Raw genomic sequence first — 144,179 nt, 5'->3', positions numbered from 1 at the left:
ATCAAAGAACATAAAGTAACTAAAATCATAAATACAAAGTAACAAAAGCAAATGAGCAACTCGGACTCCACTAAAAACTGGGAGCACGGACCAGGTGCACCGGTAGAGTAAGCGTCCTCTGCTTTTCTAGAAACACCCGCCGAGTTGCTCATAAAAAGTCAAGTCCGGGGGTAGAGAAACGAGGAAAGGAAAACTATGACCCGTTGAATAAATCAGTTTTAAAATATACATCTACAATGCAAAACTGTTGGAAAATACACACTTCAAAATGATTGTAAATAGTTGACAACACACGTCTTTATTCATTCAGAAGATAGTTGTTCTCTTTGACACATACCTTTAAAGTACCCAGTTTGGTCAGGAATAAACGTAAAGTTTGAATGTAAACTTTGGCAAAACTAGTGACCAGGTTAATGAAATGTATCTTGGACGTTCTTTGTGACGCTCAAAATACACCTATTTACACAATTCGGCAATATAAACTTATCAATTAATTTACTGAGACACTTATCTATCATTAGAAAATAATAAAAGTTCAAAACTTACTCCTAATTGTTTGATATAAATTTTGACATGTTAACTTTGTCATCATGTTCCGGACATGCAATTGAATCAATATTATACAAAACCGGAGAGTAAGAAATACGTAAATTTTCCGGTGCAGCATAAATTTTCGGGGCATAACAAAAACAAAATAAAAACAAAACCAGAAATCACTTGAGTGTCTTCACAGCGTGATGTTGTCTAGTTACTGGTAATTTGTAAAATGACTAATTGACCAGCCAGCTATGTCAATAAAACAAGGTTACACAGACTACTATTAATTCAAAGTACTTTGACAATCAGTTTTTAACTATCTAATTACAAAGAATTGTACTTTTTTGGACAGATCCAGTTCTTTAAATCGTTTTCAAAATAGTGTGTACTCCTTGCACACGTGTGTAAGATAATACGCATACTGATAAAGATTTGCTCTGACCTATTTCAATGGCAGCATGTGGCACACTATTAACACTATTATTTTATTGTTTCTATGGAGATGTCATCATCTATATTTCATCGATGTTGGTTAATTGGAATACAAGGATCAGTAAACTGGGATATATTAATTGTAAATCAAATATGCATAATAAATTAAGAAGACTAGTATTACATGTACATGTATAATGTATGTGTATATATTTTTGTTCGGTCATTTTTAAAAAAATTTCAATAACAATGTAATTATATATAGCCTCTATTGTCTTATAGTGCTAAATTATCGGAATTTCAAATCCATAGTCTATTCATTTTTTATTCTGTATTTGATATTTATGGAAATAATTTCTATTTTTTTTTTTTTTTTGCTAATAGTATATTTTTTTCCATTGATTTATCGTTACCTTCATTATGTTCATTAACATATACATATATTCTTGTTCGGTCATTTTTTAAAAAATTTAAATAACAATGTAGTTATATATAGCCTCTATTGTTCTATAGTGCTAAATTATCAGAATTTCAAATCCATGGTCTATTCATTTTGTATTCTGTATTTGATATTTATGGAAAAAAATTCTATTTTTTTTGCTAATAATATAATTTTTTCCATTGATTTATCGTTACCTTCATTATGTTCATTAACATATACATATTTTGATCATGAAAATGCGGAAAGTGCACACAAAATTATTGATGCCATGTCCTCTCTAGGGGGTCATATCAATCAGTATCTCTACCTTAGTAAATTGGTTTCATAATATTTTCAACTTAAGCATGATATATCTTGCAATAATATTTTCAAAATGATTCTCCTATATGTAATTTAAAATAGTTTAGAAACATTTTCCAAATACGTTTTAAAACGTTTTTAAAAACATGATATGTTAAAATATTTTTCTTACATTTATACAACTATTTATTGAACATTTCAGAAAACTTTATCAAAACCATATATGGAAATGTATTTAACCTGTTTTGAAGGAATGTAATGAAAACATTTTCAGAAAATATTTTTTCGTAATATATAAGAAACATTTTTATAACATATCCGAATAATGTTTTCAAATAGATCCAAAAACATTACAGTGACATGTTATTTAAATATTTCAAAAACATTTCAATAAACAGTAATGAAAGAGTAATCAAGGTAACCAAGGTTATAGCGGTAATAAAAATAAATGTAATCCAGGGACAAAGACCAGAAATGGAAATTAGACATATACAACAAAGAACATAAAGTAACTAAAATCATACATACAAAGTGACAAAAGTAAACTCAGACTCCACTAAGAATTGGGAGTTTGGAACAGGTGCACCGGTAGGGTAAGCGTCCTCTGCTTTTCTAGAAATGAAAACCTATTTTCAAACTTAAACCGTAAAATGTCTCAAAAACGTTATTAAAACATTTTGAAAAAAATCAAAATGTTTTAAAAGAGCAATCAAGGGAACCAAGGTTAAAAACGTTTTTAAAATGTTCTGCTGAAAATGTTTTAGCAAACTACCAATAAACTCTAACAAAAAATGTTTCGAAAAAGGTTCGTGCTACCTGGGTATATCTCAACCATCATCAATCATTTTTAGATGTAATTATAGATAAGAATGATATTTACGAATGAAATATAAGATATTTTGGATATTCATTTGTTTAATTCTTAGGGAATATTGACATTATTCCTTAAGAACTGAAACTTTAGGAAATATTTGCTTGGATATTTGAGGTTTTGATTTAATGCAATGTTATTCATAAACCTGAATTGACAGTTATTTTTAAGGATGACAGTTCCGTAGCACCTTTTACAATAAATTGAACCTCTGAATTCACAAAATGAATTTAGAAAGCTGTTTTGAAAATATATATAACTATTCCTAACCAATTTTTCCGACATAAAATATATAAAGTTTGTATAAGGTCTACATATTTTGTTTACTCTCGGGTTGTCTCTCCTTGTACTTAAGAAATCTCAATTTCAATTCAGAAGCCGTTAAAGACCATTTAAATTCATGTCAAGTTGTAAAAAAGTGAGAAATCTATTTTTAATCTATCAATACTTACAAGGAAAGGAAATTAAGTTTTTGAGATGTTATTTTATATAAATCGTATCGCAATATAATATACCTCAATATAAAAATGATAACATATTATATGCGCAATTATTTCGCTGTATCTGTGTATAATGTTTGTTTTAGGGACAGCTGTAGCCTGCCTATTGATATTAGGGTTTCCTCGTTGTTCATTGAAGAGCTGACAAATTCATTCCGGTGTGGTTCTTGTCTTTTTCTTTACTATCCTATCTCTCTATAATTTGTATACAAATGCTTTCTGTGATAATCCTTATCGTTAATGTTTTGAATCACTATAGAATGGGGTAACTTAATTTTGTCGATAACATTATGTAGAAAAGGGGATTCAGGGTGGCTTCTTAAGTACTAGTTGTAAATACATAATTGTCAGTGTGATCATTTGCTTATATAAATTCAAAATGTAAAAGCGAAGTGAATTATTTATCTAGTGAAAGATTATGACACTTTTTGATACCCCGAACAATTCTTTTAGCCTTTTTATGTACCCTTTCTTCGAAGTAAAATACAAATTAATCTCCGCCCCTGTGAAATTTAAGAAGCAGCATCCTTTATATATTGTTAAAATGCTGCAGCTCGATATTTTTAATCGAGTTTATTTGGATGTGAGAAGCTTTTCGATTATGATATGTTTAAAGATGCTTTTTGTTTTATTTGTGTTTCTGTTTGTTATTTCTGTTGATGGAAGATCCATTCAAAATGTAACTAATGCAGAGGATTTACAGGATAGAGTGGATAATCTAGAGACATCAATGAGATCTATGGAGACTGTAGTGACAAACATTACCAACGCATTGAAACTAGGTAAAACTTAAAAGTAACATAATTTCTAAACCTTTTTTACCTGAACTACATGTAACTGGAGTTTTGTTTTTTTTTCTTTTCTATATACAGAAAAGTGTAACATTTTGTTTCAGACCGCAGTTATTCATCCATACAGGTAACATTTCCCCACAACAGTGGAGCCAGTCCTTTTATTCTCAACTGAAGTTTGGGGAATATTTTATAAAATAAACAGACTCAAAAGTTTAAGGACAATGTCATCTTTGATATAAAAAAGATTAGAAAATTGAAAAAAATAAACGCAAGGTCTTCTAAGTATCTTAATATAAATAAAATAAATATATATACACCTACTACATTGACAGAGACAATGATATTAGTATAAATATAAATCATCTAATTGTTGCATTATTATAATGTTTTCCCCATATACTCCCAGAGTTAACCTCAATTTTTACGATTTAAGAAAAAGAAGACATGTGTTAATCTACCTTCCTGACCATGTAATTCAATTAAGGGTAATGTTAAATTTTATGTTTAGGTACACTTTAGAACAAAGGCACCAACTTTGGTACAGCAGCTATGGAATATGCAAAACAAAGCTGGTCATCAATAATCATTTCAAGATATCTACAAATGTTGTTTTTACCGCTAGAACATTGGTTCCCTTGATTACTCTTTTACTGCTGTATTTAATTTACTTTTTAAAGACAAAATATCTTTGTCCTCTAGCCATCCTATGGAATTTCTGTTCCAATTTTCCTATAGGCACCCTTTAAGGGTATTAAGTCCAATCTCCATTTTGAAGGAAAAATAATCAAAAAAAAAAAAAAACTCGTTTAACCACCTTTCATTTTGAAATGCCTGTACCAAGTCAGATCCATTAAAGTGTTTTTCCAACTTTCCGGTTTTTGCCCTAATATTTCCATTTGTTAAACAGACTTCCCTTTTAGACTATTTCTGATGTGACCGCCAATTTACCGATTATGACGCAATAGCATGATACTTAATCACCACTGGTTTATTCACGCCGAACTGGAAGAGGGAGTTTAGGCGCGCTGTAAAACCTAGATTTAACACATCATTTCGTTTGAAATGCTTGTTCCAAGTCAGGACCACTGCAGTACAGTTTTGACGCTCAGGATATACAATCTGATACCTATGAGGATCTTTTGTAATGTAACATTATAATTATATAGAGCTGTCTCTCTTTGAGTTATTTATGTCTCACTTTCCCTCCATTAATGCCCTTGTGGTGTACTGAAATACTGTAAACGTACTAATATTCGATGTTTTTGCAGTGGACAAAAAATCACGAAAAATAGTATCTGCCAATTTGATATTTTTGAAACCGCGAATTGATACCAGCCGAGAATATTTTTACTTGACAGAATTCGCGAAAATAGCTTCCGCAAAAATTGATACGTTTCAAGTATTTCTTCGGTTTTGTTTGTGTTTGTTTCATATCGTGTTTTAGACACATAGAACTGCAGACACTTTAATTTTCCTTTATATTTCAGCCACTTATACTAGACCAGTGATGTTTTTTGCTATTATTAAATCGAATGAGTTCAACTTAGAAACAGAGTCAACTGTAGTTTTTGAAACTGTAACCGTTAACGAAGGAGGACAGTACAACAAATACGATGGAGTATTTGTGGCACCACAAGATGGATTCTACCTCTTCTCCTGGACAGTTTCCACAGTAAATACACATCGTGTCATTACAGAGTTGGTAGTTGAGAACGGAGTTATATCATCAACCGGTGAAAAATCAGTTGATTCCGGCGATCTCATGTCAGCATCAATGACAGCTATTTGCCAAATGAAGAAAGGACATCATGCATTTATTAGAACAACTGGTTATAGTGGGCCACATTTTTTCCTTAGCAAAGATGATTATCCTAGATCATCATTTCTTGGCTTGTTAATTCATGCTTTGTAGTGTCCAGTAGTTTTTCGATGTGTAATTTACTTTTTAAAAAATCATGCTTTAATAAATTCAATAGGCTTTTATGCACAATTTGTGTTTATTTTATCAACAAGAATAAATTAACTAAAACGCATTCTCTGCAAAATTCATCTTGGCATTCTTATCAAGCATTATGTTCCTTGATTTCACGACCAATTGCTTTTATTTGATTCCGGTTTGCGCCAATAAAAGTATTTTTTTAGAATCATAACAAAAAGTCGAAGTAGTTTTTGAATTCGTACAACCGAAAAAAGATGCCTACTTTTGCTGTTGTTTATATAACATATATTTTCATGAATCGTTCATTTGAATATCTTACATCAGATTTTGAAAAAAAAAATGTTAACCTTAAGCTTTATACTGTACGCATCTTTATTTCTTAAAAAGACCGGTTATGCAGATTACTTTGATTAACGTCTTCAACTTAAAGCGTTCGATTAGCAAATGCCTTGGAAAAGTGTAGAAAATAAAACATCACTGATACCTCTGCCAATACATTGACGTAATAAAAATCAAAACCAGATTTGTTATAGTGAACAGAGCGATAAGAACAAGGCAACTGTTTGAAATTTCGGATATCTACGTTTGTTGTTGATTAACTAAACGTCTTTGTAGTTTGTTTAATTTTTTCATTGGGAGATATTCTAAAAGTTCTTGTATTCATATTGATTTGCCAAAGTTCTTTTTTCTGGGTCGAGTGTAACCAGGTTTTGATGCATCCTTTTAATTTCTGCGAAAAAAACTCATGCATTGATTAAGTTCTTATCTGAGCATATATTTTTATTAAGTCACTGTACTGATTTTTTTTTTTACATTAAAGTGTTTTTAATTTTGATTGCTCTAAACTCGTACTTAGAATCAAACTCTAAAAAAACTCGTAAATTGTTAAATTTTAGTAACATTTGCTAACAGCAAACCACAAGCACAATCAATTGTATAAAAAATGTAGTACAACTGACAAGAAAAAAAAACAAAAAAAAAAACACTCATATACATGAAAATAATTACATGATAAGAAATGAATAAGTCAAATCTGAATACAACTTCATATTTGAGTCATGCATACTTAATGAGAAGGGAACTTTTGTATAAAAAAAAAACAGACGGATTTCAATTTTTTTTCTCTTTTCTGTGATATCGAAATAATTTTTTTTTTGATAAATCCAAAAATTATTTCTATTTTTATTTTTTGCTTGCAATCCTGTAATAGTTTTATTATATTTTCGACCATTTTATTATTGCTCTTAATTTTTGGTTTATTTTAACTGTTAACTTTGTTTTTAAATTACAGGTCAGTTTTTACATCATTAACTTTTCGAAATTTTTCAATTATCAGATTAATTTTTTATTTCATCATCAACTTTTTTTAATGGAAGCGATAGATTAGATTTGTTTGTCTCTTCCTTTAATTTGATTTTCATTTTTATATGTGATTTGCTATATATTTTGTATGCATGTGCTGTATTTTTTGTAAAGCGCTTAGAGTAATTATTATTATATAATGCTCTCTATAAATGTTGTAATAATAATAATAAAAAAATAATTATAATAATTTTTAGATCAGATGTATATAGCATTAGCTTAACAAGTAAAATATGATATAAGACAGTTTTAATGAACATCAAATCTAACACTATCATTGATCACCGACCGTTGCGAAGACCTAAACCAGCAATAAGAGTCGAATAGTACTTTCACACTTTTACTATGCGGACGAGCAGAAAGCAAAATATTCATATTAACCCAACAAATTAAGGTTCACTTTTAGCGACTACCGTACATAACATGAGAAACTTGAGTTTATACTGAAGTTGAAGACAATTGTCAACTCCGTATATAGCACAATTATAAACACCTCACCATTTCTCCAAATTCTACCCGAATCTTATACAGACTGGTAAATCATTAACATAATGGTTTTCAAAGTATATGTAGTTTAACACTTCTCGTAAATGGTTGTGAAATGAGATTTAAATCAAGTATGTGAAATAAATTCCCTTTTTTATTCCTTTATAACATAGAAAACGCCTAATCTGAACTGTCATTTTTTTTATTTGCATTTATTTCGTTAATTTGTTTGTTTGTTTGTTGGAGTTTAACGTCCGAGCAGCAATATTTCAGCTATATTCAGACGATGAACATGAAAAGGATGATAAAATGAACATGAAATGATGATGAAATGAAAAAGGGATGGGACACAAGGACAATGGGGTCGACAAATTTTTATTGCCGCTGGAAATAGGGAGAGGTGGGTAGGGTCGGGCAATTTAGCCTCCTGCAGCGGAGCGCTATGGTTCCTACTCCGAGAGAATACCACAGTAGGGTTCTTTAACGTGCGAGGAACGTGGCATCTTTCCCAACACGGTGCACCACTATGATTTGCAGTCAGGTTTTCCGTATTATAGCCTGACAACCCCAGCATGTAACACGCCAGGGGTACCCCTTTCCACCTCCTGGGGCCCACATCCCAGTTGCTCTGTGGGCAGAGCGCCCTAGCCCCCGGCTAGGTTTCTGAGCACTATTTAGTCGCCTTTTACGACAAGCTTGGTGCTGCTGCAGGCCTATTCTTTTGACACCCGGACCTGCACGGGGCTTTATTTCGTTAAACTTCAGTATGTAATTTGTGGAGTAGAATATTTGAGATCTTCATTTTGCTTTTTTTTCTAGCATCTATATTTCTGTAAGTTACTTATGACGGATCATTTTCTTTTTCATGAAAGTGATTTACATCCTTGTGTTTTAGCGATGCATCCATAAAAAAGTAAAAATAAAACATTGATTAGTATTTGTCTAGAAAGTTTTTTTTATAATACACTCCACAACTGTTTCAGGTGTAGATAAGTAGTTCTTTAGGCAAAAGACAACGTCTCTTACAGCTCAAATTTGATTTTTTATTCATATGTTCGCCAAAATTAGTTCATTAAGTATCTTATTTCGAAAAACAAACTGGTTACCAATAATATCTAACTCTAAAGTTGTGAGAATGTATATTTTGATAGATTTGTTGAATTAAAGATTGCAATGTTCACTCTGTGTGAATTAATAAGTAATGCAAGATGTAAAACTAATAGGTAAATAATATTGATGGCCCATATATGGCTTTGCTGAAAATGATAAGAAAACATATAGGAAAGGCAAACACCTTAAAAACCAAGCAAGCACATAACAATAAACATATAATATTTTTGATGTATAAGTTTTAGTGAATGTAGTACTTGTTATTAATTCAACACCACTGTTTCATGTGTTTAATAAGATATAGTCCGCATTGCATATTAAATTTTAACAGTGCTTTCATTCATACAAAGGACTTTTTTCTATATACCTGGAAAAATTGCAACATTCGACGTTTTAGCAATTAACAAATTTACAGAAAGGCAATCTCTGTGTAATGGACCTTTCACATGTCTATGCTTTGTATATGTACCTTTATGCTCTCGATGAAAGCAGACGGTTTGGCTACATTTATTTCTTTCAACAAACACAGCTTAAAACATTGTGGTGGCTAACACGAGGAATAAGCAGTCTGAAGGACAGTCCTTTATCTCCAATACAAATACTTTTCAATCGAACATCATTTAACAGTTGTGTGACGAACACATTTTATCATGTTTAGAACAGAATAAAGACTAACCAGCATACATACAGCATGAAAAATGCTACGTATTTTATTTCGTTAAAGTCTACATGTGAAAACTGTACACGTTTATATGTTGACTTTATAAAGCAGGCGATAAACAACAGGTAGATAATAATAAGTTGTATTCTATCATTTGGGATTTAAACTTGCATATATATTCAAAATAAAATCCTATTTTTCACATATAGTTTTGTGTTTCGATACTCTTTTCTAGGTAAATACATTGTCGTTGTATATATATGTCTTGTATTTATTACATAGCATTTCATACACTTAATATTTCAGTCAAACACTAAGCGATTGATGTTCTTTGGTCCAATTAAGTCGAAAAGCTTCAACATGGATAAAGAGTCAACTATAGTCAGATAGGATGGAGTATTTGTGGCACCACACGTTGGTTTCTATCTATTCTCCAGGACAGCTTCATTGGCAAATGCACTTCATGTCATATAACAGAGTTGAGAATAGAGTTGTATCATCAACTGGTGAAAAATCAGTTGATTCTTTCGATTTCATGTCTGCATCAATGTCTGCTTTTTCCGAATGAAAAAAGGAAACCATGTATTTATATGAACAACTGGTTATATTTGTTTGTTTGTTAGGGTTTAACGTCCGAGCAGCAATATTTCAGCTATATTCAGAGAATGAACATGAAATGGATGATAAAATGAACATGAAATGAAGAAAAAGGATGGGTCACAAGGATAATAGGGTCGACAAATTTTGATTGCTACTGGAAAAAGGGGGATCGGTAATGTCGGGCAATTTAGCCTCCTGTGGCGGAGCACAAAGGTTCCTACTCCTATCGAATACCACAGCAGGGTTCTTTAACGTGCGAGGAACGTGGCATCTTTCCCAACACGGTGCACCACTATGGTTTGCGGTCAGGTTTTCCGTATTATAGCCTGACAACCCCAGCATGTAACACGCCAGCGGTACCCCATTCCACCACCTGGGGCCCACATCCCAGTTGCTCTGTGGGCAGAGCGCCTAGCCCCCGGCTAGGTTTCTGAGCACTATTTAGTCGCCTTATACGACAAGCTTAGCGCTGCTGCAGGCCTATTCTTTAGACACCCGGACCTGCACGGGGCAACTACTGGTTATAATGATCCACATTACTTCTACAGCAAAAAATGATCATCATTCCTTGGCTTACTTGCTCATGCTACATTGTGTTCAGTATTTCTGCCAATAAAGAACTTATAAAATATTAAGATATTATTATTTGAATGCTGTATCACTTAAAGTGTGTTTTTCAGTTTAGTCTATATTAGTGTCCAGTGATATTATTTTCATTATTTTTTCGTTTTTTCGTTGGATTTATTTATTCACTAATTTAAGTTATTTATTCAATAATGGTGTGCAATTAAGATGATTGACCTCATACTAGTCTCCAGTCCTGATATTTCGTGAAAGCTTTAAAAGATAAAGGTACACCACTGAAATGACTTTTTCACAGACCTTAAGTGAAAACGACTCACAAAATGTAACCTCTTGAACGTGTCAAAATAAATTTCTTTAAATATTCTCTGTTAAACAAAGAGGGTTGCAGGTGGTTTTTTCATTTCAAACATTGAATTCATATGTTACAAAAATCAAAGTAGTTCGTAAAAAAAGTACCTTGACACAGTAGGAATTCATGTTTGGAAATTGTTCATGTTCAATATCTTTTCATATAAATATATAAAAAAAAATATCAAGTATTTTTCGCTAATTGTGACAAACTTACAAGCGCCAGGTTTAATTACGTCTGAAAACATTTTGTTACTAAGACACCGAAGACACTGTATTTATTTTCTTTTTTATTTCACGAAATTATGTTTTTCTAAGTCGAACTTGATAATATTTTCAATATACCCGTATCATATAAGATCTAAAGTTTATGAATGGACAAATTCAAACATGAGTAAATATGTTTGTTAGTACAGAATTTTAAACTAACAACGTATACAAATTAATTTGCTTTAAGGTAGTAGACCTGGGGGTAAGGGAGGTAATACAAATTGAAAGGATTTTAGTCACTAGAGCGTTTGAATGACTCCTAAAATGACTCTATCCAGAATTGAACTATGTTTAGCATATAAGTTTGTCCCTCCGTGTAGAAGTATGAATATTTGTGTGACATTAATTTGCAACAGTACTCAAGCTGTGCCTGGCAATGGTCTTTCATCAATATAAATCATCATAATTTGATATTTGATAATCATATTGAATGTTAACATGATTTTAGCCATAATGATTATTAAAAAAATATTTCAATGCTTTACCCTACAATCAACAAAATATGTAAGAAAAAACTACACGGTGAATTTTTCTGAAAATTTCTTTATTGATTTGCATATGAGTAGTCAATATGATATCAGTTTTGTTCGAAAATTGAATTATTTTTTTTTCAAAATAGAGGTTTTTATACCAACAAATAGCTGAAATTTACACCCTTTTTGTTATTTTGGTAAATTAAAAGCCTAGTATCTCTTCTACAAACTGGACAGAATAAAATGTCATGTTAAATCCGATATATCAATGCTTTTAAAGTGAATTCTAAATTCTAAAATACCAGATAAGGTTCAGCTTTGTCCAATGAACTTGGGTCGAAATACAACATTTTTCAATACTATACATAGCTGTTTCATATGTGGACAAGTAGATTTTGAAACAATTTTAAATACAATGTACATTTTAAAATTAAAGTCACTAAATCTACTTTTCGTGTCTTGAAAAGCTTGAAAATCTGATAGTCCGTCTATAAGAAATACGGTAATTATTTCCGTTACGTAATAAAACACCCAGAGCTGAAATTTACACCCTTTTTGTTATTTTGGTGAATTAAAAGCCTAGTATCTCTTCTACAAAATGGATAGAATAAAATGTCATGTTAAATCTGATATATCAATGCTTTTAAAGTGAATTTGCCTTTATTTTCAGTTATATATTTAAATATTTTGTCAAAATGACCAAAAAATACCAGATAAGCTTCAGCTTGTCCAATGATTCAGATTTCTAAAAAAAAAGCAATATTTTAGTCTTCATTGTTCAAAAAAAGGAAATTGTAGCATGGGAAAATTTTGGGGGTACCCCAGGTCAACTACCTTAAAGTTCGGTTCGTCTACGCTGATGGTAAAAGCAATGGAAAAAGAAAATATAGTACATCTAACAAAAACTACTGATACATTTCAATACATGGATATACTACTTACACAATAATTTTATTCAGGTATTCTATATTTGAGTTAGGCAAAATTAATGAAAAAAAGGTGATATTTAAAAACAAAACTACATTTTTCATTTGCCAGAGCTACATATTCGACTATATAAGATTTTCCGTGTGTAATCATAAAAGATTTTGGAAAATATGAAAAAAAAAAACACAAGAACTTGAGTCGAAATACAAGAGTTTGCAATACTATACATAGCTGTTTCATATGTGGACAAGTAGATTTTGAAACAATTTTAAATACAATGTACATTTTAAAATTAAATCACTAAATCTACTTTTCGTAATAAAACACCCTTTGCTAAAATAAACTTCTGAATAGCTACAATTTCCAAAGTATTAAATATCTGCAAAAGATATTACTCTTAGGGTTCAGGTTACGTTAAACAGTTTGTCTTCAGTAAATGTTCAAAGTAAAAACCCGTAGTGAACTTTCCGACTAATGAACTTTGATAACAAATTGTAAGGTCACGAACGAATATTTTGTCGTTCCTTTTTATCCTACTTGTTAACAGGAAGCACATTCGTTCTCCGAACATCTGAAATTCTCGAATCCACAGTCTTACATCATCAAAACCTTAAAACTATGTTAAATTTAAAAGTAACATAATTACTAAACCGTTCTGAATGAAGAGAGATTTGTGTTACATACAGAAAAATCTTAAAAAAAAAGTATATTTTTTTTGGAAAATTTGCCTGAAATGCTTAACACTTTAAATACCCTGTTTTTTTATGACTTCAAAAAAAAAAACACACACACACACAAAACAAAACGGAACGGCTTCAATTCCCACATATAAATTTTTTGCAACAGATGCATCTACCCATAAAAAAATAGAATACTTTGAAGATTTTGTCTATATACAAATTTGAAGTCACCTGTAATCACGAATATTCTTTTAGATTCAAAAAAGGCACTTAAGCATTACATGCCACCAAGTTAAACCCTAATCAGCAAACAAAAATGAAAAATTAAACTATCTCTGGTTCTGGTAATCAAATGGTTCACACATAAGAATTCAAACTAGACAAAATTCCTGAAATTGCACACAAAACAAATTTTATCGAAGATGTCTTGTAAAATTTCATGACGTTCCTGAATTAATAAAGTGGAAAAATGGAAATTATTTAGGTATTTTTGACGATACAATTTTGTAAAAGAGTAATCAAGGGAATCAATGTTCTAGCGGAAATCCAAATAACGCAATCAAGGGACAAAGACCAGACATGGAAAACATACACACGGAATAAAGAACTTGAAATAACTAAAATTAATACGCACAAAGAAAATGAGCAACTCGGACTCCACTAAAGGAGGATTCACTGTGGATGCTTTAAAATTAGTTATCAATAAACTAACGTAATCTTGGAATACGTACATGAGTTCAAAGTGTAAAGCCGAACTGAAATGCCTGACTAGTGATTTTTTTTTTAATAAAACATGATAATTTCACTAAAGGATGTTTTGTCATTGCTTTCTTTCCTGCTCGTTAGTAAGAACATATTTATTCTCCGCCCCTCTGAAATTCAAGAAGCCACAGCCTTGCCTCACTGTTAAAAAGCTGTTCCTTTTCATATCGGGTTTATTTTGATCAGGAAATCATTTCGATCGTGTGCTTTTTGTTTTATTTTTGTTTTTGTTTGTTATTGCTGTTGATGGAAGATCCATTCATAATGTTACTAGTGTTGAGAATTACAGGCCAAAGTGGATAATCTAGAGACATTAATGGAATCTATGGAGAATACATTGACAAACATTTCTAACACCCTAAAACAAGGTAAATATAAGTAATAGAATTACTAAGCCCTCCTCTGTATGAGGTACATGTACCTAGAATATTTTTGTTTAACAGACCCCAGTCACTCAATATGAATCAGTAAGAATCAGACAAAACGGAAAAAAAATCTGAAACATGCATGTCGAAAACCTATGAACTGAAAAAGAGAATGTTAGAAAAATGAGGTTTTTGACAGAATTATCTGTCCTTGAAATGATCATTTTCAGTGCATTTCAATGAAATTATGACCCAATTTACAAAAGAAATAGGGAAATTCTTGCGTTTTTTCCTTTATTCTGATGGTACAAATTCGAAATGGTACGGTTTTTATAAACCATGTTTCACTCACTACCTGATTCTTACAGAGACTTACACTTAATATTTAGCACTTTTGTCTCCATTTTTCTTCGCAAATGTATAATTTATGAAGACCTTGTGAAACACAGTCACAACTTTTTAATCCAAAATAAATATATGACATTTACGACTTTATGTAAATTTTGCCCTTTTTGCTTTGATTCAGTTGCAAATTTTCACATTGAGCTTCTAAGAGTGTTTTACAAAGCGACTCTTTACCGGGAAAGTTTAAGGGAACCTTTTTTACATCTCTTTTCTTCTTATGTTAAATTGTCTCGTCTATATCATGATGAAGAAGTGCACCACATAATATCAAATACACTTTTATTTTATTTCAGTCACTCACGCTAGACCAGTTATGTTCTTTGCTATTATTAATTTGGGACAGTTCACCTTGGATAAAGATTCAATCGCAGTTTTTGAAAGTGTCACCATCAACGAATGAGGACATTACAACAAATACGATGGAGTATTCGTGGCGCCACGAGATGGTTTCTATTTATTCTCCTGGACCGTTTAATCAGTTGCCGCTAACCGTGTTATAACAGAGTTGGTGGTTGAAACCATATCATCAACTGGGGAAAAATCAGTCGATTCTGGCGACTTCATGTCAGCATCAATGACATCTACTTGCCAAATGAAGAAAGGAAATCATGCATTTATTAGAACAACTGGTTATGGTGGTCCACATTTCTTCCATAGTAAACATGATGGGCTTGCTACTTCATGCTACATAGTGTCCAATATTTTTGGCGATATGGAATTTACAATTAGAAATACCATAATAAAAATATTCAACATTCATATGATTCTTCAAAGTGCCATTATTGTTCCGTTGATTTCATGACCAAATGATTTTTATTTGAGTCTGGTCACGACGATGATAAAAACTATATTAATAATCGTGTGATGAATTTATTCAATGTTGTGAGGATATATATATATATATATATATCAATTAACCTACACTTGAAGTATGATTTATAGAGGGTTTGGCCTATATTTCCACTCCTGTTATTAAATGAAAGCTTAGGCCTCATCACTGTAATGACTTACTTCCTTTTTAGGCCGAGTCATTGATTGAACCCAAAAGTCAAAAATATCAAATTAACGATTTTTAACTTCATGGGTGTATTAGAAATAACTTCAAATATGAGCGTTTGAATAGTTTCTGGAAAACACTATTAGAGATGCACTTGATCTGGACTTGATAATACTTTCAATGTACCCCTCTAATATCAGTTTTCAAGTTTGTGAATAGACGAAACTTGTGTTAATAAATATGTTGGTGAAATGTGATTATTTTTATTTCATAGCGTACTGCTTTTAACGTATGGCTAATATTATAAATAAAAAAAAGAAAATATATTACCACTGTCAAAAACTTCAACTATATACATTTCAATTCATGTATATTTCAACTACATGACAACCATATCAAAATACATCTTCATATATTTAAGTCTGACAAAATCAATGAAAACAGTTAGAATTGAAAACAAAACAGCATGTTTCATTTATTGGGGGCATACATTGGACGAGGTTTGTTTTACATTACAACTAGTACGATGTATAAATAAAGGTGATATTAGTGAATGTATCATATAAGACATGTATGATATAAATGAAATTTAATACTATTATTAATATTCAACTCTGTATAGATCACAATTGTCAAAACAGCATCCCTCTGAACGCAAAAGTAACTTCCCGATTATTAAACCGATTGGTCAGTAATTGTTATAAGCATTGCATGATTGTTTTCACAGTATTTATAGTTTAACACTTCTATTTATTGTTTATGAAATGAGACTTCATCAGATTTGCACAGAAATAAAGATATAATTGTCATATGTTAAAAGATTTTAAAAAAAGTTTTATAACAGCATTTCATTGAAATCATCCATTCAATAAACATATACGGTATCGCTTTATCTGATGTCTCAGAAATTGAATGTAATTAGTGATTCATAGCAGTTTATTCTTAATTAGATCCTTTCATTTCAGTTTCCGCTAAACAGATGACGTGTTATCGTTAAACAATCGTAGTTTCTAATTTATTGAAAATTAAACTTCAAATAAACACGTCTCTAGTGGTCACTGCCCAATCCTCGATAATTAAATATCTGCACAATTTCTTTTAAATACACGGCGCGAAAACCGATTTACCGTTCAAAAAATTCTACATCCGCACATAAATTTATATATTTTCTGTGTTATTTCATATGTCATTTTAATAAATGATATTAACGGAGACTGCTTTCCTCAATCATTGCCATTACAAAAAAACCTTGTGGAGTAGTGTGTTTTGTCGTAGCTTAAAAGAAATGTGATCTTATCTCCTGGAACTTAGTAAAATTTATATTATTTTCCTTTATGTATCGACAAAGTGATAAAAGTTGATGAACCCTGTCTTTGTTCACATTACATACTCTTCAATCAAATTAAACAAAATTTAATTCATTGTGTTTTATTCGAATTAAAAATAAATGCTGTTACATAATGATTTGACACTGTCGTCCATAGACACTTACTTTCATGTATTATAGGTATTAGTTGGTTGTAAAGTTTTCAAAGTCAATAGGAAGGTTGGCTTTGATTGTGGGAGATACTTGTACGTCTCAATCGTTAGTAAATTAAGAACCAAAAGCAAGCATTTCATAGAATTGAACTATATACATGATGTAAGAACATTTAACACAATTAAAAGCAAATGAATGTATCTGATATTGCTCTACAATTTTCTATACCACATAAGTTAGATTAGCATAAATGGTAAAGATTTGAACCCTTGAGGAATGATAGGCTAAAAAATCTCGAAACAAGCATTTCCCTGATTTGTGAAAAGTCAAGTACCAGGTACAAGTAAATCGATCTTTTTTGAAATTGTATAACAAGGTGGCATTTTGGGGCTTGTGACTTGATCTGATTAAGAACTAGGGGTAAAAAACAAGCATTTTCCTGAAGTCTCGATAAAGATAATTTGAGTAATATAGAACATAATGATCTCTGAAATTGTCCCACAATGTGCCTTTTCTTCAAAAGGCAGTTTAGACTGATTTGAACCAACTGAGGACCAAAAAGGACCCATTGACTTTGGTAAAATTCTCATCCTGTGTCAATGCAATCAAAATTCAAAGTTGTATCAATCTTGAATAGTGTGACCGTACTTGCCCCTTGCTTTTTCAAGGTCATATAGTGTAGTTATCACAGATCATTTGAATAGAAGTTAATTCTGACATAGATTTCTACAGACTTCTTATCATATTAGGGCAGTTTCATATTTTCATTCAATTAAATTGAAGTACAGTCAAACCTCGACAGCTCGAACTCCAAGGGACCATTGAAAAGTGTTCGAGTTATCGGGAGTTCGAGAAATTGAAGTTTGTATATTTCCGGATGTTTTTCGTTGCCGGTCCGAGTTCGACTTTATCGTTAGAAATTGCTTACTTCCACCGAAGTTGTGTTAGTTCGTGGATCTTTTTCATTCGTTTTCGGAGGATTATGTTGATTTGTGGACATTTTGAACTCAATTTAACCATTCAATCCATATCATATTTTTAATTATATATCATGTATTACTTTCAAAATATTTGTAGTAATTGGCATTGAGTGCATGGAGAATTTACAACACAAAACCGTCTTAAATCTCAACACATAACTACAACATACTGACATTGATTGTGGGAACCCATTAAGGGTCCCAACGTTTACACATTTATTTGTTTTAGAACAATATATCATTTTACACTAGTTTTATTATTTATTTTGCCTTCTTTGAAGAGCCAGTGCTGAGGAAATGCACAATAAACTGTTGCGTGAAATAAATTATTGCTTGCAGGAGGTTTCTTTTCATTCATTTTCCTAAAGATTTAAATATGAAAATTGCACCAACATCTATAACAACTATGCAGCTTGCTTTCAGTGTTGTTGTACTTAAAAACTTCTGTACAAAAATGTCTTTATTCAATGTAACTGATAGATAACATATTGTTAGTTTCTGTTAATAAAAAAAATCTTAAAGACCAGATTTAGAGCAACAAACCTACATTAAGCGAAATGGTCAATCATTAACATGACATTGCGAAGTTCAACACATCCATGCAAGTACTCCCTCCGGAAAGAAGCTTTATTATGTACATGTTATATAACTTGTCTTATAATATATAAACCTAAACCTTAATTTCTGAGAAATAGGATTTCAACTCTGAAAAAAAAAACAAATACCTTCCATTTCCTCTAAGAATAACAGAGGAAATAACCTCAATCATTTTACCCCTAACTTTAGTTGGGGTTTATAGTGGTAGAGGTTTCAATCCTTCATTCCGTTAGGGAGAGGAGTTCCCACATCTTAAACTTACTCCATCTACACCACTAAATGGAATTTAATGAACTTTCATAGAATCTTTTAGTTGTGAAAATTTGATATTTTGCATTTGAATGGAGTGGGGTTACAGAATCACGCCTGTAAAAGACGTATTGAAGAGCCCCAGGACCCCCCCCCCTTTCCCTGGCAACAAATGCTGTTTAAATTCCACATTTTGTTTTCTAGCCAATGCAAACACATTTACGACAAGACGTCTTTGTTCTTCGGCCAATACCAGTCTACGTCCATATTTGCCCCTCGGGCAATAACAGTCTATGTTCACACTTTAAAAGTGGAAGGAATAAAGAAGTTGCATGTAAGTAGGCGGTCTGTTTTCATCACAAATAATTTATTTCTGTTAGCAAAGTACTTTATTTACTATTTCAACTCTATTGACCGACAAAAGCATCATTCACTATTTAAAGTAAAATTAAAATTAGTTCATTGCGGAAACTAAATACTAGATATAAATAGAAAACAGCGGACATATTGAATTCAGTCAGGTTAGTGTATAAATTAATACGAGAATACATTTCTCTACGAAGAAAATCGGTGAATTTATCAGTAGCTCTTTTTATATAAGAAGAACAGGCCTTGATATTGTTATTATTTGATATTAATTTGTTATTTTCTGACCAATCTAATTAAAATTAGATTGTTTTGCGATTGAGGCTTATGGTACACGAATACTACTGTGTAATATGCTATTATTAACTTAGTTAAATCAATTATTGTACCTTATTTATATGCTATTTAAATCGGAATGTCGTGTGTAATAAGGATACACAAAATATAGTTGTGCACATAATAGAAAATTTCGTTCCTTAGAATTTGTGGATTTATGGCGCTTTGAAGTTAGTATCTTGTCATTGCAACTTCACTTAAATTGCTGAATAGAATTGTCCAAAACTTGGGATGTAGTAAGAATACAAATTAGCAGTTGTGTATAATACACGGAAATTTTTATCCCTGAAGCCGTGTGGGAGTTATTTCTCTTTGAAATCAGTTTCGTCAAATGCGGTACCGGAACATCTTTTTAATGAAACTCCGGGAAGTCTACCATGCAGTCAAAGGCTGCAAAAAAGTGTTTTTATTTGCTTCATCAATTCATAAAAAATTTAGTCTTTACTTTAAACTGGCTAAACCTTCAACGTGGGGGATGTGAGCATTCTTAGGAAATTCTCCTACTACATGGTCAGGGGAAAGAGTCTACTATGCTTTTCTTAATGCATATTGAATTTGCCATTTTCGGTAAAGCAGATTTATCTCGTCGAGAGTTCAGTTTCATGTGAATTGTTCATAACTCTAAGTAATGCCATCGATATGGTAAATCATGATTATGTGAAACTGCCTAAATTGACTTCTATTCGACCGCTAATAATATACTACATGGTACAATACCACACGAGGAAGTAGGGATTTGACTTTGGGGTTTTTACTTGAACCGTTTATGAATGAGGGGCCAAAAAGGGCCAGAACAATATCTTGACCGTAAACAAAAAGTATCTTTGAAGTTGAACCACAAGGTAATACTTAAGAAATTAGTGCCAAAAAAGATAGGGGGGCAGAAACATGATGCATTTTCCTGATGTCCAGACAGGTTATCTCTCCGAAATTATATAACATGCTGCTATACCACTTAAATAATACAGGGATTGATTTTGGGTGTTGAGTATTGAGCCTTTCTAGAATTAGGTACCAAAAGGTGACATAAAACAAGCATTTTCTTTATGTCCGGCCATACCACCAAAGGATGACTGGGATTAATATTTGGGGTTGTTCGGGTCAAGTAAGAATAAGGGGAATAAGGGGCAACAAAGAGGACAGAAACTACAAGTTTGCATAACCCCTAATGGAAGTTGGATAAATTGAGGTTGAATTGGAACCAATTGGGAACAAGGGCCAAAAAGGGGGAGATCGCGACCTAAACATAAAACAGAAAAGGCCTGAAAAGGGCCAATTTCTCTGCGGTTGTACCAAGATAACCCCTGCAAAGTATTTTCTTGGAATGTGTGATAATAGTTTTCAAAGGTTGAGGACAAAAATAAGACAACAGACGAAGAACAAGTAACGAACTACACTAATTTGTAGTGTAGCACGAACCCGTTGAAATAGAGATGTACTCAAAAAACAGTGCGAGATATTCCAATACTGATTGAAAAATATATGTTGGAATTTTCACGAGGAATTCAATGATTTTTTTTTCAAAATTGGACCAGAAATAAAAATGTTGGTTTTTAGGGTGTGGTCTAAGTAGACTTGTTAGATATTTAAGTAACTTGTCAGATTAATAAGTCGTAAGTAAATGGCAGTAAATTGGCGTAAAACAGAAATTTGATATTTTTGCTAACTCACAAGTGTATTTACCCTACCGGTGCACCTGGTCCACGCTCCCAGTTTTTAGTGGAGTCCGAGTTGCTCATTTACTTTTATTACTTAGTATGTATTATTTTGATTATTTTATGTTCTTTGTTGTGTATGTCTGTTCCCATGTCTGGTCTTTTTCCTTAGGTTACATTCTTTTGATTTCCGCTAGAATCTTGGTTCACTTGATTACCCTAAGCTTAGGTGACAATGGAACTTATTCGGCCGAATATGTAGACTTAATTATGTGACAAGCAGGTGCAGATATATATCACCATATGAAAGCATTTGAATCTTACTTTCATTATATTAAGTGTTTCAGTCAAAAAGTATACATATAAAAAAATGATAAACACCGTTAGTTTACTACAAATAAAGATTACCAAATACAGCTTAAAATGGAAGGAATAAAGCAGTTGCTTGTAAGTAGGCAGGTTTTTTTCATCATACATAGTTTGTTTCTGTTCTGTTAGCATATTACTATATTTACAAAACATTTTGCATTATCAAATTCTAATGATTTAGTTTATTGCACAGAGTTAGAACTCGATATAAGAAGAAAACAGCGGACATATTGGATTCAGTCAGGTTATTGTATAAATAGTATTATCACAAGAAACGTGTCTATCACGGAGAAAATCGATGAATTTATTAGTAGCTCTTTTGACCTAAGAAGTACAGACATTGATACAGTTATTATTTAATATTAATGTGCAATTTGTTTTGGCTCCGATTCTGACTGAGGCTTATGGTGATACAATGATACACAAATACTGGCTAATGTGTCATGTGAAAGATCATTAAGATTTGGAGGTCAGATACATTGTAGGGTTATGGGAATACCCAGAACCAAGGATTTTGCATCATTTACCTCCAGAGCTTCTGGTGCATTAAGCGGCCCACACACCCCCTGCCGAAATATTTTTCGCCTCGCTTCGCTCAGCGAAGCTAGATTTTTTGCGTCATCGTAATAAGAACCTAGTTCCGGCATTAAGAACAATTTACGAGTTGTAGATGATACATGTAATTATTCTTTCTATTCCTCGTACAATACATTTTCTTTGAATTTCTTTTCTCAAATAGCCACTTCTGACTTGCTTACTTTTAGCCGTCAATTTTTTTGTGATGCATATATAATCCTTGGAACCATTGCACTTGAAATGCGTTTGTCTGCTAATTGTGCGATTCACAATACTGCTTATCCTCGGAAACCCACGGCTGAAGTAGTAAGGTACGCTTCTGAGTCTGCCGTGGATTTCCGACGATAATTACTGCTATGGAATATGAACCACTAATGCAACAAAGCAGATTTCACATTGGTAATCAAACTGATTTTTATACCACAAAAATTGCGGTCGTATTATGTTATGATGTTGTCTTCAATGATGGTGTCATTGTTTATTTTTTCGTTTTCCATGCAATGGTTTGAGTCGTAGAGAATCAAATGTCATGAAATTTTGATGCATTGTCACTTGCTGCTAGAGAAAGCTTGCTATTTAAAATACTAAGGTCACACGCCACTACTGTTCTGTAAAAAGGGCCAAAAGGGATAAGATATGTGTTAATTTAAAATTGATTTTTTTAAATATGTTTCTTATAAATTCTGTGTTAAGAATGTAACAGATTTTAAATAGCATAAAGCATTTTCATTCTGGGGGTGGCAACGTGGAACCACACCCTTAAAATCAATCCTTTAATTTCTGGTCCGATTGTTTGAAAAAAACTCACTGGATTCCTCGTGAAAATGCTACATCAATATTGGATTTGTTTTTTCAATTAATGTCAATAATAGTGGTTTTTGACCCCTTTGACCGCTTGTATCTGAGTAACAAAGATAGTCAAAGGGGTCAAAACATCCCTTTTTGAAAGAATGTATTTTCAAATCTTTCTTTGGTTTTCATGATTTTGTTTGTAAATCGTTCCCCGTTTAAATGACTTTAATTTGCAATGTTAGCATATTAACTCTATCATTAACCTTTTTTTAGATAATTAGTACAAAGTGATGTACGAAAGCATCCTAAAAGCATTTTTTTCCTTAACTTGAATTTCTAAATAATGTGCAATATTGTATCCAAACCAGATGTTGTGCCTATAATGAACTGTTAGTTCCTATGTTTTATTGTGTCAAAAAAATAATATATTATTGTGTCCGCACCCGCCCCAAGTGAACAGAGTTCAACTTGCTGTGGTCGAACATCCTGCGCTCGCCAAAAAAGTTTTTTTTTATAATGCACAAGAAAGGATTGTAGACTATTTAAAATACTAAAAATAGGGCATAATGAAAACAATAGGATATTGGACCACAAAGTACTATATCCTAAAAAATAGGCTGAGATAGATTTCGGTGGTTGTGACTGAAACAATTTTTGAAAAGGGGCCAGAAAAGGCTACTATGGTTCAGGTCAAATTCTGATCCTGTTTTAAATATTTAATTGCAATCAAAATTCAGGGCTGTATCAAGATTGAGTGATGTGTCAATTACTTGCTCCAACTGTTCAGTGTTCGACCTCTGCTGTCGTATCAACTTGCCCTGCGAAGTATTTAGGATTAATTTGTGGCTTTTGAAGAAAAATCGTTATCAAGTGAAATGTCCATGTCCTCTTTTGCTAAAGTGCTAACCATTGCTAACTATAAGATAAGGTTCATCTCATAGCCTCATCTTACATGTATGCGATCGCCAAGAGTTTGACTGAATGATATGAATAATCATACTATACACTAACATCACAATAATAACTGATACTTTATTTTTTTTTAAGTTGGTTAGAGGTAGCAATAAAACATTGATAAAATTTATTTAGGAAATGATTATCCAACTTGAAAATGGCCACCCGTACCGAGAACATTAAAAACTGTTCAAAAGAAGTTTCAGTCGTCAGCACACTAGTGATCATATCAACATGTATGTTATATGGCCCAGTGCAGGTCCGGGTGTCAAAAGAATAGGCCTGCAGCAACGCTAAGCTTGTCGTAAATGCTACTAAACAGTGCTCAGAAACCTAGCCGGGGGCTAGGCGCTCTGCCCACAGAGCAACTGGGATGTGTGCCCCAGGTGGTGGAATGGGGTACCTCTGGCGTGTTACACGCTGGGGTTGTCAGGCTATAATGCGGAAAACCTGACCGCAAATCATAGTGGTGCAGCGTGTTGGGAAAGATGCTACGTTCCTCGCACGTTAAAGAATCCTGCCGTGGTATTCGATAGGAGTAGGAACGTTTGCGCTCCGCCACAGGAGGCTTAATTTCCCGACCCTACCCACCCACCCCCCCTTTTCTAGTGGCAACCAAAATTTGTCGACCCTATTGTCATTGTGTCCCATCCCTTGTTTCATTTCATCATCATTCATGTTCATTTTATCATTCATTTCATGTTCATCGCCTGAATATAGCTGAAACATTGCTGCTCGGACGTTAAACCCCAACAATCAAAATCAATCATGTATGTGATATGCTCTCTGGTGACTTTGAAACATATACATCATTTCATGTTAATATATATATATATATATATATATATATATATATATATATATATATATATATATATATGCGTCTCAGAATGTGACGACTCTACTCTCTACACTGCTCCATCGGATCAAATTGATACAGGGAAGATAACGTAAACTTATAGAAGGGTCTGAAAAATTCCCAACGATGTTAGAACTGTCAAATTGCGAAGCAATTTTTTGGTCGTTCCCTCCGCGGGACTCGAACGCGTACCGCTGTGACATCTATGGCAACACCGCCAGCACAATTTCCAGCGCCCAAGACCACTCGGCGAGCTAGGATATATAGGCCAGGCTATATTTATCAAAATTTACAGCATTACATATTTCAAAATACAAAAAACACCGAGGCTTTCTTGCTTGTATTGCACGTGATAGAACCTCGTGGTGATGAAATTTGCTTCCTATTTCGATATTTTTTTATTTTGAGTACTTCTTGTATGTAATTAATGTTTTGATGAAGGTCTTGATATACATTTGGTGAGAGGTCACTCGTTGAAACACGAAATTTGTAACATATATGATTGGTATGTACGTCCTTCGGTGTGGATCAATATTTTACATGGGCTGAAATTTTATAGACAGACGAAGAATTTATTCTTTTTTTTTCATGAATAAAATATTGTACACCATCATAGAAAAAGATATATACTCCTTCCGTCATAATATTTTTGTTTACTATTTTCAGAATGGACAAGGCAAACGACAGAATACGGTATTTCAGAGTATTATCCGTAATTGTAGAGGTAGTTGCACCAATGCTAAGAGAGCGACTTGAGAACCACTTTAAAGGACTTGGCTATTCCACTTTACAGATATTCCTGAACGAACAACATGTGTTACACACCCTGTTCCATCTGAGGTTTAAAACAACAAGAGTGTGTTGCACGGACAGTATTAATTGTCCAAATGGCTCGAACTCTCCTATTGTGTATAATCAGTGGAATCTAATGTACACTGCTTCTGCAAGACAAAAATGTGGACGTCTCTGTTTTTGTAAATTCACTGCCAAGCCTGTGAAACTTGAAGACCTCGATGTTACCTTGACATCACTATTACTTGTAGAATGCTGCCTTCAGTCAAATGAGATAAAGATCATCACATTTCTGAGAGAAGTAAAAAATAATGTAAGCCATAATACCGATGGTTGTATAGAACATGATGAATTTGATACATTGTGGCCCAAAATTGTGGAGAAAGTAACACAACTTGACAAAGACAAAGAAGATGACCTGGTTAGGATTCAGAAAAGGTCTTTTGATCCTGGGCTGTGTGAAAAATACAAAATTGAACTTATGGATGTGTGCCAAAAGTTGCAAGAGGTAAGGTGAATATGCTGAAAATTTATGTTAAAAATCTGGCTAGTCAATGACATTCTAACTAGGCATATGAAATAAAATGTCAGTTAGATACAGGTCCGTGTATAAATTAATAAATGCGGAAAAAGTAAAATTTACTCTATCAATCATGAAGATATCGTTGTACAAAAATATTTATGTTTCGGTTTAAACATTCCTTAAGACAACTGAATTATGATATTTCATAATAACATAAAAGTCACACCAAAATTACCGCATCTATGGAGCAAGTTTGTCCATTACTATTTATTCAAATATGGTGTATTTTTTTTTAATTGTAACGTGCCTTGACTCAATTCCATTCAGTCTAAAAACTTGCCAAAAATTGACTTAACAAATTATTGTACAAAAATGTATCAGCTGAAGTATAAATTTTACCACACATGTATCGTCTCCTTGTGCATAAAAAATGCAAAACAAGCATTGTGTGATCTTGCGTTAAGTAGTAGATCACGTGATGTTCTGTTTTTATGGTGTGATGTAATAGGTTGGAATGAAAACCAAGTTAAAACAATATAACTTTATTAAAGTAGATGTTTATTGTATGGCGGCCGTTGTCCAAGTGGCCGGTATAAAGTGAATCAAAACAATATAATAATGCCTTATAATAGGTTAACAGCTAACATTTATGCATAAGTTAAACACTGGGGAATTTAACTCATCTTTTGATAAAGTGGGAAATTTAGCTCATATTTTGATAAAGTGGGGGAAATTAGCTCATATAATGTTATTAGACAGTGCCAAATAAATATTGTGAATTATAAAAAACATTGGGGCTTCTTTTACTAAGTGTAACTACATGGTTGCCATAGAAACCAAAATGTAAACAATAATGATTGACATTTCTAGATAAAGATTAAATTGAAACTTTCACTAAAATGACATAATAACTACAAAAACATATATACAACGCGCTGTAATCTAAGGAAAAAGTCAGTAAATGAAATGCAAAGTGAGCAGCATAATTGAAATTCAAGTTATGCTTAATAAACTATGCTGGTATTTAGCTGCTAAAATGTATTACATAAGTACAGCTTATTTGCTTATTTTTACTTTTAAATGCCTATTTACGGTTGAATTTATGGCTATAAATGAAATGTAACTTTGCCGCTGTTTACAAAATAAAGTTTCAAGTGGAGATAACTCCTACAATATATCTTGTAACCAAAGCTTTAACTTGTTGCCAATGAATGCGCATGAACCATATTAAGTATTGCAAAGTAAGTAATTGAAACAATGATTCAATAGATTATTATAGAACTAAATACACATTAGTAAATGTTAAAATATATACACACAAACACAAATAACAACTAACTGTCATGTGCTAATAAAGATGTTCTATTCAGATAACTTGCGCTAATTAAATGCAAGTTAAAACACTTAAAAATAAGTATCAAAATGTAATTTATACTAAGAAATATAAGTTTCACATATTAGCCTATTAAACATTCAAATTGTAATATAAAAATTTACTACTTACCTGGAATGAAAACCAAGTTAAAACAATATAACTTTATTAAAATAGATGTTTATTGTATGGCGGCCGTTGTCCAAGTGGCCGAATTTACCAAACATAAAGTTACATTTTCACTCGAGGGGAGGCCCATTGAAGGACAATAGCTATATACACAACGGGAAAATATATATCTGAAAACGATTCTTCAATTTGAATTGCGGTCAGCTGAGGTCAACAGTTGATAGGGGAGACTGTCCTGAATAAGCGCGATTAAGGCTTTTTAAGTCGCTAATATTGTTAGCGACTTCTTGCACTCGTAATTTCAGTTCTTTATATTCGCATATGATTTGCATAATTGTATATTAATACTCCGCGTTATGCTGTAGATCTGTGCCGTGTTTACCCCCATAGCGTCGTAGTTTCTAAATTCATACGAAATAAAAATGTACCTCCTTACTATTATACACGTGTGTTCTACGTGTGTTCCTTGCTTGTTTGAGAATGGGAAGTTTACATGAAATGATCGGTTAGCATTGAACGTTACCCAGTTTCCGATTCAGGCACGGGGCTCGTTACAAGACTTTATAGGTCATATGCATATTCATTAGCGGGTGCCAGTTGTTTAATTTGGTTCATGATCTGATTCTCTTGTCAATATCATTAGCGACACAAAAATCGCTGCAACGTACTTCTTTAAAAAGATATCATACACATCTCTTTGTGTGTTATTTTGCTTGTATGAGAATAGGAAGTTTACATTAAAAGATGAAATGATCGGTTAACATTGAATTTATGTAATATTATCCAGTTGCCGATTCAAACACAGGGGCTCGTTACAATTGACTGTATATAGGTCATATATATTATCAGGATCCTGATATTTATATACAGCCACTGTCAGTTGTTTACTTAGGTTTCGGGTAATTGAAAACGTTCGGGTCATCACGGTTACGAAAGAGTACGCAATCGTATCAAGGGAACCAAGATTTTAGCGGAAGTCACCCGATTTTAGAGCATATCGCATTCGTGCCATTTCGGATATTGAAAGTAAGCCAAAATCAGTGACAGAGAATATTTGACGATTAGCGATTTCGAAGACGTCAGTCTTTGAATTTTATCTGGTTCCGATAACACAAGATGGTGGACCAGCGATGCGTCGAAAGGTAGTAACCTTTTATATATTTCTCATACGGCCTAACGCGTATTTGTAACTTATAATAATAAAATTGTAAAGACTGTCATAACATTATTTTTTATTGACAGTATACGTACACTGGCTATAATACCTTAGATATTCATAAAACATCGATTGAAATCTTGTTTATTGTGATAAACCGAAATCTAGCTGAGGGTCAAGCCTTCTCTCCATTTTTTTTTTAGATTTCATCATAAAACCGCCCGTATTTTGGAATGAAACTTTTCTATAATATTTTTATTCAGGCAAAAATCATTCCCGCGCGATGTGATAACAGTTTATTAAATCTAACTTCAGATTTATTGTGGACCGTTATCGATGGAAAAAACGCACAAGTACAGACTAATGACTATTCACATCTTGTGATAAAACCTGTAAGATATGTTAAGACGGTAAAAAGATCAACACATCGACAGATGGAGAGAACGGAGATGTGTATCTATGGGGTTTCGGGCCTTCGCCTACCTTGGACGACGGAAACCTAGGGAAAAAAGATGCACCCGATCCTATTAAAGCATATTCACTTTCAGACAGAAATAATAACCTTTTATCTAGTTTACAACAACCTTTAGGTATTCATTACATTAGAACAAATCTCTTTTCCACTAACAGTCACCCTTCTGAAAGATCTTAAAGATTTCGCACTCGACGACGTTGGTGTCGTCCCTTTTTCGACATTACATCTGACGTGACCACATTCCGTCTTTTTAAACCTGTTAAATCTGAGCCTCTTCTCGATGAGAATGGGAAAGTTATCCATATTCCATTTTCGAACAAAGGAATAGATGCTATTAACATCAGCAATATTCTTTATCGTAAAGAGGTAGTTTTCAAAATTCCGCCATATTTCAAAAATTAACCTGTTCCTATTGTCTCTTACAACTACACTAAGGCAATAAGTAGTAAAATTTTCAACCAAAAAAAGACAATGCAGAATCTAAACATTGAGGAATACTTTAAGTCCCCTCGGTCGTGTGGCTGTGTTTATTCTCTAGTTAATTACAGTCCTTCTGGTCATGTCATCACTGGTGATTTGAATATCGTCGAGAATGAACTCCTACGTTAGGTAGTTTCTCATGGTCTTAAATTGAGAGAACCATATCCCCTCAATTCGAAACATAATTTCAAAACCATAATGGATGCCAGATCAAAGATAGAGAGAGAAAAGGACCAAGAACCAGAAATCGAGTCCTTTTCAGATTAGATACGTACCATTCGATCTTTGGTATGGAATTGTTTTGACAATCTAAAAAAAATGTGTCAATAAAAGACCCAAGTCCGTATTTAACGATCACGAGACACTTAAATGCCTTTCCTCACTACAAATTTTTGTCTTGCATTTCCAAATATTTCATAACCACTAGGCAGACAAAACCTGTAGCGACACACATAAGTTCCCATGCATGTGTGAAATTGTCCGAAATATCGAAATTATCATGCCGAAAATTAAAGAGGTTTTTCAAATGTGACAGCGTTGCTCTGTCTGTAGCACTAGAACCCTTAAAGAATATGTAATAAAAGTCCTACAATAACAAGATTCACTGGTGGAATTCTTGTACAGAAGGTTGACAATTCTTTCCCAGGGATTTAAACCATTTGCCCTAGCTTTATGAGCATCGTTATCGCTCACAGCTCAATCCATCACCATATACAAGAGTAGTATAAGGTTTGGCGTGTACTGAATGTACTTATTTTTAAGGGTTTCATACATAGATATTGCACCCTGAGTTGAAAAAAGGGTCTACATTGAACACTCCTAATTCATTAGTACACTTCGGTTCCTTGATTGTGCAGTATCTGTAATTACAATATGAGGAATCACAATATCGCTGAAGTTTTCACGAAACCATTGGAGAGGTCTGGCAATGATTCTGCCCACAATCACTGATATTCTCATTTTAAATTTTTTTAAATTTTCTTGGTCAGGCAAAAATTTATCATGGGACAAGCCTACACTTTAGTAAGTGCTTCGTCAAACTGCCAATCCAATTGAGTGGATGGTATACGGTTTATAGCCATATATCTTAGTGTCATATGTATGTTTTTGCTTGTGGAATCAACACAGGGATGCCCTAATGATACTTTTTTGCCAATATTGTCCCAGCACATCGTGAACCCAGTCTGGATTCTGAAGAGGTTCGGTGATTGAACCCCCTTTTTGTAGTCACAATTGTTGTACATGTATTTTGTACAAAACTAAATTAGCAAATGATAATACAAGGATTTTTTTGTAAATCTGGATCGACACCTTTTTTTTATTTTTCTAGTTGATATCCTCCTTCTTTCTCTTTTACGTATAGTAGACCTAGACAGTCCCTCATCTTCCTTTCTGCGTAAGAAAGATGTGAATCGAATTTTCATTATTCTTTACTACTTCGTCCTTTATCTCCATTTCACAAAAACTGAATTATCCCTTTCCAGAAATTACTCACGGAAACTTCCAAATTGTATTCTTTTCACCTGATTCAATTATGAAGCCACAGTGGAAAAAAAATCGTGGGGAATGTATGGCAGTCAAAAACTCGTCTTATAGTAATTGACGAGGCACATTGCATTTTGGACTGGGGAGAGGATTTTAGAAAGGATTACAGATGAATAATGAATTGATAAGCATATTTTCAGTCCCTGTCATGGCACTTACAGCACCTCTAACGAAAAAGTAAAACAATGACATTATGTATCATCTGCAGCTCGATGATGAAGACACAGAGTCGTTTTCAAATACCCTGACAGGCCTAATATTTTTATCGAGCTACGAAAAAAACGATGCCACTGACATTGAAACATCCATGAGTTGACTTATTGAGCATTTAAGAATAAATTAAGCATATTGAAAAAAAATAGTTTATTGTAGGGTATTGACAGGGTATATGAAATATTACTATGTTTCAAAGATTCTTTAGGTGTTCGAGCTTATAAGGATGAAATAAAAAGTTATCTTTTGCTCGAAATGTATCACCAAACTACGCACCAAGATTCAAAAGATCGAATATTGTCCATATTCAAAGGAAGCAACAGTACCATTCGCTGCGTTATAACAACTTGCACTCGGAATGGGTATAGACATACGAGAAATCGATCCAGTCGTTCATTTTGAATGTCCAAAATATGTTCTTTCCTATTGGCAAGAAGCTGGGAGATGTGCTAGAGACGGTCGTGTAGGCTATAGTTTGATTTTATATGATATTTTTACTCTGTATATAAAGTCAACTAATAAAGATATTGCCAATATCATTAAAGACCGTCGGGACCCAAAAGATGTGGCTGTTGAAAGATGCGTTCGGTGTCGTATCGTAGACCTCCGAACAGTAGGAGAAATTGAGAGTCAAGAACAACAGTCATGCGATGGTTGTGATAGTCAATGTTGTAAATAACCTGTGTGTTCCTGTTGCAGCATCTGCTCTAAGTTTTGTAGCTGTAGCGAAAGATGCAATATTAATTTCGAAAAGTTCTTGTCTCAGGACATGTAATGTGCCAATAAAAGTAAAACAAATGAGTTTACAGATTATGATCAGAGTAGTTGTACAGTGTTAAAACAGGTTTTATATTATTCAGTTTGAAATACGAATACATGCACAAATATTGAATTGAAACTGTGGATAAGGATTGCCTCGCTCGTTATTCCTAAAATGGACAGATAGTTTAATTTATCAAAAAACCAGTGCATGTCAATTGTAATGAAAAAGCTTCCAGAGTACCGTGAACTTTTAGGTCTGAACAAGGAGTGTAATTTAGTGTAACATGGAGTGTAAAATATTGTTGCTGAAGCTTGCTGTTGTTTATATAAAACTCTCAAAATTAAATTGCATCCATCAGGAACAGAACATCGCATTTCAACCTCTAAATTCGTTTCACATAATATTCTGACATTGACTGAACTTGCACATTTCAAATTTTCATACTATTCCAAACATTTGTGGAGGCTGCCATTGTCGCCGCTTCGGATAGAAGATTTGATGATTTAACCAATTTATTAATTCAATTTACATAGTAAGTTATGTTTTCAACCTTTCCATAACAATATTTAATTGTACAACGTCGCGCAACTACGAAGTCTTATGTTATAGGACTACTGCAGCCTCTATAGCAACCCCGATAGCAAATGCTACTGGTCGAGCAAATGGTCTTTTATACGATAGGACTCCTCAGCATGGCAACACGTTAACGTTTGTACTATACAATACACCATATAATCCAATGTATCTAAATCTACAGTCATTACAATATAATGACCAGGGGAACGGAACATATCGGACATTTTGTTTATAGTAGGGTACACATTACATGAAGCTCTGTAGAGGTTTTATACCAACTCAATATTAACAAAACAACATAAAATTATACAAATACACAGTCATGCTTACGTTTAGATATGCAAGTACATAGTTTGACACGCACACAATGCATATGGATATTAAGATACATACATCATACACACATTAAGTTCATGCAATGTTCAAGCGAAAATGACAGCAGAATCCGTCAACTTGAATCAGACAACAGAACGCATCTAGACATGCAATGCTCATTTACTAAGAGAATATACTGTAAGGTAATGTAAGAAAAGCCGTTTTACTATTGGACATGCAAACTTGATCAATGCGTGACAACGTAATATCCTCATGCAACATTTATGACAGAAAAACTAGAACTGAATGACCAAAATATTCACTTTTATGTGGTCCATCGGCTAAGAACTCGTAACGACGGTGTACCAAAAACATACGCCCAAATAGGAGTCACAAGGCACAATAAAACTTTAGTCAATACTTTGCCGCCATCGCGGTATGCTAATCCAGTGCAAATGATAGTGAATTTTTTACAGAGAATTGGGCGTTCATGCTTTGATGCTACCGGCGAGTTTAGTCTAAAGTTACTGGTGAGAGGTATCCCAGGATTTTTATTGAGTGCGTCATTCCGAATACATTTGTTTGTATAGTATAGGCATGGCTGTCTTAGTAAATGGCATGAGTGCGTATTTGTGCGAGTAGTATAATGAAGATTCACAAGTGATCACCAGTAATTTGCAATATTCCTATATGCATTATAACTCGTGGCTGATACATCTATGCGAAATAAATGACATAAAAGTAGAAATTTGTAATGAAGATACATTTTTGGAATGTATAACTTCCTATTTACCAGTCAAGGTATTCAAAACCGTCGTTGCTTATTTGAAAACGGGACTGTTTGATCCCGCCAATAAACTGACGAGGCTACATACATATATAACTGGATAGTTTGAACCGTCCGTGCGACACTAGTATGAGTAGTCAAGAACGTTAAAAAACCTTTAAAGTAGTTAAGCATGTGTTCAAGTGAGAACAAAAAAGTCGTACAGGATTTATATGTTTTGACTCTGAACGTACTTTTTAGTGTTTACTTTGTGACTGGTCAGTAAATTTATTTTGCATTTATAACATTGTTACTTAATTAATAAAATATCTAATTTGCTGTCGGAGCATAACTATTGATTCCTCTGTTTACCGTCTTCGTACATCCTTTGGCCCATAGTGTTACCAAATTTGTCAGATCATAGAAGGATGTGAATCCCGCGCAGTTCTTGTAAATCCTTAAAATAAGCTACAAAATTTGTATATTCTATTTATTTACATGTTTATGATTATAAAAGAAAACTTGCATGCATGATATTATTGATAATTATTGACCTAATGAACTAATCGATAATTTTCATTGGGCTCACGGTGGGTTTTCACGTAAGCAAACCGATGTATCACTGCAGCCACCACCATAGAATAAGGACGGGTGTAGTAAAAGAAACCAGAGCAACGGCAGTAACTGCAGCATCAAGATAATTTTAAAACCTGTAAGCGCCCTTGTATTTATACAGTGATCGTTCTTTACCTTACGTGACCTCAATATGTTGGCAGTACATCGTACGCTGCTAGTCAAAATGAAAAGGGACCCTGTAAATTTTATCTGGTCTGGTTTGAGGTTGGTTTTCTGTAAAACATATTTGTTGTTAGTTTCATAAATTATTTCGTATGTCCAGGTAGATAATAAATAATAGCAAGCATCGAGAAGCGGTTTGAGCTCTACGGTTATTACATGTACTATCTAATTTTCCTTAAGGTTTCCCAATATACTAACGAAAAGAAGTCATGTCCCGGAAGTAACAAAAGCGACTGTCCTTACGGAGAAAATTCATCGTTTCCTTAAATCAAACAAATAAAAATATATAGGTTAAGATTACGCTTCAATAAAAATTACTTCATCTTTTCTAATGTTGATCGAGTCTTTTTTTCTATTTTTTTTTTTACTTATAAAAAGAAGTAAATATGATGTGCTTTTAAAAAGTTCGCAAAGAACGTGGATGTACATACATGTACGTGTGTCTCCGCTGTTTCGCTGTTGCTGTTGCCAAGGACCTAACCCGCCTCGGAAAAAGAATATAACTCCGATTGTATTATCCAAATCGAAGCATAGATTTTCTAAGATAGGAAAGGTAATCGTTATCTTTTTTGGAATTTACAGCTGCCAGTTGCGTCTGAATTTTGTTTACGACACATGATAAATAAAATATTCCCACCGTCGTGGAGAACTATATTTCCGGTATCTATACAAATAAATCTGACCAGCTAAAACAGAAAATGATGTTGCTGGAGATGCACTTAAGGGTTAAAAATTGAAAAGTCTCCTACAAAGTCATCAATCATTTAGAAAGCTAGAGGAAAAGGGGGCTGGGGGCTGGGATCTTTTATGAAATTACGTTCAAATTTTTGGAAAAAACTTTTTTTTTTAACTCATTCATTGAAAAAAAAATTTCCCCCATTATTTTATTTGCTATTCTCACGAGTCTCGCACAGACGGTAAAAGTATAGTAAAGCTCACGGTGCTCGCTGATATAGTCAATGCCTATGCCTACTCCGTATTAGTATTACGATATGAATAATATATTTGATATATCATGATATTATCAGTTGTAACCGTCAACCAATGTTGACCAATTAGCCTCCTATTTATATTTATAGCACTACCTTACGAGATATTCAAGTAGACTTAGAGCCCACAGGGCGAGAAATCTATTTGGATAACGAACTAAGGGGGTTTTTAACGTCCTTGACTACCTGTCAGGTCTCGCACGGACGGCCCAATTTGGTTGGCTTTAAATAATTTTGCTATTTATTTAAATTGTATTTTTAACCAAAAAAAAAAGAAATAATAAGTTCAAAAAAAGGGAAAAGGGTAATATACTAGTAAATTATGAATAGCTGAATGTTAGAAATAAAATAGTAAAAATGAAATTTGAAAATGTACCATGTAAAGGAGAAAAATGCCAAGTTGGATGGAAAAGGGTAAAGGACAACTAGTCGGACCCAGAAGGCGGAAGACCTGTATGATTTAGTTTGCCAAATAGTGTATTCGTTTTAGAGTCAAATGGGTGTGGCTTGGTGAATATCCAAAGGTGAAGTGCAAATTTAATAATTATATATGTTTCATAAGCATATGTGTACATGATTAACAAAAGTTAAAAAAAAAAATAATAACAAATAATAATAGTAAAAAATAAATAAATAAAATGAGAGACTATGTGTATAAATATATTGCATTGTAGAACCCCATATCAGGTGATTAATTTTATTTTAATTCAATTATATATTATTTTGGTTTTTTTTAATTGAAAAATGAAAGATGATATTATTTAAGATAAATGGTACTGTATGAATATGTTGGTTATAGTTTTATTACGTTAGATATTGACCCTACATATTTATAAATGTGTCGCACGACCACCTGAAACTGCTCGGCTGATATCAGTGCAACTAAACTTGATATATAGGGTGTGGATTATCCAACTTGAAATAAGAACATATATGTATATAGGGCTGTAAGTTATTTAAGGCAATTACCGTAATTTAAACAAAAGTATGCTATATTTTATTATGATAACCAATGACTGAAATAAATTGCGCTAATGCTGACCAGACTTGTGACTGAACTGATTTTCGTGGGTTAAGAAGGTTTAGTTCCGAAAGAGTGTGGAGACCCAATTTGTGGATATTTTCTTTAAGTTCCAAACATGCTTGATGGTGTTCTAAACAATCTATAAGGACGTCCTTAATGTCCGATGAAACCCCACATTTTGGCATAAAGGCGATATATCTTGGAAATAATAGAATTAAATTCTTTTGAACTTAACCCAATTTTAACGCCAATAGTAGGGTTTGGTAGAGCTTGTTTTACCAATCTGTCGCTTATTTTATTACCCGGAATACCGACATGTGCCGGAATCCATTCTATAATTACACTTATATTTTTCTGTTTTAGAAATTTTGCGTATAGTTGAATAGAATTTAACAAGTCTTGTCTGCTAGATTTATTATTTTTAATAGATTGAAGAGAACTAAAAGAATCCGTAAGGATGACAATGTTTTTGTCTTGATAATTTTGATCAATTATCCAATTTAACGCGATCGATATTGCAGTCATTTCTGTTGAATAAACGGAAATGTTATCAATCGAGTAGATAATGATACTCTTTTACCAGGGATAAAGAATGCATTTGGTGTTTTACAGAAGCAGGATCCTTGGAGCCATCTGTATATATTATTAAAAAAGTTTTTCATCTATAATTTGCATAACAGCTGATTTAATCAAATGCGGATTATCTTTTTTGTCCACCTGTTTTTCAATACACTCGGATGTGTTAGCCGTACCAATTATCCAGGGGGCATGTTTTGGTTGTTTGTTTTGAACGATATCTATTGTGTCTAAATCATTCTCTGAGAGAAATTAACGTACTCTAAAACCATATGAGCAGTCATTTTTTTCCACTTATGTGAATATCTTTTAGTATATTCCGAGCATTGTTCGGTTAACTTATTGGCTGGATTTTGTTTCCATTTAGCATAATATTTAAGACTCAGTTGATCTCTTCTGAGCTGTAAAGGGAGTTTACCTGCTTCTGCTAGAACTTTTTCTAAAGGTGTTGATCTGATTGCCCCTAGAACAATTTTAAGTCCCCTACATTAAACGCGGTCTAGTTTTTTTTTTTACATTGGGAAGAGCAGAATTAAATGCTTGATACCCGTAGTCTAAAATTGACCTTAATAGAGACCGGTAAAATAATAGTAAGACCTCTGTTCCCATGCCAAAATTATTTGCTTTAACATGTCAGTAAGTTCAAAATTGGTTTTGATCTTTCTTCTAAATATTGCACATGCTTATTCCATGTAAGACGTTTGTCAAAAAAGAGACCTAAAAATTTTACATGTGTTTGAAATGAGATTGGTTTATTGTCTATAAATAAGCTGACAGAGGTCTCTCTTTTATCGCCAAAAATAATCCCTACTGTTTTGCTTTGGGATATTTTATAGCCCCATTTTTTTACCACTTGATAATGCTGTTAAGGGTTAGCTGCATTTTCCAAGTAAGAGCTTTAAGATCATAACCCCTTAACCACATGGCACTGTCGTCTGCACATTATGATAAAGTGGCGTTTTGAGATTGGGAAACCAAGTCATCTATCATGATATTAAAAAGTGTAGGGCTTATAACGCTACCTTGAGGAATACCATTATCTAACTCGAATTGATCTGATTCTTCTTGATTAACTTTTACTTTAATTTTTTTCTATCTTGGAGAAAATCAGCTATGAAGTTAAACATATGCCCATTGATGCCATATGATTTGCATTTATATAACAATCCTGGTTTCCAAACTAGGTCAAATGCTTTTTCAATGTCTAGGAAAACTGCTAAAAGATGTTGTTTTTTAACTTTAGCCTTTTTGATATCACCCTCAAGCGTTTACAAATTGTCAAGAGTAGACCGACCCTGTCTAAAGCCGCTTTGCGTATCTCTAATTATATTTTTCTCTTCGAGAAGAAATTTGAGTCTTTCATTAACCATACCTTCCATAAGTTTACAAAGATTAGAAGTTAAAGAAATAGGACGGTATGATTTTGGATCAGATTTATTTTTGTTAGGCTTAGGAATAGGAATAATGTTGGCTTACTTCCATGAATGTGGTAACTTGCCACTTTTCCAAATTTTATTTTTTCAAATCTAAAAGCAATTTTAGCGTATTTTCGGGCGTATGTTTAAACATTTCATATGATATTCTGTCGTCACATGGTGTTGACGCTTTTTTATTTCTAATTGTTTTACACATCTCCTCTGTTGTAAAAGGTAGATTGTATTTTGATTGATTGTTAGCATGACAGTTATCTTTATGAATTGAATACGAAGCTTCAAAATTGTTCTTGTGAACTTTGAATTCTGGATCAAGGTTTTGGTCACTAGATGCGATAACAAATGTGCTAACCAAAATATTTGCTTTGTCCTTATTGGAAACTGCTTGAAAGTTATCGACTGAAAGTGTAGGAATATTGCTATCCCTGTTACCTTTTAGGCCCTTAACCACATTCCATACTTGTTTTACGTTGGACTTTTGTAAGAGGCGAAGTTGTCAATGTGTAATATTTATGCTAATGAGGTAAAGATATTGCGTGTCTGTTTTCCAACTGAGTCCTATAGGAAAATATCTTTCATGCAATATCCTAAATGATTTCTACTTAAGAGTACAGGCACGTGGTCTTCCTCTGATATTAATTTGGGAAAAAAGAACAAAGAAAAAATTTCAATTCATGTTATGATACCAATTAAAGTACAAATAAAGGTGTACACAAACCAGTGGCCTTGCCTGAGGAATCACGCTACCAGAAATATTAAGTAGTGCATATAGTGTCCCATAGGTAATAAATTCCAGGAACAAACTTTCACCTTCCCGAAGAAATTTTCTCATCTTAACTATACAATCCAATAATCCAAAATTAATTTAAAGACACACGACTGAAAAATATCGCAATTAAATGAGACCTGAATGGGCCGGGTTTAATAAAAATCTCGAATTGAGATCACTTGAAATTGAAGATTTGAGGAAAATCATAGTTTTTAGATTTTTTTTTATAAAACCGGGCACTGACGCTGTTACATGTAGTTTAGTTTAATTCATAGCAATGGTACCTTACATATATGATAATTATATTTTAGATCGAAGAAAAAGTTGATTCGTTGCCTGAAATAATAATGCAGGTAATTTTTTAATCATATTTTAAATTTTTATAATGAATAATCACACAATTATTAAAAAAAAAAGAATAACACCGAACAAAACATGCACATTTGAAAGAGATATCGGCGGGTGAATAGCAAAAAGTAGGACTGCTCACCCTTCCGAAGCACCGAATTTCACCCCCGGTTTTGAATGGTTCCTGCCGTTCAATTTTCTACATTGAAAAAACAAATGCGGCTATATAATGGTATCATATTGTTGTCATCATGCGACGTTCATAAACAATTTGATTTCCAGACAATGAAATGGGTATAAGTGTATGCATCTTTATGAAATTTTTCCACAAAGTGCCATACCACATAATGAAAACTTGATTGATTTTGGGAGTAACACTTTAACTATTAAGGAATAATGGTCCAGTAACAAACATTAACGTGATATTTGAACATTTATAATTTAATTAAAAGTCAATTAAACTCCACGAAATTGTATCATTGGGTGTGATACTACACAAAGAAGGCTAGAATTGAAGGGGTTAGGAATGCAGGAAATAGTAATCAAGGGAACCAAGGTTTTAGCGGAAATCAAATGAATGTAATCCAGGGATAAAGACCAGACATGGAAAACAGACACACACAAAGAACATTAAGTTACTGAAACAATACATACAAAGTAACAAAAGTAAATAAACAACTCGGACTCCACTAAAAACAGGGAGCATGGACCAGGTGCACCGGTAGGGTAAGCGTCCTCTGCTTTCATAGAAACAACCGCCGAGTTCCACATAAAAAGTTAAGTCCGGGATAGACGAAAGAGGAAAGGAAAACTATGACACGATGAAAAAATCAGTTTTCATGGGGCAGATGGATACACCGAATTCGAAACAATTCATAAGTTCGTGATGTCGACCATAAAACTTCTGTAGTGATGACTTCAATCTTGTAGCAACATAACCCTGTTCCAGAAGCCTAATTGTAAGAAGTCTAGCGGGATACAAAAAGTCTGCGTAGTTACGGCAAGCTCTGACATAATATAGGATTTGTCATATGAAAACTCCATACGCTGGTGCTGAAGGGATGTTGCCACAGATGAAAGGAAAGTTGACAATTCTGAATGAAAAGTCATCACGTTTGTCGTAAAGTTTGGTCAGTAGTTTTCCTTTACCGTCGATCTCTAATAGTAGGTCAAGATATGAGGCTGACCTCACAGTGTCTGTGGTATTCTTTATCTCAAGTTCTTTGGGGTAGATGCGATGTATCAAATCCCCGAAGCTAGGATTGTTTAACGATAATACGTCATCTATATAGCGGAAACTGAGATTAAAGTATCTAGCCAAATGATGTTCTTTCTTTCGGATCAGATCAGCTATTAAGTCAGCCTCATAAGAGTGTAGGAAAATAGGGTCCAGAAACAAGTACGTTCATGATGTTCGGATAATAACTTGACCATAGGTGAATGGATCTTCATGAAAGTATACCATAATATGCCACGAATTTATAGGATTTTTTATATTACCATATGGAAATGTGCAATATTGTCAGGAATTTATATTTTAACAAAAATGTAAATATGACGGCTGTCGGACCAAAGCGTTTTCAGCAAAACTTGGTCTGATGCGTGTCCACAACTTGCAGGAATGTTATGAAACTTAATGGGGTGCAAAGCATGCATTTTGTCGGGAATTTATGTGTTGACAAAATTGTAGAAATCATGACAGTTTTACGTGTTTTAGAAATGACAGCAGATTGTATGGCTAGCCAAAGTGGACAAAAGTCAATATTTTGTAATATTAGAAAATAAATTTTTGATATTACAAAATCATTCTTTTAGTATTAGAAATTTTTTTTAATATTAGAAATTCATTTTGTAATATTAAAAATTAATTTTCTAATATTAAAAATTCCTGATTTAGTAATATTATAAAATATCACACATTTTGTATTATTACAAATTGAATTTGTAATATTATAAAATGAAAGTGAATATTACAAATTTCTGAATTAGTAATATTATAGGGTTATTAAATGCTTCGCCTCGGGCCAATACAAGTGATCTCAACCCAATACGACTGTACTTGGACATAATACAGGATTAATATGAAAATAACCATTTTATGATCCCTTTATTAACTGATGACAAATTCTATAGTCTGTTTCAAACAAAATGGCGGACAAGTTTAACTTTTATACAGGGCCAGAATTAATACAGGGCAATTGCCCTGTATAAATTATGGTTGCTAAAAGCTCCTGTTGTATTAAAGGGGCAATTTACATTGTATTTTAAGTCATCAGTTAATAATATGAAATATCACACATTTTTTAATATTACTAATTGAATTGTGATATTAGAAAATGAAAGTGAATATTACAAATTTCTGAATTAGTAATATTATGAAATATCACACATTTTTTAATATTACTAATTGAATTGTGATATTAGAAAATGAACTTCTAATATTAAACAATCACTTTGCAATATTTCAAAATCAGTCAAATTTTTTAGCATTACAGAATTATTTTCTAAAGTCGTCATTGAATACAGCAAATCCATTTTCTTTTATTATAAAATCACTTTCAAATATTAAAAAAAATGTTTTTAATTTTACCGCTTCATTACCATTTGCATCTGACTGACAAAAGATATAGCCTATAGCACTGCCAACTCATCTGTTTTGACACATTTTGATAGATAAAAATAGTTACAATAAAAAAATGTAATGTGTTGTGTGAGCTTTCCATGCTCCCAGTTTTTGGGCGAGTCCGAGTTGCTCATTTGCTTTTGTTACTTAGTACAGTATGTATGATTTTAGTAACTTTATGTTCTTTGATGTGTATGTCTATTTTCCATGTCTGGTCTTTGTCCCTGGATTACATTCTTTTGATTACCGCTATAACCTTGGTTCCCTTTATTACTATTACAGTTGGTCAAATGTCTCAAAGACAAATCAGAAGGAAAGTCTTTTTTGAGTAACTTATTTAGAGGTGAAACTATGTGAATATAACCCTTCACAAACTTCTTGTAATTGTTGCAAAGACCAAAAGCTACATAACTGCTGCTAATTCCTACCCCGAGAGAATACCACATTAGGGTTCTTTAACGTGCGAGGAACGTGGCATCTTTCCCAACACGGTGCACCACTATGATTTGCGGTCAGGTTTTCTGTATTATAGCCCGACAACCTCAGCATGTAACACGCCAGGGGTGCCCCATTCCACCACCAGGGGCACACATCCCAGTTGCTCTGTAGGCAGAGTGCCCTAGCCCCCGGCTAGGGTTCTGAGCACTATTTAGTCGCCTTTTACGACAAGCTTAGCGCTGCTGCGGGCCTATTCTTTTAACACCCGGACCTGCACGGGGCGAGGTTCATTAAAGGAAATACTGCTATTTCAACAAAAGGTCCTTTCGCAGAAACACAATGGGTGGTCCCCACACTAATTAATAAGCTACAGGTAAAAATGCTATAAATCTTTTGTCATGGATTTACATAGTTACATATGGTTACCACTTAAAGTTACGTAAGATTAACTTTGACTTGTTTTCTAGATATTTAATTCTTTTTTTTCTTTTTTTTTGTTAGATAAGACCTTTTACTGTTAAAAACCAAGTTAAATATAAAATAAACTTGAAAATAAACATTGACACTTACCGATCACATTTAGTGTGATATTGATTGTAAGTTAGTACACAATTCAAACTTGACACTTAAAATACTAGTGTTTTGATATCGATAAGCAAAATATAGAAATACTACATGTAGATATTTTCAAGTGGTTTAATTCAAAAAATGTATAAGCAGAAGGTTAGGTTAACATATCCCTGTCAAAATTGTATCAATCGGATCTGATACGTTTTGGAACATTTCATTTTTTTCTGATTTGGAAGTTTTATTTTAACTTCAAATTTTGTGCAATAAAGTGTCCAAACTTGTTATTGTTTCTAAAATGAATTGTAATTCCCTATGCTTTAGTGTGTCAAAAACTAATATTGAGTCCACAATTGTTCCAATTGTAGGGTTTGACCGCTGCGGTCGTATCATGCTGCACTTTGCGAAGTTTTTTCTTCAACTCGCTAGGATGTTGCTTGCTTCGAATTATGGCTCATTTTTTTTTATAATTTTGTTGCAGCATGGGGACAATGACGTTGCACTGACTTGAATATTTAGTTCGAACCGGTAAAATGTTCAGCCCCGCCACGCTTTTTTCCGCAACTAATCTGTATATCGATTTCAAGTAAAGCCCTGAAACAATACTCTTTCACAAAATGTTTTTCTTTTTTTTAAGATGATTTGCAGAGTTTTTGGAAAGCTGTTGACGAAAAAATTGTACAGTACTGAGACAGGTAATAGTATGATTTCACAATATTTTTTCTGTTATACACTTATGATTTTAAAAAGACAATTTGATGAAGGTTAAGGTCGCTTTTAATTAGCAACTTTATTGGTTTTATTTTCTACAAAATTATTGATCTTGCTGCCATTATTCTATATTAAACAGTTCCATCAATAATAACACAATTGTTCTAAGGCGACACAATGCAGCTGGCTTGCAAATAGCCTTGTCAAAAGTGAGCTAAAGCACACACATCTTACAGCATTATGAATATTTTATCAGATAGATTGAATAAAATAACATAGGGTAACCGCTCGCTTAAAAAACTATCAAATTAAGTTCCAAGTCACTGCAGGAAGCGGTGGGTCATCAGAAGATTCTGAAGAAATAAATTAAAATTTTGATATGTATTGTCGAAACTAAGGAATAAAGTCTATATTTACCATTTCGCCGAGATAATGCGGTTTCTTCCAGGTTTTAATTCGAATTGAGGATCAAATAAGTTCAAAATGACTAATGAATAATTCCGTAATTTGTTATACGACTGCAAAAATGCGGTCTTATATAATTATGGTATGATTCTGTGATCGTCATCATACGGCGTCCATAGGCATTTGGTTTCCGGGCAATACCTTGAGTAAAGTGTATAAATTTCTATGAAATTACACTATAAGGTGTCACAAAAAGGAAGGCTTTGATTGATATGAACTGTTTTGGAATTTGGGATGAACATGGGTCAGGAACAAGTATTTTGCTGATTTTCAGGCAACCACTAAAGGAAGGCTATGGATGATTTTCGGTGTTGAGTTTTGAACCTATTAGAAATAAGGGACCAGAAACAAGAATTTTGCTGATGTCTAGACAATGACTTGAGTAAAAGTGTAAGGATCTCTGTGAAATGGTACCACAAGATGCAATACGCCAAAAGATTTTTTGGTAGGGACTTCAAACATATTTCTGATTTCTATGCAAAAACTAGATTAAAGTGTATGGATCTCTATGAAATCGTATTACAAGGTTGCTAAGAAAAAAAGACAGTGTTGAAGGATTTGATCGTTTATGATCCTATCAATAGGGGACCAAATACGGTCAGAAATTTAAAAAAAATCGCGACATAGAAACTTATTTTCCCGTCTTTTTGCAAACATTTTCTCCAACTTTGAAACTTGTTTTTGCGTTTTAAAATTCTTTGATCACTTACATTCTGGTAAGAATCTTGTACTGTCTCATATCATATCATAAACCAAATTAAAAGTTTTATTGCTGTCGTATCAAGTTGCACCCTATTGGGCATTTCATTTTTATTTACAAATATACCATATCTGAAAATCTTTTAATAAGCAAAAAAAAGCATCAAATCATATACCCGTCAAAGAAAATAGAGATTTCAATAAGCAGAGGTAATAAAGAATTATTGGTGTGCTTATATGTCGCTCGATTTTAAAAAATGGCACCCTAATCCTTTAAAGCTCGGCTCAGGATAGAGCAAAGTGCTAATTTGCAGTTTATCAATCATACAATGCACGCAATAAGAACATGGACAGAATTTACGATAACCTTTTTTTAACATTTAATGTTTTATGTGCCCTTTTTCCTACATTGTAGACGGGTTGTATTATTTCATACTGTTGTCCGTCCGTCCCTCCGTCGTTCACACTTAGCGCAATTATAACTAAAAAAGAAACGCTTCAATTAAAGTTCACAAAACTTTTGAAATGAATTGTTTCATTTTATCGATATTTTGTATTAGTGTTTTCTAGTCTCACCGTCTGATGCTGCTTGCTACTGTTCGAGTTTCTTTATATATATACAATTTTACACTTTTGAATCGTGGGACTGTATTCATACAAATTGGAAATTGGGCTGTAACCTCGTTTTTGGGCAATAACTCAACTCGGCGGGTGTTTCTAGAAAAGCAGAGGACGCTTACCCTACCGGTACACCTGGTCCATGCTCCCAGTTTTTAGTGGAATTCGAGTCGCTCATTTGCTTTTGTTACTTTGTATGTATGATTTTAATTACTTTATGTTCTTTGATGTGTATGTCTGTTTTCCATGTGTGGTCTGTCCCTGGATTACATTCTTTTGATTACCGCTATAACCTTGGTTCCCTTGATTACTCTTTCAAACGCGCTTCCACCAATTTTCCATTGAAACTGAAAGCAATTGCTTATTTATATCAGTGTAAGCTCTCTTTTTTTTACCTTTCCAAGTTTTCAGACTTGGTTTTAAAAGAAGGTCCCACTTCGGACAATAACTCAAAACTTGACTGTAGTCATTCTTCCGCTTTTTTAGGGCCTGGTCATTAACGAAATAAGTGGAAATTCACTATTTTTTTTTTTCAGAGATGGATACAGACGTGGCTTCCAAATACAAACTAGGAATGGATATCTTCTGTAGTAAGTATACAGAACTAAATGTCAATTCTATCTCGGACACTAAATTAGAAGGACGTATCTGTGATGGATTTATGACAAATGATAGTAGAATTGTATTGTGTTTGTATGAAATGAAAACATTACTGATATGCAACGTCGATGGATTCTCACTTCACACAATAGGACTGGCCGGTGCGCCGTGGCGTGTCACGGCAGTTTCTCAATCGACTGTGGCTATTACGCTGCCTTTTCGACGAAATGTGGTGATGTATGACATAAATAAACGGAAAGAATTACAGTCAATATCATTACCTGAAAATTGCTGGGGTATCACAACAAATGATAATAGTTTGATCGTAGGAGGCAATCTGAAGATATGGGTTATTGATCTTGAGACCAGACAAGTTACAAGTTCACTATCTACTAATGGTTTAACAAGCAACTTACACTGCTCAGGTGATGTGCTATATTCATACGGCATACCCTCTAATAAACTGTTTTGTTACAAGCTTTCAGGAGACAGTTTAGATGAACAACTGTTCACTTCAAATCTTCAGTTTACTATTTCTGGTATAACTTCACTACGAGACGGTAGTTTATATGTGCCATGTAGCCGAAGATCTGTCTACCATGTATCTCCAGATGGCCGAGATTATAAAATAGTGACAACTGATGGATTTGCCAGGTCTTGGTGCTTAAACTATCCAAATTACATAAGTTACAACAAGCGAAGCAGGAAACTTCTTGTTGGTTATATCGATAACATAGTCAGAATATTTCATGAAGAATGATGAACTAAAAAAATCTTGTTAAATACATTGTAGCTTTCAATAATAATTTGTGTATCTGGCATGTCTTTTTTATACGACCACAAAAATGCATCCGTATAATAGTAACATCCTGTCGTCGTCGCCTTCTTTGTCGTCGTGTCTTCGTTTTATTCGTTGGCGTCTGTTAACCTTCGTTTGTTTACGATACATGTAACACGAGTAAACATCCGTCGGATCTTTTTGTAAGTTCAAAACATTGTCATAGGGACATTGCGGAATGCCTTGTAGTTGTTAGAGTTTTTTTTTGCAAGTAAGGGCTAAGAATTGATAGGGAAAACATTATTAGTATGAGGATGGTAATTGTGATGGTGGATGTATTAGCCTTTCTACGGACAGCAGTCATCCCAATGGGAATTGATTGAGCGCCTGTGCTTGCTGATCTTTCCCTACATACTACGAGGTATGCTTCATTCGAAAATTACTTCGACAAATAATAGCAAGTTGAAACATTTTTTTTTATTTCAACTTTCATTATGTAGACGGAAGTTTATCGCAAAAAACCCTAGATTTGGTTACTATCTTTATATCTTCTACTTAAAAGGGCTTGAAATTAGGCATTGAAGGCTGTCTCTTTACCTTGACTTTCATCTCGAAACTGACATAAGAACAAACGCTTTGAAAAACACGACGACTTTGGTTTCAACTATCCTCTCCATGTTTAGAAAACATTTCATCGGCTACTGGGTATGGATTTTTTTGTCTCTCACCCGTACGATTTTCTAGAAAATGCCACGACCCAATAGACAAGTATAATGTCGATCATTTTTTATATGGATTAACGACCTCTGAATGTCATAGATGTCTTTCCTTTTTTGCAAGATTGTTATTCAACAAACAGCATGACTCGTGTCTTGCAAAAGGTAAAAGCTGCTCATCGTTCCGAGGCACATGAGCTCCCCATTGGTTTTCATTGGATTCATACTGTTCGTTTTCCCGTGTTTACTGTGTGGTTCTGTTTGTTGTATGTTTTGTTCCTAATGTGATACTTTTGATGTTTCCGGTGTAATCTTGTGGCTCGTTATTTACAATAAGTAATTGTTGTAAATCGTTTATATAGATGCAATATATGAGTCGATAGGCAAGATAACCAAACCTTACCCACCATGGAGGGATCTTTGCAAACCTATATAAGGTTGAAAGATATGTACATTAGAAACATGAATTCGCCTATTTACCAAAAATATCTGAAACGTTGTCATGGAAATCAAAATAGAAAAATAGACCTACAGGAAATTTTAAATTACGCAGCTTTTAAACATTTTGTTTCCATGTAAGTAAAATAAGTACTTTTTTACATAAAAAATAGTCTAAATTCTCCTTTACTCTGAAGGTATGAAAAAGTTGTTAACTTTGAAATACATTTGTATAGAATAAAAACTAATCACTATTTTAGATTTTGTAAAATTTTGCTGTGGAACGAATTACTTTTTATCTCGCATGCATTGTCATCACTTGGCGTCCGTCGTCCGTCGTTCAAAATTTTCAAAATTCTCCTCTGACACTACTTGACCAATTGGAACCCAACTTTGTATGTATGAATGTACTTGGGGTATTCTGCATAGAACTGATGTGAAGATTTTCGATCCGTCGAAAAGAATGGCCGCCGTTACTAAAATAGAACATAGGGGTCAGACAGTAGTTTTTCGCATATATCTTCAAAACCATTAGGTTTAGCCAAATTCTGACAAGATAAAAGTGTTTAGCATGATGAGATCTATCTGTGGTTAAATTTTCATTTTAATATGTGAAGCCATGTTGGAGTTATTGCCCCTTTTCTACGTTTCAATAATAGATAGAAAGAAACTTTCAATCCCTGAAATGATCCTTATGATAGTCCTACCAAAGTCTTCCTTAGTCAAAATTGTTGGACGACTCCTTATTAAATTTATTCCCCTTGAAAGACAAACTTTAACTAGGTGAGCGATTCAGGCTCCTTGAAATATGACTTTTGTTTTAACTAACAATGATCGTAATATACAAAACTCAGTATAATGTTATCCAACACATTTACTACAGTTTTTTAATAACTTAAATCACCATAAGTTTATACTTTTTTCATATACGTCCATGTAAACGCTACACTCATATCGTCTGAAATGAAAGGGGTCATTCATGCAACATCACCTAAAGGTTTACATTGCTGTAATACTTTTGCAAACACACAGGTTCATGTTCTATTAATGTAAGGCATTAAATATATGACTGCCTGCAAAATAAACCCTCAAAGAGATGCCTTTATTTATTGTCCCGCTATCATTTCATCTAAAAAATTGAGGAATCTTTACTTTTCAATGATATCTCAAAATTTATTGTATCTGTATTTTCTCACTTGAAAACTAAGATTTTTACGGAATATCAGCATTTCACTGCCTGTGGCCTTCAGTATTTCTTTGATACTTAGCTAGCACCGCACTTAAGGGGTTGTGGATATTTGAGTTCAAGATAATTGACGTTCTATGTAAAGGTTTTTTTCTTATTAATCTGCAAAAAATAATGATCTCTCGGTTGTTACCAGTGTAATAAGTGCGCTGAGATATCATGCATCCACATATTTTTATAATGTTAAAGAATTAAAAACATGTATTATGGTAAAAAAAAAAACTGCCTTAAATAGACACCGAAAGTACATCTTCAGGGAAAATTTGTAAGTTGCTGCTGATGTAAGCTGGTAAATACAAGGAAGTTAACTTTCTACAATCATCCCCGAGTCAATAAAACAGAATCATAAACAAATAAGTAACTGTGACGCCACCAAAAACTTGGAGCATTGCAATTACCGAGGGTAAGCATCCTCTGCTTACGATGTTTCACCAGTGGGTGTTTTGTATGTACTGATTACGCCGAACTGTCCTAAATGTTGCTGGACTGTGGGTGTATTTAGAGGTCACTGGACCATACGTTTTAGTGACACTGAACGTACATGATATAAGATGTTTTACGTATTTGCATTGTGTAATGTTGGTCACAGGACCAGATAGAAATCATAACGGTATGTATGGATTACACTATAGATTTGTTATTTGGAGTGTTTATTTAATTACAAAAAATATTTTCTACTGGATTCTGGTCCGAAAACGAAAAAGTGGCACATCCTGGTCTCCGTACGCTTTTACACGATTTGCTAACAACTGTAACCGATGCTAGCCAGCAATAGAGATAAATTTACAGTAGACAAATATAGTGGTGGTTTTAAAAGACTTGCCAAATGGACAGACAAATATCGTGAAATAACTTGTATTTTACCATGCAAAGAAATTTATGTTGCTCTTTATCTGCAAAATTTAATAGAATCTGCAAATCATTTTAGCATTATTGAGTCTGCATTTTATATTATCAGATGGGCGCAAAACTTAGCTGGTGTAAAAAAAATATCCTTGCGATTCAGATTTAATTTCTTCAATGGTTGATTCAGCAAGGAGAACACTTTCTAGAATTATCAAGAAAAAGGAACCTGTGATACCTGATATTATGATTAAATCGTTTGCTAAATATAATACTGCCAATAGAACACTCAAAGAATTACATTTACTTACTATCTGTTCATTAGCGTACACAGGTTTTTTACGTTATAATGAATTATGTAACATTAAAGTTTTTGTGACGGTTATATGGATATTATTGTCGAAAGGAGCAAAACAGATTGCTATAGAAAAGGCAATCATGTCTTCATATCAAAGTTGGAACGTCCGCAATGTTCTGTTGATTTACTTTCAAATTATTTAGATGTAGCCATTATAGATATGAAGTCTGATATGTATATTTATAGATTGATTTCGTTTTTTATGTATTTTCATTAAGAAAGAAAAATGTTTGTTTGTCGTAGAACAAGAGAAATCGTAGCTATGGCATTAGCTGATTTTGGCTGTGGTATATCTGATTTTGGTTTGCATAGTTTCAGAGCTTGAGGGGCAACAGCCGCCGCTCAGAATGATATATCTGATAGATTATTTAAAATGCATGGTCGCTGGAAATCAGATAGAGCCAAAGACGGAAATTACAAAAGCGTTTATCAGTTTCTAAGAATCTTGGAATTTAGTTACATGTATATTTCTGTCTACTTTCTTTGTGCGTCGAGGTGGTCACTGCGCCATTCGGTATCCAGACTTGTGGTTGCTTCATTGTATTTAGAAAGTAAATGCTTACGTTGAGGTGTACATAATTGCATGTGCTCAATTATGTACACGTATGTTCAAAATAGATGGAGCTTTTTAGCACATAAATACTTTAGTGCATTACAACATAAACATATTTGTTTTATACGGGATTACTTGATTTCGTGACAAAGTACAATAATAATCGAATATACAATGTAATTGAACTGATTAAACTTCAGTTTTCATTGGCATTTCAATGTGCAAAATTTTCGTTCGTATAAAGTTTTTTTTTTTTTATATATTTTTGAAGATTTGAATTTATCAACATGCAAATTCACATGCAATTGACATATCATACTAAAGGTACAATTAATTGTAATACCTGATTAAAGCAGTAAATGCCAGAAGGTAACAAATAATAATAATATATCAACTCAAAAAGTTCCATCATCTTTTATTTTACTTTTTGGAAAAAAAACTTTTACACGTAGTAGCTACAAACTGAAAAGATAAGCTGAAATATATGCACACAATATGCGTACTTAGAATCCTAATCACAGATGTTATCTTAGATTTTATTCTTTTTCTGAATTACTTATATGGAATATAACTTGTAACTATTTTTGTCGATAACATTTTGTAAAATAAAAAAAATTGAATTCAGAGAATACATATATATCTTCAAAAGTGTAATGATAAAGTGAGACACCTGATTAGTGAAATTTGATGACATATTATAATATTAAAAAACGAATATTTTGCCGTTGCTTTCTATCCTGCTCTTTATAGTAAGATAATATCCATTCTCTTAAGGAGGTAAACCTAGGGTAAGGGACATAACTCGTGAAATCAGTGATATGTTTATATCATATTTAATTTCACCAAAGCCTCTCAAGCTTTCATTTGAATCATAATAAAATGAACCCAAGTTAATTAGATGCTTACATAAGATTGATGTGAAATTCTGAATACAAACGTTCCAATGATTTTTATGAGTTGTGTCCCTTATCTTAGGTCTACCTCCTTAAATTCTAGAATGTACAATCTTCTTGTACTGTTGAAAAGTTGTTCCTCATCATATCGAATTTTCTGGGGTGAAAGAAGATGCCGTTTGTTTTATTTGTTTTCCTTTTTGCTATTGCTGTTGAAAAAAAATGTATCTAGGATAGAAGATTTACATGACAAAGTGGATAATTTAAGGGTGTTCATGAAGTCTATGGAGAACTCATTGATATATATATATTATCAACAATCTGGAACGAGGTAAGATTTAGAAGTAACATAACCATAACAGACTAATCTGTTCTGTATACGCCGGAAGTTCGTTTTCTATCCACGGAAAAGTCTAAAATTCCGCAATTCAGGTCGCAATATTCACTAGTTATTTTTTCATATTTGAGTGTTATAAAGTTATATCATTTCAAATCAATAAATGAAACATTTTGTTGAAAAAATGCTTTCCCGTAATATTTAGCACTTTTTTTACGGTCATAAAAATATATAACTGTAAAGAAATTGTGAATCATTCGAAAAGATATGTCACATTTTTTTTCTGAAACCATTCAATTTAAAAATAAAAATGAATATTCCTATTGGTTTTTGTATAAAAGATGAAAATGTTTACATTGTGTAGGGTAATCAAAGACTTTCTGGATATTACAAGGGTAGAACACTTTGGCTGTATACTGCAGAGAATATAAAGAAACAAAAAATAGACAAAAACCGTGAAACAAACGAGGAAATATTCAGAACAATGTAGCACTAGTTACTATGATGAAAACAATTTTATGCTTTGTTTGGAAGCCTGAAAGGACTAACCGAAATTTATGTCACGTTAGAAAAAAATGAGATGTCAAGTCAATCAATAAATGCAATTTACACAACGGAATTTAGTTTTCAAGTAGTTAGGTTAAAATAAATCAGATAGCGACTTCATATCAACAGATACAAATTGTGTAATGTTATTTGTCGTGTAATAATGAATATTGAATCAACTTATTACTTTATTTGACATTCGATAAAAGTCTATCAAATGTAAAACTGTTTTCTATTCTCTTTTCACTTTTTTTTTCTTTTTTTTTCCTTTCAATATTGTTTGGTTTTGAGTTTTTCTTTATGCATGTCATTCAAAGTGAGACATTGAAGCCACATATTTCGATAACCTATGTGTTCCGTTTAAAATAAACAGAAGGCTGTCGAGACTTGATTAATAATTTCGCCAAAGACATTCTGAAAGATATCAAGCATTATTTGCTAAATTAGTTGAACTAACTTACACATTTAAGATTTAATTTGGACGCATCAACTACCAAGGTTTTTTTATTTATTCAACGGGTCATAGTTTTCCTTTCCTCGTTTGTCTACCCGGACTTGACTTTTTATGAGCAACTCGATGGGTGTTTCTAGAAAAACAGAGGATGCTTACCCTACCGGTGCACCTGGTCCATGATACCAGTTTTTAGTGGAGTCCGAGTTGCTCATTTGTTTTGTTACTTTATATGTATGATTTTAGTTACTTTATGTTCTTTGTTGTGTATGTCTGTTTTTCATGTCTGGTCTTTGTCCCTGGATTACGTTCTTTTGATTACAGCTATAGCCTTGGTTCCCTTGATTACTCTTTCACTAAAGTTAAGACACTTTAAAACATCTTTATTTGTTTGACAAAGTCCTTTGTCCATGTCGAATTTGTAAAGATTTGAATAAAGCCCTCCAATATCAGTTCAAAACCGTAGTGAATGGACGAAGTAATAAACTAATTTGAAATGATTTTTATCATTAGAGTTTTTTCGTTTTGATTGTTTAAAAGTATCGGAATAACATTCACACTAAAAAACTACGAACTACAAAAAAGTACCAATTTAAAATACTTACTAACAATTCGAAGTAAATTGTCAACTGTTTGATATCTATGTAAACATTGAGGCACAATCAGAAGCGATGGAATACGAGTACAACTCATTGAAAAATATGAGCACATGTTAATGACAAAAATAATTTAACTTTTTCATATTTTGTCATAATGTTTTTAGATCAAAATAATCGAGGTTACCTTCTAACGATGAACAGTTATATCAACCCAGTTTTATTCCGTTTAAAAAAAAGGGTATGATAACCTTTTAAACGTCTGATACAACACTGTTATTTTAATCCAAAAATATATGTTTTAACACGGCAACAGGAGTTTTAATTACAATTGCAAAAAAAAATAGACGTACAACAAGATTGGACACCTCAAATTAATACACATTGTTAAACATACCAAGACCCTTATTCTACCATTACTTAAGATATGCTGTAATAAGCAGCTGCTAGTCTACTCCTTCTTCATAGCAACATATTACTAGCATCGGCCCATGTTTATCACAAACCATCATTGTTTGGGGGAAAATTGTCTCATTGGGAAAAATATAAGCCATATTTTTTATCAATTTAGATCGAAGATCGGAATTGATATAGTAGTCGCCAGAGCCTTTATATTTATAAAGCCTGATAGCATCTGCAAATTATCTTGTGCTACCGCGGTTAAATAGTCCCCTTGGCAAACCCCATTTAGGTTCAATGCAGATAGTTAGGTCCATTTTACAGGTATTTCTAATATATCAAATTTAATTCTACGTTATTCACGCCAATAAACAAACCAAATAAACAATTTTTACTGTGAACTTAATATGCTGTTTAGTGATCCAATTAAAAATAGTCGACCTCTAACCTCTTATGGGTACCTGTTTATTTCTAAGTCTTTCGCTGTCAATATATTAAAGGTGTCTATTTATTTACTAGACGCATAATAAACCTTTTTTATCTGGAAATGAAAACCCTGTGAGGCTATAAATATTCATTGATCATAGAAATGAAATAAAAAGAAGAATGCCGAAGTTGTCATCAGATATACTCATGCAGGTCATAGCGAATCCAAATATTTACGAAAAGGGGGAAAATAGAGAAAGGGGTTCCATGCTATCATTTGCCACTCATTTTTGGGCCAAGTGTTGTACAAAAGGGTAGCATAAATCCCGAAACCATCCCAACTTATCACTTACTGTATCTTGTATTTTTATTATGATTACCGCCACGTGACATCAGAAGCCCGGAGGTGACAATTAAAAATGAAACATTGCTTAGATGATAGCACAGGAATTTTGATAATGCATTTCCCGGGATGGTGTCGGTCTGTTGTCTAGTGATCTTGCTTTTTGTAATAATCATTCTGTTGGGCTTTTTGGTCATGTGTGAAGATAATAGCGGCGCGGGTGCACCAGGGCATTAAAAGTGCATAGCTAGTATATGCACCAGACATAGTTGTTGGAAGGATATTTTAAGACTTTTGCATTTACGTTTAGGTACGTGTGTCTGGGACTAGGCGCCTAAGACACTAAGCACTTTAAATGACACATAGGTGTCTATGCGGTAACTTGTTGCACCTGAGCTATAAAGCTTTTCAACTGAGGAATATATCTAGTTGAGAGGGGCATGTATCCAAGCAGATTAATTATTTTAATGATTATGGCGGCTGAAGTTTGAATAATTTGTCAGGCAGTTTCGACCTGGGGGTCGATAAATTGAATTTTGTTTTGAAAATTTAGAAACTGGGAAAAGCCAAAACAGTAGTCTGTTGTTCAATTACCCAGTATGTCGGAGAGTGTTATGTCATTCATTCAAGTGTTTCATATAAACCGACATCAAACCTGAATATATTACGCAAACTGGCGCACTGCTACGATGCATTATAGATTTGGTGTGTGTTTCTGGTAAATTAAATAATGACCTTCGTAATCTGAATGGTGAATTTAAGAATTAATCAAAGAGTTCTGTATTAACCATTTACAACAATAAGCTTATGTTTAGATACATTTGAATTCGGTTTGTATTTCCTTTCATCACGCTCAATTTTTGGCAATTTGACTGTTATTTGCGGCGTAAAAATTCAAACGATCGATATAAATTGATTCAGTACATGAGTACTTTGATTTCAAATTGGGACCTACCTCCAGGGTAAAAAATTCGGCAGTAATTTAAGGCAAACAATATCACTAAGTCAAGTGTAGAATTATTATAATATATATTTTAAAGGTTCTTTAAAGCTTTTAATCGAAAATAAAGTTAAATATGTAAGCTATGAAGTACATAGCATACTGAAACACACAAGCATTACATGATACATATGAAGGTACATATGTCAGTGATTAGTTTTATTTTTTCATAGCTTTCATTAGTATTGCTCCCATTTGTCTGTATATGTTAAAAAGGGTAATTATGTAATTTTGCATTAAACAACTATATTAGGGGTCATTATAGAATACCGTTTAAACTTTAAAATGAGAATTGACCATTTTCTATGATAATGGGAAACTATTCTTGTAGCTCAATGTTCCCAAACCCTTTTTGTTGTATAGATTGCTTATATTTTTAAACAGTAAAATTTTAGTTTAACATGATTATGGATTGTTATAGTTGAGGTTCACTTTTAAGCTTGTAAAAAGTAAGTGTATGGAGTTTTAATCCCCTCACACCTTAAAACATTGAAGTAAAATGATTTAAACTCCCCTCACCAGATTTTTAAATCATATTAGTTTATGGTGAACAAAATATTCTCTAATACAAACACATTTTATACACATTAAAGGAAATCTCAAGTAATCCCTAATTCATAAGCTTAGAAGATGGTGTTGGAATCAAATATACTGTATTTACTCATTTGCATTACATTTTGAATAATAAATAATGTTACAAAAATGTATATTGTTGTATTATTGTTTTTTTAATCCATGTTTAATAGTATATCATTAATGCCTTACATATTTGAAATTTTTGACTTTTTTTTTGCAATGTTGATTTGCTTAAAACTTTGAAGTAAAAGTATACAGATGTAAATGAAATTGAAAATTATGTCTATCTTTAAAAAATTGGTTAAAAAACAGAACTTTCTCAAATACAAAAACAGTGCCAGGAAATGGCTAGATTGTAGGGTTTTGCAAAAATTACCCCAGACCCCCATCCGTGAAGGTCGTGCCCCGAGTCAACGTAATCCCCCTTGAACATTTCTGGCTACGGGCATGGGATATCGAATGAAATTATACAGGAAAAGTACAATATAGTCAAAATAGTTCAGTCAAGGCATATTTCAACAGAAACAAAAAATAATGATGAAAATGACAGCTAATGCAGCTTCAAGGGAAATATATATAACCGATACACCGGTACAAGGGTTTCCGATACATGGTAAGTTCCTTAATGTAACCAGTTCATATTTAGGAGAGAGAACATTACGAAAGGGGGCAGAAATATTTCGAATGCCGTAAATTACAATTATTTACAATCAGATGCATCACGTCAGACTAAGTGTTATATCGACTACTTTAAGCATTACGCACACAAATTATCAATGGTGTCAGTCATGCGTACCGTTCGGAACAGCACAAAGCCATGTTGTACTTAGGTTAGGGCGTGAACATCTCGAAATATCACTTGAAACCTAAATTTCTGTTGTATTTCATTTGCACGTGCTTAGAGTCAGTGAGTTATTCCTTTCATCCAAAGTCTAACAGTTATAAGATTTTTATTAATTTAGTTTTTACAAGGCTCGATAGTGTATTGTTGTCCTTGTATGGTCGAATCCTCTTTATATAGATGCAAATTTTGACACAAGATGTAAGAAGTTAAGAAGCATTATTACTGTATGATGCGTGAAGAATATTATTAATGGTTTCGCATCTTAAATTGTACACACATTTTACGAGACTGTTTATGGAGGTTATTTAATGTGTACATGTATGGAGACAGAGGATAATTTATTAAAATCGATATTACTTTAGGGTTTAGCATCTGCAGATTCAAAAAGACTCATCAAAGTCATCATTTAAATGACCATTGTAAAGTTTCTTTCTTGTTTTTTTATCTATTTTTTTTTAATTTTGGAGCACGACAGTAACTTTGAGCGAGATACTATCCAGAAGAAATGGTAATACTGCTGCTGCACAAAACATATAGTAGAGAAAACTCTAAAAAAACGAGTTGTTAATGAATATCAAACATTAAAGCAGTATAAAATATAGAAACAAGTTAAGCAGTATGGTCTGAAAAATTGTTGGGAATTTTTCAGATCTTAATATATATGCATTATGTAGCAGAAGAAAAAAATCGGAAAGTGAGTAAATTCATTTGATAATGAATAATAAAACGATCGAACATATCAGTACGACAGAAGCCTACATACATGTAATATAAAGAACAACAAAATGTTTTCTTAGCAAGAGGTGTATCTCGCTCTCTTTTCTCGCGCTTTTGGGAATGGACACGTTTTGACGGAATCTGGCAAGATGAGAGGGGGTCAGGATCCTATAATTCTGCGTTGGACCGTATTTATGCCTTTCTGTGGTACCACGGGAAGGTGGGTTTAAAAAAGGCTTTATCTGTTACCAGACCGGCCTGTTCACGACTGGTACATGTAGGAATTTCAACAGTTCATGTAAACCGTGTTATAAAAGAGTTAGTATTCGAAAACAGAGTTACGTATTCAACCGGTGAAAATCTGTTGACACTGGCGAACATACGTCCGCATTAATGACATTTATGTGTCAATGAATAATGAAAACCATACCTTTATTGGACCAACTGGTTATAGTGGTCGACACTTCTTCTTAAGCATATATAATAATCCTAGGACATCATTCTGTGGCTTACTGTTTCATGCTACATAGTGTCCAATATTTTGTGGCAATTTGGAGATTAACAATTAGAAATTTCATCATAATAAGTTGATTAGAAATAGAGTATTTTTTTTATTTCCATTGTTTCTAACCAAGATATTCCTTGAATTCACGCTTTTTTGGAGTCCTTCTCATAAAAACGCTAAGAAAATATATAATAATTTATATTCAGAATTTACTTACAATGCTACATTTATTACAATAACCCATGACTTGTATTCAATTTAGAGGATTGAGCGTATACCAGTCTCAATACTGAAGCATATACATTACACATTGTTCAATATTTGTCTACAGTTTCATTGATACTTACCGATTTCTAAATTGCGTAAAATACCTTTGATTATTCATATCATAAAACGGCTTCTCTGTAAAATGAGAATTCCATGGCATTTACATCCAGCATCCAAATGTTTACATTTGTCAAATCAGTCGTTATTTTCATTTGTTACCAAGACGATATTCAGTTACTGCTTATTTGACCAAAACAATAATTTCGTGTCAAAAATCATTGATTGTACCCAAATGTAAAAACAAGTAACAATTAACAATTTGTAACTTAATGTGTGTATCAGAAATAACATCAAAAATGATCGTTTAAATCGTTTCTGAAAAAAGAACTATGAGAGCTGCAGGTGATCATTGAAATGTCATGTTCCAAAAGTTGAAATATTTCGTCAAAAATTGTCTTAATACAATGGGCATTCATGGTTGAAATTCGTTAACTTTTATAGGTATATGTAAAAAATCAAGTTTTTGTTCTCATTTCCTTACACGTTTAAGACTTTTATTGTTTGTGAAATGAGATTTGATCGTTATGGTGTATCCATCTGCACCATGAAAACTGATTTATTCAACGGGTCAAGTTTTCCTTTCCTCGTTCGTCTACCCCGGACTACTTTTTATGAGCAACTCGGCGGGTGTTTCTAGAAAAACAGAGGACGCTTACCCTACCGGTGCACCTGGTCCATGCTCCCAGTTTTTAGTGGAGTCCGAGTTGCTCATTTGCTTTTGTTACTTTGTATGTATGATTTTAGTTACTTTATGTTATTTGTTGTATATGTCTGTTTTCCATGTCTGGTCTTTGTCCCTGGAATACGTTGTTTTGATTAACGCTATAACCTTGGTTCCCTTGATTACTGTTCCATCTGATTTGTACAGAAATAAAGATATAATTGTCAAATGTTAAAAGATTTTAAAGAAAGTTTTATGAGAACATTCCATTGAAATCAGCTATTTAATCAACCTTGTTTTTTTAAATCAATTTTACTGCAGGTTTCATAATTTATCGTGAAAGTGAACAACACCTTGTGTTTGAGTCACGATAAAACCATTCATCAGCATCTGTCTAGAAACAGAAATTAAAAATATTGTACGTGACGGACTGTGTGAATAATGTTACACAGTACGATAATATTTGGATATACAATGTAATCAAAATAAATAAATCTTCTCGTCAAACTTGCATGAAATGCTTGAAACACTTGCAGTTCATTTTTATATCTTGTATGGACATAATCCTGTCTTACGAAGTCACAAAGAAACCTTATACAAATAGCTTTGGAAGAGCTACAATTCCTACATATGAAATTTCTGCAAATATATTTCTACCCTTTCAGAGTTTAGAATACTATGAAGATTCTACGTGCAGATTTGAGGTCACAGATCTACATATCACTTTAAAGATGCACTGTATTGCAACAACAGATTATGTATCAAAATAAGACAGAAAATCATAGAATGAAAATCAAGATGTTTTAAGTAAAATGTATTCAATTTTATAAGAGGCTCTGACAGAGAAAGCCAGAAAAAAAACGTGTGATTTTTATTCAACTGCCATCATTTCATTTTTACTTTTCTCCATTCTTTTTTACCATTATGAAAACATTTGCTCGTATTTTATTTTGCTTGTTGGTAAAACGTTTTTCCACATTCAGTATTAGACCTGTTTTTGGCTGAACACTGTGTAAAAAAGATGGAGACAATATTTCTATAAACCACCATATTTTCATAAAAAAAATCAAATGGGTGTAAGGGATTGACCTTTCTATACAAGACAATAAACGTATATGGTATCGTTTTATCTGAGGTCTCAGAAATTTGCTTGAAATCACTGGACTGATTCGTAGCAGTTTGTTCCAATAATTTTTATTTTAATTTGATAATTTTGCTTATGTCTTATATCTTTTCACTCTGCAATGCGATGGAGAATGTAACAACACAGGACCATACGATGAGAACCAACGATCTGATTCTTTTCCCAGACCAGTCTCTATACATTGCTTTTGCTTCCTCCATTCAGACATTTTGGTATTCTCCCTTTTTTTTAGCTCACCTAACCGAAGGCCAAGTGAGCTTATGCCATCACTTGGCGTCCGTCGTCGTCGTCGTGGACAAATTTTAAAAAATCTTCTCCTCTGAAACTACTCAACTGACAGGTTTTAAACTTAACATGATTGTTCCTTAGGGTGTTCTGCACAAAATGACTGTTGGGATTTTTGATCCATGAAAAACATGGCCACTGTTACTAAAAATAGAACATAGGGGGGTTAGATTGCAGTTTTTTGCAAATTAATCAAAAACCGTTGTCTTTAGCAAATTTCTGTCAGGGTAATATTGTTCAGCATTATGAGACGGACCTAAGTTTCAAAACGATTGGTCAACTGATGTAGGAGTTACGACCCCTGAAACAGTTTTTTGGCATTTTTCGCATGTGCAAATCTTCTCTAAAACCATTTAAGATCATTAAATGAAAATAAGCATAATAGTTCTTTAGTGTATTGTGCTCAAAATGAGTATTGTGATTTTTAATCTGCGAATAGATATGGCTGCCTATACTAAAAATGGAACTTAGGGGTCATAAGACAGGTTTTTTTGAGAAAAAAAAATCAAAAATTGTTGCCTTTAGCAAAATTCTGGTTCAGGTCATGAAAATGCTATGAATAATTTTAGTTGATTTTAACTTAACCTGTCTCATTCCTCAAGTTTTTCAAATAAGCAAATTGTTAACCAAGTGAGGGATTCAGGCACTCTTGAGCCTCTAGTTATTTAAACAAAACATATTTAAAAAGGATTTAAAAATACATTGTGTAACCCAATCAAAATCATAAGAATTTTGTTTTCGTGAGAGAAACACTTTATATTGTACCTGTTCATTGCACTTGCTATGTCATTGTTAAGTACACCCTTTTTCAATTAAGGTCTGGTTGTAAATGCTTTAATTTCATAAAAACGTGGCCATAAGAAAAAGTAGGAAACAGCCAGAAGATGACAAATTCTTTGTTAAAAATGTTTTCTACAAAATAATTTTTAAAGTCATTCATATTATTGTATTATATACATAGTCTACCAGCAGTTTAAATACCAAAGTTGTAGAAATATAGTACTAGATAAACGCTTGTTGTTTCTGAATTATTAGTTCGGTATAAGAGACCAAAACAGGGTCAGCCGATAGCTTGACCAATGGTAAATAATTTTTTAAAATTTTTAATTGTATTACAAGAAGCCATGCCTTAAAACTTGACTATGATTTGACTTTTAGGTTGTGACTTCAGCCAAATAAGACTTGTAGGCCTCAAAGGGGCAGAAAACAAGATATTTTTTTTCTTTTTTCTGGATATTTACTCAACAAATTCTACCATTGCCCTAAGGAAAGGTTGAGATTGATTATAGTTGTAACTGGAACCATTTTGGAGATAGTGGCCTAAAAGGGTCAATTCTTGTCCTGTGTCATTTTATAATAAAAATTTAAAATCAAAGCCGTACCAAGTTCGAATGGCGTGTCTATACTTGCACAAACTGTTTAGGATTCGTCTTCTGTGGTCGCGTAAACCTTTCTCGCAAAGCATTTTATTTTTACATTTAGAAGTTGGTTTAATTACAAAAAAAAACGAACAAGTCATCATTAGCAACAAAGGATATACATTTAGCAATCTTTAAAATGTTCTTCATTTCATCAAAATAAAAGCTAGTTTTCTGCAACATTCAGTCACATGGCAGCTTTTTATTATCTTTTACAAATCTAATATAGATTGTTACATCAATTTTCATTGGATGATTTTTATGATTTTTTTTTTGTATAAAACCATGATACAATATGAGTCAAATGAAATGTAGAATAGAGGATCAAATTAATGATGCATGTCACAACAAATCAAAATTATACAAACGTCTCAGAATGTGACGCCTTTATTCGCTATACTGCTCCATCGGATCAAATTGATACAGGGAAGATAATGTAAATTTAATGAAATTTAATGATGCATGTCACAACAAATCACATTCTGAGACGTTTGAATAATATTGATTTGTTGTGACATCCATCATTAATTTAATCCTCTATCCTACATGATAACACCTAGGTGAACTGTCCCGTACTACCATACATCGTGTACTATGTAACAGCCGAAGCAAAATTTTGGTCGTTCCCTCCGCGGGACTCGAATTCGTACCGCAGTGACAACTATGGCAACACCTCCTGCACTAAGCGCCCTAGACCACTAGACCAGCTAGGCTATATAAAATATGGCTTTCGCTGACGGGTCATTCCTCCTCGTGAAACCTCTTTAGACTGTATATATCTCCGCATTATACATATAAAAAGTCTACCTGTTCAGATAGAAAAGATCAGACCAAAACAAGAAAACCGGAAAAATGAATACGAAAAATAGCCGTCATTTCCCAATATCATACATATTTTAAAAGTTTTGCTATAACACAAAAAAACACAAGATACCAGAACTGTTTTTAATGAATCTGAAAGGCAAAAGTCAACTCTATCTCTATCAGTCTATGTTCCAGGATATATGGCATCTTGTGGGTTTTTTATTTACTGACAAGATAAAAAAAATACCCCTTCAAAGCCTGCCAAAGAAATTTTCTTTACATATTTAATTTCACTTATAAAAATAAAATAAATTCAGTTGAAAACGACCACCTGTGCTCACTGGCATAGCCTCTAGATATTATTTCTGAATAATAACCCTTTTACATCGTGTGGAATAAACCATTTGAATAAGAAGTTGGGTCTGGTCCTGATGATAAAATGCCTCTATACTTTTTTATACATATGAATTCAGACTAAAAGATTTTTTTTTTAAATATTGCACTCAAACTACCCATACTAAGTTTAATCATGTATGTTATGTAAACTCTTTAACTTTTCTGAATTAAAACTAAAATGATAAGTAATTTAAATTTTGTCAATAAAACTTTATGCAAAGGAGATTCAGGAAGGATGTTTTAGTATCAGTTGTTATTCAAATTCTCTAGAATGATTTTTGGAATATATACATGTGTTAAAACTGTCAAGACGACATATCTGACTAGTGAATTCTTATTACACATTATATAATCACGAACGAATATTTAGTGGAAGTTTTCTGTGGATGGTTCAATTTCATTCTCCGCCTCTCTGAAATTCAAGAAACCACATCGCTTCTGGTCAAATTGAGTTTATTTGGATGGGGAAAACATTTCGACTGTGTTGTTTGAAAGATGATTTCTGTTTTATTTGTTTTTCTGATTGTTATTGCTGTTGATGGAAGATCCATTCAAAATGTAACTAGTTTTGAGGATTTACAGGACAGAGTGCTCAAGTTAATTTTGTTTTTATGAGAGATACACTTTATATTGTACCTGTTCATTGCAATTGTCATGTCATTGTTAAGTACACCCTTTTTTAATCATCATTAATGTCATTAATGGGATCCTTGGAGACTGTAATGACCAACATCACCAAATCATTAAAACTATGTAAAGTTTAAAAGTTACACAACTAAACTGTTCTGTATGTTTATGTCATGAGCTTATAAAATATATATTTTTTTTAAGATCTGAGGTAAGTAAAGATATGTCACATTCCTTTTCTGCATTCAAATTCTAAAATAAAAATGTAGATGTATATTTCCACTGCTTGTTGTTCTAAATATCTGTGAAAGTTTATACGACTTTCTTAACAAACAAAAATTAAGGAAAAAGTAGCACTAAATGGCATGATAAGAATAAACATTTCGCTTTATTTGCCACTTGAGGAATATCTAAGTGTTTAAAAGAAATATTCATTGTTATAAAGTCATCAAACATGTTTCATGAATTCAACATGAGTTCGTAATATATTATAATTTAAGTTTTCTTTTCAACGTAAAACAACTAAGGGAGTTTTATTGCATTTTATTTTGATTTTGTTTTCCTCACAAAGAACTGCAGACACTTAAACTTATATTTTCGTTTATATTTTAGTTACACACATTACACTGGTGATGTTCTTTGCCATTATAAAATCTTGGAAAAAAAAATCAACTGTAGCATTTGAAACTGTCCCCATTAACGGAGGAGGACATTACAACAAAGACGATGGAGTATTTCGTGGCACCACAAGATGGTTTCTATTTATTCTACTGGAATTAGTGGTTGAAAACAGTGTTATATCTTCAACCGGTGAAAAATCAGTGACATCTATTTGCCAAATGAAGAAAGGAAATCATGCATTTATTAGAACAACTGGTATTGGTGGTCCAAATTACTTCCACAGCCGTGATAATTATCCACAAACATCATTCCTTGGCTTGCTAGTTCATGCTTCATAATATTCAATTGTTTTCTCTAAAAGATTTTGTTTGCTTGTTTGTTGGGGTTTAACGTCCGAGCAGCAATATTTCAGCTATATTCAGACGATTCTCTAAAAGTAATTTACTGATTAAATAACACTATGACAATAAAGTTGAAAATGAAAGCACTTTCAGTATATCCGTTACACCCTTCATTTCGTGTGCTATAAAGCTAGGATATCGTGACTTCGAGCAGATAAATTTCTTGGCTATCATTTAGGGTCACTCACGGAAAAGCATCAAAGGCCAAGAGCACACTCCCGGTATGTGTGTTTACAATAAATTATAAATATAAACATCCAGTATTTCTAACTCTTTATACCATATAAGAGAGAACAAATCTTTGGCTTTATTTTCTTCTTCAAAATTGCATTTTATTAAGTTGAATGTGGGCCATATTTCTTCACATTTTGCTGGAGGAAAAACTACGGGTCCAAGATTAAAGAGGACCTTCCTCTGTTACATATCTTTTATGAGTTTATGTGCTATACACGTACACGTATATCATGCATATAATTTTTTGACGTTTGGTTGCAAAAGACATGGCATTGGGGATTCTGTTAAAGGTTACAGACCACCAATTCAACCAATGAGCATTTGGAACGTACGCAAAAATAGTCCTACGCAGAAATTACCCCTGTTCCTCATAGTGCTGTGAAAAAAGTTCTCATCTTATTTAAAAAATTTAAACAGTTTCTGAAAGGAAAAACATTTCTGTACATTTTATAGGTGCATTTTGCTTCTTGTGATGTGAAGCCTAATCTCCATAATGATTTTTAAATATACCCCTATCTTGTGAAAACACTGGGATTTCCCATGCTATTTATAGACCCTTCACTTCCGGTGACCAGTACTGCACTGCAAGTCTGCTAACCCCACATGCCATTCTGAGGATTGTGAGCTGACATATGTAGAATCATGCTGATATATAGTCCTCTGCAGGTTAAAGTTAAGGTAAAGTCCAGAGAAGCCATTGAATATTGTGAAATTAGCATAGAAGCCTATGGGAATTGGAATTAGTGGTTTTTAGCCTAAATTGGGGTAGTTCCATTAGCTGTCAATTACTGTAACGTGAAGTTTCAGGGACTCTACATTATACATATAGAGGTCATTTACACGTAAAAGTACAGTGTACATGTAAGTACACTATGTATACCATAAAATGTAGTGTGTATAACGAGAAATGTACCGCGTATATAGAAAACCATCAACAAAAGACAGTTGCGGCGTTCCATAGAATTTATATTATAACTACTAAAGGAAGGCTTCTATTTGATTTGGAGTCATGTCCCATCCATGTAACTGACAGATACCACACTGTTGGTTTCTGTTAATCTAATAACAACTAAGAGTCCAGAATAAAAGCAACAAATTTTACCAAGCTAACCTACATAAAGTGAAATGTGCAAGTTCAACACATGCAAGTACACCTTCAAGAAAGAAGCATTGTAATATGTATATGACTTGTCTTATGGTTATGGTAATCCATTGTGGAGTTTTTCCCCATTTACTGATATCAGTAGATATTTAGTAACATATGTTAATGGATATTTATCAACATGTGTATAATTCAATTATTGATAACATTAAATGGAGGAGTTTTCTAGACAATACAAACACATTCAAGACAAAACGTATGTATGTTCAAATCTGCTCTTTGGGCAAAACCAGTCTGCGTCCATACTTGCCATTTGCGCAATACCAGTCTGCGTCCACACTTATAGTTATACAAAAATAAATATATTCAGGATGCTTTTCCAGCAATGATCGTGTTATTTTATATTTCCATTCTTATAAACCATCATGTTCATTGATTTTACGACTACATGTAACTCTCATCAACTGATACAGGTGTTATAACAGAGCAAGTAGTTGAAGACAGTGTTATATCTTCAATCGGTGAAAAATCAGTTGACATTAGCGAATTTATCATAGATACAATTGACAAAAAGGTCATACATCACTAAAAACAGGTTTGGATGGCAATTTTTATTAAATTTCGAAAACAAATTGATGGTAAAATTGAATAACAGTTCTTAATTCCTATATTTTAAGGAAATTTCGTCATCCAGCTTATATTGTGTAATCACTGATTGAATGAATTGATGCACAAAAATAATATATGATCTAAAAAGTTAACACAGTTGTAAATGAACATGATGATTAGCGTTAAGTACATCATTTTTCATGTATCTGAGTGGTAAAGAGGTAAAAATCGTAAGTTTAAAATACCGAAAAGTCATGAGATATTTCGTAAGCTTAAACTATAGAGGACAAAGAGTGTCATATAAATCATGTCATATAATTTCGAAAAAGGTCCCTTCTATGAAAAAAAAACATTGGTCTGAGGTCATGTTCGTAGGAACAAGTGTCTACAACCATTTTTCAAATGACAAATTAACAAAGCGAATTGAATGAGATTTTTAAATATAAGAAAAAGCCATTCCGTAGGTACCAACGCGGGGTATTCCATTACCAAATGAATGGCGTTAACACCAAAAGATCAACAGAAAAAGAAAAGAATTGCCAAACATGAAAGCCCTGAAATGTACAACTAAAAAAGATGTTCTAAACAAATAAAAACCGGAGGTTTAACAATGCAAAACCTCCGTCGTGCTATAGATGAAGGTTAAGTCCGGGAAAAGAGAAGGAAATCTATGGCAGATAGAGATATATTATATATAAAACGGACAGTCGAATTTCTTTAGAATTGCATGTTTGTTTATCGAAATGGCTTAAGGGTTTTCTTACCTTTACTTGGATCTTGCAATAAACACAACTGTATATCCAATATAAAACAAAAACACTTGATAGAAATTCTAGAAGGTCCATTAGGCACATGTTTACATACAAAACATGAGAAATTGAGGAATATCCCTATGTAGTTTTGCTGCTTAAATCAGGTAAGCAGTGATTGATTTATTATCAAATTATAATTACCTCTGCTTCCATATTCGATATGATAAATGCAATTAAAAGTGACCATTTCAACAATTATGAAGCATAAATAAGTTTACACTGTACGGAATTTTACTTTGTTTATGACCATATGATTTTAAGTGTAAATGTAAGATTCTTTGTTTTTATATTATTTTACCTTATATTAACTTATATTTTCACCACTTGTAGCACAATTAGTGATACGTGTAAGTGTTACTCTTTAATCTTCAGCTTCGCAGTAATCCTTTCCATCCATCGCAAAATTGCACTAACCTTTCCACAAATTATCAAAACATATGTCAGAATTGTAAACTACATAGCGGAATGGAAAAAAATACAGCATAATGTCATCTACTGGTGAACATTTAGTTATTTTATCGATATTTTCTGCATTGCTTACAAAACTAAATCCGATAAAGAATGAAAACTAAGCATTTTCTATGGACAAAATGTTATTGAGACCTCTGATGAGGCTGACTGTATAGCTGATCTGATCCGAAAGAAAGAATATCGTTTAGCTAGAGTCTTTAATCTCAGTTTCCGATATATAGATGACATATTATCTTTAAGTAATCCAAATTTTGGGGATTTCATACATCGCATCTACCCCAAAGAACTTGAGATAAAGGATACTACAGACACTGTGAGGTCAGCCTCATATCTTGACCTACACTTAGAAATCGATGGTAAAGCAAAACTATTGACCAAACTTTACGACAAAAGTGATGACTTTACATTCAAATTTGTCAACTTTCCTTTCATCTGTGGCAACATCCCTTCAGCACCTGCTGTTCATATCACAACTCATACCTTATGCCAGAGCTTGCCGACACTACGCAGACTTTTTGTATCGCGCTAGAATTCTAACAAATTGATTCCTGGAGCAGGGGTATGTTGCTACAAAATTGAAGTCATCACTACAAAAGTTTTATGGTCGTCATCATGAACATGTGAATCGTTACGGTGTCTCCATCTGCTTTATGAAAACTGATTTGTTCAACGTGTCATAGTTTTCACTTCCTCTTTCATCTACCCCGGACTTGACTTTTTATGAACAAATCGGCGGGTGTTTCTAGAAAAGCAGAGGACGCTTACCCTACCGGTGCACCTTGTCCATACTCCCTGTTTTAGTGGAGTCCGAGTTGCTCATTTGCTTTTGTTACTTTGTATGTATGATTTTAGTAACTTTATGGTTTTTGTTGTGTATGTCTGTTTTCCATGTCTGGTCTTTGTCCCTGGATTACATTCCTTTGATTACCGCTACAATCTTGATTCCCTTAATTACTCTTTCGATAACAATGACGATGATCCAAGAACATCTTTCCTTCACGTGCCTGCTTGTACCACTTAAATGTGTGATTATTTATGGGTGCATTTATCACCTTTATAACTTGCATAAAGGAACAGATTTGTTAACCTTAGTAAAAAAAAAACAGATAACAAATACTTTTTCTTTTTGTCCGTCCTATCTCAATTCAAAACTCTATTATTTTTTAAAGATTTTTGTTTCAATTTCGTTCTGCTAACTCTTGAACATTTGCGTTTCATATCTGTCAAGCATATTAAGTTTTATTACCTATTTCAACTCGATTATTTTTCTGAGGGTTATAAATCATCCAATACCTGCACTGTTCTGAATTACTTCATGTTTTACATCACGTCTTCACCTTACAATTTGGGCACCATAGTGCAATTTCCATTAACGCATTCGGTTTTTATTTCTCGGGAAATGTACTTAACCATTACAGCGTATGAATCTCATACGGACTTCAGAAATTGTATAGAGCGGTGTTTTATTATTAACAGGGGAGGAAGATACAAGATAGAATAGTGTAAAAGCTTTTCTTTTTATACCTCTGTGTAGAACTCGGAAAAAAAATCGACATATATATGTTACAGTTGTAGTTTTTGACAATGCTTAAAATACTTGAAAGAAATTTTAAATGTGTTATTTTTATTGTAATTAAGAAAATGAAAAACCAATTACGTAATTACAACTTGAAGAACAACTTTCTTATTTTTCGATTGCATAATTTGTCCTACAATCCTAGTACTTCTGGCAGAGTAATTCAAAAATAGGGATATCAACTTTAAAAAAAGGGGAAATGTGGTTGGTTGTGCTCTGCTTTATTTGTTTTGTTTTGTTTTGTTATTTTGTTCAGGCGAAAATGATATTGTTTCGTGTAAAAACAATTTATAAATAAGAGGTACCAAACACATGTAACTTACTTGTTATGGGTTTAACTTGGGAATTATTGAGAATAAAACAATAAGACAGCATTGGTATATAATTGACCAGTTAAAAAGATGTTTTTGTCATGTATCTGTACGTGAAATTTGTTGAAGAACTGTGTAAAATCTAATTATAATCCGGCTTTAAAGGAATATGGTAGTCTATCTGTTTGTCCGTTCGTGTGTCGGTCCCTCGTTCTAATCCGCAACAGACACTGTTAAATGGAAATAATTGAATTTCACGAATTTTTTTTTCATTGTGCACCTCCTATTTTGATTTTCTACCTGAATGACTTTTGCCACTACTCTTAAACCGCCAAATGAATTTTGAAAAAAGAATCATCACAATTTTTTGTCATCAAATATAGCCATCGTGCACCTCTTCTTTTGATTTCCATCTGAATTACTTTTGGTGTTTCCTCCACTATTTCTATGAAGGGATGAGGGGGTATCACTAAGTGTGTTTACCTAAACTTTTGCAAGTTTCACTTGTAACTTTGACTTTATTATAATGCTCGAAAAATAAAGGCAGATAAATAATGATTTAAAATCATGATTTGAGTTCGTTTTGAAATTACACTTTTAATTTTTGTTTTGTCTTTATAGTCTGATTGATATAATTTAGATTACATAATTTCTATTGTAAGTAGTGTATTGGCAACATATTGTTCTATCAGGATATTAATTAGACAAGTAAATTGACTTAATTGGGCGTGGCCATCCTATGGCAAAAAGCTATCCGCAAAAATAGAACAACACATTTTATCTAGTTATGTAATGACTTTCAGTAAAGACCAATTAGTCTTACAACCATCCCAATCAAACCAATCAAAGCTTTAATTTACCCTTCTGCCACGCTCAACATTCAAATTATCACAATATACAGAAAACACCTTCGCAAATCTGAAAGAAATATTGTTCATGCAATGTGGAAATTTTCACATCTTGTATGGCAGAGCCTATAAGGTTATGAATCTGCGGAGGAGATGGGGGACATCTATCTACTGCCAATATTGATTAGACTCATTAGCAAATTAACAATCAATCCTATTCGTAAATAAGTCATAATAGACTGACCACATGTATATTGAAATTTATTTTTTCCTGGATTTTCCAAAAAAGTCTATTAATATGTCAACACTATCAGTCACATGACACATTATTGACGGCAAAGCTAATAACGTTATGAAAATGAAGCTTTTTTCAGTTTTGTTGTGTTTAGTTTGGTTTTTCAGTCAACTGCTATCATAGATTAATCATAATTTGAAATATTAAAATTCCGTGTGTTACAGCTCTATATCACTTCGATAGTTTGTTGCGTCAATGACCTATAAAATTCGAAACGTCGTTGTGATTATTTTCTTCAGTATTTGTAGGACAAAATAACAATTTACATTTTAAAAATAATTGTTTATCTTTTTGAGAACATTAACAATAACAATGATATGGTGAGCTTAGAATAAATTATTTATAAATTGTTCAACCAACATCAAGCGTATTCACTCACTAAATAGAGTTGTTGCTCTTTTACCTAAGCTTTTCAAACATTTTGTATTACCTCGTTAGTTTTGAATGCCTGAAATGTCAACTTTCATTTCAAGAATAACATTTTATGACAGAGGAAACTATTTGCATGTAAGAATATATTTTTGGTAAAATAAAACAAGTGTTATATTTTATCGATTTGCCAACATCTAAAAAGCAACAACTCTTTGACTATTACCTCTAAAACATTCTCTGATGTTCCATTTCGACACCAAAATTAAGGTAGACCTAGGGTAAGGGACACAAAACTCTTGAAATCAGTGATATGTTTGAATCATATTAAATTTCACTAAAGCCTTTCAAGTTTTCCTTTGAAACAGAATGAAATCAGTCCAAGTTACTTTGGTGCTTATATGAGATTAATGTAAAACGGTGAATACAAACGTTCCAATGTTTTGTAAGAGTTATGTCCCTTACCATATGTCTACCGTTTTATTTTACATCTCCAATAAATAGCAACAATATTTTGATTTGAAAAACAGGAATAAAACAACATTTTCCAATTATTCAACAATCACATACAGAAGCGTTTTAGGGTTTTACAGAGCTAATTAACAATTTAACTAGTAGCCATTTTTAACACAATTCGAAAATCATACATATAAATGATTAAATCATACCGGCCACTAAAAAGAGAAATGACTAAAAATGCAACTTCATAACAACAATCCAATCCAGTAAAAATACACTATAGTTTTATTCCTCGCACATATACATGTACCATTCAAATACGTCTTTTACCGACTGCCTTTGCAAATGTGCGTTCAACATTAAAACATGCCAATTCAGTTCAACCATATTTTAATGACTACAACTTGTATACGTTTGTGAAATGTCAAATAATACCCGTATCTTCCTCAGATCTCCTACGCCAATAACACGCATGACCGCTAGACAAAATGTTTTATTCTAAGTTTGTCTGACAAATCCGAGAAGTGACCTCTAAATGAGGATTTTTCAAGTCACAAGTATACAGCGTCCATCGATAAGGACTTTCCATGTGATGATTTCAATGACTGAGGTCGCCTATTCTTTTTACCTCTACTTAAGAAATCGCCACTTATAGGCGGTGATCTTGGCGGAGACGCTACCGTTTGTTTAAACTTATCGAGAAAGGAAAAATTCCTTATTTGCCCAGGAGCACATTTTGATCTAGCTTCGGTTATTTTATCCATCCACTTGACCTGAAATCAAAATTAAATTATTTAAGTAAATGAATTATCTCTTAATTTGAAGAAGAAGAATCATGTCTGCTTAAAAGAAGCTAACAATAAAAAGATCAGTTATGGTCGGTATAAGAGTAGAATGTGAAACCCAATGCAAATGGACCTATAGAACTGATATTCAACTAAATGTGATATACGCGCCCGGTCGTTAAAATTGTAAGAACTCCAATGTCTGTAAAAGTTCATCTGTGAGTTGACGATGCTAAAACTCATTTAAAATGACAAGCTTCCATTTAAGCACGTAAACAACAATATTCTTATAATTTAACACCGCCATGTTCTTATATAATGGCATTTGGATACCGCAGTTACAATAAATACAAAAGTAACTTTACAGAAAATATCATATAATTTAACTTCATTTAAAGAATTTAGGTATTATCTTAAAAATATTGAATACGTTTCTACCACTTAATACTGAAGTAACAGTTACCTTCATAATTTCACTTGGGCTTTGGAATGTATACACTCCTATGACTTGCTGATATCGGCTAATTTGTACCAAAACGAAGGCATGCTTTAGACCATTTGCTGAAATATATGGCAGAAAAGTGTGATAAAGAAAAGAACAGATATGGTTAAAGGCAATGCGCCAGCGTAAAACCTAAATAAAAATGATAATGATTTTTATATTGAATTCGTATTAAGAGTATTTATACTTTTGTTTGAATAAAACAAATTGCCTGTGCAACTACAATAATGGGTATGTGGAATAAATGACCTTCAACAATTCAAATGACATTTTTGATATTGCCGTTAGTTGCTGTCATTTGACAACTTTAAACAAACCAAAAGATAGGAAAATATGTATTGCAACAACCAGAATAGTCAAAACCTTATGTCCAAAGTGCACAGATTTAGAGGTTAGCAAACTCATAGTGGCCAGAATGTTTCATTCATTTAGATTTTAAATTTCAGAAAGACATGACACATAATGAAACAAAGATATCGCAAAAATGTTTATTACAGCATCTTTTACCATTACTCCGTGTAATTGAACCTATAATATTAACGTGGCTGTATAATATATACGTTGTAATTGCACTCTAATTATTGTGGGAAAGAAGTTTCGAGGAAAGACAGCCACTGAGAATACTAGTTAGCTGGGCTAAATATTAAATATAAGAAAATCAGGCAACAGTATATGACAAAAAGACAACTTTTGTTTCATGAAACTCTGACTGACAATAGATCTAATATCCTTATTACCTGTTGCATCAGTTTGAGAAACGTCATGTAGACTTAGACGGTCCAGAGACATTGGCTGTTTCATCACAACGTAAGTCCCTTTATCTGCCGCACTCATGGTCTGTAGCTTGATAAAGTTACTGTCTAAGGAATGTTTCTAAGGACATCAAAGCAAATTCTAAGTGCCGGCAAATTCATAAAGACAAAATTAATGGCTCAAAAGCTGTCCGTCGAAAGTGACGTATTTCGGAAATTACGTAATACTAAGCAGTTAGGAAGTGATTGTTTGAACTTTTAACGCAGACGCATAGCGTATATTATGGGTTGTCTTGTTCCCGTTAGTTGAGACTCTGGCTTCGAATCATTAACAGAGTCTATATTGTTTTGGTAGAAATAGTTTTACCTTGTTATTATTTTTCTACATCTACGCATTCTCCATAAAATTTAAAATGAGGCCATTGATGAAGAACTTTATTTTTATGCTAATTTTTAACTGCAGGCCGTGTGCTTACCAAGTTTAAATTGCTTTTTCAAACACATATATGGAATACAAACACATCTCTAAACTTACCTTTCTTTGTAGCTTCTTTGGTTTTGTGATAAGGAGAATATCGTCAAACAGGAATACATACATTTCATTTGATTTTGCTGCCTCTAGAATATAGAAAGGAAATTTATGTAAATTTATCACAAAATTTATTGAATAATTCAAATGCGTTCGCTTTGGAAATAAACTGTCATACACAGTCCCTCCTGTAGATTTTCAAATAAAAATCGAAAAGTTTAAATTTCAAACAGCTGTACAACACTGACGACCACCAATCTTAAACAGACTTATCCCCGTTTAGCGAAACGTGGATATAAAAAGGAGTACAAAGAAAACATTGGGAAAAATAAAGTCAACCTGAAGAGTAGGATTAATTCAGATTTCAAGTGTTTGAAGTTCTTATAAGTTATTAAGATATATCGTGACTCAAGGCAAACACTATTTAATGTTCTGTTCTTTTCGAAAACTTAAATAAATCAAGCTGATTTTGGATTTGGAGGCCAGTAATGGCAATTCTATGTGTATTAGTATTTATATGGAATGTTTTATTTTAAAATATTTGCTATTTTTCGTAAGAAGAAAAAAAACGATAAACAAGATAAAGTTAAAAATCACGAGAGAACAGATCTTTGCATGAGATATAAATGCTTCAGTAACTTCCCGAAAATGTTGGAATAGCTTCGGTTGCAAGACAGCAATGTTCTTACAGAATACGTTTCAGGTGCTTAAAACTTCTAAACCATTTGATTTTTTCTTTATTCTTTCATTTAAGTCTTTCTTTGATTGGCTTTTATACAATCATGGTAAATATATCAGTGTTTTTTTACTAAAAAAGCAAACAGGAAATCAGCTCAGTGCTTTGAGGCATTCAACACAGCATTTTTTAAAGTTTACATTGAAACATTCAAATGTGTCAGTGAGTAACAGATTTACGTGCTATCTTTTTTTTCAATTTTATTGTTAAAGTATTATTTAAATAATGTGGCTCTGGTATCTTTATATACAACTGAAACGAATTATTACGACCTTGTATGACAAATTAGTGAAATGGTTATGGTAATCTAAACTCACCCACTAAAGTAAGAAACCCTTCATGTAACAATTGTCGTCCAGGACTAGCAATAAGTCTTTCACAAGGCTGTCTTGATAATCTGCTTTTTAAAAACTAAATAAGAAAGAGATATAGTAAAATGACATATGTTACATTTGAGTTAAATGAAAACAAAACACAGAAAACAAAAGAGAATGTCGATGTGACAATGCTTTTTTGTTATCTTATGTTTAGTAAATGGACGCTTGTTATATACTGAAATGTAACTTGATAATATTTCATGTTTTTAAATACAAAATCTTTACTGTTGCTACCTAATGAGAAGAGATTAAGATAAAAGCAGCATGGATTACATATCGCGGATGTGCCCGAATAAACGTTTTAGGGAGGAAAAGACTGAAAGTCAGAATGCAACTACTTATATACTAAGAGTACAATTCCTTTTCATTTTTATCATTAAAGAATCTAAACTAATATTAATTATCTTACGTCAGGTATAAGCGCTCTAGGATCAATTTCTGAAACAGATGGCCAGACCAGCTGGCTCTGTATGTCCTGCAGACGCTCATAATTCTTCACCCATTTTAACTTATCTTCCATCTTCTCTGCAAAATGCAATAAATAATGTTATAATGGAAGTTCTACTTGTGACGTTCTTTGCTACAGGGGTATCTCAAAATTGATAATCGGGCATGACTTGAAAACTTCATAAACAAATTTTAGTTTAAATCGATCAGAGGTACAACATTAACATGTCTTAAAATATATAATATACGATTTCCCTTAAATTGAGGGGGAAAGTTTGCATTAAATCTTGCTTTTTTTTCTCACAAATTTAACCTCCAAAAACTATCTCGCTTCGCTCCGCATTTCATTCTATCAAAGCCCCCCCTTTTACCTGAAATCCTGGATCCGTCCCTGGAGGGCCCATTGTATAACCGTCAAGTTCCTCATGAAACATGAATGTTTATCATAGATTTTTGGTAAAGAAAGACACACAATATATCGTCCTTAACATTGGAAACAGTCTAAGGAGCGGAGACAGGCCCACCACGAATATGCAGCAATGACAATGAAACTTGGAATATTGTTCATTTTTAGGTATTAAAAATTGAAAGGATTGAGGCAGAATTAGAAACCATGATGATCATGTGGAGGAGGTGTTTACCGAAAACGATGCTTCTTTCTTTTCATGCCCGGTATGCAACGGTAACAACGACAACTGAGTTATGATGTTTTTGCTGTGGCTTCGTTCATATCCATCCCACCATCTCTTATCTTTGTCGTTTAATTTAAATGTCACGACAGCGCATGGCAACATTCAGTGACCCATTCCCGTTATTTGAATGGGGAAAGATTTAGCATTAATTTAGATGCAAACACTTGCCAAATGGATGTAAATTTCGGAAACTAGAAGAAAGTGCCTCCCGTAGTTGGTGCTATAGACGCGAATTCGCCAGATATTCATGGACCCACACGGATCCATAAAACCTCATTATTCAGAACACATGCACTTCCATACAGTGCACAGTCAAGGAATCGTTGATATTAGAGAAAAAAAAGTTTCATATTCAGTCTAGACTTCTGGGATAATGGGAACTTTAATTTTCCACAGACTATAGTACTATTTGCGGATTAGACTTATCCCAATGCATAGAAGTTATAGTAAAATTTAATTTGCGCCCCTCCCTTTATTTTTAAAAAACGTGAATTTGTGATATATCAAACGGTGCATAATTATTTTTACATTGTATATATGGTGTCACTCAAGGTAAAACTGAAGAAAATGTAGAATTATATCAGCTCGGCGGGTGTTTCTAGAAAAGAAGAGGACGCTTACCCTACCAGTGCACCTGGTCTATGCTCCCAGTTTTTAGTGGAGTCCAAGTTGCTCATGTTACTTTGTATGTATGATTTTAGTTACTTAATGTTCTTTGTCGTGTATGTCTGTTTTCCATGTCTGGTCTTTGTCCCTGGATAACATTCTTTTGAACACCGCTATACCCTTGGTTCCCTTGATTATTCTTGCATAGACGACGGTAGTTTTTGTTCTCTCAAAAGTTCCCTTTTCAGCCTTAAAATATGTTCTTTAAGACCACACCTGTATTGATTTTTACACGTAGAAATATTAATTAGTAAGAATATTAGTATTAGTCTAATATGTAATTTTATCATGTGTATTTTCTTCAAAGATATGACTTTTTGTATATATTTTTTTGTTTATTTTAACTTGTTATTTAGTAATCAATGACAGGATCATTCACTTTCCACCCTTGTTTTAGTTTTAAGGTTTGTTAGCTTATATGTATGCATTAATTTTCTAAATGACCAACTCTATTATTTAAACTTCTTTAACATCAACATATGAGTCATAGCCAGAAATCAATTATTGGCTTAAAACCTGTGACATTTTTTTGTGAATACATATATTATATATCATTTTATTTTCACAATTTAAGTAATAACAGGGTTTATCGTACTAATGTCAATGGGTTTTAAAAACACAAGAGCGTAGTACTTCGAATTCAGAAAAAAATCAGATTTAAATTTTTGATACAGCCACTTACTTAACGAAAATTCTACTTTTTCGACGAGTTCTGAAAGAAGCTCTTGTTCTGTTAAGTTTTGTGTATACTTCCTGATATTTGACAATAATAATGGAAATTTCGTGCAGTGCTGCATTGGAGCTACAAGTAAGTCATTGAGCAGGAGACGATTACATCTCTGATCTGTTGTACACCACTGTAAAATACAAAAATAGACTCTGGATTTATCGGTCAGATATTTAGATTTAGATGCACGGTATGTATTCACTATGATTTCTATTGAAGTAAACTTTAATAACAAATTACCTAACTATTCAAGCCCTGAATCAAGAACATGGATGTAAAAATGATGAAAGCTGCATCTGTAACTCTTTCAAGCAGTCTTGGGACTTAATAACTTCTCTTGGTTGAATAACAAATGTGTAATTAGCTGTTAAACGATCGAGCTACATTTTCCTCTCGAGAGAAACAATTACACTGCAATATTTAGCTGACAAACGAGTTTCAGTTTAAATTGAAAATTCAATTTGAATTGAATCGGTTAATTACTTACTCTTTCAAATTCAGCAAAATCGTCATGACGTCTTAGCTGGTCTAGATAAGTCAATGCATTTACATAATTCAAACAATAAGTATGGTAAACTCCTCCGTCTCTGGAATGTGTTGTGAACTATAATGTGAAAAAATAGAGTAAAAATGTTAAGACATTATTGAAAAACTGTGGTCTCAGCCAATCGATAAATTTATTATAATTTCTAAATCTGAACGCATCACCTGCATTAATGTAATCGTCCTAAAGATGTTTCTTTCAAATTACATATGCTTATATTTCATTTGTGATAGAGCCAACTGGCTTATATATTTTTAACAGTAAAGTCTAAATATTCTATTTTACTTTCATGAATGCATTTTTGTTTCATTGACTTTGATAATTGAATAATGAACCAGTGTCTTTACATATGTAACAGAACAATGTGTTTTATTATCATATACGAAATTACGAACATTTTAGCTAACGATCAAAAAGACTTATTGGCAAACTTTTATATCAAAAAGAAGACTTAAACCTTGCAAGTCAGATTTTCGAGCTTTACTGTAATGACGTGTCAAATTGATATTATAAATTAAAGTTTCTTGCAGTTTTTAATTATTTATCATAAAACTGGGAGGGTTGCAGGCTTAATCCGGTAATATGTTTCACATGTTTTTGCACACATAATGTTATAACGAAACATACCTTAAAACAATAGAATTTCAAACATCAATAATATGTGTCAATAGATAAAATGTGCATCTAAATTTTCATACATGTTTGGAATCCAATACAATCGATTACTACACTAAGCTTTTGCAAAAGTTTGTCAGTCTATGTTGCTGGAGTGTGTAGAAGCAACTATTTCGCCGTACCTGTGTATAATGTTGTTTTGTGGCAAGCTGTAGCCTGCCCAGTGGTGTGAGGATTTCTTCATCCTTCATTGAAGACCCATGGGTGGCCTTGAGCCGATATTTTTCTCAACGGAGTTCTTGTTTCTTTGACATACTCACCATATCCATTCTTCTTATATTTTTTTTTTCATGTTAAGTTTTATATCTCACCCTTTCAAATGCACGTATCAAAACATTCGTACTTCCAAAATCTGTAGAACTCATATCTTTTACTAACGCTGAGATAAAATCTTTACAAAAAGTATAGCTCACCTGAAATTTAACACGAAAAAAATATAAGTTAAACAATAATAAAAAGCATAACACAAACTGATTTTCACTAACAAGCCAATGTGACAAAAAGTAAACAAACAAATGTAGGAAATATAACAACATTTTACTATTTCACTTTAATAAAAAAAAATAAATATATAATAATTAAATTATAAATAAATGCAGCATATAAAAATTGACAATAAAGATAATAAAAAAAATTATATGCAATGCTTATAACGGAAAACAAATTAAATCAGTGGCTTTTATTGTGTGATATTTCTGATATAGAATACTGAAACAATATTGGATAATGTTCACTGGTGTTATTGCTTTACTGTTAGTTGACCATGTGTATTTGGTCTATCTGTAACGCTATTACATAATGTAAGTCGGTCAGTAAAGTCGTACATGTGTATAGCTCCACTGACAAAACAAAGGTCAACAGAAAGGTGATCTTGCTCGAGTCTGAAATCGAATTCCACAATTTGGCATAAAGCTTCCTTAAGCTAACAAGTGGCTGTGCTATGGAACTGCAAAGAAACCTGTTCCGAAAAAGATGCGGATGGATGAACTGGCGGACGGTGGTGGAAAACGACTATTAAACCGTGAATATAAAATAAACGATGGTAGTGTGACTTTATTATACCCATAATACAGTGAACCGCTCACCTCTGAAATTTACCTTAATTTTTTCTATCCTTTATTTGTACGCATGGGGCTCATAACATTATCACTGAAGCAATACATATAGTTAAGTTTGAATAACTCTGCTTATAGTGAAGAAATACATTTTCAGGTGAACCGGAACACCCATGTCCAACTTACAACAATAAGAATTTTTAAATAACCACTTACATAACACAGTTCGTCCAGATTTCCAAAAATATCATGTGGTTCTGCGAACATCAGATGTCCTTCAACTTGAACCTTCTTAAGGGGTTCCATAAAACACTGCAATTTAGAAAAGAATAAAATATATTTCAAATCAACGATTGTACATCGTTGTTTTTCCAAAAAGATGGTACACCTAGATACAAATATATAGTTCTTGGTAGAGATTGTCATAATAATTTGTAAAACATAATTCCAAATCAACTTTCAAATATACAGATGATGTTTACAAAATGATGGAATTTTTAATCGACAACATATTTGTCCAGTGTGGTGGACGCGTTTTTCAAAAAACGGTCGGCATTCCAATGGATACAAATTGTGCTCCTCTACTTGCTGACCTATTCCTTCACTCTTATGAGGCTGACTTTATAGCTGATCTGGTCCGGAAGAAAGAATATCGTTTAGCTACATGCTTTAATCTCAGACATCGATATATAAATGACGTATTATCTTTAAACAATCCTAGTTTCGCGGATTTGATACATCGCATATACCCGAGGAAACTTGAGATAAAGGATACTACAGACACCGTGAAGTCGGCCTCATATCTTGACCTACACTTATAAATCGATGGTAAAGGAAAACTCTTGAATAAACTTTACGACAAACGTGATGACTTTTCATTCAGAATTGTCAACTTTCCCTTCATCTGTGGCAACACCCCTTCAGCACCTGCGTATGGAGTGTTCATATCACAACTCATACGTTATGCCAGAGCTACAAGACTGAAGTCATCACTACAGACAGAAGTTTTATGGTCGTCATCATGAACTCGTGGATCGTTACGATGTATCAATCTGCGCCATGAAAATTTATTTGTTCAACGTGTCATAGTTTTCCTTTCCTCTTTCGTCTACCCCGGCCCCGTGCAGGACCAGGTGTTAAAAGAATAGGCCTGCAGTAGCGCTAAGCACCTGGTATGTGTGCCTCCGGTGGTGGAATGGGGTATCCCTGGCGTGTTACATGCTGGTGTTGTCAGGCTATAATACGGAAAACCTGACCGCAAACCATAGTGGTCCACCGTGTTTGGGAAAGATGTCACGTTCCACGCACGTTAAAGAACCCTGCTGTGGTATTCGATAGGAGTAGGAACCTTTGTTGCGCTCCGCCACAGGAGACTAAATTGCCATACCTTACCCATCCCTCCCTTTTTCTAGTGGCAATCAAAATTTTTTGACCCTACTATCCTTGTGTCCCATCCCTTTTTTTTTCATTTCATCATCATTTTATGTTCATTTTATCATCCATTTCATGTTCATCTTCGGATATAGCTGAAATATTGCTGCTCGGACGTTAAACCCCAACAATCAATCAATCGTCTACCCCGGACTTTTTATGAGCAACTCGGCGGGTGTTTCTAGAAAAGAAGATGACGCTTACCCTACCGGAGCACCTGGTCCATGCTCCCAGTTTTAGTGGAGTCCGAGTTGCTCATTTGCTTTTGTTACTTTGTATGTATGATTTTAATTACTTTATGGTCTTTGTTGTGTGTGTCTGTTTTCCATGTCTCGTCTTTGTCCCTGGATAACATTCTTTTGATTACCGCTAAACCCTTGGTTCCCTTGATTTCTCTTTCATTTTAAAGACCAGAGTGTATAATACTTGTGGGCAAATTCACTTGTGATTATGACCGATTTTCAAAATACTAACTATTCAAGCCATATTTAGAGAACGAAGTATTTTCCATTATCGGAAAAGATTTCTATTACTAATTAACTAATTATTTTCTATTGCATTCAACTGCTGGCCTCAACTAAGACTAGTTTGTAAAATTAAAATTGTTCGAACAGTTATTCATAGTAAGAAGATAAAATTAACTGCACGCAATATACTCTTCAGTAAGACTTTGATTAAATTTTACCATATGTTTAACCAGACAGTTTCTGGTGCTTGAGAATATTACATTATTTATGTTTAATTGCTAATTACTGGGTATAAATTGCCGTCTGACAAACAATTGAGTAAACAACATGTAAATTATGTTCTGCGTTTAAATTTTCTTAAAGGAATCTGCATTCAGATACATTTTATTCTTACTTTTCTGAGAATACAAAACTCAAGTTTGTAAGCATAGTACCAAAATTAAGTTTAATCTCATCAAAATGACACTGGCATTTGTGTCCTTCGTATTTTTATTCAACGTAGTTCGCTGTAAATCTATACAGAATAAGACAATTGCTGAGGAAATGCAGGAGAGGATGGACAAACTTGAAAACTTTGTTCAGTCATTGGAACTTACAGTTTTAAACATCAATTCCAGCTTACAAAAAGGTACATATTTATGTTGGTAGACATGTTTAAGTGTTGTAAATTATTCTGACGTAGACAATTTAAAGTAAACATTTGTTTCAATATTGGTGTTTAATAAAAGAAAAGTTATTTTCACACTTGCATTTACTAAGGAACAGTAATGTATGATATATTTTTATGACAAATTAAAGCGAGATATTACCAAAAGAATGTTTATCATTTATATATTTAACTTATTTTTATTTATGTTTCAGCTAAGGAGCGTAACCCTGTAATGTTCTACGCAATTATGCATAATAAAAATTTCAACCTGGATAAAGAGTCTACTGTTGTGTTTGAGAGGGAAATAATAAATGAAGGAGAACACTATAATAAGTATGACGGGGTGTTTGTAGCCCCACTTGACGGTCTTTATCTCTTCTCTTGGACAGTGTCATCGTACTCAAATAAGTGGGTGATGACTGAATTGGTAATTGATGGTTCTATCATATCATCGACTGGTGAAAGGACTTCAGCGACATCAGATCATACATCTGCTTCTATGACCGCTCTATACAAGATGAAGAAAGAAGAACATGCTTGGATAAGGACTACACGTTATTCGGGACCCCATTATTTTTACAGCAATGTAAACCATCCAACATCATCTTTTCTTGGTCTACTTGTACACACTCTTTGATACGTAGAAGTCTTATCCTCTATAGCGGATTAATGTTTTTGACCAACATTAGCTTGGAGGAGAAACTGTTTCTTTGGCATTTGTTGCAGAAAAAAACGGTGAATAATATTTGATTTCTGCAACAAAATTGTCTATATATTTCCGTATCAGAAGTTTACTAATGACTTTCATATTTGATGTATCATTTCTTGTAATAGGATTAAAAGGGATTTTCTTGAAACAAGACAAAACTAAGTTCAATAATATATCTTCCACCTAGTCACGTTTTGGTAGTATTGGACAAGTCTTAATTCAGGATTGACAGGAAAACAACAAGGATAATAATTACTTACGTGTTTGAGCACCATCAAGTGGTCTATGAGGAATACACATTCACTTTTGAACAATTCCCATACCGCCTCCCGTCTTTTCCGTTCAACGTCTGGAATTTTAATTTCATCTTGTGGTTTGTCTGAACTGGCAACTAAGTCAGACCAATGCAGCGTCTGCAATAATATCTAACATTATTTTTATCTAAACAAATTCAGTGAAAATTGATTCGAAGCTGAAAATCGGGCATTTTTTCACTTGTTTGTTTCCAGAATTCAAGCGTATGCACTGGTGCTAAACTTTCAAGTTTTAAACTGGTTATTTTCATTCATAAGCACAGCTTATAAAATACACAATGATGTTGAAATCTAATTAGGTAGCATGAGTTTGCATGTAACAATGATATCTAAAGTTTATTTCTTAAAACACATTGTGTTTATTTTGTTTATTTTTTGGGGTTTTTTTTTTATATTTTGTTATATTTAAAAGCTTAACATTAAATCAAGCTGTAGCAATCGTAAGTATGACCTTGAAATTTTACAAAATTCAGAATTTTAATAATAAAATGTTTTATTTCTGATACATTTCAGTTTTTTAACTGTTTTAATTTTATTCACGTTTAATTGGTGTGTTGTTTTTTTTTTATCTTACCAAGTTATAATCGATAATCGACATACTTTTCACGTTTGTTCTATTTCTGACCAATGTTTAATTCGGTTAGTACAATAACGTGAAAATCCCGTGACGAAATTTCACTTGAACAGATTACCGATCACGACAGGCCACCATCTTCATAGCTCTTAACCTTGTCAAGAACGCTATTCTGTTTAGCATTACCTTGTATGCTGATAAATGGTTATCTTTAAACTCGGACGGCGTGATCTGACTTAAGATGTCTTCCAGTCTTGGTAGCGATTCTTTACTTCTTGTTTTCATCTAAAAGAACATCAATATCCGACTGAAGATATTGTAAACGGCTGATTATTGAAATATATCTACTCCATTTCACGAAAAAGGCTTCACAACAATTGATAAGGAAACAGGTTTTGTGAAGGTAAACTTAATTACGTGACTTTTGCATACAGATAAACAATATATGATACCGTATAAGGAATTGATTGAGACTCCAGTATTCTAAGACAGATGTGCTTTTAACGAGTACAATCGTTTATCAAGAAAACCCGTCATCTTGTCGCAGTGTGATAATTGATTTGAAAGAGTTATTGGGCTTTTTTTCTTTTTCTTTAACACGATTTGCAATGCATATTATTGCTGTATTAGAAAAAATGATTATAGATATGATGAAATGCAACAAATGACCATCGTATAACCTTTATAAATATAGTAAATATTAGAAATATTAGAATATACACAACAATGTGTCGATGAAGCCTCGTAAAATTAGCGAAAGTGAGGGAAAAATACAGTTATCGACACTAAAATTTCATATCAAAATTGCATTATTAATATGATTGTTATTTTGTCACTGGGTCGATGTCACTGGAAGACCAAAGATCCCGAGGGTTTTCACCTACCCAGTAGGCAGACTTGTTTGATCCTGTGTTACGACTTTCAAAATCCCTAAAATGTAGATGCTTCATTTCTTGTATATCACATGGTAAAACTTTTACTTCTTTTTTCGAAAGTTTTGGTTTTGAGTACTTCATATAATCCAATATTTTTTTTTAATTCTCCCTCTACGAATTTCATTCTAGCGGTTACTCCTTGAAACACGTGTACAGAATATCGAAACTTGCAATAGTAACATGATTGGTATTTTTGTATTCAATCCTTACGGCATGCATGTTTTTCACGTTTTGTTCACTATTATATCAAAGGTAATATATACTCAATATAAAATTAGCACAAATTCTGCTTTATGACCGGAAAAGAATAGAAAGAATGACAGTAAAAAGATGGTAAACATTAAAGAATAACTTGTTTTCACTAAATATATTAACACCTCTACTGGTATCTACACAATGAAACAGACTCGGTGCACTCAAAAGTATGTACTGTTGGCCGGTATACATGTAGCACATGACAAATTATATTACTTACAAGCTTCAATAACGAAAACGATTGTCGCTTCTTTGATTCTGCAATTAGATTCGTATTTGAAAGTTATATATAGACAAGTTAAAATGGGTGTGACATCGATATTTAGTGTATCAAACGATAAGGAACGAATCATATAACTACTATAACACGCCAAATAATGAATGAATTATTCCAATTCCAAAAAAAAATGTTTATCAATATTATGAAAGTTTTTGGGTTTATTTGCAATTGTTAGGTGTTGTGGTTGTCATTAACTAAACATATAAATATTGCCTTTTCGGAAAAAAGTATATAGCTATTTAATTGATCAATGTTGGGTAAAATGTACGTTTTTGTAATTGCAAAATTGATACGTAGCCATAGTGTCGCCGATTCCATAATAAATGTTAGATTAAAATGATAGTTTTACTTTCCTATTGGCAACAAACCGACTCATACTCTTTTAAAACAAATAAAAGTACTTCATTTGACATTTTTTGGATGAACTTATAAAATTAAATATTACAGATACATATTTAGCTTTATGCTTCTTGATCTAGGTGTATACAATGAACAGGCAACAGCATACACGAAATTACAATTGTTCTTTCCTATGACCTGTTTGAATTGAAATAATCCAAGGGAAAGGCAAATTCGTATTGTTTGCTAGTCATCAGCGAATATTTTTATCGAAAATTGAATTATGAGTACATGAGTAAGTATTTTTTTTTCTTAAATTAAGACACAAATCAAAATTCACTTACCATCACCAATTGCTGTTCCGTTCTTCGTTGGATAGAAGTCCGATATAGTATTTCTCTTAATCAGCTTTTTGTGGGGGTCGTCCTGAACCAAGAGATCTCCAGGATAAACCGACATATTTATTTCAACAGAACTCCGTCTTCTTCTGAGCCGCTCAGCAAGATTGCTTTAACACATCAAAGTGTGAAATGTAATTACTTAAGGCGGCTAAAGTCAAACTGATTGATGTAAGCAATGTTTATTTTCTTCGCTGAATCGATTATTTCTAACGCAAATTGGCAATTTTTTAATTGAACCAATTTTAGGTATTTCTTTGTTATTGACAATTTAAGATAAGCAAGCATCGATGTATGAACATATTCCTTGTGGTTTTTGAAGATTGATTCCTTAAATAATTACGCTACCTATTCATAGAATAAACGTTAATTTGCGTGGGTAAGGAGCAGCTTCAAATCCAGGTAAATATATTAACGTTGAAGAAAATAAAGAAGACTGTCACCAAAATCCGAAAAAGGCATATTATATTTTTGATAATCCTGTATATCCCATCATCTATTATGACACTGGCTCCTGATACAACAGCATTTTCATATGTTCGTCCTCATTAGGGAGGTGCAAATAATAACGATTATTAAAAAAGCTCAACAAACAAAAAACAAAAAAAAACCAACAACTTTATCCAGGGTGTCGATCTGTCAAATAATCAAAATATTTACCATACCATTTAAAATTTTGATTTGGCTTAAGTACAAGACTACAAGAAACAGTTTTGTGATATGTTTTAAGCAATAATTAAATTATATGCAACTTTTTTGTTTATGTAAGTAAAAAGACAAACTGTAAGTAGTAGTGCTTATGAAAAATCTGGCAAGAGGTATTTCATGCATGTCAAAAATCCTTCAAATTTACTTGTATTTCTTATTTCGAAATAGATACAGAGCACACCACCAGTCTTAGTTTTTAATTTGGTAGCTCAGTTTTTAGAAACATATACATGAACATGAAATTTTTAAAGAGTTATCGTTCTTGATTTGAGTTGTTTTGGAAATTTTTATTGATGTATTGTTTTCTAAGAAAATCTTAATACAAGAATACTACTGGTATTGTTACATACAAATATGCGTATGTAGACCGAAAAAGCATAACTTGTTTATTTGGTTTTTCGACAATATGAATAATCCCTATCATTTGCAGTGTCTGAATTTTATATGAATTGACTTAAAAGAGGAGCCTGGAAAGAAAACGCGTAACTATCGTTACTACTAAAAACATTTTAAACTCATTTTGACTTAAAGTACAAAACTATGCAGCTTAAGATTAATTATAAACGTATTCATTCCTTATTTACTTCGGTTTATGCTTCATAATCAAACAAATTTGGAATACAAGAACGTCTAGTTGCTATGATACCATCAATAGCAGATATTTAGATTATGCTTGCTTGTATTGACGAATTACTCGAGAGACCTTAACCAGATTCATCCATTTCAATGATATCAAAAGTCTAAAGTTATAGAACTGTGTAGGCGGTTTAACGTTCCATGAACAATAATCATGACATCGTCTCTATTAACTTCAAGAAAGATTCCAATATTCTGACCTACTTGTCACCTTACAAATATTACTCCTGGGAGTTTGTGTTGAAGTTATTTCCCTTTCGTAAAATGTTTGTTACAATGAACACAAATATTTCTTTCTATCAACCAAATGGAAATATTTTCATCCAGCTTGTGCAAAATGTATGGAAAAAAACGTGATCAAATTTATTAGTAGTATTTCAAGTCACAAGGCGAAACTATAAATTCAGGAAACATAAATCACGTGTGTTTATAATTATCATTGTTATCTCAGCTTGTTTTCATTTAAAAAGGGTGCGTCATCCTGAAAGCTTGCTTTGTTTGCTTCACGTTTTCTAAAATAACACTGTTTTTTTTTTTTCACCTGTTTAAAACATATATATAGATGTTACTTTTTTCATACCGAAAACGAAGTTCTTTAATTCATTAAAACTAGCTAAATACTACTGCATATTAATGGTCATCAGAAAGGTGAATATATGCACTTTGATTTTTGGATTCATTCATTTGCCTTACCTTGCGTTATCTCCTTCATCGCATGAGTTACATGGTGAAACTTCTGGGGACAGCGTACTTGGAGAGACGTCACCAAAATTCTTCAGTAAAATAATATGTAGAAACAGTTCACAATTTTTGTAAAACTCTTCTTATATTACAGAGTATCTTAAAAACATGTAAAAAAAAGTAATAAAACAGTGAAACTGTCATGAAAAGGCATCTTAATTTTTTTTATTCATATAATTTATGTGCATTAAGCTTCGCATAAAATTCACTTAATTGCACATAAAATTCACGTGAAGGCTCAATTCATGCGAATTTTAAGTGAAAATCTGTCATAAATTTTATTTGATTAATTTAGGCGAAAACTACGTCAAAGTCATGTATCATTCTTCTTTAAAAAAAGAAATGAAAATCTTCTTAGTAATGTTAATGTTTTTAAAACTCCAATTCGAATAAAAAGTATGCTTAAATGTTATGTTTTAATAAAGAACACTAGTATAACACTTCGTGTGGTGGGTGTTTTATTATTTTTATTATTATTATTATTATTATTATTATTGATAGTAACTGCAGTGGTTCTGCGTATGGATCGTTTCATTAAATAATGCCTGACATGTAAGATGTGTGAAAATCATATAACAGCGTAGATAATGCCAAATGATGAAAATACTTAATTCATAATAGGATAATTAACTGGAAAGAGTAAATGACTAAAACATTATCACGAGTGCCGAAAAATGCATAGATTTGGCGAGTGCGCGGAACTTCTTCTGCGCACGAGTTAAATCTTCAAGCATTCTTGGAACAAATGGTCATGTGTTGGTTATTTACGATTTTCAAATTTTGTGATTGGCGGATTGATATAAAAGATGTGACGTTTTGGCTGTAGAAAGCCCAAGAGTGATAATACGGAGTGAAATTACCGAATTTATTTTACATTGTGAATTATTAAAACACATAAATAGTTCGTTTCCTGAGAAATCACAGTTTGATTCAGGACAACTAAAATTAAATTATGTGCTTAAATATTTTTGAATGTTTGAATGGTGTGAATTATGAAATGTGTACCAATAAAATGTTTCCAACTTGCACTTTTCATCACAACAATGAGAACGTTCACAAGCGTATAGAAAAATTTTGGTTCAAGAGATGAAATTGCACAGCGCCTGGTAAAGATTCTGGGTTGAATAAAAACTTTCTAAATTAATATTGTAGTTAAAGAAGATATGGAGATAAACATTGCCTAGCCTGTAGCGTGTTAAAGAAAACTCAATATGGTTCTACTTCATAACGTTCTTGTGTAAAATTATCGACATAGAAAGAATTCTAAAAGCATTATTGTGCTTTTCTAAAATCAAATGACGAGAATGAATATTTTACTACCACTTAATGGTTTTGCACAGAAGGGACATTTGCATTCATTTACTATTTATTCATATTAACTTCTTTACTTTATAATACAATGTACGAGAACTACTAAATATTGCAAACAACATCACAGCCTTGTGATATGTGATAAAATTACACGGAATAACGTTCCTTTTATAAAGTTCCTTTTTCCATCTTTATGTCGGTCAGTCCGCTAGGTCAAAACGTCTGTTCGTTGAGGAAAACTGAAACCAATATGTCTGTCAGTCAGCTAGGTCAAAACGTCTGTTCGTTGACGAAAACTGAAACCAATAAACATTTTTTCAAAAACATTTGCTTTTGTATCACAAATGAAAAAGAAATTTCCGTTAAACCATAAAAAAATATCCTAATCCATGATGGCGGTAGTCAATTGTAACATGGCAGCTGCATAACCTTTTTGAAAAGTAATATTACGTTTTACATGCTATAACAGTCAATATTGAGCTATGGAATTGAAATCCAACCTTCATATCTACGATAGCAGACCGCCGACCTCGTCTCGAAATAGGAGGCGATGGCTCTGTGTCTGATTCGCTGGAGTTAGGCAAGGAATTGGTTCTTCTGCTTGACTGTAAACATAAAAATGATAAGATATTCATACCTTGCAAAAAGGAAATTTAACATTAAGAAAGGTAGGTTTCATAATCCTTTCATCAGAATTTAGTGAGAAAATCAAAAGACATATGGCAATACAAAACATAATTTTTGGTATGTCAAAAGGCTTTTTATGGAGCGTAAAGGTTCAATATTTCGGGACCAAAATTCTTTGGATACACAAATGTTTGTTATTCAAAGATCAGAATCATTGTCATTTCCCATTTTTTTACAATGATAACTGAACACAACAAATGGCTCCCAGAGCCCAAATCGCTCACCTTGTTAGATTTTTGTCTTTCAAGACAAATCTAACAGGGACACGTACAACAATTTTAACTCATGGAGACTTAGGTAGGACTTATCATAAGGATCATTTCATCAATTAAAAGGTTCTTTCTATCTATGTTTTTGATGGATAAGAATCCCAACATCAATTTTATGGACAATACCCCAAAGCGACATTCATACCAAGTTAGGTTCTAAGTGGTCAAGTAATGTCAGAGGAGAAGAGTTTTTTTTTGACAGAAAAATATTATAAAGAGCAAAAAAAAGTCGAAAAGGGACAATAACGCCAACATGGCTTATAAGATTAAATTAAACCAAATTTAACTACTGATAGATATCATCATACTGAACACCTTATGTCAAGATTTGGCTAAACCTAAAGGTCTTGGAGATATATGCAAAAACGTCTGTCTGACTCCTATATTCTATTTTTAGCAACGGCAGCCATGTTTTTCAACGGATCAAAAGTCCCCAAAGCAGTTCTATGCAGAATACTCGCAGGAACATTCATACCTAATTTGGCTCTTATTGGGTAAGTAGTGTCAGAGGAGAAGAGTTTGGAAAAAAATGTTAAAGACAACCGACGTCATGTGATAGCAATAAAAGGCAGGGTGAGCTATAAAAATATATTTAATTTCAGTTTTCACTCTTATACAACATATTGTTTTGCAATTTTCTGCACTTTAGCGCTATGTATTCTAGAATGAAGAAATTTATGGACATTTTCACTATATTATGTTGTCTGCAATAAGATAACTTTCCAATTCTCACGTTCCTATCTAGCACGAAAAAATCCTTTCAAATTTAGATATTTATGATTGAATGTCCGGTTCAATCAAATTATGTTTTAAGAAAATGTCGCAAATGTTTTAACATTTTCATGAGAGATCAACACGCACTACTGCAATAATATGGAAACTAAATATAGTAACAAATGTAATCGGCATTTCAGATAACTGTTGAAAGCCAAATGGTTCCTGTTCATGTAAGATAAACTATGGCTCAATCTGACAATTGCACAAAAGGTCAAACGAGATCTGTGCGCTACTACTCACTGGGTATACCCCCGCTTTCCCCCCAAAATGTATTATTCTAAAACGCTGTAAACAGGAAGTAGTCTCCAATAGGACCGAAATCCATTTGTGCTGTGTAGGATCACTAGCTACGACTACATACCAAATATCAAGTGGCTACAGTTGCCAAAGTTCTGGTTACGGACGGAAGGACGGAATAGTGGACACAGCTAATAATTTTAACTTTCGTAAAACCACAAGATATCATATTCTGCTTAAAAGTGAACATATCTGAATACTTACTCAAAATATTTCTTGTGTGAATAAATCTTTTCTACGTGACTTATACTTCTTTTTTGAACAACTCAAAAGAAGCAGAGAACGCTTACCCTGCCAGTGCTTCTGGTCCAAGCCCCCTGATTTAAGTGGAGAACAGGTTGCTCATATTTTTCCCCGGTTTAGTTGTTTAGTTATATTCTTTTGATCACCCTTCGAATCCTGGTTCCCTTGGTTTCCCCTGGAAAATTGTGTTAATGATCATCTTGGAAAAACTGAAAATACTTAACATCCGTCGATTTAGTGAGGAGCTTTATTTCAATCTATAATTTTAAAATAATACTTTATCATTAATAGTCTTTTTCATCGAATCTGATTATTCATCACCACTGTTTAGTATAAAAATTAGTATGAATTATGATTATGTGGAATGTATCAAAGAGACAAAAACTCTCCCATTTAGGGAAAAAACAGTCTTGTACACATGTCGGAAAACGTGAGCTTTAAATAAACTCTGATCTCTTTTTTCCTTTTTAATATGATATTACTTCCACATATCACTTATCGTAGAGATGCGGAATAAAACACCATGCAAGCATAATGAAATACGAGATATGAAGTGTAATATTGGGTTGTCATGCTAGAGACATTAACGTGTAATAACGCAAACACGTATCAAATTTAACCGTTACATATATACACGTCAAGTACATACGAAGGACTTTTCACAATTTACATGAAAAGAAAAAGCGCACAAATCTTGAAAACAAGATCTGATGTTTTTTTTTTTAAATTGTGTCAACCCCCTTAAAATTAATTTAATTGGACAAAATCATTATATAATTTTCCAACTACATGTGTATGTAAAATTTCCAATTAAACATAACCTCCAGTGTAGGTTCTCAAACCCCCCACCATGAAAAACTAATCACAATCCTTGAATGACAAAGCCACTACACTCACAAAAAATTAGATTATTTAAACAAAAACTCATTTTTTTCAACATTACATGCATGTACTTTGGTCAATAAAACTGAAAGCAGACATAATACTGGTGAAAAACCGAAAGGCGCAAACCGCACCGCACCAATTTATATTGAGAGGGTAAAACTTTAAACATCATGTTTAAAAATATGACTTATAGTCAACCAACTTTGTGAAATATGTTCAATTATAAATAATCGGGAAAAATGTAAAACAACAACTTAATTAGTATAACATATAGAAAACAAACCAATAATTGATTAATATTTTATGAATATAATCATAAAGAGATATATATGTAGTTTCCAAAATCCTACCGTATTACAAATTTCAATCTATCCCTATTATCTTCTACAACTAAACTAAGACAATAAGAAGTAGAATTTTCAATTAAAAGACATTGCTGAATCTAAACCTTGAAAACGTCTGACTTGTAGCTGTGCTTCTCTATTTGATTACAGTCCTTCTGGTCATGCCATCACTGGTGATTTGAACTCCTACGTAATTTTATAGTCCAAAATTCAGAGAACCAAAGCACCCCACAACTGGAACATAATTTCAAAACCATAATGCTATAGAAGATTATGGATAGAGGGAAAAGAACCAAGATGCAGAAGTCGAATCCTTGTCAGAATGGATACGTAAATAAAAAGTTTTATGGATGGGAAGGAAATAGAAGTTGTTGAACTCCTACGTAATTTTATAGTCCAAAATTCAGAGAACCAAAGCACCCCACAACTGGAACATAATTTCAAAACCATAATGCTATAGAAGATTATGGATAGAGGGAAAAGAACCAAGATGCAGAAGTCGAATCCTTGTCAGAATGGATACGTAAATAAAAAGTTTTATGGATGGGAAGGAAATAGAAGTTGTTAAAGTATACAAATATTTAGGTGTGTTTTTCAGTATAAGTAGATCCTTTTTATATACTAGAAAATATTTGAGTGAAAAAACGTCGAAAGCTATGTATGGTATCCTAAATTAAGCAAGGAAAAATCAGCTGTCTATAGAGTGTCAACTTGGTCTGTTTGATAAGATAGTTATGCCAATTTTATTATATGGATCAGAAGTATGGGGTTATGAAAATTTAGATATTTTAGAACAATTGCATTTAAAATACTGCAATGTGATTTTGCATATCTAACAGTCAACTTCCAGTCACATTATATATGCTGGGTTGGGGAGACATCCAATATCAATTAATGTAAAGATACAAATGGTCAATTACTGGGCTCGCATCAGAAATGGTAAAGACAAAAAACTTTGCTATCATTTTTTCTATATTCAATTTAGTTATCTGAGTAACTATGGATACGATACAAAATGGATTAACTTCCAGGTAATGCCACATACAAACGTACTACTTTTGACAAAGATTAAATCCCAAACAACCATAAGTCCTTCATGTCTTTTCTCAAAGTACCTCAACATCAAAACAAAATGTGAAGACTTGCCTTAATTGTACTAGAATCCCGAACTTCATAATAATCAATACGCAGAAAGGTATATAGCTGGATAATCACCTTGCTGAAAAAATGAGATGTCAATTCAGATAATCAGCAAGTAGTTGCAATACCACCTACTCTCGTACTGGTATTAATCATATATGGATACTTAAAGATTCTTGATTTACTTGAAAGCCGAAAATCCCGTAGTTTTTCGGAAATTAGATCTCTTTAAAATTGTGATTTCTCAACTCCTTGCACTACGTTGTCACAAAAAAATTAAAATATTGTTTTAAAGGATTAATTCGCAAATCTTTAGCTGATTCGAGAAATTATGGTGTTCCAAGTTAGAAATCCATATTTTTTTTAAAACATCCTAGAAGGGTGAAGAGTGCTACACGGAAAAGCAGGTTTACGTCATGCTTGATTTCTTCATTGAAAACCTACTTGTCGCATTTGAAGGGGCTATTTTTCAGCAATAAGTTGGCACTTAAGTGCCAATGGGCACTCGTTGTGTTCCTCTCCTAACCGACTTGTTTTTGTATTCATACTAGACTGAATTTCTGCCGAATCTCGTGAAGAATGAAAAAAAATAAAAAATGCTAAATCCTTTTAATTTCACATACAGATATAATGATGAAATATTAATGTATTCTCCAATAACAGCCCTTCTTTCGGTAAATGGTTACCTTCAATATATCCACCAGAGCTCGAGATGAAGAAGCAGAATTATCTTGTTCAATATATTTTTTGGAACTATATCTCGAATTCGACAAGAGTGGTTACAGTTGCGATCACTTCTAACCTCTCTTAAATTCTGTCAGAATTTGCCAGGATTTCTGTTCTACGACAACAGATAGAACAGAAATCCTGACAGGGTTTGACAGAGGCTGTCCTGGGTCTGGACACATTTTGCCCTATTCCCTGACAGATCCTGACAGAAACTGTCCTGGGTCGTGACGAAGAAAATACGAAAAGCTGATCTAAACTGTCATACCCCTGGACAGTTCCTGACACTAAATGTTCTATTCTGTTTGACGTAATTTAGAACAGGAAGTCCGCGATTAATAAACGAAACTGTGTGACTGATGTAAATTAGCAAATCCGATTAGGAAGAAAATCGTGATTTCAAAATTTATATTGAATTTCCAATTACAGTGTATATATATAAAGCACGTCATGATCATCATCCCACAATCACTGGATCGTTGTTCATATTCCAATTTTCGTCGGTAACGGTCCAGTCACCCATCGCTCAAAAATTATCATTGCTTACATGTATAATTTTTTTTATATATTCTGTCATACGCTTATGATATTAATTAAAGTAAATTATTTAATCATAAAATTAAAGGTCTATGTTTCTGTTCTAATATAAGTGTAAAAGTGGTAACCGATAACTTTCAGATGTTTGGTAATTCTCACGAAGTTCAAGATTGACAAAGTACTTTTTGAGTGAAAGTCACTTTTAATAACATAAGGGTCACAAATCATTCTAAAAAATGTTGAAATTTTAGCATTAAATGGGTGACTGATACCTAAATATTTCGGTCGAAATTCTTCAAAATGCCACTTTTAGCTACGAATACGAGTGTGAACACTTTAATTAAAAATGTTAGTTTTATATTAGTGATTGTGACATCTGTATTTAAGTAAAAATTCTAAAAATTCTGCAAAATGTATGAGTGCAAGCAATTTATTTTTCAAAATGGTCTAAAACTGTTGACTAAAATGCTTATTTTTTCAATATAACTATCATGTGGGTGACTGTGACACATACATTTCTGTCAAAATTCTTCAAAGATGTCATATTCTTGCAAAATGTATGAGTATCCACACTTTAAATTTCCACGAGTGTCTAAAATTAATGACAAAAATGGTATTTTTTTCAATATAACTATCATATAGTGGTTGTGACATATTAATTTGAGTCAAAATTCTTTAAAAATGTCATATTCTTTCAAAATGTATGAGTGCACCCACTGTTAATTTCCATGAGAGTCTAAGAGTAATGACTAAAATGCTAATTTTTTTTCAATATAACTAACTATCATGCGAGGGCTGCAACACATTATTTTTATTCCAACTTCTTTAAAAATGTTATATTCTTGCAAAATGAACGAGTCCACACACTTTAAATTTCCATGAGGGTTTAAAATTAATGACTAAAATGCTATTTTTTTTTCAATATAAATATCATACAGTGGCTGTGACATATTAATTTGAGTTAAATTCTTTAAAATGTCATATTCTTGCAAACTGTATGAGTGCAAGCACTTTTAATTTCCATGAGAGTCTAAAATTAATGACCAAAACTCTAAATTTTTCAATATAACTATCATGTGGGTGGCTGTGACACATTAATTTGAGTCAAAATTCTCTAAAAATGTCATATTCTTGAAAAATGAATGAGTGCGAGCACTTTTGAAATCCTTGAGAGTCTAAAATAATTGACTTAAATCCTTTTTTTTTTTTTTTTGGTAATATAACTATCACGTGGGTGACTTATATATTTCAGTAAAAATTCTTCAAAAACGTATATATACATCACTCAAAATTATTCAGAATGTCATATCCTTTCAAAGTGTATGAGTGTGAACACTTCCATAAAGGTCTAAAATTTCTGTTTAAACTGTTTAAAATTGTCAATATATATAGGTACTCTGTATCATACTGGTGTCAGAGGCGTAGCAAGTACGACAGGCAATATTTTTTGTTGGTACTGCATGCCATACATAAAAGTCGGGTAAAAAAATTGAAAAAAATCAAGTTTAAACACAGCAAGGCTGCCTTCCCGTCGTACAAATCGGGATTCGGGTGCTACGCCTTTTTTCGTATGTAATTCAGTCAGAGAAGTATTCTGGAGCTAATGACTAAGAATCTGTCAGGAACTTCTGGCAAGCCGTTGTGGAATTTCTTCCCCATTTATTGATATCAACAAATTATTTATTGATATCAAAAGATTATTGATGTATCTGAGCACGATTAAAGAGCGCATGTGGCGCCCTCTTTATCAACACATATTTATGTTACTAAGTTCTCATTAGAAGCATTGGAACCAATTATTGACAAACGTTCAAGTATTAGCAAAGACAAAAACTGCAAATACAATACAAAAAAGGGGTTTTGCCGTCCAATATGTAAAATATGTCATATCGGCCTGGATAAAATTCATCTTGGCCTAGACCAATATGACGTATTGGACTAGTCAGTCAATAAAGGTATAATATTGATACTAACATTAAATCCAAAAGTAAGTTGTAAACAAGAAGTACTCAAAACCAAGTAAACAAAATCAAAAAATCAAAATCAACATATCAGATGCCAAATCCAATACTGAGAAGTTTTACAAGTAATAAAAGCCTCATTTGTGTTGGGGCTTTTAATTTGGTAGAACTGAAAATCCAGGTACATGCAACTAATCTTTGATGTCAATCGGAACCGAAAATTCTGACTACTGGGCAGGTGAAAGTAGTACTCAGAATCAGCGATACCACACTTAGTATGTCAACCATTTATCCATTGCAACTGTCGGTGGACATGATACATGAAATATGTCCGATACAATTTTAACTGGAGTACATAAAACATATAGCGCAACAAATAAAATTTTCTTTGAAATGCTTCTTCGAAAATGGTAGATTGAAGTAGCATAATATAAAAAATCAAATAATGTAAAATGGTCTAAAATAATTCATGAAAATCCAATCAAAACGGGTCCAGATGTAATGTAACCAACTGAAATATTTTGAAGAAAAACTTTAACTGCTTTTGGTTTTGAACAATGCAATACATGGGTATTTTGCTTACCTCCTCACGAGTCAAAAGGCTACAAACAGTTTTCAGATATTCTGTGTCAATTGTCTGTCCCCGGCGAAGTGATCGACGACGCAATTTTGACAGTCGCCTTTTGAGAACTCCAGAATCGGTCATTTCACGTGGTACAAAATTTGTCTATTCTACATTCAAATCTAACCAATAGTTCCATTGGAAAATCCGTGTAATAACAGTATATTGTTGATCAAGATATTGTGAAATTAAATTGAGTTAACTGTTTTCAATTAGGATCATTAAAGTTATAAAATTTGATTTCAATCTTTACGTATGCTCTTTCAATCTATGAATTGTCATTATTTGCTCACATACACGCAGCAAGAAGGTTAATCCTCAAATTAAGAAACAATTCAGTCAATTAGACTTCCATTTCGTCGATATCGGATTTCAAAACATCCAACAATTCAATTCTGTTTTCCACAGTAAAGACAACACGGCGTAATCCATAGTTCGAAATGAATATCCCAAGCGATTTCTTCTTTGTTTTACTGATGTCAGACGAATTTTTATGAAAATATAGGTTGAAATTCCTTACGGTTCCAAATCATCATCTGTTTTAGAACCCTTTGGTCAAATGACAAACGTATCACACAGTAGAACCTTATGGGAAATTAAGACCCCAAAAGACCACAATTCATTTGAAATAATGACTTTTGCTCCCCATAAAACCCCTATGTCTTTTACTGTCTATTGATTGTCATTTATGATACGCTATTATTTGGGCGACCTACCGGAAGATACACTCCAACGGGATTAGGTTCAATCCGAAAAATCACTTAGTGTTTATGGTATTCCAATATACTACTTTATACGAAAGATCCAATACTTGTCTGTGGTAAATATCACAGTTGATCATTTCTAACATTAAAAGTTTAAAGAATCATGCTTTGTAAAGTTTACAATGGAGTAAGTGCCATAAACTAAGAGATTCTTAAGAATTTAAGTGTAAGTGTTTGTAAGAATCAGGCAAAATGGGAAAAATCAACCGATCTGACAATGTAATACCACTCGATAATACTTTCTCTATTTGAAAAGACCATTATTTTATCTCTGCAATACTGGCCTTGCTCAGAAATGTTTCAATAGAATGTTAGAAAAATTAGGTTTTTCACAGAGTTATCTGTCCTTGAAATGTTCATTTTCAGTGCACTTCAATGAAATTGTAACTCAGTGGTCCAGCATATGGAAAATCTTGTCTCTTTGCCTTAATTCTGATGGTTTCTCAAATGAAACGATCAAAGTGGTGGTTTTTTCATACCATGTTTCACCCACTGCCTGATTCCAACAGACACTGACGCTTAATAGAGTTAACACAGAATCTTTGTAAGTCAAGTACCGACCTGAAGACTAAAGCATGTTCTGACTAAGTCAGCTGTTCTATAAAATCGGATGCAGGCCTATTTTACTCTTTTTTACCCATTAAACATCTAAGAGGCCATATAATTTTATTTATCACAAAGGTATATGTTTCATGTTTTCAGGAATTTTACTTCTGTTTAGCTAAGGTTTTAGAAAAATTCATGTAACTATATTTTTATTTATAAAAAAAAACATCTCCGAAACTTTCCAGTCTTGCTTCATTATTAATATACGAAATTGGATTTAAAACATGTTGTTTTCATAAATAAATTCGAATTTCCCTACAACAGGTATTACACTTAAAAATAACCTTTTTCTACGGGAGCTGGTTCAATGACAATGATATAAAATATCTACATGTACCAATGCATGCTCTTCCTTCGGAAGATAAAAATGTTTTTTAATTAAAGGCAGATTTTAATGTTTATGTAAATTTATTAAATTAAATGTATTATTTAAAACCTAAAATTCAACAATTTCTTGTTTTATTAGCATTGAGATAACTTTAAAGTTGACCTTTTAAATCCTTCTTTCAAGACAAAATACTTCTTGATACCTGTTCAGAAATAAGCTTCTTTAATACACGTGCTACTCATTTTTCGTAGTAAAAAAACGAAGTCAGAAAAAGAAATAAAGTTATTTATACTTTTTATTCCAACACATACACTTATATTTGCTCTGTTTAAAATAAAAAAAAGTATAGATTATTTAAACATTTTTTACAGCAATTAACGTAGTTAACTTCAGGGAATATAGTTGGTCTTCTCTTGAATGAATGGCTATTATCTGATCAACTACCTCGTTCTTATAAGTGGTAGACATAGGGAAAGAGAAATAACTCTTGAAATCAGTGATATGTTTGTCCACCAAAGCCTTTCAAGCTTTCTTCTGAAACAGAATGGAATCTGAGTCACTTTGATGCTTACATGAGGTTGATGTCAAATGCTGAACGTTCCAATGATTTGTAAGAGTTGTGTCCCTTACCCTAGGTCTACTTCCTTAACTAAGCAATTGACAATGAAATATAAGCTTTCCATCAAATTTAAATTAGAATAACTATGTAATGATTGTAAGTATAAACATGAATTTTGAGGCAAAGTCACACAAACAGAATATTCTATCAAACAGCACCCAAAATCGCTTACAACGCATGCGTAATCCATATAAACCCACACTAAATTTAAAATTAATCTATACATTGGGAGCTGATATAATTGTAACGCAATACGGACGGGCGGAAGCAACGAAGGGCGGACAAGGTGGTTAGAATAACTGAGTAGGTGTTTTATTTCTTTGTCAATTGTGCGGTTAACTGCCTACTATTAGGTATTAGGTGGCAAATAATTTAACAAATAATGATGATTCAACTAGAGGAAGAATAAATATTATCTTTGAAGTTTCCCATGTTACTCGCTGTAACAAGAAAGTAATATTTCCTAAAGAAATCACATGGCGCATACAATTGCTCTTTGAATTGTCTTGTTTTCAAATACTAAGAACAATGACCTATTCTCTTACATCCGTTATCTATGACTTCGATAAGATGTCTGCAAAATAAATGAGCAGATCATATTCTAATTATTTTCTTAGTAATGTGACAAAGAAACTCGCATGGGGATTATGAATATACATTGCTAATCATAACAGAATATGTTTGTTGAATATTTTGCGTCTTTGAATGATGTATGATGAATTACATTCATTACCAATACTGAATGTCCATTGATGAATTACGAAAGCCGTTTGAAATATAAAACTCGTTAGTACAATATCTAAGGACGTAATTCATGGAACTATCAAAATATTAATTCATACGTGAAGAAATATCTACTTGTAATAAAATGAAAGAAACAGTAAAACATGCATGATGAATCATTCGAACAGACTCAAAGCTTTTACAAAATTCAAAAGTTGCAAAGCAAAGATAATAGGAGCAAAATCAACAAAATAAACATATAGTCATGTATTTTGTTTCTAAAACACAGCTCGTGGTTTGGTTTGACAAGTTAAATATGTCGTTTTGTATAACATTTCTTGGTTACGGTAACTTGTTTGCTTGTTTTCACAACTCTAGCAGTGACACCCCAGGTTCATATACATAATATGTTTTCAGATTTCATTTTTGATTATTGATATATATCGTTTTTGTTTGTTTATTTGTTTGTTTGTTTGTTAATATTGTCCTTACTTAAATGTTATGTAGAGACTGACGCTTGCCCATGATCTCCATCGCGTGATTCTAGAAATGGTAAATTTGGTAATTTCTACTCCAGAAAAGATTTCAGTTAAAAATTGCATTACGGTAAGACAGCATTCGTATCAGCAATATATAACATATTTTAGAGTGCAAAGAAAGACAATCCTTAAAATATCTCACTGCAATCAGTAGAGGCAATATATGCTGAATATTACGTGTCAAAATCTATATTGCATACTGTATCAACCGCGGGACTCTTATATCACCCCAAGGGCCACTGGCCCGCGCAGTGGAATAGGTCGGGATACAGAATGCGATACAGATTTTGACATGTCGTGTTCATTATATCATATATTTTAACCAGACTTCAAGTATGGGCTGTAAAGGGGTGTGATATAGGGTATGTGATATAGGACTAGGGGTGTGATATTGGGTAGACGATATAGGATTTAAACAAACACTTATAATGCATATGCAAAAAAAGTTATCTTTTAATCTAAATATATGATATAGTAAATAAAGTGTGTTGATAATCACAATAAGTGATATCAAATATGAAACATTAATCGCAAATTCTGAAGGTTAGGATATATTTATTTTCTATTTCAATATCTACTTTTCATGATTCGGGCAAGAAATAATAGAAATTAAATTATACCTGTCATAGGCAAAAGCAAGGGGGCGGCCCCTAATTGTCTATCAGACATTCAATAAAAATGACGCTGAACGTATATTTAATGTAAATGCTTTCGTTTCTTTTCGATGGGTTTCAACTGTATCATGTTCCTTGTCTTTTTACATTACAAATTACATTGTATTGTAACCTTTCAATCATGAATGCTGCAATCCTGTTATTGTTATTATTATTATTATTATTTATAATAAAAAATGTTTTGTTATTTTATATCAAATAAGAAATATTTGTTGGAATTCAAAGGATGTTTTTAATAGAACATCCGAAAGACAAGATTACTTTTGATGTTTCCATATAAGTATACCCTATTGTCTGAAGATTTGACACCATACAAAACACAAGAATACAAATGCGTTATAGACTAACAAAATCTGATATACTATACATACCCTTTTAGGCACTTTTAAATACTGAGAATCTGCAAGATACAAAAGAAAAGACGTATTGAGTAAACTAAGTGTAGCTTAAGAAGGATAACTCTATTCCAAATAAAAATTTCAGTGAGTTTATCATTGTTTAGAAAATAAAGCTTCAATGGCTAATTTCAATAACTTGTGTTTACCATTCTTAAGACTGAATACATATAATTGGAAAAGTTGAAATGCATCAAGGCAAAACAATTTCATCATAATATTTTTTTTCTTTTTTTTTTATTATTAATATTGTTATAAAATGCTAGTATAATAATTAGGGGGGATTTTTTTCTGTTTCTGCGATTCTAAAACAAATTTAATAATTGATTGAATTTCAGTACATGTTAATTAGTAAAAGGCATTTAAAAATTTTTAAAAGAAGTTTAAAAGACTATTGGCTCTCTCCCTTATCACACAAAGCCTGATAATGTTTATACTTTCTCCAATAAAAAATATCTCAAAAGTGGTAATGAATCGTAGTAATTTAAATGGTTTAAATGGTTATCGGGTAAACGATAAAGCGAGTTTAATGAAAGTTCAATTAATACAACGTTAATTCCGGAGTTGTGTCCGGTTTTCGACAAGCCTTTATAATGCTTACGTCAGTAATCTGTTACGTCATTGTCAGCGTTCATGATTGGCGAACGGTTCTCAAAAATGAAATGCATGCAATTCAACATTTTCAACCTGAATAACACGGAATGCTCAAACGGAGAGAAGTGAGGGGAACGTGCAATATCGACTGATCCCTCAACTTGAATCAGTCACAGTGTATATCGATTCAAGCTCGAGCTGGAAAAAGCGCCATTTTGTGGACTGTCAGTTTTGTTTGTTTATAAATCTGACAGTCCACAAAATGGCTCTTTTTCCATCTCGACCTTGAATCGATAGACTGTCAGTTTTGTTGTTTATAAATCACGTTAAACCCCAACAATCAATCAATGTTTATAACTGATCATTTTTACTTGTAACCGCTTTGTATGAAATTATATTCATAGGTTAAATCACCTTCAACATTTGCAATAATATTACTGTATAGGTAAACTATGGAACGCTAATTTTTTCTCCGTCAAGGGCAGTGCACAGGGTTTTTTTTCTATATTTAATGGGTATATGTAAACTACGCAAACAAATCATCTACATATATGACAAGCTGGCGTTACTCTTAAAAACAACAATTGGAATTTCTACTATCGTACATGCATGTTTGTGCATTTACGGCTTTATTGTACTGCTGAAATGTGACTTTTGGGCCCGCACCAGTCCCCCTTCAAGGAGGCACTATGTAGTAGGTCAATTTTTGTCGAAATAAAGCTGTCAAATAGAAAAATTTCTAGTCCTCCCTAAAGGCATGATGAAGAAATTTGTATATAATTCATGGATGTACACACATAAAATGTTCTGTTAAATGTCGGGCACTTGGGAATTGGTCGCAAGAAGCGGTATGCCAAAGTAAAAAATGAAACAACTAAACATTTATTAGATCAAGGAGCTAGGTATTGAAAAAGGACAGTGACTGCAAAATCAGAAATTAAACTACATGTAAACCTGACACTTGAGGAAAATATATATATATATCCGATACCCCGTTACAAGGGTTTCCGATACATGGAAAGTTCCTTAAGTTAACCAGTTCATATTTAGGAGAGAGAACATTATGAAATGGGACAGAAATATTTCGAATACCTTGAATTACAAGTATTTACAATCAGATACATCATGTAAGGCAATTGTTAAATCGACTACGCCCCACAAATTTTCAGAGGGGTCAGTCATGCATAGAGTTCGGAACAATAAAGCCATGTTGTACTTAATTTAGAGCATGAGTATGTACATGTATCTCGAAATTATCACTTGAAACCTAAATTTCTGTTGTATTTCATTTGCACGTGCTTAGAGTCAGTGAGTTACTCCTTTTATCCAGAGTCAGTTATAAGGTATTGATTAGTTTGTTTAGTTATTACAAGGCTCGATAGTCTATTGTTGTTCATGGTCGAATCATCTTTATGTAGATGCAAATTTTGACACAAGATGTAAGAAGTTGAGAAGCATTATTACTGTATGATGAGTGAAGAATACTATTAATGATTTCGCGTCTTTAATTGTACGAGACTGTTTATGGAGGTTATCTAATATGTACATGTATGTAAAAAGAGGTGCGTATAGAATTTATTAAAATCGATATTACTTCAGAGTTTAGCATCTGCAGAATCAAACAGACTCATCAAAGTTATCATTTAAATTACCATTGTAAAGTTTCTTCTTTTTGAATCAAACAGACTCATCAAAGTTATCATTTAAATTACCATTGTAAAGTTTCTTCTTTTTATCTATTTCTTTTTTTTTTTAATTTTGGAGCACGACAGTAACTTTGAGCGAGATACTATCCAGAAGAAATGGTAATACTGCTACTGCACAAAACATATAGTAGAGAAAACTCGAAAAAAAAAACGAGTTGTTAATGAATATCAAACATTAAAGCAGTATGAAATATAGAAACAAGCTAAGCAGTATGCTTCGAACAATCAGGCTAGATTTTAATTCTGCACAAATATATATCTCGAAAAGTGAGGAATTGATATTAAAATGATCGAACGTATCAGTAAGACAGAAGCCTACATACATGTAATATAAAGAACAACAAAAAGTTTTCTTAGCCAGTGGTGTATCTCGCTCTCTTTTCCCGCGCTTTTGGGGATGGACACGTTTGGACGTGACCACTTTGGTGGAATCTGGCAAGATGAGAGGGAGTCAGGATCCTTTAATTCTGCGTTGGACCATATTATTGTATACCTTTCTGTGGTACCACGGGAAGGTGGATTTAAATAAGGCTTTATCTGTTATCAGAGCGGCCGGTTCACGATTGGTACCAGTCGGAATTTCTCGTCCTCTGTAACCAGGGTGACTTATTTACATGTGGCCTAACGTATGTGAGGATCGGGCTCCCTGTTCACTCAGTAATGCACGGAGGAACTTACGTTATCGTTATCGCTGCTACCAGCGAAACGCCTACCTTAGCCAATTTACTTCTTGGCGGTTTGTACTGTCTTGCCAGATCTCGTCTTTTTGCTTTCTGCAGCCGTTTTGCCAACACAACATTTCACATTTTATTGAATCTTTTTATTAAGTCAGAAATTGTAACAATAAAAAATCTTCCAGGCTTTAAAAGATCGTTTTATATTGTAAATGATGAGTTTGATAAAAAAAAAAAAATTGACAAGTAAAGTTATCGTTATGATGTTCATTGGATAATAATTGAAAACCGATAACTGTCATAGACATGAAATAAATACAGCAGTCATAACATTGTTTTCAAATAAAAAGGAAATAGTGTTAAGATATTTCAGTTGTATTCATGTTATTAACATTATGATCCAGACATTTACAAATGAAGTTGTTTCGATCCATACATTTATAAAAAGAAGTGGTTTCGATATAGACATTTATAAAAGAATTGGTTTCGACCAATACACTTATAAAAGAATTGGTTTCGATCCGTACATTTATAAAAGAATTGGCTTCGATCCATACATTTATAAAAGAATTGGTTTCGATCCATACATTTACACCCTACCCTTGAACCCACCACTAATCATAAGCGTATTTTGATTTAGTTCATCATTCGAAAAAGAACATGTAAAATAAATAAATGTTTTGTTTGTTTTATTTGTTTTGTAGTTGTGTTGTAAATATTTTTCTACAATTCTTTTTTTATTTGGGTTTTTTTTTGTGTTACTTTTCTCTTATTTGTATTGTATTACAAAAGCTGCTTCTGTGTATTTTTGTTTTTGGGGTTTGTTAATTTAGCTTTGTTCTGTTTTTTTTTTATTATTTATGTTTTGGGGCACTCTTTTCAAGGAAAAAAAAAGGTTCATGCATCATCAGGTTTGGTTCTAAAACCATTTACTTAGTATGGTTTCATTTTAATCTATCAATACTTGTAGTTTTAACTGCAATCTATTGGGAGAAGCCAATTACAGGATTTTATAACATTTTCATTATTTACGTTCAAACTTCCTGTTGAATCAATATAAACAGCAGATTGTGTTTCAAGTAATGTCAAGAGAAGGAAATAGACATGCTTTATACGGTGATGACGGAATTAAAGTGGGGTTTTATTACAAGACCCATCATTACAGCTATTATAGAAAAGTTGTTAAATTGCATTATATAAAACGTAAATAATCTATGGTAAAACAAACCCCCACTTTTTAATCTCGGGATGACCTGCTTTTAGCTTTGAATTTCAACATTATGATAAACCAATTCAGATTGAAAACCATTGCTATTTTGTTTCTTCACAGAGAGATTACAATGCAAAATTGAACATTTTCACATAAACTTAATGTATTTATCAGCAAACACGAACATGCAGTTGTCACTTTGACTGCCATTAAAGGTTCCCTTCAAATCTATGAGTAGACCAGAAAAAAACTGATAGCTTCCATGAATTACTTTGTAATGATCTGGTATTTACTATGTGCTCTTTATAACCCAATGACACACACGATTTTATAAAAGTACGGCTTAGAAATTGCCGTTGACAACTGAAATATCCGTTGTATGTTAAGAGGTGAGTGCACAATAAAATTGGTGAAACGATAAACAAGGAAACTTTTTTTCAAGTTGATTTGTTGTCATTTTGGGGGAGAGGTGTTGTGATTTCATTTTGTTTTGGGTGATGTTTTTGTATTTTCTTTTCTTTTCTTTTTTTTTTTTTTTTTGCTTCAGGAGTATTTTTGTTGTTTTGTTTTGTTGTTTATTTTTTTACTGTGTATTCATAATTTTTTCCATGTCCTTATCATAAGATACCCAATAATATAATAGATTAATAATTTCTATAACTGATCCGTTGATCATTAATACTGACCGTCTTCATCGTCGTCACAATTTATTTTTTCCAATTTGTCCGAGAACAACAGCGGTGACACTCGAGGTGACGGAAGGATGTTAACAGTCTCGTTTTCATATTGAACATTTATGGCAATTTGTCTGAGTTCCCGACATAAGGATGATACTTCTCCGTCGGTAATAATGCTGTTTTCCCTAAAAAAAGTAAAGGAAAATCATTCTAATTATTAGCATTTCTTCCAGTTTGTTTTAACAGAAGTGAAGAGCTAGTATTTCAAGTAGAAGATTAAGAACATTGTAGAAGCACCTATCCAAGTATAAAATACATAACAGTTTTATGGTTATTTTAAGAAATAGGTAACTGTGTAAGATAAAAAGATATATTTTTGATTATTATAAAAGTAATTATAATAACTCAAAACCAAAGGAAAGTAACCGACTAATACCACCAAACCATGTCCGTCGAACTTATAACACAACAAGATGCTCCATAGAGCCTGAATTGCGAACCTGATTACTTTTCTTTTCAAGGGCAATGACTCTAACAAGGAGTTGTTCGACAAGATGTCGTCGGACAACTTTGATACAATGCAGATTTAAGTAGGCCTTATAAATAGGATCATGTCGGCAATTGAAAGAATTTGGCAAAACCTAATGGTTTTGGAGATATACGAGAAAAACTTCTGACTGACCCCTTTGTTCCAATTTTAGTAACGGTAGCTATGTTTTAAAACGGATCAAAAATCCGATCACCAATTTTATGCAAAATACCCTATGAAACATTCATAATAAGTTTGGTTCAGATTGGTCGAGTAGTTCTAGAGGAAAAGAATTTTGGAATTAATAACAAAAATAGCCAAAAAACATCGAAAAAAGGGCAATATCTCCAACATGTCTTATAATGAATTCATCATGCTAAACACTTTTATCCATTGTCAGAATTTGGCTAAACCTAACGGTTTAGGAGATATACAGGAAAAACTTTTACTGCTGTCGGACATTTTTGTTCAATTTTTAGTAACGACGAGTTTCTCAACGGATAAAAAATCCCCTGATGATGGCTGATCAGTTCTTTGGAGAATACCCTGAGAAACACTCATACTAAGTTTGGTTCGAATTGGTCATGTAGTTTCTGAGGAGAAGATTTTTTAAAGTAATAACGTTAAAAATAGCCATAAAAACATCAAAAATGCGCAATAACTCCAAAATCGCTTAATGAATTTACACGAAAATTTTTCCACAGATAAATCTAATCATTCTGAACACTTTCTCCTATTTAAACCAACGATTTTGGAGATATATGAGGAAAACTTCTGTCTGACCACAACGTTCTATTTTTAGTAACGGACGGCGGTCATGTTTTTCGACAGATCAAAATTCCCCACGTCAATTCAGAATAATATTATGCAAAATACTCTAAGGAACATTCATACCCAGTTTGGTTCTAATTGGATTAGTAGTTTCAGAGGAAAAGAGTTTTGAAAAATTGTTAACGACGACGGGCGCCAAGTGATGGCAATAGCTCATCCGACCCCGGCCACATGAGCTAAAAATACAGATGACTTATATTCGATTGATCATACTGATTACTCAGAGTAGTGTTAACTAGTTTGGCATCTTTCTACATGTCTGTCACTTCCAGTGATATGATATCTTTTACACTGTTTTTAAACATGAAAACATCATTGCTAATCATTTGCTTTCATTAAAAAATGTTTGAAGAATATTTTATCTAACCGAGTTGTACTCTTATAAACGTTACCTTTTGATGGGGCATCGTAGACAGTGTTGACCTATAATCATAACATTTTAATGGAATTTCAGTATCTTATGGAATTGCTTATACTGTTGAATTAACCAGCCTACACAATTTGTATACATCCTGCTGTTTTTAATAAGAGGCCATTACAGTTCCGTATAAGTAATTAAATCGTGCAATGTAAACAGATGTGTCATTTCTAATCTAGCTTTTCCTAGAGTGATACTTCGTTGACAAGATGTATACTGACACAACGGCGACTTTTAAACAATTAGTCTGGGTCCACAAAAAAACTGCTGTAGGTTATTTGCAGCAAAATGGCATTCTTGAAAAAAAAAACATGAGAAAATATTTCAGAATATATTAGAGACCATTGCTTGATGTTAGAAAAAACGGAAGTTTGATTTTAAAATGTCAACAAAGGAAAGATGTCATGATTTATCTCGTTTTAATTACAATCGGATCTAACTTGAAAAAGGTTCTTTATCACCTAAGGAATGACTGCATGTGAAGAAATAACCTCAGTTACTTGGTTTTAGATGTGCTCATTTGTCAATACTTGCAAATGAAACACCAAAGTCCTATTCTCATGATCAATTTTGCACGGATAAAAACAAAAAAAATTACTATATTGTATTATACAGCTATTAAATGGGTTGGATGCAATAGACCAGAACATTTGTCCAGAGGTACTGATAATGATCAAGTGTTCTATAGCACGAGGCCAACGGTGTAGATTCGTTAAACAGTGCCACTAAATGTAGAAAGTAAATTTGGGTGAAAAAGATGATGTATTGAACGCATGAATTAATGATATGGTCAATCTTTAACTTTCTTTTTTTATGATGCAGCTATTCTTTTCGATGTTCTCAAGATTTACTTTTTGTTTTAATCTATAACCGTTTATTTTAAAAAAAAATGTGTTTGTTCATTTTCAGGCAAGATATATTCGATGAAGTATGGTAGTTTACCAAGCTACATGTACCGTAGGGATGGCTGTCCAAGCACTGCGACAGGGCCGTGTCGGGCGACCGTAGGGAGTGCTGTCCAAGCATCGCGACAGGGCCGTGTCGGACGACCGTAGGGGATGGCTGTCCAACGCAGCGACAGGGTCGTGTCGGGCTACCGCAGCGAAGAATATTTACCTGTCACATTTAGTCCTTCGCATGGGTTTTTACGTACGTTTTTCAATGAGAAATTAGGGATGATTTCCTGGTATCCGTATGAAAAGAGCTTTATATAATCTTGTGCTATGTTTTTAAAGAATCAAATTATGCAGGTTTTGTGAAGTTAAAATATTACTTTTTTTTATCTGTGTGTATATATAGTGGCTTTCATTTATGCCTGATCTGTGCTATTGGTAACATATAATCATAAATAAAAATGTAGCAGGCAAAAGATGAATGTATGTTGAGGATGATGCATGTACAAGAAATTGTTTGATTCTAACAAACAAAGAGACTTTCAGTTGTAGAGACTCAGTGGCTGATCCAGAAGGGAGGTTCCTATACAGAAATTTGATTTATAAAAAAAGGGAGGGTGTAGGCTATCATTTTCCCATTTTAGCGAAATATTGGGCAAACTTTATGAAGTTGTGAAATTTCCAACAAATTGAGGCGATTCCAAAATTTTCACCTGCATACGCCTAATTACGTAAACACGTGATAACGAATTTGAAAACTTTTTTAAAGCTGTAGTTACGGTATAATATTTGTGCAAGCTTAAGTAGCACTCCAACTAAGAATCGTGAAAAATGTGATACATGGTTTGAACGCCTATATATTTTTAGTTTTTATATTTTTGCTTAAAATGTTGTAGTTATCAGAAATTAACATGTGGCTTCTCATAAAACCCGTGCTCTTATGAAATAAAAATTACATTGAATGTACAGTAGAATTCAAAATTAAAGGAGATACCTCTGTGAAAGAAACTAAAATACAATAGAAAGCATTAAATTTTCAATGTGACTCACATGTAACTCCTAAGAGCAGCTGACATATTGGAATGAATAATTATACATTTCATCATAAAGACCTATAAAGCAACTTAAAAAAAGAAATGTGTAACTTTTTGGCGTGTATCGCGTGTTACAGAATTTGCATGATTCTTACAAAGACTGCTACTTAATTATTAAACGTAGAATTTTTTTTTTTCGGGAAATACAAAAAAAATAGAAATGCAAATTCCATCCAAGAATACAATCGCAATCAAGACAATATTTGTTTTTGTTGATTGTTACTTTTTTGTTTTGTTTTGTTTTTGTTGTTTTTTGGTTTTTTTTTGGGGGGGGCGTAGTTTGTTTTTGTGTTTGTTTTGTGTTTTTTGTTTGTTTGTTTGTTTTGTTTTGTTTTGTTTTGGTTTTTTTTGGGGGGGGTCTGTTTAGTGTAGTAAACAGTTAATTAGTATTCATATTCGGGTTTACAATCATTGCAGCCAATACGGAAATTCAAACAGAACCAACAAATAAATAATAATAACCGGTAAAATATTATTTTATTCAAGGAATGTTTCTTATTTATTCGTATTCTTATTTACTGCGAAGAAGTTTTAAAAGTGTAAACGGGTCGAAACAAAGTTATTGGGTATCACTTGTTCAAAAATTAGAAACATTTCTTATAATTAATTTCTCAAATGAACGACAGCCCAACTAATGGTAATTGATTCGTAATCAAAACTTTACCGTAATATGGATAGTGCGGACCAATCGACAGTAATGACTTTATTGTACCAAGCTAGGTTATACAAAATAACCTGGTTTGTCAAAGAAAAACAACCAATCAGAAGGTTTGTTACAAATCAAATTAACGGATTCTAATAAACCAAAGTTGAGGGCCCCAACCCATCAATATTACCAAAATAATCAGACCATGAACCTCCAACACATACGATTTTATGTGCTGATTTGAAAAAGACATTGACGCTTTCCTTTTGCACACGTATACAAATTTCAGGTAAATTTGCAAATTTGCTCGGCTATGTAAATTTTCGTCATGCGAATGGGGCTTAAAACCATCTTATTAAATCAAACCAAGCCAAAGGGAGACCACAGTTGATATCAATCTTGTAGTGTGAATTTAATACTTCGTTTGATATATATTAACACGTTATGTCACAATTCATATGTTTCGTTACTGGTCGATGATTATCGTGTCCATCGAAAGTTGTAGTATTGAAAGATTTTCAATATTCATACAAACACTTTTAGTACGACTCAACAAAAAATAATATGTTTTTCTTTTAATCACTCTTAAATAAGTCCAAATACTCTGAATTTTTGTAGTATTTGGATTAATCTACATATCAAGTCATCTGTGTTTTCTAGACAATGCTATAACTCCATAGGTTCACAAAGCACCGGTTGTTTGAGTTCAGCAGATAATCCCATGGGATTACTTCAAAGAGATAATCAATACATCCTATTTTATACTATTTGCAATGTTGTAAGAAAAAAGACACTTTAATTGACAAATGTCAATTACGACAGGCCGTATAGAATATATGTTGACTATAATGGTTTAATCCATTACGTTGCAATTTTGCGAAACGAACAAGTAATTTTATTTAAGGCAAGCGCATTATTATATTCATTCTTTAACCAACTATACACATCTAGTAAACTTGGATTTCTAGCTGACGGAGGGATGTAATAGACTATAATGAGGGTGAGACTTAAAGCAAAAAAATAAGCCTTGTGGTATCAATATGTTGATGGATCTTTATCAAATTATATAGACAGAAAATTCATGATGTTACTTGGTAATTTATTCTGTTGTTAAGCTAAGTTTTTCATTTATTTTGCTTCAGACTTGAGAACATACTTCCATTCGTTCTGTAAGTGCGATCGTCATGTACTATCGCTAGTCCCGCTTTTCATTTTATCTCAAAATTGATCATTTAGCAATTTACAAACCTTTTACTTACAATGCCTTATGAACACCAAAATTTTCTTAATTTCTGTCTGACATAAAATGAATACGTATTTGTCTTTCGTGTCCCTTTAGAGAGAACTGGGGTTATAGACTAATTGCCTTTCCGAAAGCTTGATATTACAAGTGTCATGTTCATCTCACATGAGAGCTATTCTTTTAATGAGAAGGCAAGTTGGTCAAAACTATTCAAAACATGTCTTCATTCTATGCATAACAGTCATAAATAGGTTAACTGTCCTATGCTTTCTAAAAACAGTACCTGTTTTTGTTTTGTTATCAGGTATGTGATAAATTATCAACAGAATATGTTTTGGAACTAACAAACGTATTTAGAAGTACGGTGTCGCAAACATAAAGGACTATGATGTCAATATGTGTAAAATAGGTCCCCTCGTACATTTCAGGACTTTTAATCGCCAATGAACGTTAATGAATTTGCAAAAGTGGTAAGTAGTGGTTTTGGATGTCAATTATCCGTTCGTAAGTCTCTAAGCGCCGTTCCATTTCTACTTCTACACCAGTCCACGGATATCAACTAAACTATAACAATCTTTCTTGAACAGAAAATTCTGTGGAATTTTGCCGCCTGAAATGAGTTTTGAATAGCAGTGACCAATTTGTCTTACAAAGCTATAAATTTCATTTACTCAATTACTCTCATGTGAGGAAAATAAGGAACGTTCTCTTCCAAGCGTCGGAGAAGACAATTACTCTATAACCCACATACTCTCTTGAGAGACGCTTTAAGACAAGTGCATATGAATTTTTCGTGAGAATTTAATAGAACAATATATATATCATCTACTCAGCATTCAGTAGAAGTAAAGTTCTGAGGCTTCTACGTCAACTTTTCCTTTGAAGAACGGACAAACACCCAGTACATGTTATTATGAATAACGGTCATAAGAAAAAAAGCGTCGTCTACATGTAATTTTAATTTGAGAATATTTTAAACAAACTTGGATATGCAAATGCATAAGTTACAGATCGAGGTTGGGTTCAGGATGATTTCATTGATTTTTATTGTGTTGTGCCACTTTCAGTCAGAAAAAAAAGATACTCTTTGAAACAGCTTGAGCTATTGGACTAATTTTTTGTATGCAAATTCATATTGATGAGTTGCAGAGCTCGTATTAGTTCTGCTCTGGTTCCTTGATTCAATTTAGGTTTCTGCCCCTTTTAACTTAGAAAAAAATATTGTTGAGACCGGTTTCTAAACACCTTGAGATGTTGATTTTTTTTTTTTTTTTTGTATACAGGTGTACATTGGTGTGTTACATGTACACAATGAGTTTAAGTAATGCCCGGTTCTGTAACTTTTGATGCAAATGTGTCCCTCTATTAAATTAGTGTTACGACCAGATTTCCGGGTTTTTGTAAAACCTAGAGATATTAATCCCTTTTTTGTATTCAGGTGTATATTTATGAGTTACAGTTTTGTTTGTCAATGAGTTCATTGATTTTTGTTTGAGTAATGGTCCATGATATAAGAAAAATTCGAAGGCCATGCGAGTTATTGCAATAACTTGGCGTCCGTCGTGGTGGTCGTCGTCCGTTGTCGTTAACAATTTTTCAATACTATTCTCCTCTGATACTACTTGAGAAATTAGAACCAAAACCTGCTATGAATGCTTCTTGGGGTGTCCTGCATAGAAAAGATATGTGGATTTTCGATTCGTTGAAAAACAGGGCCGCCGTTACTAAAAATAAAACATACGGGTCAAACAAAAGTTTTTCGCATGTATCTCTAAAAACCATTAGATTTAGCCAAATTTTGACTGGGTAAAAGTGTTCAGTATGATGAGATCTATCTGCATTTAAATTTTCGTTTTAATCTGTTAGGCAATATTGGAGATATTGCCCTTTTTCAATGTTTCAAAAATCTTCTCCCCAGACAGTACTTGACAAATTTGAACCAAATTTGGTATAAATGTTCCTTAGGGTATCCTGCATATAAGTAATGTGAAGATTTTTTGATCCATCAAAAACATGACTGCTGTTACTAAAGGAAAAGCAAAGGTGTCAGTCAGAAGGGTTTTTTTTATACATCTCCACAACTTCTAGTTTAAGCCAAATTCTTTCAATTGCGAAAATTAACCTTATTATACATTTTTTGTAAGTCTGCATTGGATCAAAGTTGTTGGACGACTCCTTGTTAGAGTTATTGCCCTTGAAAGTCGGAAAATGATGTTCTTAATAGAAACTTCCAATTGTAGAAATGATCCATATAAGTCCTACCAAAGTCTTCGTGAGTCAAAATGTTTGGACATCTTGTTCAAGTTATTGCTCTTGAAAGGCAAACATATAACCAGGTGAGCGATTCAGGCTCCTGGGGGCCTTTAAACTTAGAAAATTTTGAAGGCCAAGCATTCGTGTCGTGCCGACACATTAAGTTTTGGTCTTTCTTGTTATTTGTCCTTGTTAATGTGCTCTCGAAGATATCTTTTCCCATGAGTTACATCTCTTTGTTACTTCTTATTCATTGACTCTTCGTTGATCTTGCTTTCTTATATGATAGATATATATACTAACATAATTAAAGTCAAATTAATTTTACGATACGTGACACATAAGTTAAACGCATTTTTTTTTCAAGCAAAACAGAAGTTTCAGACAAAATTGCACTGAAGTTCAAACATTGGATACTGTAATAGATTTTGCTTTTGACCTGTATAGAAATTTAAATATTAGCAAATATATTTCGAATCAATTGCGCATTTTCTTGTTTTCATTGTTTGTCTTATAGTGACTGTTGTTTTTTTTTTTTTTCTGTTCCTTTTCGTTGTATGACGGGGTATAATTGGTGTGTTTTGTGTTTCCATTGTTCTTTGAAAAGTGCGTTGCATGTAAAGTAGGTTTTAATCATTTCTTTTCAACTAATCAGACCAGCTAGAATGAAACGTTTATAGTCTTTGTTTCAAGATTTATTAAGTCTCCGCAGGGGCTTAAACTGAAAAGTACTGTAATTGACGTTGTTGCAGTTGCTTGCTTCCATCTTTAAAAAAAGTTTTATTTAATGAAAGGATTCTGATTACAAAACCTGCATAAGTGTCCGTTGGCCAAGATGCCTTTGAATTATTTCCCTTTAAGGTCAAATTTCAGCACTTTTTATAGCAAAACCGTGCACACATGTGTTAGATATCGGTATATGTATTTGCTAAGCTAAAATGTATTCTACCTATGCCAGTGAAAATGATTAGATAACTTACCGCTCATAATCTGGTATTTCTGAAATAGATCCAAGGTCAGATACAGAACCAGATCCGGGGTCATCAAGGTAAAATGGCGATGAACGTCGACGATTAGCACGTGGTGATACTTGTAGACACGAATCAGATTTCCGTGGCTGCTGAGAATGCTCGAACCGAACTCTTAGTAACTCCTCGTCATATGGTTCGTTTTCTACACAACCTATCGAATGGGGTCTCCGATGTAATTTTGCTTTACGTAAAGTCAAAAGTTGTTGAGAGTCTGGCGAGTTTAGTCCATTATGTGACGAACAACGTCGAGATACCGACCAATCACGACAACAATCTACAACAATATTACATTGTGTAGCTACATCTCGTTGCCATGGAAATCTTGCTTCGAAACTTTCTCCAACAATGTCAAAAATACTATAAATTCCATCATGCCCTGTGCTTGAGCAACAACTATGACAAGAAGTTCGTCGTCTGTCAGGCAGACTTGAAAGTTCACTATAACAACTGTCCACTGAAGAGTTCTGACTGGTGCTACAACTACTTTCGTTTTCCCTTTGGTCAACGTCAAGTAAATCAACATCAGTCTCGTTTTCGTCGCATTCTGCCATATCTTTTAATTCACATGGCGCACTAAATGTCCTTTTTGGTAATTGAACACTGTTTGCACGTCGTTTAAGACAGAAATCTAATCTTCTTTTGGCTGGTGATCTGCTTAAATACGCTTGCTCATATGAAGAAGCGGAATTATGCCCTGGGCAAGATTTATAATTGCCGTACGATTTGTCGAGGGATTGTTGGCGCTTCCGTCTCACAGGAAGTGTACGGGTTGAAAATCTGTCAAAACTTGTGTTCCGTGAATAACAGCTTCCATCTGAATAATCATCGGCTTCTGTAAAAAGAGAGATATGAACTAAACAACTACTCTCTTTATAATTGGTGTAATTATAGATCACTTCGGAACTTCAGCATGTAGGCTTTTTACGGGGAACTACTGGTAGTGGCAATAACTATACAACAGTGCTATTAGTAAAATGTCATCTAAAGATGTCATTAGGTATATCTATTATGAAATATGATTGACGTGATACTTTGAAATATAGATTCTCTCTCAGTCATGGATAATCTTTGTTCTTAAAAGATATAGTGAAATCATCCCTAGACAAATTAAAACGGAAATTAATATCCCTAGCCATCAAAAGTTGTAATTGAACACGCTTATGGCTCATGTTGAACAGCAAACCTACGACAAAATATGTAGTCTGTGGGAAGACTTCATTTTTCTGAATTATAACAAAATAACCCTGTTAAAGAGAGTATAAAGTCAAAGTAAAAGATTGTGTGTCTCCATATAGGGTTTGTTACATCGCAGGTGCGAGATAGTTCTGCATAGTTACAACCATTAACTGCGATTAGTTTATAAAAAATGTTCACTTATTTACACTGTAAAATAAATCATAAGTTTTATTTTTCTCCGTGTTAGGAATTAATCATAACAAAAATTCTATGTTCGTGCACAACAAAAGAAAATAATGGTAAGGGCGGACATTGTCACCACTTTATATTTTAAAATGATTTCCAATGGGATTGAATTATAGTTATAATTTTGTTTAATCTTGCGTTTTCTCGCACGACTGTAACCTTCAGTTTCGTAAGTTATCAATTGCATAATCACCATTTCAGACTCTTAACAATAATCGAGAGGCTCACAGGAGCCTGAAACACTCACCTGCTTAATTCTTTTGCCTTTCAAGGGCAATAACTATAACTGGGAGTTGTCTTACAATTTTGACACAAAGGAGAATTTGGTAGTACTAATCATAAGGATCATGTAATCAATTGAAAGTTACTTTTTATCTATTCTAGTTTTGAAGATATTCACTGAAAGCTACTAAAATAACATTTTTCACCTTTCAAGGGCAATGACTCTAACAAGGAGTCGTCTGACAGCTTTGATCTTTATATACTTTTGTAGACCTTATTATAAGGATCATTTCACCGATTGAAAGTCTCTTTCTGTCTATCACAGTTTTCAAGATATTGGCTAAAAATGTAAACAATTTTTTTTTTAATTCGGGAAAAAAACGTCAAAAAGTGCAGTAACTCCAACACGTCTGGACAGATAAAACCAAAAAATCTCTTAAAGATAGATCTCGTCGAACACTTTTACCCAGTCAGAATTTGGTCAAACCTGACGATTTAGGATATATGCGAAAAACTTCTAGCTGACCCCTATGTTCTATTTTTAGTAACAGCAGCCGTGTTTTTCAACGGTTCAATGCAGAGTTCCTTAAGGAGTATTCATACTAAGTTGTGTTTGGTTTGGTCATGTAGTAACAGAGAAGAGGTTGAAAAAGTGTTAACGACGACGACGGACTTCTAGTGATGGTAATAGCTCACATGGCATATGGCCAGGTTGGCTAAAATAATAAGTATTACATCCTCAACGACTCAAACATTCTCGTGTTGATTCAAAGTTCAGTGCTTTTGGTTTGGTGTACAGTGCAATGACATAGAATAAGACTTATTGGAAAGAAACCTTGTATGTTTGTTGTTGATAATTATGTTTCCTCCAAAAAAAAAAACTCCTCTAATCCTAAAACTATAGTAAGGTTTTGTACGTCGATTGTACCCTTACAAGTATATGATGAAATATCAGTAATTAAAACATTGTAACACGAAGTTAACTTTTGGTTTAAAATGTTAATTGCATTGCTCTTTCATGACATAGCCTTTACATTCAATGCCAAGTGGGAATTCCAGGAACGACAAGTCTGATGAACTTCCGATCAATCTAGTCAGAGATATCATGAACATGCACATTAGCAATTAAGTCACTTGTATTTGCGTGATAGTAAAAAATTACATATCTGCAATAAACACATTTATTAGCATTCTAAAATACAGAAATATGCAATATAGTCAGTGCAGTTCAACGTATAATATATAAGTAAAACTGTTGTTTCCGTTTTAAATACGAAACAGTGCTTTAAAATTCGCATGGTATCTATAAAGAATTTCAAAGATGAGAAGTACACTATTTGTCTCGGGGGTTACCAGACAAACAACGTCACTCTAGTCCTTGAATCGAAATTTAAGCAAAGCTTTCAAATTCAAATCACCCTTTAGTATTCAACACTGTGATTGAAATTGCACACTTTATTCGTTTTAGGTATGTTTTATTTAGTACCAGCTTATTACATTGTTTCTATCAGAATTATCACACAAGTTAACAATAAAACTGCTGATGTCATTCTGCGAAAGTCATATAGTCCGCTTTCGGTACATTTGTTTCTAGAATAGCTAGCCGTTAAAATCAGACCTATAAAAAGAAATTTAACTAGGTAATTACTCATTTGCTGTAGCGGAACAAAAATGTCAAAGTAAGAGAGTTAGACATCGTTTTACACGTCTTTGAAAAAGCGTTCCCTGACAGCTGGGAATTATGTAACTATTTTTTTATACATTGAAACAGCCAAGTCAGGGTATAATAAAATGATACTAATTTGATACAGTTAGTAGCTGGTAATTTAAAATATAGACGTATATTTGATTTTCAGGTTGAGTGTGTTATTTCCTGATCAGACGTCAAGAGACTATGAAAAACTTTCAAGTACATTTCAATAAACATATTTGAAAATATTGACCTTCGTATTTCTCAGATTTACAACCGAAATTTTATTGAAAAATCATTCATTTTAGGTCAATGCATAATAACTTGGTTCTTGGGTACATTCAAGAACTGGATGTTTCATTTTTGTGTTTCGTATGTATACCCCACTGCTTATGGAAGATCTAAAGACACTATGGAATCCATCTAAAATAATTGACTTAAAATGCTGTCTACGAGGAGTTCAAATGCGCAGTATAGAAACTTTCTTCTGAAATCTGGAGTCAAAGAATAATGTGTAATGTCATCCCGTCTTTTTATTATATTTGTAGACTGGGTAAATGCGATCCACCCTTAATGGAAATAACACAGGCATCTAGTGGACCCTCTTTTCTAATATGAAAGATGTTGACTATGCATGCTTATCGCATATTGAAGCACATATGAAGAACAAGACATCAAATAAACAGCACTAGAATGAAGATCAACGTGTAGAAAACTGAAGTTATGTCACTGAATATGAAACATCCGCAAGGGACACAGTTAGATGGTAATAGCCTGGTGAATGCAAGATCTTTCACATATCTTGGAAACATCGTAACAACAGAGAGTGGCAGGGAAGAGGACATCAAGGCAAGATTAGGGAAAGCAAGAAGTGCCTTCATCAGTCTTCCGAGCTTCTGGAAGTCTACAGCATAAATAGGACCACCATGATCAGACTATACAACAGTTGTGTCTTATCAGTAATGTAATATGGGGCCGAATGATGGGGGATGACCGAGAGCGACATCAGCAAACTGTCAAGTTTTCATTACGGAAGCATAAGAAAGATCTTGAGGATATTCTGGCCTGCAATAAAATACAAAAAAATGCGCATGATAGAACAAACTCCTCAGACATGCGTACAATACTTAGGAAATATCACTGGCGATGGATTGGAATGTTCTGGGGTAACCAACTAACAACATCAGTGTCGCTCTCAGATGGAGAGCAGAAGGTAAATAAATACAGGGTCGCCCCATGACCACCTGAAGGCAAATGGTAGAGGCGGAAATGAAAGATATGGGAATAACAAGGAGTGAGCTGGAAAAGAAAACAAAGGAAGATAATAGTGGAAACGGCTGGTCCTTAACCTATGTGCCTCCGGTTGCAACAAGGACTAGGTAGTTAGGTATATCCTACTGATTCTCAGTGACAAAGTACATATATATATATATATATATTTATGCCATGCAATTTAAGGCAAATTGAAGTTCAGTAATCGATTAAGTCCAGAATCATAATGCATGGTTGAAGGTGCTTTATGGCAAAAAAAGCTACGGAATGCAAAAATTCATATATCGGTTCAGAATGGTTGAAAAAATGTCCTTCATCAAAGTCGAAGGTATCAATAACTGTTCAATATACTTGTATGTATTTGTCTGACTGAAACCCTAAATCTATGCGCATCACTGTACGTTATTATTGCACTTAAAAATTAACAAAAACATCCTTCAAATAACGATCAAAATAGTAGGCTCATAAGAACTCGAAAAACTTGTATTCCTGGTTGAAACGAAGCCAGCAGCAGTATTTTGGTAAAAGTTGAAGGTATATATGTTAACTTGCTACAAGTCCTCCTTTCTTATATATGACACAGAAGATTTATGCACTTCATCGCTCTAATAATGTCACTACCAACTGTCGAGAAAGGGACTCCATCTCTACCACAACAATCTGGAGATTCGCTATCACTTTGCATGTTATCAATCAACTTTTCACCTATTCTTATATTTATAGAGAAGAAATTGTAGGCAGTCAAGCATACATGTAAAAATGCAAATAGGTGGACAGACACATCGGCCACCAAATAGTTACCGCTTTTACAGATGATGTATATAGCAACACTGATCCGGAGACTGAGTAAATTAATACATTGGCTTATTAACGACATCTAGCAAGTCGAATCAAACCGATAAATATGCAGCACAAACTCTACATATAAACATGATTTTTTTAAAGAATGCTAAAGCCAAGTCACACATGTAACATAAACATTACATAGAAATTCTGACGATTTTTTTAAATCTGAAAGCAAGAGGAACCACCTGCTTTGTTCATCTATTTTCTAATTGTTAGCATTACCTAATCTTATCAATCACCCAGACAACTCATCTGTCTTTTCCTATATATTTTTCTTTCAAATACGTAGACGAAACTTGCAATTATTTTTGAATCTTTTTCAAACTATTGTTACGTATCTGTCAGTACAACAGACCAAGGTAATAACATTATAATTTAAAATAGCTTGAAAGGATTTAAAAGAAAACGCTGAAGAGCTCTTGGTACTTTGAACATCTTCCAGGTGACAACAGCTTTTTAACCGAAATTAAGTAATAAAGGAAGTTGTTTCATTTAAGTCGGTGTGCTCGTTTGATTTTCAGGACTATCCGAGCAAGATAACTTTTTGTGTGAACTAAAAATACATTTATACACAGTGCAAAAAGCATTACTAAAACAATGGATTATTATACAAAGTGCATTATCCGAATCATCTATTCAATGGACCTCAATGTCGACTAATGAGCTTTGTCTGAGGAACGATGTACATGTAGGTCGAGATCAAACTACAGAGCCACGACATTTGATGTGTTTTACCGGATTCATACAAAATAAATTAAGCAAATTTTATACTTTGATCTGCATGCACGCTTCTGTGAAAACGTAGGAATGCACAACATGCCAAAATAGGGTACAGTTCTGGTTCAAAACAGACAAATCGTGTGATCCTTGTTTCTCGATTCAAAATTCGTCTGCTTTGAACGCAGTCAAAAGGAATCATGGGTAATATATATCCATAATTATTTGCTACCAAGGGCTTAGTCCGGAATTATGGAAGGATAAATTATACTTTATTTAAGTTTCCGTTGGACCAGTTTTAGTTCAAAATTTGTTTTATCTGAAATTTTGGCCATTATCGGTTAATAGAAGGCATCATATCGCTTATCTGTCAAGATCCGATACCAACTCTTTAATTTAAAAAAAACAGCATATACTAAAGTACTATATAACTGATAAGAGGTTGAATCGCTTGTTAGTGCTGACAAAAACAAACATATGATATCTTTTGTAAATCAGTAATGTGTTTCAGATGGGGTCTAGATCTAGATAAAATACTATTTCCCCAAATTCCCAAAGTTACGTAGTTATATCAGTACTGCCACACTGGTGCAAAGCATAGCGGAGTCTATTTAGGGGACGACTATTTGATACTGATAGAGGTTGCTTTGAAGATTACTTCGGACCAAAATATCTGTTACCATCTTGTTAACTATCTTAAATATATATATATCGAATGAAATCATTAATTCTATTTTCATGTATGTAAGAAGCATAATGTTCACATCTTCACAACCAACATATTTGAATTTCAATTTCCTTTATATTAAAAAATGTCAGAAAATATTCTTGTTCTCATTTTACCGATGCACATTAACACACCTTATACAAAACGAAATAAGTGAGAAGATTTCCATCGCATACATGTAAGCCTTTCTACTGCAAAATAAAAACTAAAAAAAACATCGTCATTTGATTTAATTATTCATCTGAAGGCAACGAGATTTGGATTCATAGAGTATACATCAGCCTCCTTCCTATTTAACGGTTGCTAAAGAGTATCATTCTACAGTAATCAAGAATTATTTTGTTACCAACTTCCGTATTTGTGTTGAAGTTTATAAAACCATCGTGTCTAGTATCTATCTGATATCTGCCAAATGTCTAAATTTGCGTCTAAAATTGATTGTTATAAACTTAACCTAATCGTATCTTGACATTTATCTCTACTATATCTTTCTAAGATTTCCAAGGTATGGTTCTGCAGGGAAATGAGATTGCTGATCAAGGTTATTTGTTTTCGTTTTTCTGCAGCATGGTACAATATAACAAATCGATAGTCTATCAAAGGTGTAATGCCGATAGAAAATATTTATACCGATACATAACTGTTGGAGCAACCGATAGTAAATCACCGGCGTACATGTAACAACATATGTTCTAACAAAGATCTTTTACATCGATAAAAAAGGTAGGTGTAATACTGATACAAAATTGTCATATCCTATACAAAGCTGTCGTAAAAACTAATAGTCTATTACAGCTAGGTGTAATACTGATGCAAAGTTGCCATAACAAATAATGCAAAAATGTAACAACCGGTACCCTATCACAGCTAGGAGTAATACTGATACAAAGCTGCCGTAACAACCCATATCCTATCAGAGATAGGCTTAATACTGATACAAATGTGCCGAAATAACCAGTAGTCTATTACAGCTACTTGTAATTTTGATGCAAAGTTGCCATAACCAATGCAAAAAATGTAACAACCGGTATCACATCACAGCTAGGTGTAATACTGATACAAAGCTGCCGTAACAACCGATATCCTATCACAGATAGGCTTAAAACTGATACAAATCTGCCGAAATAACCAGCAGTCTATTACAGTTAGGTGTAATACTGATGCAAAATTGCCATAACAACCAATGCAAAAATGTCGTAACAACCGGTATTATATCACAGCTAGGTGTAATACTGATACAAAGCTGTCGTAAAAACTAATAGTTTATTGCGGCTAGATACAACACCGATACAAAGCTGTCGTAACAACAGATAGTATTCCGGAAACAACCATCTGGTGTTAATTTTACTGAAAGTATCTTAAAATCAAATGATATGACGTTAACTCTATCAAAACATTTGACTTTTCAACATTATATACGTCAAACTTGTCGCAGAAATAAATTCAAAAGCCGCCTAACTGCAAAAACGGCATTTTTTATTTTTTTTTTTTTTATTTTTTTTTTTTTTTTTGGCTACGATTCTACCTATTTTACCACTACAAAACACAGAGACATAAGTTGCTACACCGAGCAACAACAAATCAGAAAGTATCGTCATTCTAATGGGAACTAATTGTGTCCCTCTCCTTACCGATCTGTTTCTTTGCTCTAAGGAATCGAGCATCGTTAATATTTTAACTTTCAAAATCTTGTGAAAGACAAAAAGGACCCTTCAAATCTTGTGAAAGAAAAGGGTTAAAAAGGCTAGATCCTTTAATTTCACATATCGATGATCTCTCCATTAATAATCCGAAATGTGGAGAATGGTGTCCATTTATTTATTCACCAGAAATAGAAATTAAAAAGACTACTGACACAGCTTTCTCCGCGTCATTTATATACCTTCACCTCGAATTTGACGACAGTAGTCATCAAACTAAAGTACAAAGATACATGCCAAGCGAGACGATTTTAATTTTGAAATCATAAACTTCCCTTTCTTGTGCAGTAATAAACCAGCTAGCCGTGTATATGGTGTTTATATTTCTCAGTTGTTAAGGTATATCAGAGCTAGATTGACTATTCTTACTTCATACGACGCCATCGTTGCCTTCGAGGCAGGCAATGGGACCAGGATTATAAGAAAACGCGTATCATACGCTACCTAAAAAAGATTTACTTCCGATATTCATATCTTATTGCAAAATATTCTATTTCTGAAAAAACGGATTATAGATGATGGATTTTGATATTATCTAGAAATTAATGTTCTGTAGTTTTTACTTGTATATTATTGTTATTTCATCTTGAACTGAACACTATTCCACAAAAAGTTCAATACTTTTTTTTTTGGAAAATAGAGCCTACGATTTACACCATGTTCATTGTATTTAGTTTTTTTTTTTTATTTCCACTTGTTTATTGTTCGTGTCTGCTGTACGGTTTTAACTACTGGTTTTACCGATTTTGACAGGTGGCAATTTGATGCTGCCAATTTGTGTTGAAATATACGGAAATAATGAACCGCAATGGAAGCAGGAGGTTTAGCGCTATAAACCTTTTTTTAACCCACCTTTCATTTTGAAGTGTATGTAAGTCAGGACCACTGCGGTGGTATTCTAATTTTCCGTTTTTTTGCTCTGATATTACCACTTGTTACACGGACTTTCCTTTTGACTACAACCTAGATTTTATCAGTTCGATATTTTTGTAATTAAATGTGATAACAAGATAACATTATGCAATAACTAAATAATTCTTCATTTAAAAAAAACAAACTAAATCTCACACACACACTGAAAGAGCACACTCTAATACACATTGTAGGTACTGTATACATGTTTCTGTGTTGTTATTATTATGAAAATGACAAATGCACCTCAGCATTAAGTGCCTCTTTTTTAATGTTTGGTTCTCGGTATGAATGCATGATACACCCACCCAACCTGTGCACTTATGTCATTCATTCAGTAATAGTTAAGTTCGGATTAATATTTATTTCTTTTTTTAATGTGTTTTCTTTTGGATTATTCTGCACTTTTTATTTTTTTTATCCGTTTCCTGACATCTACTGACAATTCTAAATACAACAGATTTAAACCATGCAAAACGGAAAGAAATATAAATGTAAAAAATATAACTGTTTGTTATATTTGACGCAAAACAAGGCGCATCGGTAGATTTAATACTTATTGTATGCTTTTTATATATTTTGAAGTGATATTTGCTGCTTTGTCATGAAAGAAATCAGACTGTCATCGTTGAAACAACTCTGTGAAAACTCGATTTCGCGAGTATTTTAGATTTATATCTTTTTTTTTTTTTTTTTTTTTTGGAAAAAAAATGAATGATTTTTCTCTGATTAATTTTTGATTTTCCAAACCACTGATTTGGAAAACATTACAGTTTCGAAGAATGTTTACTTTACAAATTTTCGTCAATACCAAATTAATACTTAAGCACTTACAGATTACGCTACAAAATCCATAATTACGTAAAATTGATAAAGATTAAAACACTCTATGAAAATTACGTATAAACGATTCAAAAATATTTGGCATTTGATTTCATTATCATAAAGAGAAACAAACTCGGAATGAAACTGACCTTTTACATACGTGTGAATAATCCCGTCTTTTTCAGTCCAGACTAATACAGATTATCTATAGAATCCTTTCAACGATGCATATCCTGTTTCTAGATACTGCGCAGCCTAGGTAATCTTACCATTATAGAGATACAATTAATAGCTTTTAGATTGCAAACAGTTTATAGGTTTTTGATTAACGAACGAGGAAAAAATCACTCCATTGAATGGTTGGATGGTGTTAATGGCTGTAAAATAGAATTCCTCAACAATAGATATATGGTATTATGTTCTTTAGAATATTGCTTAACGACCTTACTTGTCGAATGATGTCAAAAGAACTGGATTACGGTGTAAATATTCTAAAGATAATTCCACCTTATAAATCACTACAATTTGTCTCCACAGGAGAAGGCTTATAGATCAGTACAATTTGTCTCCACAGAAGAAGGCTTTTCTTTTTCCTATAGTTTCACAAAATTCTAGACTACGTACATGTATTTCTTTACTTAAAGTTATTCCTTCATAATCCAACAATAGCACTTTTTGTGTAAATGACATCCTCATATTTTTAAGCGAGAATATATACAGATGTTTTTTAATTAAGATCTCTCATTGATAGCCATTAAATGGGTGGTACAGTAAACTAAGGCTATGTTAATATGCACTCGAATATCTACCACTTTAAACGTTGAAAATATGCTTTCGTCGCCTTTGTATCACTTAAATGATGTGAATTGGCGAGTCTAAATAATAGCTATTGTTGGATTGGTCATGCTTAAACTCGCCTGACCCTCGCTTTTCTTCAGTAATTATAGCATTATATACCAAATGCACTAATTTTAAGTAAGAAGAAAATGGATGAACTTTGAATAGATTGAAGAGATTATCCCTGGTGTATCTATCGACAATTATAGTCATTAAGTTATATAAAAACTAGAATGGAATCGACCTACTTGAACGCTTTCACCTTTTGCTAATTGTTTGCATACATGTAGATTTACATGTAATGTAGCCTATTCAATACATGACTGTCGACTATTTAAAATATTATAATCTTTGCATCTGAAAAAAAAAACGATTTAAATCACTGTAAATGAACTATGCGTTAGGACTGGAACTCTCAGATATTGTTTACAACACCGCGTCTGAAGTTCTATCGAATTCTAGATATCTAAATCGGTAACTAAAAACACGTATTGCCAAAATCGGTGAATTAAAAAAAAACACTTATTTGCCGAAATTATTTCAAAGACTTCCACTTTCAAGTAATTTGTACAACGTAGAAAATGCTTTCGGATGTGGGTACAATTCAACTTATATAACATCATTGAATATGTTTGCAGACGATACAAAATTGAAAATAAAAAGTGAAATGAAGTATAGTTGTTTTATGTGCGGTATTTACACCGTTGTTGTATGTTTCCGTACAAAACTGTATCATACTTTTAGACATATTAAATATTGGAGTTTGAGGAGACCTTAGGGAGAATCCTATAGCAACTCCATTAAAGATGGCGATAACGAGGCTTCGGGAAGCATTGAAAAAAGGGATTGGTAAACAGTATCATTTCATTTCGCATGGTAATGCGATGAAGCCCCTCGTGCATAAAGTAATGAAGCAATTCGGATATTTTCGACGAACTATTGTACTCTCAAGTGTTGCCTTTTGCAAACTAGAGGATCCCGCAAGCCTAAATCGCTCAACTGGTTCATTTTTCGCCTTTTAAAATTAAAAATAACTCTAACAAGAAGTCATCATACAATTTCGATCCGCTGGAGGCCTTTGTTTGCATAACCGTAAAGATCTTTTTATCAATTGAGAATTTTGTTTCCATCTTTTATTATTTTAAAGATTTTGGCTACAACTTCAAACCGATGGATACTTATATTATAGGGACCAATTCATCCATTGAAAGTTTCTTACTATCTATTTTAGTTTTCATGAAGCTAAGTAATCTACAAAAAGCGTCATTTTTCGTCTCTCATAGTTATTGAGATAATACTTTGAAACGATTTTACCTCTATGTCCTATCAATAGAAATGGCGGCCGTGATTTTATTCGGGTCAAAAATCCAAACGCAATATTTGTGTACGATACCGTAAGGAACATTCTTGTCAACTTCCATCAGTTGCAGAGAGAAGATTTTTTTTATTTACAGACGACGACGTCGACTACAAGTGACGTTATTTAGCTTATTAAATTGTCTTTTTTTTTCAACAGAACGTACATGTAACTCTCGACAGCTTTCATCCAAACACGACACAAATACTGACAAAACCTGTCTGTCGTTACCGGTAACACATGTACTAATATATCGTTCGGTAACACATGTACAAATATATCGTTCGGTAGCACATGTACTAATATATCGTTCGACCGAAGGATAGCGGTAAAAATTGACAAAGATTTTAAGGAGGTTTACAGTGAAACGTTTTCTTTTATTTTGCAAATTTTCTACATGTATCGTGTCGCTGATTTAACTACTACATAACTTGACACACAGTGACTTGACATAGGGATCACAGCTGGTAATTGAGGACTAACTAATATCAGTATAGTTTAAGTTGCACAAAATAATTATAAACAATACAAAGTATATGTAACTGATAGCAAACAACAGTTTCAGTAAAATTAATATTTTTTTTTATATTTATAATAGTTAAGACCACATTCACAACATGCATCTTTTTACAAAATTGTCACTCATTGCGTAAATCCTTGACAAAATGTTTTAACTTATTCCTTCTTTTACTCTAATTCCAACAATACGCTTCAAGATAATGACAGGATGTAATTTAATACAGCGTTTTAAATTGAGCGTTTGTCAGACAAATTTCAGATTAAAGGACCTGAGGTAATGAATTCGCACCTTTTATCTAAACTTATTTGATCAGTTTTAAAATATGTTCAACCTTCTTCACTAGACCTTTGACCTCAGCTACTTGTAGTTTTCAAAAAATGAAACAGGGAGATAGGTATACTATTACTTATACATTTTTCTGAGTAATGATCGAACCACTTTAAACAGTATTCAAGACTCATTAAATTTAATATCACATTCAAACATCGAACCATTAGGACAAGACATCATTAAGACTGAAGTGACAAATTGTAAATATTGTACATTCAGACACTGTTTATTGATACTTGTAGAAAATATTGTTTAAGCATATTAATTTCAATTCAGTTTTTTTTTTCAATATGAAGATGTACATGTATATGCAATAAAAATTACGAACCAAAAATCAACGTAAGTAATGCATCAGCATTAAAGTGTGTCTTCGAAGAATTTCACCATTCTACTTCATACAGACATGCTAAACGAAACCGTCAAAAGATGGAGTGCCATGTCAGTGAACGTCATTGAAATGTGTTATTATATAGGCCTATAGGGCCATCGTGTTTTCACCCGATATATATATATATATATATATATAAGTGGACCTTGTCTGCTCTATAGGTATAAATACATGTACAGTAAATATGCATGACGCCACATTAAAGAGAAAGCCAGTAGCCATAGAATTGAATAATATTATTTCAATATGATACCATTTGAAAGATATCTGTTTTCGCACTTCAAAATTTACATTTCAGAAGCGGGGGCTAAGGTCAAAATTTATCCCACTTTCACATTGTATGTAAACAAGCCATGGAAATGGCCAAAAATGCCGCTTGACCCTAAAGTTGCAAAAGATAACTTTGGGTTATGAACCATAAAGAGTAATATATAAAACTTCTTGATTTCTTAGGATTTATTTAACTTTAAACATGGGTTTGCATTAAATGCGATGGAAGTTTTTTTATTGAATTTATTCCTGCAGTATAGAATCACCAATAAGTGTGAAAAGTTCTAACATAGGGTAAGAATGGCGAATATTTGTATTTCAGTATCCTCATTTTTTAATATGGAGGTTTATTTGTATCAACAACAGAAATCGGAGTTGAGCATTTGATTTACAATTTAATAAATACTGAATATCACATGCCAAAATCTGTATTACATACTGTATCAACCCGAGACTCCTACATCACTCCAAGGGCCACCATCCCGCGGAGTGATATAGGTCGAGGGTTGATACAGCATACCAAGCTATGTGCGACATTCTAGTCCTGTGTGTATTCACTAAATCAGCAGGTAATAAACAGCTGTACTATAGTACATGTACATGGTATGCGGAAATCAAAAGAATGTAATTCAGGGACAAAGACCAGACATGGAAAACAGACACACACAACAAAGAATATAAAACAACCAAAATAATGCATATAAAGTAACAAAAGTAAATGAGCAACTCGGGACTCCACTAAAAACTGGGAGAATGGACCAGGTGAACCGGTAGGGTAAGCGTCCTCTGCTTTTCTAGAAACACCCGCCGAGTTGCTCATGAAAAGTCAAGTCCAGGGTAGACGAAAGAGGAAAGGAAAACTATGACACATTGAACAAATCAGTTTTCATGGTGAAGATGGATACACCGTAACAAACCACGATTCCATGATGATGACCATAAAACTTCTGTAGTGATGACTTCAATCTTGTAGCAACATAAACCTATTCCAAAAGCCTAATTGTAAGTAATATAGCGCAAAAGTCTAAGTAGTTACAGCAAGCGCTGGCATGACGTATGAGTTGTGATATGAAGATTCCATATCCAGGTGCTGAAAGGATATTGCCACAGATGAAAGGAAAGTTGACAATACGGAATGAAAAGTCATCGTGTTTGTCGTATAGTTTGTTTAATAGTTTTCCTTTACCATCGATCTCAAAGTGTATATCAAGATACAAGGCTGACTTCACAGAGTCTGTCATATCTTTTATCTCAAGTTCTTTGGGGTAGATAGTCGTGACTAGATATATACATCACACAATACTTGGTCCGTCTGTTGATTTTGACTGATAATTGTTAATAGACATATTTTGCTGTGTACAAATGTTACAGTAGCTTTCAACTAAATTATTGAAAATATTTGAGACTTGAAACTGCAAATAAAGTATGTAATATCGTAAGAAAATGCATTTTTGTGCTATGTACCACACAATTCGAACTCAGTTTTACGATTTTAGATGACACATGGTACATATTATTTTACTTAAGCGAATTAGATATAATACATGCATTTTAAAAGTAGTGTAATGAGGCCAAGTGGATGTTCCATTTTAGCATACATTTCAGAAAGGCAAATGTTGCTTCCTATGATAATAATAAACACCACAGCAATTCTTTATCTTTATAGCGAGTAAAACAGTAAACTTCAGAGGACAGTGTTACTCTTCCCTTGATTGATCAACCGTTATCTGGAGAACTGTCTTAAGTAGTGAACTGGGCATTTGATAAAGACTTTCAATGAAACATAAGATTCAAATATAGAAAGTTGTCTTGTCGATTGTTCAGTTAACTACCTAAGACACTCAATCAGGTTATGGTTCTCTAATTAAAGGAAGGCCAACTCTAACCCCTTGAAATTAACTATTTCACTAGCTGTAAAAAAATTCACAATTCAGTGCAATGTACAATATTTATTTTTGTGCAAATATTTTGGCCGAAATTCACTTGTAGTGAGATTTCTGAACTACACTGATGATCCACAGCGGGGGCAGTTGGATGCATTAGGACTTGCAACTACTAATCCTTAGGTGTGTGCTTGGGCTAATTACATATGCAATATATCAGTATAATTCTTTTTGAACACGGATTATGAACACCTACATTATTTTAATGTTAAAGGGCACAACATTTCCTTGTCTGAAATTTGCAAAATCGTATTAAAAAGCTTTGAAAGAATGCTTACCTTCAAAAACTGAATCAAAAGAATCGTATTCCATATGCATTTTAGTCTAATTTTCTACCGAAATACTAATTAAATATATATTGAAGCCAATTCTATTCATTCTGTATCTTCCTTGGCTCTACCCACTAGAGCATTTCACTGAAAACCGAAGCCATATGTAAAACACAAAATATACAGAATATAGAACATGGAAAACATGATTTATAACACAGCAAGCTGTAAAATTATCCTCCCGCTCTTCCATGAATCTCAATCGTACAGGGAAACTAATTAAATGATCACCCACGCGGATTTTCAAGAGTATAAAAGTTGATTGATACATGTATGATAGTGCTAAACAAGCCAATGGCAACGTGATTTTTATTCTATCAATTACAAGGTACGAAATGTGCTTTGAATTTTATCTGCGATTTTAATAATATACTCTATTTATCTATCAAACCACAATGGCTTGTGGGTCACCGTCACTGGCTTAAAATCAATGCTTCATTTACATTAAATTAATTGAAAAAAAAATGACTATTACATAATTTTGAAGTTGCATATTTGTCAGGGCCTAATAAGAGGCAAGATATGTCATGTAAGTAGTTAAAGAGCCAATAGAAAAGTAGGCTTCATTTGATACAAGGGAGGTAAGCTTCCAAACTACATCATAGATAGGTTATCGGTCACCTTCAGGAACTTCCATCGGCTTGAATAATGCGTATGGATTTTAATGTCCGATCAATACGAACTAAATGCACGTCTTTTAAGAAAAAGTATTAAATTTTATGTCTTTAAGATACGCTGTTAAGGTGAGCAACGTAAAAATGTATATGCTGTAATTATTCCTATAACATTTATGATCTCCTCTCTCCGTTTTATCCCACAATGTGATAGGAAAGTTACATTATTTTGGTAGATCAATTATAATACGTCTTTAATCAAATTTAGTATTCTTAAAGAAAGGGAGAGGTGTTTGACTGTACCTTACTGTCCTATCATAAATGCATTCTGGGACGAATCAGGAGTGGGGTTTTATATAGCTTTGATTCAATTTACAGTAAAAATGCATTTTTATTTTCTATACGAGATATTTTATTTTATTTAGTGCATTATATTTACCTTTGAGTATGGTAACATACAATATCAGACAAACGAATTAAGATACAAGCATGTGAAAACATGATAGGATTATTTTTTTAGTCTTAAATGAGTTTGATTTAAAAAAAAAAAAAAAAAAAAAACACACACACACACACAGAATGCGGTTAATTATCTGGATTCCGATGCCTTGATAACTAATTAATACTGCCAATGGGATTACCGGCTGCCAACAATAATACAAGTTATCCTTTGATATCTTTTTTTTATTTTGTTTTATAATCGTTCGTTTTTATGGAAATAGAATTAAATAACACACTACAACTTAAGAAAATAACTTATTATTACTATTACGATTGTTTCAAATTTATATGCGTAGCAACCATACTAAAAATCTTGGTTGATACTTGAAAAAACTTATATGTAACAATGCATTTCGCGCCTTTTCCTCGGTCATACATCTTTCATCGAAAATAATACCTGTATTTTTATTGCGGTTTTCATTTTTCATCTACTGACAAAAGCTTTGTGCAAAGCTGCTCAAAAGAAACGCGTTGTAGGAGAAACATGAATCACATTATACATGTATACCGACATCGGTTAGTAGAATTGTTGGGTAAAATATGAAAAAAAATATTGTGTTTTTCACATACATTGAATCAGTTTATTTATTTTCATTTTATGTAAGAGTATAATGTTTTCGAATCAGAGTGATTTGAAAGAACCAAAGTATTTTTGTTTGTTTTTCCATCATCAAGATAAAAATATAGTTACATATGTATTTTTAAAACTCTTCCAAGCCCACTTTTCAAAATCAGACGGTCGTCTTCTTAAGTTAACAATATTTTGTTTTTAATGATCCACAGTACTTAATTCACCGCCACACCGTTGAGAATATTAAACAAAAACATGCAGTTTCTCATTAAAGTTGGTAGTAACCACGAGAATCTATTTGTCTAAATATTCTTTATAAATGCTTGACTGTCCGTCCAAGCTTCTGACGTAATTGGCTGTCCGTCTAAGCTTCTGGATACCAAACCTCGGTTAATTTCTAGATATCTCTGACTTTATGACGAAAATAATATATAAATATGATAGCAATTTAGCACTGAAATTGTTTGTTTGAAACCCAGATATATTGTAAGATATTGTGCAATGTACATTTTTATTTGATAGTTTTGCCTGAAACAAACTTGTACATTGTACATTTAGTATGTGCACTATAATAATATTTATTTACTTTAAGTTAATAAATACAATTTGTATGCAATGGTCTAGCACATTCATAATCATTGAACTAATAAAGCGGCAAATTGAACTTCATTCCAGATCAGAGCCATTATGTTACACCAGACTTTCACCGATTAGTTTTTTTTCTCTTATCCCTTTCAATTACTAAGTAAAAGTAGAGCCTTGTAGTCATAGCAACGTTGTTACATGCAATCAAATGCTTTGTTTTGTTTTGTTTTGTTTGTTTGTTTGTTTTTTTTTTTTGTTTCTGTTTTTGTCTTTATTTCAATGGCCATTCCAGAGCTTTAGTCGATTTCGTAAGTCAGACTTTGTACTACGGAGAAACTTGTGAACTGAAACAATTAAAACATATTTAATTATCTTATTTTAAATTAGAAGATTGAGAATTACATTACCTTCTTCGAAAACAGAGTCATTTTCAATCTCCCCATTCCCAAAATCGGCTACCTTCATTTTGCCTAACACGCAAACTCCTATTCAATGGTTTTTATCTGCACAATTAATATATATTTTTTTTGCACTTTGCTATAATCCATATACGTGTAAATAAAAAACAACTAACACTTCCGAACAGCGGAAACACGACCAAACGGTTATGCCTATAATATTTAAATGGCCAGTTTCTATTACTAAGATATGGTATTTAATGTTCTTATAAAATCTTGTTTATAAGAAAATCTTGGGAAACGAAATTAACACTGCGTATAAAATGAATTCTAAAATGTAGGAAAACGGATGTCTAAGACCGACAGGCTATTTACAAGCTTAAAGTAGACAAAATATTGCACATATTCTGTACAGTCATCTGTATTTTGAAAGACAATAAGACTGACTTAGTACCGTAGTCAGACCGCATGCATATTAATATGTACTTGGAGCCTTTACAATACGTATTTCAAGACTATAAGTAGGTTAACTTTGATAAATTCATTTGGTCCAATACACTTTTTCCTAGACATCTGAGATTTATTCTTAGACCAAAATTTAATAATACTTTGTTTTCGAGTAAAGTCACATAACTGACATCAAATCAAATTTCTAGCATTATTCTGTGGATCTGCAGCACCTTTGATTTTCTAGTATAGTATCTAGTTAACGAAAGTGAGAGATATATAGTAGAAAGCTAATACATGTACATTGACATATTTAAGGCTCCTTAGATTTGCCTACGATATGTATAAGACCTGAGTATATCAATAGTAAGGTAATAAACTGAATGAGGCAATGGCGAATCCAGAGGGGATGTGCAAGGGGTTGGCACTCCATTTTATTGAAAAACGGTGTCATTTTCTTGTGTGAAATTGACAAAAAAATGACAAATAATGTCCTATCACACCCTTTTTCTGTAGAAACCCGGCTTGCACCCCCATTTTCAAAGTGTGTTGGATCCGCCCAGTGATGGAATTTTTATTATTGAGTAATGAGCACATACAATGTTGGTGTTGGACACTTTTACCGCTGATGCGGATCAGAAACGGGTGCTGGGTTTAAAGCTCATTCCCCTTTTTCGGATATTGTGTTATTAATTCCGTGCAAATTTTTTTTCTTGTCTTTCTCAGCTTTTCCCTTCAACGGAAGTATTAGTTCACACTTATCGAAGAACGAGACAAATGTACGGTGACTCAGCAAATTTATTCAGTTGATCGACTTCTATGGCCATTTCTTTTCAAATGTAAATAAAACTTCGATAGGACAGTATAAAATATTTAACTTCAAGGCTAATCGGTAATAAAATCATACTCTTTTAACGTTTAATTTCCCTTACTCAATAGTTCTACTTGGGGATTTGTAAATATTTTATTTTTACAAGAAAACAAACGTGAATTCATACAAATAATTCGGCGTCACAGTATTTAGGTTACCAACTGATTGTATTAAACATTGACCCTTTTGTACAATGAAATTGGAGAATTTAGAATGATTTTTATTATTAAAATTGTATTTCTTAATTGCATTTCATGAGTTATTCGTATCATTTAAACTTTAATACCAATGGACAATAGATATTGCCATATTAAATAAGCAACAAAATGAACTTGTATCACAAAGTTTCACAACATAAGCATTCTTTCAGAAACCTGCACCTTCGATGGTTATTGTATTCAAGAGATGGACACTACTGTCACCGTTTGACAGCATTCATATAATAATAAAATTTTGCTACACACGTTTAACCTTGATATGGTATACCAATGTCAAATCCCCCACCAATAACAAATGCATGGAGGGATAGTATTAATGATAATAAAGAAGAACATTTTTTATGGAAGAGAACTCTGTGTAGTCGGTTAAGCGTTCCCCCTATTTCTTTTACATTTTAAGTAAGAGTTATTGGACTTTAAATACCAAATAAGGGTGAGGCTACACTTATATCACATTTTTGCTTTAGCTAAAAAATATTGGTTTTCTTTCTTTTTGAGTCCGTTTTTTTATCTTACCTATTCAGGCTCTAGACGATCTCCGGAGATTTCAGATAGAGAGCTCCAATTTTTATGTGAAGAAAAATGCGAAAAATATGCATCATATTCACTTATGTGTATAACATACGCTGCTTAGTAATTGAATAAATAATGAATTAATGATCTAAGTATTAATTTTGCTTTCCCAGATATTTTAAATGCTTTACATACAATTATAACAGCTTTAAACATTTTAAATTCATGAGTGCAGGCCCGTGCCTTAGAGCCTTAATACTATAAGCATACACACATGAGTTCGAAAACAAAATCTAACTGACTTGGCCTACCTTATCATTGTAATGCTTTAACTCCGTGGAGATGAGATGAACAATCAAATCTTTTCAAACTGATATTATTCTAAACCTCTTTTCAATAAAGTTTTTTCTCACGTTCGCTTTGTAAACGGCTAATAAAAAGATTGCCTTATCTAAAACATCAGTTACCCTTGAAAGTCAGATTGAAAATAGACAATTTTGCTACTATGCTAGATAAAAAAATACAACGAAATGAAATTAATTAATTTGTTTTTTACAAAGAAATGCATGTTTTAATTAAACTCAGATCCGATTTCTATCTGTTCAAGGTAACGAGTTTTTATTGAAATTACCCTGTGTCACGACTAGAAATATAAACTCGTGATAACCACAGAAATTTATTTTAAAAGTACATATATATTCATAAGTTACGCTTATATAGTATGAACAACTTCTTTTCAAGACAGTGATGTATTTTTTCCTGTCTTACGTCCGTATTCTTAATGTTCCACTTAAGTCAGTATCTAGAACATTTCTTTTTTTAGTCGTTTTCATCAATTTAACATTTCATTTAACGTAGCTCTGAAACTTTTATATGTCATTCACCACAAAAGCACATGTCCAGTTTTGGGAAAATATATATTTTTTTTAATTTCTTTATCTCACAAACAACAAAAGTGTAAACAACATATTTTAAAATAAATCAACAGGTTTCAAAATTCTGGTTATTACGACTGAAATCCAGATATTACTAAATCATGTATATTATGTGCTTTCCCAGATTTTTAAAATGCTTTACATACAATCATAACAGCTTTAAAACATTTTGATTTCATGAGTGGAGGCCCGGGCCGCCCTTCCTCCTTTTAGATCCGGCTTAGAGTCTTAACACTATAATGTCATTTTCTTCAAAATTTGATAGTTTATGATACAAATGTAGTTAACGTTCTGGTCTAGCTAGAAACCAACATCAATAATCATAAATATTTAAGCTTTATTTAAGTCTGGTCATTATTTTCATATCTGTGGCCGCTTGCCCTACACTAGATGATTGGTCTACATAATATGTGCATTTCTAACCACAGATTAAAATATGTCTGGTAAAGCTATAGATTTATTCGAAAATTGTATGTTAACACTTTAATTGTCTGCAAAATATATTTATAAACCATGTTTTATTAAACAGCGGGTAATGCTTATGTGTAGATTACTGTACTAAGAAGGATTGAGCACAATCTCAGGGATTTAAAAGACACATTCTTAAAATTGTGAATAACAATAATTTGATAAGATCACCTAAGGGGGCCCTTAAAATATAGTTGAATATATTTCGAAGGCAATTTAGAGTCTTAATACATCATTAAGCGTATTGACCATGATTGACTTGCATTCTTTTCTTAAAATAACTGATTTGTGGCGATTACCTTGTTTTTATATGGTGATGCCTCCGTGCTCCTTGGTCATAACATTCAATTTTATTGCATCGACGATTTATTTCTTACACATTCTAGCCTAGCTGATAAAAAGACAAATTTCATGATATTTCCTTGCTTCAATATGTGTGCACATCCGTTCACTTGTAACAGAGGAGACCCAAAATAAACGTTGGCGGGAGAGAGATGTTATCAATAATATCATAGCACATATAATACAATAACCCTGTCTAAACCTAGGAATAGCATTTGTGTATTCAAAATGCGATTGGCTTCAACTTCCGACTTGCGTTTTTATCTATTTTGCACAGAGTCAAGGCAAAATTTCTTGACATTCTCGTATTATGTCTTTTTGAAAGCATGCCCGAATTCAAACAAGATTAGAATATTCTTCTAACTGATATGAAACCGATGGAAACACTTTATATTCATAGCTATTCTTTGAAAACGATAAGCTGAGCGTGTTTTCATTGTGTTTTCATCATAGGCTTCAACAAAAAAAATGATGTTCATTTAATTCAAACCATATTTCGATAATATCTCAGAAAATATGATATACATGTTTCAATTATTAACTCAAGGGAATGAATGGTATCGATTTTTGGTTACCATCAAGGCTAATATATGTTAGTCACTTCCGGTTGCACAAAACTTCTGTACTTTTTATGCATATACTACATTATACAATATAGCGCAATTGTGTTTATCTATGTTTGCCAAATACACTTCCTATAACAAGTATAAGACCACACGAAAGATGTGTGTGGATGAATATCAACATGACGCAAAACCATAATGTCATGTACATGTAACTTCCCTTTCCTTGCGAGACTTGCGAGAGCCTTCAAGGCCATTGAACTCAACTCATTCAATTATCAGATATGTAACATTATCAATTTTGATTGTAATCCGACTTAGTAAGAGCACAGTTATTCTGATAGGAGAGGTCTAAAACGAGCACTGAGCGGAGCCACCGAGTATTATCAGGTGAAAAACAGAATATCATGTAATATTTTTTTATATGGCATGTAATATATGTATTTACATTGGAAATATATTGTTGTTTTCTTGGTAACAACTCAAGACTTTGCCAATGAAATACAAATTCTAAAACTCTGAACATGGTTTTAAGATCATCAGGGATAAAGGCCAAGTTTGGTGCGACTGCTCGTGGCTAGTTCTAGTCCCGATGTTAAGTAAACGTACTTATGTATGAATTAAAACAGAAATACAATCATTGAATCAATCGTAAATTTTTAAAACAAACATATTTTCATAATTTATCAACCTCCAAAACTAACACAAATTCACTAAAAACTATTTCAAAATTGAAAGGCGTCGGTGTGATCTTCTTACAAGCAAGAATAATTCATGATTCATTCCCTTCTACGGCCAAATATAGAAAACCATACATGAATAAAGACATCAAAACTCTCACATTTTTTTTTATTTTCCGAATGGAATGGCGCACATCTTAAATATGGCCTTTGAAAGTGTTCCTCGAGTCTTCGACTCAGCTAATTAGCACTTAAAGGAATTTTAATAAAACTGTGACTGTCTTGCTACACAGTAACATTTTTATGCCTTTGTGTGTGTGTGTGTGTGTGTGTGTGTATGTTGTTGTTTTTTTTCGCATCTTAGAAAAGCAACAACTAAATATCTTTTCATAGTATTTAACACATGATGGAGCTAAGCATATAGCCGTAGACTATATTCAATTTAAACGAACGCAGCAAAACAAGCAAAATAAGTCAGTGACCGAATTTCCAATAATAGAAATCGATCGTCAAATCTTATACAGTGCTATCCATGCTATCTTATAACACAGGTATTATATACGCACTTCTACTATTGCAACATTTATAATTGAAGTATGCTATCTTCTTTTTTTTTTAAGTTATTCTTTGAAGAAATTTATGGAACTTGAATGTCATAGAAGTGAATTAAAATTATAGTAAAATGGCTACATTATATTTTAGTATACCACTTTATAACTGTGCATCTACTAAATATTTGAGCAAATTATTGGCTTGAAATAACTACAGATCTACAACGCATTAAAGACAACATGAAATGATATGTTTGTAAATAATTTCATACCGCGCAGAACGTATGCAGAAGGTGTACAAAGAAAAAATAGCATGCATTTAGGAGATGATTACATGTGTGTGGATAAACCTAATATGCCCTGTGCATAAAGTTTAACGCCCACTATAACACGACAGCATGCTTATGTTGGGTGTAACGTTTTCCTTGCATTTTGCTCCACGTAACAATTTTAGATGTTCATTGCAACAATTTCATATTTTTTACAATTTTATAATAATTATAATCTCCAAAAAATATCTAGATGCCTAATTTGATCAGATATGTTGGGTACATCATTACCTTAATTAAGAATGTCTAAAATATCGGTGTGCTTTGAATGAGAATTCTGTTTGATACCGAGACCATTTATTTACAGGTAGGGGTAATACTGTTAAGATTTTTTGAAAATCCTTTCTTGAAGTTTTTCGTGGTTTACTCATGTAGAAAATAGGATTACTGTATCTATAGTTGAGCTAAAACTTGTAGAGTCGAAATTATGCGAAAATCCGATTTTTGCATTTTTTGACTTAGGAAGACTTAGACACTCGAACAACTGCGTCACAAATTTCTTTTTTTTTCACTCTGTGGTGTACAAATATAGGCTTACATTGAAAAAGAATATTCTTTGGAGACAAATTGATTTGGCTGGACGTATAAGGTACCTGAAAATCACCATGAAGTTGATGAGTGGGGGTGCACGGTGGACCCTCCCTACCCATGACTATTAATTTTGATTTCGCCAAAAAATGAATACCACATTGAATTTACATGTATGAAGTGAAACTCAAAATGTAATAAAATCAGTATAAACATTATTCATATATTGACCCTTAGACCAAATCAAATTTAAGTCTAGAAATAACTCATAAGTTTGTCTGATTAATAGATGTTTCTACTTATGAACATATAGGGTATGTAAGTTTCGTCACGTGACTCCGTTATTCCATGAGAACAGGTCCTCGTCTACTATTAAAAATGCATTGAGATTCGTCATTAACATATCAATGGGTTCAATATTAAAAGCAACAT

At 32.9% G+C, this 144,179-nt stretch overlaps 4 protein-coding genes and 2 pseudogenes across 8 annotated transcripts; 5 read left to right on the top strand and 1 right to left on the bottom strand.

The window, feature by feature from the left end:
* Positions 1-3,621: 3,621 nt before the first annotated feature.
* Positions 3,622-5,857, top strand: LOC148627817 (heavy metal-binding protein HIP-like). Its single transcript, XM_088579505.1, has 2 exons — positions 3,622-3,864; positions 5,364-5,857. The coding sequence occupies exons 1-2, from the start codon at positions 3,627-3,629 to the stop codon at positions 5,786-5,788; spliced, it is 663 nt and encodes a 220-aa protein (XP_088435631.1). The 5' UTR covers positions 3,622-3,626; the 3' UTR covers positions 5,789-5,857.
* Positions 5,858-14,395: 8,538 nt separating this feature from the next.
* On the top strand, positions 14,396-15,651 carry LOC148627816 (uncharacterized; annotated as a pseudogene).
* Positions 15,652-19,311: 3,660 nt separating this feature from the next.
* Positions 19,312-47,640, top strand: LOC148627815 (uncharacterized). 4 transcript variants are annotated; one of them, XM_088579478.1, is made up of 6 exons: positions 19,657-19,673; positions 22,072-22,122; positions 25,726-26,359; positions 40,065-40,106; positions 44,367-44,424; positions 46,759-47,640. In XM_088579478.1, exons 3-6 carry the CDS (start codon positions 25,727-25,729, stop codon positions 47,580-47,582), a joined length of 1,557 nt encoding a protein of 518 aa, XP_088435604.1. In that variant the 5' UTR covers positions 19,657-19,673; positions 22,072-22,122; position 25,726; the 3' UTR covers positions 47,583-47,640. The 4 variants fall into 4 exon arrangements, with proteins under 4 accessions (XP_088435610.1, XP_088435595.1, XP_088435604.1 ...); XM_088579484.1 differs by lacking the exons at positions 19,657-19,673; positions 22,072-22,122 and adding an exon at positions 19,312-19,486; XM_088579469.1 differs by lacking the exon at positions 22,072-22,122 and having other exon boundaries at positions 19,630-19,673.
* A 3,380-nt stretch (positions 47,641-51,020) lies between these two features.
* LOC148627814 (uncharacterized) lies at positions 51,021-51,657 on the top strand (annotated as a pseudogene).
* A 21,430-nt stretch (positions 51,658-73,087) lies between these two features.
* LOC148627812 (uncharacterized) lies at positions 73,088-137,527 on the bottom strand. 2 transcript variants are annotated; one of them, XM_088579415.1, is made up of 20 exons: positions 137,312-137,527; positions 118,276-119,158; positions 109,398-109,573; positions 104,504-104,532; positions 91,892-91,996; positions 90,033-90,112; positions 87,942-88,105; positions 87,199-87,236; positions 85,975-86,073; positions 85,161-85,313; positions 81,861-81,956; positions 80,901-81,002; positions 79,858-79,974; positions 79,326-79,500; positions 77,248-77,363; positions 76,779-76,872; positions 75,732-75,814; positions 75,182-75,317; positions 74,406-74,503; positions 73,088-73,930 (listed from the first exon to the last, which is right to left on the bottom strand). In XM_088579415.1, exons 1-20 carry the CDS (start codon positions 137,367-137,369, stop codon positions 73,709-73,711), a joined length of 3,024 nt encoding a protein of 1,007 aa, XP_088435541.1. In that variant the 5' UTR covers positions 137,370-137,527; the 3' UTR covers positions 73,088-73,708. The 2 variants fall into 2 exon arrangements, with proteins under 2 accessions (XP_088435541.1, XP_088435550.1); XM_088579424.1 differs by lacking the exon at positions 137,312-137,527 and adding an exon at positions 134,583-134,848.
* On the top strand, positions 83,849-85,721 carry LOC148627813 (uncharacterized). Its single transcript, XM_088579455.1, has 2 exons — positions 83,849-84,170; positions 84,404-85,721. Exons 1-2 carry the CDS (start codon positions 84,002-84,004, stop codon positions 84,826-84,828), a joined length of 594 nt encoding a protein of 197 aa, XP_088435581.1. The 5' UTR covers positions 83,849-84,001; the 3' UTR covers positions 84,829-85,721.
* Positions 137,528-144,179: the final 6,652 nt, after the last annotated feature.

The sequence above is a fragment of the Perna viridis genome, chromosome 1 (assembly GCF_037379345.1).
Source record: "Perna viridis isolate PV_CMFRI_1.1 ecotype Kerala chromosome 1, ASM3737934v1, whole genome shotgun sequence".
Classification (NCBI taxonomy): domain Eukaryota; kingdom Metazoa; phylum Mollusca; class Bivalvia; order Mytilida; family Mytilidae; genus Perna; species Perna viridis.
Note: the sequence above shows the minus strand (reverse complement) of the source record. Positions and strands in the feature narration are given on the sequence as shown.

Coding starts and splice junctions, on each gene's coding strand:
- LOC148627817 (XM_088579505.1), top strand. CDS start 3,627: ATGCTGCAGCTCGATATTTTTAATCGAGTTTATTTGGATGTGAGAAGC. Junction 3,865..5,363: donor TACCAACGCATTGAAACTAG/GTAAAACTTAAA, acceptor TTTATATTTCAG/CCACTTATACTAGACCAGTG.
- LOC148627813 (XM_088579455.1), top strand. CDS start 84,002: ATGACACTGGCATTTGTGTCCTTCGTATTTTTATTCAACGTAGTTCGC. Junction 84,171..84,403: donor CAATTCCAGCTTACAAAAAG/GTACATATTTAT, acceptor TTTATGTTTCAG/CTAAGGAGCGTAACCCTGTA.
- LOC148627812 (XM_088579415.1), bottom strand. CDS start 137,369: ATGAAGGTAGCCGATTTTGGGAATGGGGAGATTGAAAATGACTCTGTT. Junction 109,574..118,275: donor GAAATACCAGATTATGAGCG/GTAAGTTATCTA, acceptor TACTTTTTTTAG/GGAAAACAGCATTATTACCG. Junction 81,003..81,860: donor ATCTGGACGAACTGTGTTAT/GTAAGTGGTTAT, acceptor GTTAAATTTCAG/GTGAGCTATACTTTTTGTAA.
- LOC148627815 (XM_088579484.1), top strand. CDS start 25,727: ATGGACAAGGCAAACGACAGAATACGGTATTTCAGAGTATTATCCGTA. Junction 26,360..40,064: donor TGTGCCAAAAGTTGCAAGAG/GTAAGGTGAATA, acceptor ATTATATTTTAG/ATCGAAGAAAAAGTTGATTC. Junction 44,425..46,758: donor ATTGTACAGTACTGAGACAG/GTAATAGTATGA, acceptor TTTTTTTTTCAG/AGATGGATACAGACGTGGCT.